The sequence below is a fragment of the Cantharellus anzutake genome (genome assembly GCF_015039405.1).
Source record: "Cantharellus anzutake strain C23 chromosome Unknown EI90scaffold_74, whole genome shotgun sequence".
Lineage (NCBI taxonomy): Eukaryota > Fungi > Basidiomycota > Agaricomycetes > Cantharellales > Hydnaceae > Cantharellus > Cantharellus anzutake.
In genome coordinates this window covers 22,066-145,816 of record NW_024067024.1, presented here as the reverse complement: position 1 = coordinate 145,816, position 123,751 = coordinate 22,066, and the positions used below count along the sequence as shown (strand labels likewise).

At 49.8% G+C, this 123,751-nt stretch overlaps 35 protein-coding genes across 35 annotated transcripts; 22 read left to right on the top strand and 13 right to left on the bottom strand.

The window, feature by feature from the left end:
• Nucleotides 1–2,957: 2,957 nt before the first annotated feature.
• On the top strand, nt 2,958–5,834 carry EI90DRAFT_2489705 (uncharacterized protein). Its single transcript, XM_039053116.1, has 6 exons — nt 2,958–3,069; nt 3,127–3,376; nt 3,448–4,385; nt 4,447–5,436; nt 5,494–5,628; nt 5,682–5,834. Exons 2-6 carry the CDS (start codon nt 3,280–3,282, stop codon nt 5,748–5,750), a joined length of 2,229 nt encoding a protein of 742 aa, XP_038910799.1. The 5' UTR covers nt 2,958–3,069; nt 3,127–3,279; the 3' UTR covers nt 5,751–5,834.
• A 289-nt stretch (nt 5,835–6,123) lies between these two features.
• EI90DRAFT_3001303 (metal-dependent protein hydrolase) lies at nt 6,124–8,200 on the top strand. Its single transcript, XM_039056328.1, has 8 exons — nt 6,124–6,440; nt 6,526–6,697; nt 6,757–6,844; nt 6,896–7,048; nt 7,103–7,276; nt 7,329–7,483; nt 7,547–7,632; nt 7,691–8,200. The coding sequence occupies exons 1-8, from the start codon at nt 6,296–6,298 to the stop codon at nt 7,747–7,749; spliced, it is 1,032 nt and encodes a 343-aa protein (XP_038910798.1). The 5' UTR covers nt 6,124–6,295; the 3' UTR covers nt 7,750–8,200.
• Nucleotides 7,908–9,538, bottom strand: EI90DRAFT_3282193 (Metalloenzyme, LuxS/M16 peptidase-like protein; the record flags this gene model as incomplete). Its single annotated transcript, XM_039066889.1, has 4 exons — nt 7,908–8,007; nt 8,069–8,856; nt 8,915–9,410; nt 9,476–9,538. 4 exons carry the CDS (start codon nt 9,536–9,538, stop codon nt 7,924–7,926), a joined length of 1,431 nt encoding a protein of 476 aa, XP_038910797.1. The 3' UTR covers nt 7,908–7,923.
• Nucleotides 9,539–9,657: 119 nt separating this feature from the next.
• On the top strand, nt 9,658–10,807 carry EI90DRAFT_3282192 (t-SNARE; the record flags this gene model as incomplete). The annotated part of the gene is made up of 6 exons (XM_039066888.1): nt 9,658–9,863; nt 9,927–10,011; nt 10,080–10,200; nt 10,323–10,359; nt 10,415–10,566; nt 10,614–10,807. The coding sequence occupies 6 exons, from the start codon at nt 9,658–9,660 to the stop codon at nt 10,805–10,807; spliced, it is 795 nt and encodes a 264-aa protein (XP_038910796.1).
• Nucleotides 10,808–10,856: 49 nt separating this feature from the next.
• Nucleotides 10,857–18,467, bottom strand: EI90DRAFT_3292574 (uncharacterized protein; the record flags this gene model as incomplete). The annotated part of the gene is made up of 12 exons (XM_039067342.1): nt 10,857–12,136; nt 12,195–12,361; nt 12,434–12,926; nt 12,983–13,245; nt 13,304–13,351; nt 13,407–14,261; nt 14,320–15,074; nt 15,127–15,463; nt 15,513–16,830; nt 16,861–16,949; nt 16,997–18,305; nt 18,342–18,467. 12 exons carry the CDS (start codon nt 18,465–18,467, stop codon nt 11,000–11,002), a joined length of 6,897 nt encoding a protein of 2,298 aa, XP_038910795.1. The 3' UTR covers nt 10,857–10,999.
• Nucleotides 18,468–27,233: 8,766 nt separating this feature from the next.
• EI90DRAFT_2937613 (P-loop containing nucleoside triphosphate hydrolase protein) lies at nt 27,234–34,672 on the bottom strand (the record flags this gene model as incomplete). Its single annotated transcript, XM_039055181.1, has 10 exons — nt 27,234–28,358; nt 28,417–28,613; nt 28,646–29,138; nt 29,196–29,444; nt 29,500–29,561; nt 29,617–30,471; nt 30,529–31,280; nt 31,333–31,669; nt 31,718–33,139; nt 33,202–34,672. 10 exons carry the CDS (start codon nt 34,670–34,672, stop codon nt 27,234–27,236), a joined length of 6,963 nt encoding a protein of 2,320 aa, XP_038910794.1.
• Nucleotides 34,673–35,537: 865 nt separating this feature from the next.
• On the top strand, nt 35,538–36,274 carry EI90DRAFT_2937645 (uncharacterized protein; the record flags this gene model as incomplete). Its single annotated transcript, XM_039055183.1, has 5 exons — nt 35,538–35,613; nt 35,673–35,690; nt 35,767–35,860; nt 35,905–35,993; nt 36,051–36,274. The coding sequence occupies 5 exons, from the start codon at nt 35,538–35,540 to the stop codon at nt 36,272–36,274; spliced, it is 501 nt and encodes a 166-aa protein (XP_038910793.1).
• A 2,603-nt stretch (nt 36,275–38,877) lies between these two features.
• EI90DRAFT_3020157 (uncharacterized protein) lies at nt 38,878–40,478 on the bottom strand (the record flags this gene model as incomplete). The annotated part of the gene is made up of 7 exons (XM_039057478.1): nt 38,878–39,093; nt 39,241–39,404; nt 39,524–39,575; nt 39,910–39,996; nt 40,048–40,126; nt 40,236–40,360; nt 40,401–40,478. 7 exons carry the CDS (start codon nt 40,476–40,478, stop codon nt 38,878–38,880), a joined length of 801 nt encoding a protein of 266 aa, XP_038910792.1.
• Nucleotides 40,479–43,018: 2,540 nt separating this feature from the next.
• EI90DRAFT_3292570 (uncharacterized protein) lies at nt 43,019–44,695 on the top strand (the record flags this gene model as incomplete). The annotated part of the gene is made up of 9 exons (XM_039067341.1): nt 43,019–43,029; nt 43,149–43,201; nt 43,230–43,294; nt 43,349–43,373; nt 43,401–43,424; nt 43,454–43,513; nt 43,540–43,580; nt 43,866–44,049; nt 44,357–44,695. The coding sequence occupies 9 exons, from the start codon at nt 43,019–43,021 to the stop codon at nt 44,497–44,499; spliced, it is 606 nt and encodes a 201-aa protein (XP_038910791.1). The 3' UTR covers nt 44,500–44,695.
• Nucleotides 44,696–56,607: 11,912 nt separating this feature from the next.
• Nucleotides 56,608–59,472, bottom strand: EI90DRAFT_2937616 (uncharacterized protein; the record flags this gene model as incomplete). The annotated part of the gene is made up of 2 exons (XM_039055182.1): nt 56,608–58,730; nt 58,761–59,472. 2 exons carry the CDS (start codon nt 59,470–59,472, stop codon nt 56,608–56,610), a joined length of 2,835 nt encoding a protein of 944 aa, XP_038910790.1.
• Nucleotides 59,473–62,103: 2,631 nt separating this feature from the next.
• Nucleotides 62,104–62,852, bottom strand: EI90DRAFT_3131231 (uncharacterized protein; the record flags this gene model as incomplete). The annotated part of the gene is made up of 4 exons (XM_039064376.1): nt 62,104–62,455; nt 62,520–62,586; nt 62,644–62,721; nt 62,783–62,852. 4 exons carry the CDS (start codon nt 62,850–62,852, stop codon nt 62,104–62,106), a joined length of 567 nt encoding a protein of 188 aa, XP_038910789.1.
• Nucleotides 62,853–63,938: 1,086 nt separating this feature from the next.
• EI90DRAFT_3131230 (uncharacterized protein) lies at nt 63,939–67,921 on the top strand (the record flags this gene model as incomplete). Its single annotated transcript, XM_039064375.1, has 4 exons — nt 63,939–64,549; nt 64,585–65,020; nt 65,659–66,041; nt 66,097–67,921. 4 exons carry the CDS (start codon nt 63,939–63,941, stop codon nt 67,919–67,921), a joined length of 3,255 nt encoding a protein of 1,084 aa, XP_038910788.1.
• Nucleotides 67,922–68,893: 972 nt separating this feature from the next.
• On the top strand, nt 68,894–69,577 carry EI90DRAFT_3131229 (uncharacterized protein; the record flags this gene model as incomplete). The annotated part of the gene is made up of 1 exon (XM_039064374.1): nt 68,894–69,577. The coding sequence occupies one exon, from the start codon at nt 68,894–68,896 to the stop codon at nt 69,575–69,577; it is 684 nt and encodes a 227-aa protein (XP_038910787.1).
• A 1,425-nt stretch (nt 69,578–71,002) lies between these two features.
• On the top strand, nt 71,003–71,535 carry EI90DRAFT_3078370 (uncharacterized protein). Its single transcript, XM_039061774.1, has one exon. The coding sequence runs from the start codon at nt 71,107–71,109 to the stop codon at nt 71,383–71,385; it is 279 nt and encodes a 92-aa protein (XP_038910786.1). The 5' UTR covers nt 71,003–71,106; the 3' UTR covers nt 71,386–71,535.
• Nucleotides 71,536–71,813: 278 nt separating this feature from the next.
• EI90DRAFT_3131227 (uncharacterized protein) lies at nt 71,814–72,119 on the bottom strand (the record flags this gene model as incomplete). Its single annotated transcript, XM_039064373.1, has 2 exons — nt 71,814–71,885; nt 71,940–72,119. 2 exons carry the CDS (start codon nt 72,117–72,119, stop codon nt 71,814–71,816), a joined length of 252 nt encoding a protein of 83 aa, XP_038910785.1.
• Nucleotides 72,120–73,545: 1,426 nt separating this feature from the next.
• Nucleotides 73,546–77,146, bottom strand: EI90DRAFT_2488262 (uncharacterized protein). The gene is made up of 8 exons (XM_039053115.1): nt 77,033–77,146; nt 76,908–76,969; nt 76,538–76,846; nt 76,282–76,487; nt 75,677–76,228; nt 75,594–75,626; nt 73,666–75,536; nt 73,546–73,610 (listed from the first exon to the last, which is right to left on the bottom strand). The coding sequence occupies exons 1-7, from the start codon at nt 77,067–77,069 to the stop codon at nt 73,991–73,993; spliced, it is 2,745 nt and encodes a 914-aa protein (XP_038910784.1). The 5' UTR covers nt 77,070–77,146; the 3' UTR covers nt 73,546–73,610; nt 73,666–73,990.
• Nucleotides 77,147–77,729: 583 nt separating this feature from the next.
• Nucleotides 77,730–78,720, top strand: EI90DRAFT_2937702 (chaperone for protein-folding within the ER, fungal-domain-containing protein; the record flags this gene model as incomplete). The annotated part of the gene is made up of 4 exons (XM_039055185.1): nt 77,730–77,876; nt 78,000–78,064; nt 78,144–78,179; nt 78,270–78,720. 4 exons carry the CDS (start codon nt 77,730–77,732, stop codon nt 78,718–78,720), a joined length of 699 nt encoding a protein of 232 aa, XP_038910783.1.
• Nucleotides 78,721–78,947: 227 nt separating this feature from the next.
• On the top strand, nt 78,948–80,073 carry EI90DRAFT_2488172 (uncharacterized protein). The gene is made up of 3 exons (XM_039053114.1): nt 78,948–79,429; nt 79,484–79,631; nt 79,689–80,073. The coding sequence occupies exons 1-3, from the start codon at nt 79,300–79,302 to the stop codon at nt 79,936–79,938; spliced, it is 528 nt and encodes a 175-aa protein (XP_038910782.1). The 5' UTR covers nt 78,948–79,299; the 3' UTR covers nt 79,939–80,073.
• Nucleotides 79,922–82,188, bottom strand: EI90DRAFT_3078362 (pyridoxal phosphate-dependent transferase). The gene is made up of 10 exons (XM_039061773.1): nt 82,136–82,188; nt 81,980–82,064; nt 81,914–81,925; nt 81,704–81,836; nt 81,485–81,642; nt 81,297–81,425; nt 81,173–81,248; nt 81,040–81,123; nt 80,086–80,986; nt 79,922–80,013 (listed from the first exon to the last, which is right to left on the bottom strand). The coding sequence occupies exons 2-9, from the start codon at nt 81,998–82,000 to the stop codon at nt 80,295–80,297; spliced, it is 1,305 nt and encodes a 434-aa protein (XP_038910781.1). The 5' UTR covers nt 82,001–82,064; nt 82,136–82,188; the 3' UTR covers nt 79,922–80,013; nt 80,086–80,294.
• A 300-nt stretch (nt 82,189–82,488) lies between these two features.
• Nucleotides 82,489–83,528, top strand: EI90DRAFT_3147047 (ubiquitin-conjugating enzyme/RWD-like protein; the record flags this gene model as incomplete). Its single annotated transcript, XM_039065494.1, has 7 exons — nt 82,489–82,528; nt 82,589–82,710; nt 82,773–82,828; nt 82,897–82,930; nt 82,987–83,110; nt 83,171–83,385; nt 83,442–83,528. 7 exons carry the CDS (start codon nt 82,489–82,491, stop codon nt 83,526–83,528), a joined length of 678 nt encoding a protein of 225 aa, XP_038910780.1.
• EI90DRAFT_2487216 (uncharacterized protein) lies at nt 83,342–84,215 on the top strand. The gene is made up of 3 exons (XM_039053113.1): nt 83,342–83,385; nt 83,442–83,709; nt 83,824–84,215. Exons 2-3 carry the CDS (start codon nt 83,585–83,587, stop codon nt 84,182–84,184), a joined length of 486 nt encoding a protein of 161 aa, XP_038910779.1. The 5' UTR covers nt 83,342–83,385; nt 83,442–83,584; the 3' UTR covers nt 84,185–84,215.
• Nucleotides 84,216–84,389: 174 nt separating this feature from the next.
• On the bottom strand, nt 84,390–87,307 carry EI90DRAFT_3078356 (uncharacterized protein). Its single transcript, XM_039061772.1, has 5 exons — nt 85,586–87,307; nt 85,413–85,531; nt 85,240–85,362; nt 84,973–85,179; nt 84,390–84,916 (listed from the first exon to the last, which is right to left on the bottom strand). The coding sequence occupies exons 1-5, from the start codon at nt 87,045–87,047 to the stop codon at nt 84,611–84,613; spliced, it is 2,217 nt and encodes a 738-aa protein (XP_038910778.1). The 5' UTR covers nt 87,048–87,307; the 3' UTR covers nt 84,390–84,610.
• Nucleotides 87,308–87,798: 491 nt separating this feature from the next.
• EI90DRAFT_2486981 (uncharacterized protein) lies at nt 87,799–88,482 on the bottom strand. The gene has a single exon (XM_039053112.1). It carries the CDS (start codon nt 88,362–88,364, stop codon nt 87,900–87,902), a length of 465 nt encoding a protein of 154 aa, XP_038910777.1. The 5' UTR covers nt 88,365–88,482; the 3' UTR covers nt 87,799–87,899.
• A 687-nt stretch (nt 88,483–89,169) lies between these two features.
• Nucleotides 89,170–90,899, top strand: EI90DRAFT_2486783 (GPR1/FUN34/yaaH family-domain-containing protein). The gene is made up of 8 exons (XM_039053111.1): nt 89,170–89,680; nt 89,735–89,798; nt 89,854–89,942; nt 89,997–90,078; nt 90,132–90,211; nt 90,266–90,302; nt 90,359–90,445; nt 90,499–90,899. The coding sequence occupies exons 1-8, from the start codon at nt 89,333–89,335 to the stop codon at nt 90,645–90,647; spliced, it is 936 nt and encodes a 311-aa protein (XP_038910776.1). The 5' UTR covers nt 89,170–89,332; the 3' UTR covers nt 90,648–90,899.
• A 169-nt stretch (nt 90,900–91,068) lies between these two features.
• EI90DRAFT_3249728 (calponin homology domain-containing protein) lies at nt 91,069–94,024 on the bottom strand (the record flags this gene model as incomplete). The annotated part of the gene is made up of 18 exons (XM_039066575.1): nt 91,069–91,354; nt 91,414–91,485; nt 91,534–91,614; nt 91,666–91,812; nt 91,867–92,073; nt 92,137–92,242; nt 92,289–92,371; nt 92,420–92,650; nt 92,703–92,800; nt 92,858–92,957; nt 93,009–93,071; nt 93,124–93,181; nt 93,240–93,356; nt 93,402–93,492; nt 93,543–93,678; nt 93,777–93,827; nt 93,898–93,937; nt 93,990–94,024. The coding sequence occupies 18 exons, from the start codon at nt 94,022–94,024 to the stop codon at nt 91,208–91,210; spliced, it is 1,863 nt and encodes a 620-aa protein (XP_038910775.1). The 3' UTR covers nt 91,069–91,207.
• A 35-nt stretch (nt 94,025–94,059) lies between these two features.
• On the top strand, nt 94,060–96,613 carry EI90DRAFT_3157799 (structure-specific recognition protein-domain-containing protein). Its single transcript, XM_039066140.1, has 12 exons — nt 94,060–94,170; nt 94,223–94,322; nt 94,384–94,462; nt 94,516–94,621; nt 94,671–95,031; nt 95,088–95,223; nt 95,280–95,383; nt 95,445–95,573; nt 95,631–95,661; nt 95,700–95,770; nt 95,824–96,101; nt 96,158–96,613. The coding sequence occupies exons 1-12, from the start codon at nt 94,119–94,121 to the stop codon at nt 96,415–96,417; spliced, it is 1,707 nt and encodes a 568-aa protein (XP_038910774.1). The 5' UTR covers nt 94,060–94,118; the 3' UTR covers nt 96,418–96,613.
• A 256-nt stretch (nt 96,614–96,869) lies between these two features.
• Nucleotides 96,870–98,097, top strand: EI90DRAFT_2937593 (voltage-dependent ion-selective channel; the record flags this gene model as incomplete). The annotated part of the gene is made up of 6 exons (XM_039055180.1): nt 96,870–96,902; nt 96,971–97,345; nt 97,430–97,710; nt 97,776–97,830; nt 97,893–97,918; nt 97,986–98,097. 6 exons carry the CDS (start codon nt 96,870–96,872, stop codon nt 98,095–98,097), a joined length of 882 nt encoding a protein of 293 aa, XP_038910773.1.
• Nucleotides 98,098–98,768: 671 nt separating this feature from the next.
• On the top strand, nt 98,769–99,665 carry EI90DRAFT_3078347 (uncharacterized protein). Its single transcript, XM_039061771.1, has 4 exons — nt 98,769–98,997; nt 99,065–99,129; nt 99,160–99,356; nt 99,413–99,665. Exons 1-4 carry the CDS (start codon nt 98,863–98,865, stop codon nt 99,598–99,600), a joined length of 585 nt encoding a protein of 194 aa, XP_038910772.1. The 5' UTR covers nt 98,769–98,862; the 3' UTR covers nt 99,601–99,665.
• A 1,858-nt stretch (nt 99,666–101,523) lies between these two features.
• Nucleotides 101,524–102,782, top strand: EI90DRAFT_3020142 (uncharacterized protein; the record flags this gene model as incomplete). Its single annotated transcript, XM_039057477.1, has 6 exons — nt 101,524–101,601; nt 101,960–102,031; nt 102,155–102,212; nt 102,276–102,397; nt 102,437–102,563; nt 102,691–102,782. The coding sequence occupies 6 exons, from the start codon at nt 101,524–101,526 to the stop codon at nt 102,780–102,782; spliced, it is 549 nt and encodes a 182-aa protein (XP_038910771.1).
• Nucleotides 102,783–104,928: 2,146 nt separating this feature from the next.
• On the top strand, nt 104,929–106,388 carry EI90DRAFT_2486440 (uncharacterized protein). Its single transcript, XM_039053110.1, has 6 exons — nt 104,929–104,945; nt 105,307–105,427; nt 105,501–105,662; nt 105,711–105,733; nt 105,795–105,808; nt 105,868–106,388. The coding sequence occupies exons 2-6, from the start codon at nt 105,338–105,340 to the stop codon at nt 106,089–106,091; spliced, it is 513 nt and encodes a 170-aa protein (XP_038910770.1). The 5' UTR covers nt 104,929–104,945; nt 105,307–105,337; the 3' UTR covers nt 106,092–106,388.
• A 309-nt stretch (nt 106,389–106,697) lies between these two features.
• Nucleotides 106,698–107,390, top strand: EI90DRAFT_3078339 (uncharacterized protein). The gene is made up of 2 exons (XM_039061770.1): nt 106,698–106,856; nt 106,916–107,390. Exons 1-2 carry the CDS (start codon nt 106,781–106,783, stop codon nt 107,347–107,349), a joined length of 510 nt encoding a protein of 169 aa, XP_038910769.1. The 5' UTR covers nt 106,698–106,780; the 3' UTR covers nt 107,350–107,390.
• A 197-nt stretch (nt 107,391–107,587) lies between these two features.
• EI90DRAFT_2937654 (mitochondrial carrier) lies at nt 107,588–108,554 on the bottom strand (the record flags this gene model as incomplete). The annotated part of the gene is made up of 4 exons (XM_039055184.1): nt 107,588–107,767; nt 107,825–108,013; nt 108,060–108,337; nt 108,398–108,554. Coding segments are annotated over 4 exons (804 nt in total), but the record flags the coding sequence as incomplete, so codon positions are not given.
• Nucleotides 108,555–109,142: 588 nt separating this feature from the next.
• On the top strand, nt 109,143–112,553 carry EI90DRAFT_2977748 (FAD dependent oxidoreductase-domain-containing protein). The gene is made up of 7 exons (XM_039055920.1): nt 109,143–109,919; nt 109,995–110,339; nt 110,418–110,596; nt 110,649–111,269; nt 111,323–111,458; nt 111,522–112,150; nt 112,205–112,553. Exons 1-7 carry the CDS (start codon nt 109,568–109,570, stop codon nt 112,316–112,318), a joined length of 2,376 nt encoding a protein of 791 aa, XP_038910767.1. The 5' UTR covers nt 109,143–109,567; the 3' UTR covers nt 112,319–112,553.
• A 415-nt stretch (nt 112,554–112,968) lies between these two features.
• On the top strand, nt 112,969–115,221 carry EI90DRAFT_3157794 (uncharacterized protein; the record flags this gene model as incomplete). Its single annotated transcript, XM_039066139.1, has 6 exons — nt 112,969–113,034; nt 113,111–113,234; nt 113,306–114,147; nt 114,206–114,391; nt 114,450–114,806; nt 114,864–115,221. The coding sequence occupies 6 exons, from the start codon at nt 112,969–112,971 to the stop codon at nt 114,945–114,947; spliced, it is 1,659 nt and encodes a 552-aa protein (XP_038910766.1). The 3' UTR covers nt 114,948–115,221.
• Nucleotides 115,222–115,383: 162 nt separating this feature from the next.
• On the top strand, nt 115,384–117,840 carry EI90DRAFT_2937578 (uncharacterized protein; the record flags this gene model as incomplete). Its single annotated transcript, XM_039055179.1, has 11 exons — nt 115,384–115,659; nt 115,725–116,051; nt 116,101–116,165; nt 116,214–116,351; nt 116,413–116,487; nt 116,538–116,769; nt 116,895–117,188; nt 117,251–117,298; nt 117,359–117,475; nt 117,530–117,694; nt 117,751–117,840. The coding sequence occupies 11 exons, from the start codon at nt 115,384–115,386 to the stop codon at nt 117,838–117,840; spliced, it is 1,827 nt and encodes a 608-aa protein (XP_038910765.1).
• Between the last annotated feature and the right edge of the window lie 5,911 nt (nt 117,841–123,751).

Below are 123,751 nucleotides of genomic sequence, written 5' to 3'. Positions count from 1 at the left end.
GTGTATGGTCTTGCGCAAAATCAAGGCAAGCCCATGAGCTCACGCTCTTCGTTTCTCACCCCATACTTTTATTGCCAGGTGCAGATCTCGGCGACTCTAGCTAGGAGTGCTGTTTCTCGTTTTGTTACGAGGGCCACATTGCAACAGCTCAGTTGACCATGGAAGAGGATTTTTCGCTGTCCCACCACCTCGATGAAATGTAGCTATTATGCGCCACGCATGCGATTCTCAAGACCGGATACATCCACTCTCAAGGTGGATCATGATGTATCCAATAATCTATTTTCCATGCACACAACTACCCGACCAAGTGGTTTTGCGATGTGGGTTACAAATGGATTCGATCCATTTGTTCCCAACAACCCGGATCTCTTGGGTGGAATGCGGTCGTGACGAACTTGCACAGTGAATTCAGAATGGAATACCATAAGGAAAGCGAGGATCGTGCCGTTGTGGTGGAGACTTCGGAATGACTTGGACGTCAAATCTCTTACTGTTTGTGACTCGATGTGTTGCTTCTTCCATCGCGTCACGGAGTTAAGTCCTTGTCGCGATTAGAACCACACATCTTGCCTTCGAACCAGGAGTCTCTTCTGTCATGCGCATGATGGTCGCCTCTAAAGGGCTTGGAATACTGTCAAACTCTTGGGTCTTCCCAAGAGCGCATGGCATGATGCGGCCCATGTTGCGAATTCTGTAATTGTATCGGATCTTTTCATCCCTAAGCCTCCGCGATATTTGGTCCTACGGTTACTATGTACGCATGGTTTCGCATTCGCAGAGGGTCTTATCTCTCAACCTGTCGTGGCACTGTGGATCCGGACGTCGGAATAGGCCCGCCACACTTCTTCCCGCTTTTCGACAAGGTCCGTGAGGCCAGTGAGGATCGGTGACTTTGACATTTTCCTCCAAAATCTCTGAGAGTGGACATACGTCCTTGCGCGCGTAAACATCCCGCAGACCACCCCGAGAGGAGATGGTATGGAAACGGAGACACCTTCATTGCCTGTGAAGAGTGTTTTTTCAGCGTCATTCGTGCCAGCCCATTGACCCATTGGCCCATTATGGTGCGACGGGCGAAATTCGATGGTCGGATCACATGAGGGTGAGGCTGCTCCGTGAACATCTGGCATTCTCCTCTTGAGCTTGCGCGTATTGTATGGACATGCATGCAGGGGATGATTCGCGCATGCGTTGGCGTTGCTACACCCGCGGACTGCATGCAACTGCTACATGAAAGACGCAACAGTAGTACAATACACGCTCGCCAGCGCGCGATGCATCAAGCGGAGACCACACGATGAGGAGAAGCGATACCCTTATTCTCGTCCTCATATGAGCGCGCACTATTTAATCTCGACCACAGGAAAATACAGGGGCATGATATGCGGGTCCTTGGGAGCTCTACGCTGAGGTCCCCGGAGGGACCGAGATGAAGGGAACGGTAAACAACCAAGCCGTACCCGCTACAATGGGACTTTTACGATAGAAGAGGATTTGGAGCTGCGGAAGGGAACGCCAAACTCACTGCCGAGAGGTGGCCAACTGTCCATTTCAAGCAGGAAGTTGGGAGGCAGATAGATTACCGTTCAATTGCCGTACGTGTCCGCCCGCGTGCGCATGAGCACCTCATCATTAATAAAATACAGGCTGGTAGCCTGCCCAGGGAGGCGCGACACTGATGCGAGGGCCTTAATATAGTAAATCTATGTCAACAACTGCCAACACTGATTGAATTGCAGAACTCCCGGAAACAGCCTGGATCATTGCCAACCTGCTCACCAATATCTGTCTCTGTAAGTCCCTAAACGCCCAAGGAACGAGCAGGTGTGCCGACAAGTTTTCTGATACCTCTCTTACGCCTGTAACTGCTAACAGTTACCACTAACAGCACTCCTGGGACCCTGAGACTCGCATCCCCTAATCAGCCCCACATTCCCTGGGATGGGTCAATCTCTGTCGAGGCGACGATCTGACTTGAACCTTCGGTCTCAAAGTCTACCTACATCCGAAACTTCACCAGATGGTAGGCCCAATGATTCTCTCCCCACAAGTGCCTCTCCACCACCGCCGAAACAATCTCAGAATGGCGCTTCCTCAGCCGCTGACGAGGCTGGTTGGGATTCTGAACGAGCCATGAATCGGCGGAGAAGTGTGTCACACTCGGGCACTGTTGGGCCTAGTCAGGTAATCCCACGGCCAAAAATAAGAGAGCGTGCATCATCGATGCGGGCTGCGGCCAAACGTCGCCTCAGCAGCATAATTCCGAAGCGCCTCAGTACTGTCCCACGCGCGACACACAAAGCTTCTGGACCGATCCCTAGCGCTGAACCTGCCATTTCCTCGACGAGAGAGACATCAATACCCCTGATTCCGCCTGCCTCGCCTGTTCCACCTGGTGATGCAAAAGATGAATTCCGGGCAGCAGACATGCGTGAACGGGGCGACGACGGATCGATACGAACGAAAGAACGCAATGCTGAGTCCGCGGGTGACTACTCACCCGAACATTCAATTCCTTCGTCAGGCAGTGGAGTCGGCTTTGCCAGTTCTGGTGTTCGCATTTCTGCGCCAGCCTGGGGGGAGTCATCCAGTTCAAACACTTCTGTAACTGAACAGCCGTCTTCATCCTCTCATCCACCGTCTCCCACTTTGAATGGCTCTATGAAGAACACGAAAGGCAAGGGGAAAGAGAAAGAAGTCGTGAACGACATCCCGGTGGAACCACCCCAACCGAACTTTGTCACAGAGCCCACCGTTATTCACAATGAAGATCTACTCAGAGAAGAGCGAGCTGATGGCACGGGGAGCATTCCGGCGACTTTACCTGAAGCCAGCGCTGCATTGGGCCCCGAGACCATTGGTGCTCTTCCAGGTGGTGGTTCGATTCCTCCAATTCTCGGCGACGTTTCCCTCTGAATCCTCTCCATCCACGTCCACTAGCCACTGGGGCGCCTTTCATGTCATCTGGCTCGCTACCTATCTCTCCATCCACTCCTCGTCCGACTCATCATCATCATCACCATCATCACGGCGTTATCACTCAAGGAACGCAAATGATAGTACAAGGTAATATACTCAATGATTCACTTTTATACGGTACACTTAGTTCAATCAACCCCTTAGGTGTTGTGCAAACATCAGATTTAGCACGTGGGATGCATCAATCTCGAACTGAGTCAAGTCTGCGGCGGGGTCGACGACTACCCAGACCTGCCTCAAGTCAAAGCAGGCGGCCTCATTCTCTCTTTTCTCCGGACTCCACCTCCTCGTCCGATAATGAACGCAACACTGAGTTGGATGCTCCCCCAACTTCTGCATCTGACCCTGCAAATGACGGTATGGAAGGCATTGAGGTACTTACGATGCTTCTGGGGTAAGACTTGCCATCGCCTTAAACAACTTGCCCTTATCATCGTTTATTCTTATTCAGTGTGGTGACCGCAGCGACAGGTGCTTCACTCATGAATGGCACGACTGCTCCAGATCTCTCTTCAGTGTCAAATGTGGTTCGCTCTGATGATGCTCCCTTGGCCAATGCCGAGGCCTCAACCATCTCCCACCCCCCTCTGCCAATCCCTACGACTCTGCCACAGGGTGCGAATGCGGTCAGTTCTCCGTCTTCATCTCCGAGTCGACCTCGGCATTTCTTGCGAAATATGCGATCCCGACTGCTGAGTAGGCTTCGTGACCGACGTTCCCATGCTGCCAGTCGCCCAAGCGCTGGCGAACAGTTGCCGGGCCACATGCCCGCAGACACCGAAACAAACGGCCCAAATTCCACCCCGATTGTCGTGGATCGTGGATCTGTCGACGAGGCTGAACAGCTTGCCGCACTTCGCGCCAACATCTCTCAACAACTTACGCGAGCACTGGCAAGACATGCCGCCGAGAGACACGCTGGTTCTTCCACGAGCACTCCCTTCAGGAGCGCCAGCCCCACAAGCCCTGAGACGCCAGGGTCAGTTGATCCGGCGGGTGTCCCACTTCCCCCAGATGACTCTTTGAGTATATATGAACGACCCCCTTCCCCCGTGGCGAGGGCTCAAGGTTCTCCCGTGACTCCGAGAACGCCTGCGATACTCACTGGCCCATCGGAGCCTATCACTCCACCTCCCCTCAACGAACAAAGCTTTGAAGCTTTCCTAAATGATATACAGACCGATCTTCGTGCGACCTTGATGCGTCGCCACGAGCAAGAACGTCGGGTAAGGGAACTCAGGGAGCGTATGGAGCATTCTAGCTCTTCGAGGCCTCTCTCCGTTCCACGTATCCCGGCGGCGCCGTCACTGATACCTGATTTGGAATCACGGGAAAGAACTGGTCCTGATCGGAGTTCATTCACACTGCCGCCAAACTATCATCTCACGGAGCATGTCCCAAGTGTGAGTTCTTGAACATTGCCACCCAGTCATCTATTGATCTATGAACGTGATTGTGCCACAGGTCGACACGCCCTTGAATTGGTGGAGAATGTTCAGGTTCCCCCCTCGAACTATCCAAGCTTCCCCTGGTGTTAACTTAAACCCAAATAACGCGAATCCGTTGAGTGCTTTGCGATCTTTGGCGGCGGGACAGCCTTCTATTCCAGGGCCCGGTCCATCATCACCTGCGACCACTCACGTTCCTTTGACCACATCCCCTTTTCCGGTTTCGCCACCTATAACTCCAGGCACTACTGTGCCGCCGTCCGCTCCTTCTGAGAGTACCACGCTTACACCGGTGTTGATCGTTGGTCTGCGGCAACAAAACACACAAATTATTGACGATGATACTGATGATGAAGCCCCTTCTGATTTGCCGATGTATGCACCTGCCTCTCCTTCATCTCCATTTGCGCCTCGTAGCGATTTTTCTACTACTTCAACCTCGTCCCTTCCTCCTGCACCTAGAGCTTCTACATCTTCAGATACCACAGTCCGCCATCCACCGAGGACCAGTCTATTCCCTCATCGCCGAACTTCATCCGACAGTTACCGCGAGCTTAGTGAAATGATTCGGAACACACCGACCTCACCACCAGCTGATCTCCAGTCAGAGGTTGAAGCTACATATGGTGAAACGTGGAGACAAAATCTACGTGCTTTCCTCGCATCGGCTCTTGCTCGCGGAGCGATAGAACGCGCCCGTGAGGAACGAGCCGCGCGCAGGGAAGAGCGACGCCTCCGTGAGGCTGAAGCTCAGCAGGCACGCGAGAGTTATGTCATTTGGGTGATTGGAGGCTATTACCCTGAAAACATGTTGGGCGCTCCGAACCTGTTGTTGGGGCAGTTTGATCATGATGACTTTTGGGCGCTGGCCGAATTCCTGGGACAAGTAAAACCTCCGGTTGCCACTAGAGAGGATATTGAGAAAGCTGGTCTTGAAGTAATCAAAAAACAACAGCTGGCTGAGTATCTTAAGGGAGATAAAATTGCGCCAAATACCAGTGATCGGGTTTGGACAACAGTCATTGACACTGCATTCGTTCGCTTATGCCTTATTTTCATCTAGTGCCTTATTTGCCTGTCTGAGTATGAAGACGATGAAGAGGTTCGTATCATGTCATGCAAGCATGGCTTCCACAAAGACTGTGTCGATAAGTGGATGGAAGTGGGCCGTAACAATTGTCCGGCCTGCCGTACGAAGGTGTGTCATCCATTAATCTGCAGCAATACACCTCGTTCTTACTCGCATTCAAGGGTGTTCCGACAGAAAACACTTCTACTTTAGCAAACAACTCTTCACCCTCTGCTGCGTCATCAGCCTAATCACACCCGTTCTCTCCCCTTGCGTGATATTATCTTTCATCTCCGATCTTCGTCCTTCTTGAAACCCCCTTCTGTTTGGTGTCCGACTTCCATCGTTTTAATACCCGTAAAATCCAATAAATTCGCTCTCACTCCTTCGGACTCGTACTGGCTCCTAAACTGTAGCATTAGTAATATAACGATGATAGTTTGCAACCAGGAGTGCGTGACAGGCCAGCCTCTATTATTATAGTGTAGAAATGGAGGCCGGCACCCTTGTAGCTCGCCTGTATCAGATTGATCGAGCAATTGATCGAGCAGGGTTGCATAAATGTAAACAAGGGGGCCAACATGATAATCCAAAGCCGAGATGACCTGCGGACCAATTCTTATTCACACGAGTGCCGTTATCCGTGACACTCGATGTTCGGACGCATCCGTGTCCGTGCTGATATCGAGAGATTCATCTTGGGTTCATCATCAGTCTGGCTTCGATTTCTGGTCGATTTCTTCTAACCCTTCGAATACCCCCTACTTCCCGCACTTTACCCTGTTATCTAAGGTCCATGTCTGCGAATGAGGCCCGTCCCCTTAAGAGACAGAAAGCAAATGCGAAAGTTCCACTGATAGGTACTCATAATGGAACTTTCCATTGCGACGAAGCCCTGGCAGTTTTCTTACTGCGGCAGCTTTCTGCCTATAAGAACTCAAGTAAGGATTTTATTCCTTCGATCTAGATTCAGAAGGGCTTATGCCGTGTTTCTCGCACTTGCTCCAACGCCTCCCCACCTGGCAGACTTGCTTCGATCACGCGATCCGGCTAAGCTGGAAGAATGCGACATCGTCGTGGATGTAGGTGCAGTCTACGATCCAGAAAGGTTTCGATTCGACCATCATCAACGAGAGTTCTCTGAAAACTTTGGATATGGTTTTGTGACGAAGTTGTCATCGGCGGGCTTGATATACAAGTAAGGGATGAATGTCAGGGTCTCGCCATCTTCGATTCCTATTCCTCTCCCATATTTAGGCATTTCGGGAAACAGATAATTGCTGAGCGGTTCAGCTACAGTGTCCAAGATCCGATTGTGGAGGTGTTATATTTAAAATTGTACAAGGTTTGTTTCACATGGACTGACCCGCGGCGCTCGTTACGACCAATCCTGTAGGACTTCATCGAGGCAATTGATGGGGTTGACAATGGCGTTAATCAATATCCGACAGATGTCAAGCCCTTGTACAAGAATAATACGGACTTGTCCCGTCGCGTAGGGTATTTGAATCCTGCTTGGAACGAGAAAGTAGATGTGGAAGGTGTTGACGTAAGTGAAACAAGCGTCCCCTCTTCCGGGCGTTACAAACCGTGCTCTCTCCAGACGAGATTCGAAAAGGCTTCGCTGTTGACCGGGACGGAGTTTCTGGACCGCTTGGATTACTATGCAAAGGCATGGTCACCAGCCCGAAAGCTCGTTGAAGAAGCCTTCTCCGGGAGGACAGAAATCCACGCAAGTGGGAAAATTATCCTCTTTGAGCAGTTTGCTCCGTGGAAGGTTTGTACATACATGTCGCATTCTGCAACTCACCGGGGTGAATTTCTGGCAGGAGCACCTCTTTGACCTTGAAGAAGATCAATCCCTTTCACCTGCGGATAAGCCGTACTATGTAATCTATCCGGATGAAATTGCAGGAAGCTGGAGGGTTCAAGCTGTGCCTGTGGCCCCTGGGAGCTTCGATAGCAGAAAGGCTCTACCAGAGAAGTCAGCACCTTTGTCCATTTGCTGTGCTCGAATTAGTATTTCCATCTCATTCGTCTATTGCAGATGGCGCGGACTACGGGACGAGAAGCTATCTGAGGTGACTGGGATTCGGGGATGCCTTTTCGTCCACGCGTCAGGCTTCATCGGTGGTAGGTATACTATTGGTCTGAATAATATCCGAATTATGATCTACGCTCATGCACTTAGGAAACCGAACAAAGGAGGGTGCAATTGAGCTCGCTATCAAGGCTTTGACTGCGACGTGAACCACTGAGTCACATAACTTTGGATATTTCGCCAACTATACCTTGCCAAGCCAGTATGAAGAGGTCGAGTAGTACCAAGCAGTAGGAACATCTCAGGTGAAGCCAGGAATATATATTTTGGTGCACCTTTTGGAACTGCGAAAGGGGCGATCTACAATTTGAAGGAAACATAGTCTAGTAGATCAAAGAAGACATGTCAGCGCGAATACGATTGTAGTCGAGCAAGCCCTCAATACGACCAAGTGCTGCGATGGCAATCTATGATTTAGTCCGTCAGGGCTTGGGTCTACGGGAAATAGAGCAGCTATGATTCGCTTACATCGTTGTCCCAGATATACTTCTGGGCAACACGCTTTATGTCCTCGGTGGTGACGCCGTTAACCTCATTTTCGATCTGCTTGGGCGTATACCGTCTGCCACTTGTCACAAGCTGTCTTCCGATATCTTCCGCAATGGCAGTCGTCCCGTCCAGACTGAGTAACAAGCTAGCTTTGAGCTGACTCTTGGCGCGTTCAACTTCAGCAGGTGTAGGGGCAATGCTCATCCTGGTCCACTCGCGGAGAGTGAAGTGAACAAGATCGTCAATGTTCATCAGGTTCTCAGTGACGAGGTAAATGCCCCACAGGCCTGTGTCTGAGTACGAAGTTGAGAAGGACAGGTATGAGTTGGCAAGGTTGTTGCTCGAGACAATGTGGCTCAACCTCGATGATAGAAGGGGGCTGCCGCCAAGCGATCGATCCCAGTTCCCGAAAATGGATTGCAGGGTGAGCATTGGGAAGTAGTCAGGCGAGCGCCAACCGACGCCCTCAACCGCAATAGCAATATTGGCAGTGTTCATTGTATCATCGCGGATACGTACTTCGGAGCCTGTGAACTTCGTATTGGCGTGAGAGGAGCGGTCGAGTGGAATCGGGTTAGGCGAGACAGGCAACGAAGCGAAATGCTTCTCGGCGAGCTTGACAAGCTCGGAGTGCTCAACACCACCGGCACCAGCAAGAACCATCCGGTCTGCAGTGTAATTCTTCTGGATGTAGGAGGAGAGATCATTTTGCTTTATGGAGAGAATGTTTTTCTTCGGACCAAGAATTGTGCGACCCAGAGGTTGCCCTGTTTGGATGGCGTCGGTACAAGGGCCTCAGATCCAGATGTCAAGAATCGTGCGAACCTTGGAAGGCAACAGCATGAAGATGGTCGAAGACGACTTCCTCATGTTGTTTGTCAACTTCCTCCTGTTCCCTCAGAATCACATCACGCTCCCTCTCAATGGCAGATGTCTCCAGCTTTGAGTTCTGCAAAATGTCGCTTATGATGTCTACGGCAGTGGGTACGTCTTTGCGAAAAGACTTGGCATAGTAAACGGTTTGCTCGCGGGAGGTATAGGCGTTGAGGTGGGCGCCTAAATTTTCCACCTCAAGCTCGAGAGCATGTTGCGAACGACGGTTTGTCCCTTTGAAAGCCATGTGCTCCAAAAAGTGGGCCGTACCGTTGGTGGCGTCTGTTTCTGCTCGGGAACCGGCATCAATCCACACACCAACAGTGGCAGTTTGAGCGGAGGGGTGCGCTTCGGTTGCCACTGTCAAACCGTTAGATAGCCTCGATATCTCAGTAACAGGAGCATTAGTAGCTGCATTCACAGCCGTCGCTAGCAAACGAATCGAGTGCTGGAGATAAATACCGGAAAAGATTAAGCGTACTGAAAACTCAAATGAATCATTAAAAAGGGCACCTGTCTCGCAACTGAGCCCCTGACGCCACGTCGTAACGACGAGGAGAGGACTCGGGAGGCCATTGCTGAGTGGTGAGAAAGTTGACCGGTGTTTCTTCTATTGTAACACGTGATAGATTTACGTAATAATCTTCCACACGACATTCATTGTGCACACCTTGCCTCACGTCACTTATTCACTAATGTCTTTCAACGACTTCGACATCGAAAGAGGGACGGGGGGCACTCGGATTGCCCCACCTCCCTCTGGTACTGACTTCCAGTTCACCGCTCTACAGTCCTCGCTTTCCATTCAAGTCTTCAAGATAAACGCCAATGTTCAAGGAATACTCAAGCTTGTAGACCAGCTTGGCACCGGAAGGGATACGCCTTCTGTGCGAAACGCCCTGTCCGTTTGTGCTGTGCCTTAGCAATGCGTGGCTGAACTGAGTTATGCCTGGTCCGTCTCTAGGCATAATCTAACTGAAGCGACTCGAGATATGGTCAAACGGGGTTCGGAAGACCTGAAGAGACTCGTATCCCTAGGGCAGGCATTAGTACGAAGCCTTCTTTTGGACCGTTTTATTTCCGTACTTATGTGTTGTTTTAATGACTGCGTGCGCAGCCTCACCAAAAGACGCTTGTGCAGAAGACATCTCATGATATGCAACTATCCCTCGTTGCCTTTCAGAAAGCGCAGAGAGTCAGCGCAGAGCGACAGCGGACGGTAGTAGAGGATACGAAGCGTGATCTAGACTATGAAACCACAACAGCTGAAGATTAGCACGTCCCTCTAGTCCTCTGTGAATGCTCTTATTTCATTCATTGAACCCTTCGTCTAGCCCCGAACCCGGTCCATCCCAGCAAGTCCAACAGCAACAGCAGCAGCAGCAGCATATACAACAGTATGTGCATTTTCATGCCTAGCCGTCCCGCACCTTTCATCCCGTGGCTTACTAGGCAAACTATATCTCCTGCCGAATTGGCATTCCAAGAATCACTCATTCAAGAACGTGAAGGCGAGATTCGTGAAATTGAATCAGGAATCCATGAACTTAACGAGATTTTCCGAGACCTCGGGACGCTTGTCACCGAACAAGGAGAGATGCTAGGTACGTACTTTATGCCTTATGTTGTGCACTCTAAACCCTCTTTCCAGATAATATCGAGAACAACATTACTTCCGTCGCACGCGATACTCATGGTGCCAACGAGGAGCTCGGCGTTGCTTCAGAGTATCAGCGGAAGGCGGGTCGCCGTGCCGCATGCTTGTTAATCGTCGTTGCTATCGTCATTTGTGTGGTTTTGCTCGCTGTAAGTGACTTTGGTATTTGGTATACTGAATTCCGTTGACTTTAGCAGCTAGATTCTCTCATAGTCCACATGTCAACACGATGGTCTGAAACGTTATTACTATTTGTTGTGTTGCATGTAGATACCCTATATGTCACTATTCTTTTTTACTTCCGAACGGACAAGACAATTCATTGCAATTACGCGGTGCTGCACTGACCGAACAAATGGAACCCTTTCACACCGTGCGCGTCACTTACATCCCAATTGCGAATCACTAACCCAATGACTCCCACCGGCACAACGGTAGCCACCGTTCTGCTTGATCCAACGGAAACCGGCAACACACACTCCCATCTGGCGCAGTTTATGTTGCACCTTACTTTCCTTCTGTGCCTCCTCGCGCATCTTCTTGAGAGCGGATTCTGACTCGGCGATTCTAGCTCGCTTGGCAATCGCCTTAAGCCGAAGCTGCTCTGCGCGAAGACGAGTGGCGTCTTTCAAGGCTTTGTCTTTCTGAGAGTTTTGGTTTTCCTCCAGACGTTTCGCTGCCTTCATCGCTGTTTCTTCAAGGTCCCGTGCTTCCTCTTCGTCCCTTGATCGCTTCTCCTCCAGGTCACGAAGAGCTTCCTCTCGTTCGGCGGCGGCTTGTTTGTCTCGCACCAACTGACCCCAGGTGACATCACTGACCCCAGGATCCCTCTCCTGGACATCAGACTCTGTATCCACGGTTTTCGGTTCGTTGGGGGCTGGGGGCACTGACCGGGGAGCCTTTGAATCTCTAGAAGCAGAGCTGTCGCACGGCGGCGCAGGCGCGTTCTCTTGCAAGGGCATGGGCGATATGGGTGGTCGGATTGGAGGAGCGGTGGCGTGGGGAATCCTGTCCTGACACCGAGAAACCATTGAGTTTAACATGTCGTCCATGAGGGTAATGACTGTAGACAATGGTATTTTCAAGTCTTGAGCGCCCGGATCCCCATTCCATCCCAGCAGTGCTTTGGATCTGATGCGCTTCGCCAGCGTTTTTACATCACGAGCGTTGCCCCACTGAGGCAGAGATGCTAAAGCAGAGAAGTGCTCAATTAGTTGCAATCCCCCGTCCATGTCGGGTGGATAGTGGATTTGGACCTGTGCGCCCTTGAGCTCCCCGATGAGCAGTTCGGCACATTTTTCTGGTGACAGGGGATAAAATGTGATCTCGTCTGTTATGCGGCTCGCCAGACCCGCGTTCGCGCCGAGCAGTCTATTGATGTCGTGCTCATAGCCGGCAAGTATGACAATCAGCCGCCCTTGATACTTCTCCTTTGTTAAGCAATCCACTATCTCGTCGATAGCTTCTTTCGCAAACTGTCCGTCGCCTAGTCGGTAAGCCACATCAATGAAGAGAACCTGAATGCGATTTCCATAAAGCCAACATCAGTCTCGATATCATGGGCGCCCCACTGACCTTCCCCAGCGCCTTATCAAACATGTCCCGTGTTTTAGGCGCGGTATGCCCTACGTACTGGCCAATAAAGTCCGAAGCTGAGCACTCAACGACTTCGGGAGACGAAAGAAAACCCATGTCATAGTAAACTTGCCCTATCTTCCGCGCCACGCTAGTTTTTCCTGTCCCTGAACCATAATAAAGAGACAGAACCAAATTTAGCCACAAGGTGAGGTTCTGTGCGTCGAAGATCTTTTTACCTGGAGGACCCCTAAAAACAAAGGATGTCGGCACCTCGGAACGTGAATCCCTGCCTCGACCTCTTGTCAGCTGACAGATACGCTGGATTTCTCGAAGCTTCTCCACAATCACGTCCGAACCGACCATCCCTCGGAACAAAGTTTCTAGGTTTTTCTCTGCACTATCCGAGCGGTCGAAGTCGGGGTCAATGTCTTCTGGCTCCAGTATGATATCGATTGGACGCTCAGAGGGCTCAAGGTGAGATTGTCGATTCTGATAGTGTAGTTTAGCCTTCCCAAGCATATTATCCACCTCACCAGCGTTCCCAAAGTTAGGGCGAACCCGAGAACGCTCTAGCATCTCAAGCGCCACAGACTTCGCTTTCGGAGTCGCAATTAGGTCTTGTTCTTTCAACTTGAGATCCAGGATTTGTGCAAGTTCCTCCTTGGTGAAGTCGGAAAAGACGAATGCGTCGTCAATTGCGAAGCGACGTGAGAGCCCAGGGTTGACATGCTGACAAGATCCAACAATAAGCGGACCGATATTCCGACCAGGACGCGTGAGCTCACCTGGAACATTTCCTGCATCTGATCCTTGTAACCTAACATCAATACACAACGATCCTCTCCAGGATTTGGCTGGATCTCAGCCACGATAGTATCGATGACCGCAGTCTTGAAGCTATTAGACCATCCCCTGTTCTTCTCGTATAGGCCATACGCTTCATCGATGACAAGCACCTTTCCCCGACTGTTCGCCAAGATACCCTTGGTTTTCGCCTCAGACGCCCCAATCACATCGCCAATGAAGTCAGCCGGCGTCTTCACCATCACTGGCAGGATACAGAAACAGTCAGTGGGTTCATCATATGTGCATCCCAGTGCACCCACCTTCCCCGTTGGATAACATCCCTAGGTCCACCAGGACCTGGCCGTAGACTAATCCATTCCCCGTACTCAGCTCCGTCACAAACGTGCAGACAAGTGAACCTACGTTTGGCGACTGTAGTCTTCCCCGTCCCAGGATTACCTAAAAAGACACGGTGCAAGGATGTTTGAACCAATGCCTTCTCCGCAAGTTCGCGCCCATAGTTGGTTTGGATGGTGTCGATGAGACTTTTGAGTGTGGTCTTGACATCCGCCAAACCAATCAAGCCTTGTAGTTTTTCCCATGCCTTGCTAGTCTTCACAGCCGCATCAGGCCTCGGACCAATGAGATCGGTTTGTGTAAACAGAAAGTCGTCAGGGCGGTTACCTTCGCGCCGCTCGCGTGTGATGCGCTCAGCTTGGCGCTGCTTAACTCGATCAAGTAGCGTGGCGACGTCACGGGCATTTCCAAACCCATCCCTTCCCCGCGATGCTGCGAGTCTCCGAATGGCGATACGTACATAAAGCCCAGCATCACCTCCTTCAATAGACATTCTCCCCGAATACCTCTTGGAGACTTCGTGGATGAAGATTCGTATTAGTTCGTGATCTTCATAATCTTCAAAGAGTATTGAATATGGAATGCGAGATGGTAGGCCGGGGTTGGCCTCAAAGAACTTCTCCATATTAGATTTGTATCCAGCAAACAAGAAAACGATCTTGCCGATATTATCCAGCATCAGAGTGAGGAGGTTATCAAGAACAGCACGTCCGCCCGGATTATGAGCATCTGTAAGCTGGTAGGCCTCATCAACGAAAATTGTCCCGCCGCCCGCTTTCAAGACCTCATCGATTGCCTTCTTCAGCCCAGGAATACCTTCATGTGCTAAGCTCGAACCTGAAGTCTCGTGGAAATGAGTCCCTGGCAAGATGTTCATGGACGATAAGAACTTGGAATATAATCTAGCGATCGTTGTTTTCCCTGTAACGAGAGGGAGTATCTATCATTATCCATTCACGAGGGTTTGGGACCAACTTACCAGTTCCGGGGTTGCCCAGAAAGGCGGCGTTAAGATTCTTCTTCTCCATTGAGATGCCCTGCCGCAAACTTACTTCTAACTCCGCTTTGAGGCCAAGTACGTGCCCCTTAACCTTTTCCAATCCGATCATACCCATGATCTCATCGATATGCGGGTTCTTGGCCCCTTCGATGCTTTTCTGGCGCTCCCATTCCTGCTGGGATGCAGAGGGTGCCACTTTGGCGGCGGATTCATTGTTTTTCGTCAGACTTAGCTTGGACCCGAAGATGGACGTCGGTGCTATCGACGAGATAATGGAGGAGATAGAATCTCTTAGGTTGAATGGATTCGTTGATGAAGCAGCTGGCGCCGCAGGTGGGTCCGGTGCGGGTGGACCTGTCACAGGTGGTTGACTGCGAGAAGAGGCTTCCTGTATGTCCTGTCGTTTCTGCTCCAGGGCTGCAGCTCGTTCTTGGGTAGCTTTTTGAGTTTGTGCAGCCCTTAACTGTCTTTCGAGCTCCGCATCAAGCTCAGCCATGTTCTCATCATGAGCAGCTTGTTCGGCTGCCCGGTTGGCGGCTTCTTCTGTCTGCTTCTTCTGGCGCTTGCAGGAAGGACAATTTGCGATCGCGTTTTTATCGTAGCATTCTTTGTGGACCTTGTGATCTTTCGTGCATTTCGTGACGACTTTTGTTCGGCATTTAATTTTGGAGTGGTCAACTAACTGGTGACATTTCGAGGGGCAAGGGTGATTCCCGCAGTTCAAAATTTTCCCACTGGGTAACGAGTCGTAAAAATCGAATCTTCAGAATAAGAAGTGAGTCTCACCATGGTTCAAGACAACCGCCCTCGGGCGAATATATCTCAAAGTCTCCAGGCGAGCGAAGTAAAGCTGCTCGATCTGGATGACGGGAACACAGCACCGGTAAACCATCATACAAGTTATTCCCTTCCTGCAAGAGCCGGAAAAAGGGTTCCCAAGTCTCTGATCCCTTGCGAGAGTGCCGAAATGTGTTCGAATTGCCAATCATGATCAAACCATCGCGAGCGCGAGAGAGGAGAACGTTCAATCGCTCTGGTGCAGACATAAATCCGATATCATGCTTCTTATTGCTTCGGGTCAAACTTGCGACAACGATTTCGCTCTCCTCTCCCTGGTAATTATCTGGCCACTCCCATTAGGAGGGGTTCTTGTCATAAAATGTACGACGTACCGATTGTGGCCAGACGAACCCGTTTCTTTGCTGCCTTCGCCGTCGCTTCAGTCATCAGACCGGCCTTAACAAGATCGTATGAGTCAAGATCGTTCAATACAGGGTCGTGAGTCTTCGATAACAAGTTTCGCAGCAAGCTCAGTTGTCCCAAGTACGGGGTCAGAATGACAAGTTTGTCCGTTCCATATCCTTGCTGACCGAGGTATTTGACGATTTTCAAGACCATATCGGCCTCGAAGGAGTTGGCCTTGCTACGATCCTCGTTTTGATCTTGACCGCCTTCAGGATGGTGATGATCGATGAAGACCACGTTCGCCTGGAGACCCCGAACATCAGGACGTCCGGACGTCTTCGGTGCGTCTAAGAGACCAGGGTATGTCATTTCACGAACGAAACGTGATATTTCCGGACGCATGCGGTGTTGCGCCTGAAGTGTATGGTGAGGGTAGCCTTTGAGAACAAGGCGTTCGAATAACGATCTGTTCAAATCGTACCCTTCCCCCTTCTCGACAGTCAGTTTGTAATCATTCACTTTCGGCCGTAACTGCTTATGGTCGCCGATCAAGATCGTTTGGTGTATCGAGCCCCCCATAGCACTAATGATGTGACTCTCAAGAATCTCTCCCGCCTCCTCTACGAGCAGCACATCTGGAGACGAGGCTTTGATGTCGTCTCGGTATTTTGCGGCGCCCGTCGTAGTTGCTGCGATGATGCGTTTTGTATTCATAACGGCAGCATGTCCCCGCGAAAAGACAGCTTCCTTTCTATCTATTGCCTCGTCGTGTTGAACGATCATCTTGCTAAGTTGCTGAACTTCTTCCCTAAGCAGTACGTCAAACCATTTGCGCAATATTTCTTGTCGTTGGGGCGGGGGAAGACTCCAAACTCGACCATAAGACTCGATATGAGGATGAGACGAAAGAACTCCAGCATCCCTTCCAGCCTTCCATTGTTTAAGCAAGTAATCGCGACCGATCGTCTTTCCTCCAGCAACCGTTTGCATTCCGTCATCGCTGGCTGGGAGACAGAACGCCCGGTAATACTCTGGGTCCTCGAATTCCAAAAGCTCAAGAAGGGCTTTATCAGATGGCGTTGAGTTCATGTGCCAATCACTGGGGAACGCTCTGGGAATCGACTGTCTGAGATTCCCGACGTCGTGTTCTGCTCCCCTGATGTCGCCCCAGTCGTTGGGAGTACGCTTGTAAGTCCTTTTCGCTTCATCGTGAAGATTAAGCTTTTCCGTCGCGGGGTTCGCTTTTCCTCCAAGCCTCGCAATCTGTTGTGATGGGATCCCGATCTTCATGAGATCTTCCAGAAACTGATCGAGCGCATGATTGGTGTAACACACAACAAGAATTCTCTCATTGGTGTAGGAATAAAGGGCTTTTACCAACAAGGCACCAATAAACGACTTTCCCGTCCCTTCACAACAAATGGCTACGGTAAGTTTCGTGGCGAAGGGCACGCAATACAACAAAACCTACCTGGTGGTCCTTGGATCAGGCTTAATCTCTGCGAAAGGCTAGCGATGAAAGAAGCACTCTGAGAGGCATCAAGCGTCACTGGTTTATCCAAGGACAGAGCAGACTTCAAACACCCAGGATCGAGGCGAAGACGGTGAATGAGATTGCTGACATGTGAAAAGGAAGTGGGTTCCCGGAGTGGCCTTCCAGGATACCACTGGAGAATTTCTTCCTCCAACACAAGCTGGGAGGGGAGCAATCGTTGAAGTGACACCAGGATTGGCTCGTAAGCGAAGACAGCGCAGTCAATAAAAGCTAATTTGGCGTTCTTGCTCGTCTTCAAAGCAAAGAAGGTCCTTGCAGCGACTTCTTTATCATCCAATCCAACGACCAAAACAGGTGGGTACTTCGCTAGTTGGTCTTCCTCGCGGTAAAGTGTAGGGAACGATAGAATGCGATCCTCGACTATGAGGCAAGTGAGGGACAAGTGTTTGGCGAAATTTCGGTTTTCTCGGAGATAGGTTTTCCTCTTTTTGGGATCATCGCCGACCTTCTTAAATTGCCCGAGATCAGTCTCGCAGAGGAGTTTTATCCCAATTTTCCCGCGTTCTCCACCATTCGGAATGAACAATCCGTCGAAGGTAACTGGAACTGCCACACTCCGACGCCAGCCTTTCTTCTTCCCCAAAGCAATCTGGGTTTCTTCACGAATTTCACCGAGCATGTCTTCCCGAAGCAGGCCAAACTGATTGTCAAAATGGATCTGAGGATGAATCTCGTTGTCCCGGTCGTTGTTTAAGTAAGTCGCCTGCCGGAGAAAAGGTGGTTGGACACTCTCTAGCTCATCATGAGTAGGAAGGATGGCGATCTTGCGAAAATCGGCATGATCGTTATCGTGACGACCCCCCGCCTCGTCATCATCGGCGTCAGGTGTTGCACGGAGGTGTTTGATGCTGTAGCCGTACCTGCGCGCTTCTGGAGATTTCGATTTTAACAGGCGATCGATGACGACGGTATCCTCCGCAGCGGCGTGGTAACACGCGCGGTCGCCGAGCTCAGGGGAAGGTACTGTTAAAACCTGGACCAAGATCCACCCAACGGCGGCCTCGCCATCAGCATTAAGTGCTCCTTGCTTAAGCGTGTTGAGGATCGCGTTCCAGAAAACAGTGGGATGAAGCAGGCGTCCGATGACTCGACCCAGATAACTGCCACCATGAATATTGGAAAGTGCGGGGCTGGAGAGGAATAAGCACAGCTTGCTGACAGGATCGTTGAAGAAGTCAGGCGTAGCTTCGGAAAACAGAGCAGTTTGTAGGGCATTGAGACCAGTCTGATTGCGGGAACATAGACGCTCCACGCAACTCACAACGTCGGACTGTGAATATATTGCTTCAAGGAAAAGGCGAGCATTCTCTTCCTTGACGAGTGCTTTTCCAGAGCAAACGTCATCATAGACTTTGGAAAGTCTCGCCAAACGTCTCGAGTTGGCCATTGTTAGGCGTCAAGACCACTAACAGGGGCTTTATGGCGATTCCCCGCCGTATATAAGGGATGGGAACTGTATTGGAGAGTAGCATGTTGGTGATTATTTGTACAATGACCTCTGCGTATCAGGGTCCGCAGTCGACCAATGAGCGGACTTTGGGCAGGGTTTTACAGGTAGAACACAGCAACGTAATCGGAATACATGAGGCAGTGAGAGATGGACGGTACAGTCACAGCACCCGCATGCATCAGGGGAGTCGCCTTTACGCTGGATAATTTGGTTGCATTGGGGGGCGACGGGGTTTGAAGGAATTTACCAAACTAGGCAATTTACAGTTTCCAAACACAGATACCAACTGAAATAAACGCGAATCCATTCAATTCCAACTCGGACCGCAAATTGAAAAGATCCGCCATTCATTCAGTACAAGGCAACGTCCGCATACAATGTTACGAAGTCAGGCTGGAGTCCTGCCTATTCAGCTGTACTTTCGGGCTCCCCCTTGTAACTGCTTCAGTTCCCCGATTGAATCCTCGCTCGTAAGTTTGTGCGTTAGTAAGCATCAGAAGGCGACGTTGGCCACCCATGGCTTGATGAGCAGCAGGTAACCATGAGCAAAGACGTCGTTTCTGTCATCGATGACGACGTGATCGAGACCTTGACAGTGATGTTGTTGAATGTCGTGGCGTACTGCATTGTATATCTACATCGGAATATCCAACGACCGACGCTCGTATTGTTGACCCTTGGGATCATGTAGAAACTAATGAGCCAGAGGCAAAGCCGTAAAGGAACGACGCATGTAGACATCTGTGAATAATGCGCTATTCAGAGAACGGCGGTTAAGCACAAGCCCTGCGAGCCAATGAGAGTGAGACGGGACGTGAGAAAGCCCATTGAATATCAGAAACCGCAGCTCTGTTGCGGAAGACCGCAGGAGAGCTCACGAGCCCCAGAAGAAAGCACCGCGGATGGACCAAATTGACGGCGACGGTGAAAGAGCAGTGCAATTCGAACCAACAACTGCCTCCCCAACATCACAGTCGAGGGGATGCGAAGCACTGAAGCAGTTGTTCCCTCAGGCTGTCAGTACCGTGTAGATTTTACATGTAGCCTTCGAGGCATGTGACCATAAAAAGTTCATTGACAGCGAAATATTCTCACGAGCATGCTGCGCCTCGAAAAAAGCAGTCGTAAATTTGAAGGAAAAACATCCTGATCCAGAAGATGTTAATTGACACCTAAATTTCAGTAAGGCTTATGGCAGAACGCCCAAGGGATACCCAATTTTGTAGACCAGCTTGGCACCGGGAGGGATGCGCCTTCGGTTCTCGAAATGCTCTGCACTTGGGTACACCCGGTCGGAACGCTAACCACTATGCAGTTCCCCGGTGCCCGGGTAATCCCGCAAGGATTAGGTTGGCGGTGCCACGAAGTACAAATACACCAGTACCTCTCGTCCCACAGAAAAATCATACTAGCGGTAGAACGCCACAACGGTGTGTCTCCCCGCAAACTCCTACTAAATAAAGCCGTAACATACACAAAACTTCTCTCAACAGTGGTTCCCCAAGTCACAAACATGCAAAGTAAACGTAACAACCTTAACGACCATCAACGCTCGCTGTCTCCCCTCAGCTCCATTGGGGCGGATGACACCATGATAGATGACCTTATGGGGACGCACCAACAAAGCACTCCTAACAACACCGAAAAGGACTTAACCACACTCGCGTCTCCCACCACCACACTCCCATCTATCACCTCCATTCTGGAGGTGGCCAAACGCCACAGATCCCCAGACTCGGCCAACATCCAAGGTCCTGAACTCGCGCCCCCTCCCCCCGAGAGCGAAGGGAGGACAAATAACACCACTAACCGCGCGACAGTCCCTACCTCCACGAGCCCTGCAACTCCCCCCCCAAACCCGCCACGTATCACCCGCCCCCCAGCCGTAGCAGATGCCCCTGACCCAGTAACTGCAGCTGCTCAGCGCCCACATGACGGCAACGAAATCTTCAACTACACCGACCTTGATGGCGAACTCGCTGACTTCCGCGCCCACGGTGCACGGCCGGCAAGAATCCTTGCAAACCTCAGTGAAGACCGCCATGAACAGTGGAAGACCATTCCAAGAACTGTCTTAACATACCCGCTTGACGCCAAACACAGCACAGAGGGCGACAAAAAATTTAGGAATAACCTGGCCACTTTCCTCAAAAGGGCCTTTCCCCAATCAAGCCTGAATATAATCATCCGTCCCCCAACCGCCCGATCACACGACCAGACAGGAACCCCTTGGGGCTTCCTTGTTGAGGGCCTCCACCCCTCACACATCAACACCCTTATCGCTGGCCACCTATGGATGAGCCGTGCGGTATGTTTCATAGCAATCGACTTCGCCAACTACCGGCCCACTAACTATGTTATATCCCTGCGTGGCTTGGGAGCCAACTTAAATGAAACTGGTGACATAGAAAACGCGATCACTCAGAGAATCCTTGACCAAAGATCCACATTCAGAACCTTCCTAGAAAGAGCGAACCTACATGTTGATGACATAAACCGCATAGCTACCAGCTGCACTGTTATCCCCGTGGGTATGCTGCATCCAACCATGGGAACCGCCTCAACCCGTCTGAACGAAGAAACCCAACCTCTGATGCCAATGTAACGCTTTGGGAAATCCACCTTCCCCCCCCATTCTTCGAAGTTCCCGACCCCACCCCCGGTGTCCTGAACACCAGCTATGACCAATGGGTCCGACTATTCAGAGAAACCACATTCTCCACCCCTACAAGTAACAACGGGTCCGCCAGCGGCTCCCACATATACTGCCATACTTGCAAAGGGTTGGACCACACATTCGCTGTTTGCCCAATCCATGAGCACTATATCTGGCGTGAACTCAACCCGAGCCCAGAAAATCCCCCTACACCAAACTCTGTTGATCTGCCCCGGCCCCACCTGGCAAATCGGGGACGCAGCAGAAACCCAGGACGCTATCGAGGACGTGGCCAGCACTACACCTAAAATGACCACTAAAAAGTAAAGCTATGTAGGCTACCCAATCCCTTCTAGCTTCATGTAAAATACACTGCCTGAAACATTTAACTCATGAGTGAACCGAAATAAAAACTAAACACAGGCAAGCAGCCTCGGCTAAGGACGCCCAAATTTACTGGACCGCAAGGTGACAGGAAAGCGCACCAGCCCACCCCAACCCCCTCTTCTCTCCCCGCCCCCTCCATGGCTGGCAACCAGGAGGGGGTGTACAAACAAACGCCAGCGAAAAAGTTAACACAAACAACCAACACAGGACCCCCAATCAGGTCCCGAAACGAACTCAACCGGTAAATGGCCTCCTCCCTCTGCCTCTAGAGGACTGCCGGCTTCAACCGTTTTCCAAATGTCCAAGGACAGAGGCAGAGGAACTGAAAACGGCCCCAACCCACTGTCCCCTCCGCCTAAGAGGAGGCAACCCCTCCCCCCAAAATGGCCCCCCCAGCCTAAAAATAGGCGCCCTCAACATCAAGGGCGCAAATAGCTCCTCCACCAAATACAAATGGACTACCCTCCTACAAAAAATGAAAAAAGAAAGATTTGGCATCATGTGTCTCTCCGAAACCCACACCGACCAAATACAACAAGAATACTTAGACAGTACCTATGACCCAGAGTGGACAATCACCCACTCCTTTAACCCAGATCACACCCGCGCAGGTGGTGTTGCTATCATAATTAATAAAAACATAATCAAAACCAAACCCAGATCCACTAGAAACATTATACCCGGCCGCACCCTCCTCATAGAAATAGACTGGCCACCCGACTCCCCTATCAAAATCCTAGCCATATACGCACCCAACCCCCACCACGAGAACTCCCAGTTCTGGAGGACACTCCAACAGAACCTTCACGGCACCTCCATCGACATTATGCTTGGGGACTTCAACATGGTAGAAGAAGCAATCGACAGACTTCCGCCACACCCAGACCCGGAAACAACAGTAGCATCCTTCCACAACTTCACATCCCCAAACAACCTAACAGACGGCTGGAGGAACTCACACCCAGCCCCCGAAAAAAACTTCACCTTCGGCCACTCCACAGGGACATCCCTCTCCAGAATTGACCGAATATACGCATCTGACACTATCAGAGAAAAAGCCTACACATGGGAAATATCCAGCCCGGGCCTATCCACTGCCGACCACCAACTCATCTCAGTGGAACTCAGAGACAACTGCGCTACCACAATCGGGAAAGGAAGATGGGCCATTCCCCTTTACCTGACCAAAGACCAAAACTTCCTACATGAAGTCGAAACTATCGGCAACGAGGCCCTAGACGAAATAGCCAGGAACAACGACACCCAGAACACCTTCCAAGACTTCATATCAGCTGTGACGCACCTAGCCAGAAAAATCACAAAAATAAAAGCAGGTAAACTCAACTCGGAAGTAAGGCGCCTCACACACAGACGTGACAAGGCAATGTCAAGGCTGACCTCCTCCAACGAGACCCTAACAGAAATGACACAACTCCAGATACAAAACCTAACCAAAAGAATAAATGAAATCGAAAAACTGAAACAAACTAAATCAAGAGCTAATGCAGGGGCAAACAAAAGACTCCTAAGCGAAACAACCAACAAGTACTGGTGCAAATGGGGGAAGGAAAACAAACCACGCGACACAATATCCGAACTGAGAATCCCGGACTCCAACCCACCAGCATACACATCCAAATCGGAAGAAATGACAAATATCGCTGCCAACCACTACAACAATGTGCAAAACAGAGACTTAACCACCCACCAGGAAGCAAGGGAAACCCACATTACGAACACCCTCAACCTCATCCGGAACCACACCCCCCCGGAAATACACTCAGACCTGGCCACCCCGCTAAGTCTTGCAGATATAGACAAAGCACTAAAACAATCCCCTAACGAAAAAGCTCCTGGCTTGAACGGAATACCCACCGAGCTATACAAAAACCTGAACTCCAGGTGGGAAAAGCGGAAAAATGATAACCAAGGCCTTCACGTAGTAAAACTCCTAACTCTCCTAGCCAACGACATCGAAAAAAATGGCACCTCATGCCCACAATTCTCGGAAGGATGGCTATGCCCACTCTACAAAAAAAAAGATAAAAGAGAAATCGAAAACTACAGGCCCATAACTGTACTAAACGCTGAATATAAGATCATCACGACAGCCCTCATGAATAAGCTATCCCCATAGCTCCCCTCCTTATCCACAAATGCCAAGCAGCCTTCATGAAAGGCCGAAGCATTTTCGACCAAATTGACCTCGTAAATCGCATGACGGACCTGTGTGAACTAACCGGACAGGACGGCGCAATCATTGCCCTCGACCAAGAAAAGGCGTATGACCGCATCCGCCATGATTACCTCTGGAGGGTCATGGAAACCATGGGAATCCCACCAGAACTAATATCAACAATCAGAAACCTCTATTCCGAAGCCAAGACTAAAGTAATCCTAAATGGCGAAATTAGTAAAGACTTCCCAATAACCAGAGGGGTACGCCAAGGTGACCCACTATCATGCCTCCTGTTCAACATCGCCATAGAACCCTTATCAATTGCCCTGAGAGAATCTCCGTCCCTCAAAGGACTAGAAGTCAAAACACCCACAATCTCACAAAGAGTCATAATATCCCTCTTTGCCGATGACACGGCTATCTTCCTCTCCAAAGATGACGACCTGAATGACCTACTCACGACATTAGATCGCTGGTGCATTGCCTCTGGGGCAAAGTTCAACCAAGAAAAGACAGTTGTCCTCCCTGTCGGCTCACCAGACTTCCGCGAATGGGCCCACAGTGAGAGATCCATTAACCCCTCCTCCAGCGACAAGCTAGATGAATCAATAACCATACTAAAGGATGGACAAACTATGAGATACCTAGGGGCCCAATGCGGGAACAAGCCCAACCATAAAGACCCCTGGCCCACGATCACAGCCAACATCGAGAAATCACTCACCCAATGGAACAAAACCCACCCATCCATCGAAGGTAGACGCCTAATTATCCAGATGACCATCGGAGGTATGACCCAATTTCACACCCGGGCCCAAGGAATGCCAAAAGACGTGGAAAGAAACCTGAACAGAAGAATACGTGAATTCATATGGAACTCAGACAGCCCCCCCCAATCAGCATGAACCAGCTGAATAGTCCAAGAGATCAAGGCGGTAAAAATGTCCTAAACTTACAAGACAGGAACGAGGCGATCCACCTCATCAAACTCCAAAAAATCCTCGACAGATCACCCAACAGACCCCCGGCCTCAGACGCTGCTGAAGCAATCCTGATGGCTACTCTCCCGAAAAACCAACAGCCCCAAAACCCAGCATACCCCATCATCACAGAGGTCCTCATCCAGAAACCCTTCCTTAACGCCCGGACCCACCGAAGAAACATCCCGGCCGAACTCCGCAACTCTCTAAACATCGGTGCAAAATACAACCTTAGATTAGAAAACCCGACAATCGACCTAGACACCAAACTCAACTTACCAGCCTGGGCCCATCCGGGCCTGAGAGACAACACCCAAATCAGCGACCGCTCAAAACCGGCATGCTGCCTGAGGGCAACTCATGGATGCAAACGGGTCGGCGATCTAATCATCCAAACAGACCACCAAGAAAACCCATGCCACGACCCAACCAAAAAAACCAAATGTCCCTGCACACCGTGCCAGTCCTACAAAGCTAACGGCTGTAAGAACCCTGACGCTTGTTACCAAATGGCGACAAAAATATCCACGAACCTTGACCTCCACTACAACCCCTACAGCGACTCACACCTCCTCTCCCAACCGGACCGCAATCCCAGAGAAACGGCCAGACAACACACAGCCGGGGACCCAATGGCCATTAAAATCTTCCACCCGGCCCCCAGTTCCTGCACGCCACTCGACCACCACTATAGGGTATTCGGCAGACCCCCCCCAGAACTCCCAATCACCCCCACCCCCCATCTCCTACAACCTAACGACGAGATAGCATATACGGACGGATCCTGCTCCCTAAACGGGAACACAAACGCCACAGCCGGCTTCGGAGTGTGGTACGGCCCAAACAACCCCCGAAATACCAGCAAAAGAATTAACCCCCGTCTCCCACAATCTAATAATACAGCCGAAATGCTGGCCATACACCATGCCGCGATATCCGTACCCCCGTCATCCAACCTCCACATCAAGGCCGACTCACAATGGTGCATCAGCACCCTCTGCGACAACCTCGAATCCTTAGAAGACTCAGACTACGCCTATGCCAAGAATCAATACATCACCAAACTAACAGTAAGCGCATTAAGATCCAGACTCACCCCTACCACATTCGAATGGCTAAAAGGCCATGCTGGGATCCGTGGAAACGAAGAAGCGGACAACCTCGCCGCAATAGGAGCACAACTGGCTCCCGACCCCCTCCCACCTGTAATGCCCCCCCTCCCCCACATACCGAGCGGCGCCCGCCTAATTTCCCTAAAACAGTCCACAGCAACAAGACTAATATGCAGAACCAGATTAGCGAAAAACCCGGTACGGAAAATAGCAACGCTTAACAACATCACCAAAATCCAAACGACCCTGGCGAGTATGAACAATGACTCCCCCACACAAAACAAGATCTGGGAGAACCTAGGGAAAAACCGTAAAGATGTCTCCCCCGAAATCCGCAACTTTGTATGGAAACTAACCCATAACTGCCTCAAGATCGGCAACTACTGGAATAAAATCCTAGGCTTCGAACACCGCGGTGAATGCAATGGGTGCCAACAAAGAGAATCAATGACACACATACTCTTTGAATGTCCCCTCAATCACGGCGCCTGGGTTTGGTCCACAGCCAAGGCGATATGCGATCGCCGGAAAATAGAATGGCCTAACGACCTAAACACCTCACACATAATGGCCGCCCCACTAACCAAGATAATGAACACCAACGGTAAAGTAAGGATGGGCGAAACCAGACTGTACCGAATCGTAGTCCTAGAATGTGCATGGCAAGTCTGGAAGACCAGATGCCGCAGAGTTATAGATGCCGATCACCCGCAAACCTCACTAAGAGAAGTAAGAAATGCCCTGAAAGCCGGCCTCAACGACAAGCTCCAGCAAGACATTGCCCTCACAAACCGTAAGAAGTACGGCCGGAAAGCCCTGCCGGCCAAAACAGTCCTGCTTACCTGGAGTGGGAACCTTCACAATGAAGACATACTACCGGACAACTGGCTCAACAGCACCGGGGTTTTAGTGGGTATACCGGACCCCCCCGGGTCTGGGAGTCCCACACAGCGCCGACACCCGGCCAGTGCGTAACGCATTTCCCCGCGGTGGCAGTCCAACACTCCCACTAACCTATCTACTCCACGGGACCTACCTCCCTATACAAACCCCAAATACATGAAAATGTATCGCGAAAGCTACTGGGGTTCCACCAAAAAAAAAAAAAAAAAAAAAAAAAAAAAAAAGAAATGCTCTGCACTTCATTCATTGAACCTTTCGTCCATTCAGATTCTCTCGTAGTCCACATGGAAAATTAACACGATCGTCTGAAACGATATTAGTATTTGCTGGGTTGCGCGTAGATACCCTATATGTCACCATTCATAAACCAAACATATCTACTTAGTCGTTTCTGAGCGGACAAGACAATTCATCACAGGGCGGAACTTGGAAGTACGATACAACACTGATCGAACAAATGACACCCTTTCACACCGTGCGCGCTACTTACATCCCCAATTGCGAATCACTAACCCAATGACTCCCACCCGCGCAACGGTAGCCACCGTTCTGCTTAATCCAACGGAAACCGGCGACACACACGCCCATTTGGCGCAGTTTATGTTGCACCTTGCTTTCCTTCTGTGCCTCCTCACGCATCTTCTTGAGAGCAGATTCCGACTCAGCGATCTTAGCTCGCCTGGCAATCGCCTCAAGCCGAAGTTGCTCTGCACGACGACGAGTCGCGTCTTCCAAGGCTTTGGCCTTCTGAGAGTCTTGATTTTCCGTTACACGATTTACTGCCTTTATCGCCCTTGCTTCAAGCTTTCGTGCATCCTCTTCGTCCTTCAATTGCTTTTCCTCCAGGTCGCGAAGTGCCGTTTCTCGTTCGGCAGCCGCTTGTCTATCTCGCATCAGCTGAGCCCAAATGGCATCGCTGACTCCAGGATCCCTCTCTCGGACGTCGGTATCGGTGTTTACGAGCTTTGATGCGCTGCGAACCGAAGGCACTGACTGGATGACTTCTGTCTCTCTAGAAGCGGAGTCGTAACGCCGCGGCGGCGGCGGATCTCTAGACAAGGGCGCGGGAGGTTGGATTGAAGGTGTGGTACTATGGGGAACCCTGTCTTGAGACCGAGAAACCATTGAGCTCAGCATTTCGTCCATGAGAATAATAACTGTGGACAAAGGTATCTCCAAGCTTTGAGCGCCTGGAGTCCCCTCCGATTCCAGCAACGCTTTGGATCTGACGCGCTTCGATAGCGTTTTGACATCACGAGCGTTACCCCACTGAGGCAAAGATGCCAAGGCGGAGAAACGGTCGATTAGTTGCAATGTCCCGTCGGTATCGGATGGGGAGTGGATTTCAACTTGGCCTGCCTTAAGCTCCCCGAAAAGCAGTTCAGCACATTTCTCTGGTGATAAAGGGTAAAATGGGATCTCGTCTGTTATGCGGCTTGCTAAACCGGCATTCACACCCAGTAGGGTATTGATGTCGTGTTCATATCCGGCGAGTATGACGATTAACCGTCCTTGATACTTCTCTTTCGTTAGACAATCTACCATCTCGTCGATGGCTTCTCGCGCGAACGGCCCCTCGCCTAGCCGGTAAGCCTCGTCAATGAAGAGAACCTGGATGCAATTTCCAACAGGTCAATATTTGTAGCGGTATAATATGCGAACCATTCACCTTCCCCAATGCCTTATCAAACATGTCCCGCGTTTTAGGCGCAGTTTGTCCCACGTATTGACCAACTAAGTCCGATGCTGAGCACTCAATGACCTCAGAAGACGAGAGAAACCCCATGTCGTAGTAAACTTTTCCTACTTTCCGCGCGACGCTGGTCTTTCCTGTCCCTAAACCATGAATGAAGTAGTTAGCCGTATCTTCGGTAGTCCAGGTGCTGAAACTTTGATACCTGGAGGACCTTTAAAAATAAAGGATGTCGGCACCTCCGTGCGGGGATCTTTCCCTCTACTTCTTGTCAGTTGACAAATACGTTGGACTTCTCGAAGCTTCTGCACAGCAACATCTGCACCGACCATATCTCGGAACAGAACCTCTAGGCTTTTCTCCGCACTGTGCGAGCGGTCGAAGTCAGGGTCGATGTCTTCCGGTTTGAGGACAATATCGATTGGACGCTCAGAGAGCTTGAGCCGAGACTGTCGATTTTGATAATGCAGTTTGGCCTTCCCAAGCATATTATCGACTTCTCCAGCGTTTCCGAAGTGAGGGCGAACTCTGGAACGATCTAGCACCTCAAGGGCCACCGACCTCGCTTTCAGGGTCGCATCCAGGTCTTGGTCTTTCAGCTTAAGATCTAGAATCCGTGCAAGTTCATCCCTCGTAAAGTCGGAGAAAACGAATGCATCTTCAATTGCAAAGCGACGCGAGAGCCCGGGATTGACATGCTGACAACAGCCGGTAAGCAAGCGAACCGATGGTTCGACCGGCATGCATGAGCTCACCTGAAACATTTCCTGCATTTGTTCCTTGTAGCCTAGCATCAACACACAGCGATCCTCTCCAGGATTTGGCTGTATTTCGGCCACGATGGTATCAATTACTGCCGTCTTGTAGCCATTAGACCCTCCAGCGTTGTCATACAGACCATATGCTTCGTCAATGACGAGCACCTTCCCCCGACTATTTTCCAGGATACCTTTGGTTTTCGCCTCGGATGCTCCAACCACATCGCCGATGAAGTCAGCCGGCGTCTTCACTACCACTAGCAGGGTATCGAAGCAGTTAACAATGTTTGCATAAAGTGACCCGAGTGTACTTGCCTTCTCCATTGGATAACATCCCCAGGTCCGCCAGGACCTGACCGTAGACTGATTCATTCCCAGAACTCAGCTCGATCACAAAAGGGCAAACAAATGGACCTACGGTTGGCGACTGTAGTCTTCCCCGTCCCAGGATTACCTAGGAAGACACGATGTAAGGATGTTTGGACCAATGATTTCTCCGCAAGTTCGCGTTCATAGTTAGTTTGAATGATGTCAATGAGGCTTTGGAGCGTCGCCTTGACATCTGCCAAACCAATTAAGTCCTGTAGTTTTTTCCATGCCTTGCTAATTTTTACAGCCGCATCAGGCCTCGGACCAATGAGATCGGTTTGTGTGAACAGAAAGTCGTCGGGGCGGTTACCTTCGCGTCGCTCGCGTGTGATGCGCTCGGCTTGGCGCTGCTTGATTCGATCAAGCAAGGTGGTGACGGCTCGGGCATTCCCAAACCCATCCCTTCCCCGCGCTGCTGCGAGCCTCCGGATGGCGATACGGACATAAAGTCCAGCGTTCCCTCCTTCGACAGACATTCTCCCCGAATACCTCTTAGAAACTTCGTGGATGAAGATTCGAACTAGTTCGTTATCTTCATAATCTTCAAAGAGTATCGAACATGGAATGCGAGATGGCAAGCCGGGGTTAGCCTCGAAGAACTTCTCCATATTAGATTTATATCCAGCAAACAAGAAAACGATCTTGCCGATATTATCCAGCATCAGAGTGAGGAGGTTATCAAGAACAGCACGTCCGCCCGGATTATGAGCACTTGTGAGCTGGTAGGCCTCATCAACGAAAATTGTACCGCCTCCTGCCTTCAGGACCTCGTCGATCGCCTTCTTCAGCCCAGGAATACCTTCATGGGCTAAACTTGAGCCTGAAGTTTCAACGAAATGAGTCCCAGGGAGGATTTTCATGGAGGATAGGAACTTGGAATATAATCTAGCAATTGTTGTCTTTCCTGTGGCAAGAAAAATTGTGCATCATTCACTTGCGGTGAGGGTTGGGACAAACTTACCAGTTCCGGGGTTGCCCAAAAAGGCGGCGTTAAGATTTTTCTTCTCCATTGAGATGCCCTGTCGCAAGCTTACTTCCAACTCCGCTTTGAGGTCAAGTACGTGTTCTTTAACTCTTTCCAACCCGACCATGCCCATGATCTCATCGATATGCGGGTTCTTGGCCCCCTCGATGCTTTTCTGGCGTTCCCATTCCTGCTGGCATGCAGAGCGTACGACACTGGCGCTGGATTCATTGCTATTCACCGAACTTGGCTTGGACCCGAAAATGGACACTGGTGCTATCGAAGAAATAATGGAGATAGGGCCTCCCAGGTTAAATAGATTCGTTGGGAAAGCGACTGGAGCTGCAGGTGGCTCCGGTGCAGGTGGCTCCGTCGCAGGTGGCTGACTGCGAGATGAGGCTTCCTGTATATCCCATCGTCTCTGTTCCAAAGCTGCAGCTCTTCCTTGGGCAGCTTTCCGATCCCCTTCGGCTCTGACCTGTCGTTCGAGCTCAGCATCAAGCTCAGCCATCTTCTCCTCATGAGCGGCTTGCTCAGCAGCCCGCCTGGCGGCTTCTTCTGCCTCCTTCTTCTCGCGCTTGCAGGAAGAACAGTTTGCGTTTGCATTTTTGTCTTGGCATTCTTTGTGAATCTTGTGACCGTTCGCACACTTTGTGACAACCTTCATTTTACACTTGATCTTGGAGTGGTCAACTAACTGGTGACATTTTGAGGGGCAAGGGTGAATCCCGCAATTCAGAATTTCCCCGCTGCGTAATGCGCCGTAAGAATAGAGCCTTGACAATAAGAAGTGAGTCTCACCATGGCTCCAGACATCCGCCCTCAGGTGCGTGTGTCTCAAAGTCCCCAGGTGAGCGAAGTAAGGATGTCCGATCTGGGTGACGGGGACACAACACCGGCAAACCATCATACATGCAGTTCCCTTCCCGCAGGAGCTGGAAAAACGGCTCCCATGTTTTCGATCCCTTGCGGGAATGCCAGAATGTACTCGAGTTGCCAATTATGATCAATCCATCGCGAGCGCGAGAGAGGAGGACGTTCAGTCGTTCCGGTGAAGACATGAATCCAATATCATGCTCGTCATTGCTTCGGGTCAAACTTGCGACAACAATTTCACTTTCTTCTCCTTGGTAATTATCTGGCCATTGGGATTAGAGGCAATTCCGTTATTCAGCGTACGACATACCAATTGTGGCGAGACGAATCTGCTTCTTCGCCGCCTTCGCCGTCGCTTCAGGCACCAGACCAGCTTTAACGAGATCATATGAGTCAAGATCGTTTAATACAGGGTCATGAGTCTTCGACAACATGTTTCGTAGCAAGCTCAATTGCCCCAAGTATGGGGTCAGAATGACAAGGTTATCTGTCCCGTAACCTTGTTGACCAAGATACTTGACGATTCTCAAGACCATGTCAGCCTCGAAGGAGTTGGCCTTGCTACGATCCTCGTTTTGGTTTTGGACGTCCTCGGGATAGTGATGATCAATGAAAACTACGTTTGCCTGGAGACCTCGAACATCAGCACGTCCTGATGTTTTCGGTGCGTCTAAGAGATTAGGGTAAGTCATTTCGCGAACAAAACGTGATATTTCCGGACGCATGCGGTGTTGCGCCTGAAGTGTATGATGGGGGTAGCCCTTGAGAACAAGACGTTCGAATAACGATCTATTCAGATCGTACCCTTCCCCCTTCTCCACGGTCAATTTGTAATCATTCACTTTTGGCCGTAACTGCTTATGGTCGCCAATCAAGATTGCTTGATGTATCGACCCACCGATCGCACTGATGATGTGACTCTCAAGAATTTCTCCCGCCTCTTCCACGAGTAGCACATCCGGAGACGAAGCCTTGATGTCGTCTCGATATTTCGCAGCACCCGTCGTAGTCGCTGCGATGATCCGTTTTGCGTTCAAAACGGCTGCGTGCCCCCGTGAAAACACGGCCTCCTTCCTATCCATTTCCTTATTGTGTTGAACAACCATCTTGCTGAGCCGCTGAACTTCTTCCTCAAGCAATGTGTCGAACCACTTGGACAAAATCCCTTGTCGCTGGGGGGCCGGGAGACTCCAGACTCGACGATGAGATTTGATATGAGGATGAGACGCTAGCACCCCTGCACCCTTTCCGGCCCTCCATTGTTTAAGCAAGTAATAGCGGTCAATTGCCTTCCCCCTAGCAACCATTTGCATTCCGTCATCGCTGGAAGGAATACAGAACGCCTGATAGTACTCCGGGTCCTCAAATTCCAAAAGCCCGAGCAGAGTTTGATTGGATGGCATTGAGTTCTTGGCCCACTCCTTGGGGAACGCGCGGGGAATTGACTGCCTCAGATTATCAGCGTTGCGTTCTGCTTCTCTGATGTCGTTCCAATCTCCGTGGGTACGCTTGTATTTCTTCCTCGCCTCACCGTACAGACTAAGTTTATCCATTGCAGGATTTGCTTTCCCTCCGAGTCTCACAATCTGTTCCGATGGGATCCCGATTTTCATGAGATCTTCCAGAAACTGATCGAGCGCGTGATTGGTGTAACACACAACGAGAATCCTCTCTTTGGTGTAGGTATAAAGGGCCTTTGCCAACAGGGCACCAATAAACGACTTCCCCGTTCCTTTACAACAAACCGCTGCGGTAAGTTTGATGGAAAAGGGCACGCAATACAACAAAACCTACCAGGTGGTCCTTGGATCAAGCTCAATCTCTGCGAAAGGCTCGCAATGAAAGAAGTCCGCTGAGATACATCAAGGGTCACTGGTGCACCCAAAGACAAGGCGGACCTCAAGCACCCAGGATCGAGTCGAAGACGCTGAATGAGATGACTGACGGGTGCAAAGGAAACGGGTTCCTGGAGCGGCCTTCCAGGATACCAATGGAGAATTTCTTCCTCTAACACGAGCTGGGAGGGGAGCAATCGCTGAAGAGACACCAAGATTGGCTCGTAAGCGAACACGGCGCAATTGATAGAAACCAGTTTAACATTCTTGCTCTTCTTCAAAGCAAAGAAGGTTTTCGCTGCGACCTCTTCGTTGTCAAATCCGACAACCAAAACAGGTGGGTGCTTCGAAAGTTGGTCTTCCTCACGAAAGAGTGTAGGGAACGATAGGATGTGGCCGTCGACTATTAGGCAGGTGAGGGACAAGTGTTTAGCGACATTTTTGTTTTCCTGGAGATAGGCTTTCCTCTTCTTAGGATCATTGCCGACCTTCTTAAATTGCCACATATCGGTCTCGCAGAGAAGCTTCACTCCTATTTTCCCCCGTTCTCCGCTATCTGGAATGAACAGTCCGTCGAAGGTGACTGAGACTGCCAGGCCCCGATGCCAACCTTTCTTCTTCCCCAAAGCGATCTGGGTTTCTTCACGAATTTCACTAAGCATGTCTTCCCGAAGTAGGCGAAATTGATTGTCAAAATGAGTCTGGGGATGAACCTTGGTATCTTGGTCATTGTTTAAGTAAGTTGCCGGCCGGAGAAAAGGGGGCTGAACACTCTCTAGCTCGTCGGGAGTAGGAAGAATAGCGATCTTTCGAAAATTGGCAAGGTCGTTATCGTGACGACCCCCCGCCTCGTCCTCATCGGCGTCAGGTGTTGCACGGAGGTGTTTGATTTTGTGACCATGGGCACGCGCTTCTGGAGATTTTGACTTTAACAGGCGATTGATGACGGCGGCATCGTCCGTAGCGGCGTGGTAATATGCACAGTCACCAAGCTCAGGGGGAGGGACCGTTAAAACCTGGACCAAGAACCAGCCAACCGTGACCTCGCCGTCAGCATTAAGTCTGCCTTGCTTAAACGTGCTGAGAATTGCGTTCCAGAACACAGTGGGAGAAAGCACGTGTCTGATGACTCGTCCCAGATAACTACCTCCATGAATATTGGAAAGTGCGGGACTGGAGAGGAACAGGCACAGTTTGCTAACGGGATCATTGAAGAAGTCAGGCGTAGCTTCGGAAAATAGAGCAGCTTGTAGGGCTCTGAGACCAGTCTGATCGCGAGAGCACAGGCGCTCCACGCAGCTCACAGCGTCAGATTGCGAATACATTGCTTCAAGGAAAAGGCGAGCGTTGTCCTTCTTAATGGATGCTTTCCCAGAGCAAACGCTATCAAAGACTTTGGAAAGTCTTGCCAAACGTCTCGAGTCTGCCATTGTCAGGAGTCAAGACCACCGATAGGGGCTTTATAGTGACTTCCTACCACACCGTATATAAGGGATGAGAATTATATTGGAGGGTGGCACGTTGGCCAGTGACTAACCTTCTGCGTATCAGGGTCCGCAGCTGGCCGAGCAGTTATCCCAGAAAACAACGTAATCGAGATACACAAGGCAGTGAGACACACACCTCCCAGTCACAGCACCCGTACGCATCAGGAAAGAGTCGCCTTTACTATGGATTATTTGGTCGCATTGGGAGCGACTGGACTGAAGGAATTGACCAAACCGGGTGATTTACCGTTTCCACGATGCAGCAACAAAAGTGCCAGTGATATTCCGGATACAGATGCCAACGCGAATCCATTCAATCCCAACTCCTACGTTTCTGCGACTGCAAATTGAAAAGATCTGCCCATTGAATGTCAGAACCGCAGCTCCGTCGTGGAAGACAGGAAAGCTCACGAGTCCAGAAGAAAGCAACGTGGACAAATTGACAGCACCGGAGGAGAGCGGCGCAGTTCAGGCCAACAATTAGCTCCCAACACCACAATCGAGGGGATGCAAAGCAGTTGTTCCCTCAGTCTGTCACTAAAACTTGCATGTGCCTTTCGAGGCATGTGATCATGGAAAGTTCAGCAAACATTCTCACGAACATGGTCGTGGCAAACTGCGCAGAGTGCAATGAAGAAAGCTGGGAGATAGGCCCCAAGGAAAAGAACCAGACGAAAACAGCTTCCATGTCGCGCAACGCAAAATGAATTGGATTCGTATCGAAGCACGTGGCCCAAAAAGGTTGTTGCCAAGATCACCTGGATCAATCGAAAGTCCAACACTGGCACTGCTCACATAGTTTTACAATATGAGTGACGACGAGGAATCGAAAAAATCCGGATACAGGCTAGAAGTTTCCGCTAACAATAGGGCTGCCTGTAAAGGTAAGGGGAACCTTGCCCTGCCTGCACAATGCTTACTCATTCCACCTAAAATCATTTAGGGCCGAAACCATGTACTGGTACTGATATATTTTTCTGACGAGAAATGCAGACACTCAGACGCGCTATGCTACACACGTATTTCTCCTTCCACAGGAACCAAAATCCTTAAAGGCGAAGTGCGTTTGGGAAGTTTAGTGGATTTTAGGGGTCACACTACATGGTCATGGAAACATTGGCGAGTAATTTCGTACTTTTTCCTCATAATCTGGTGATTGACGCGCTTATGTGAAGGGGCTGCGCCTCGAAAAAAGTAATTGAAAATATGAAGAAAAAGCATCCGGATCCAGAAGATATTGACGGGTACGAATACCTAAACCCCAGTAAGGCTCATGGCAATCTTATCTTTTCTGCACTCGTTCTCACCTTTACTTGACTAGCACAACAGGCTAAAATTAGAACTGCCTGGGAGACTGGACATGTTGCCGATGAGGATATCCCTCCTTCCGCTCGCAAACCGGAAGGGGAGGGTGGGGATGAAGAGGAAGAGGAAGAGGAAGAAGAAACGGGAAAGAAGAAGAAGAAGAAAGCGCCTGCGAAGAAGCGAACCGCAAAGCAGGACGAGGTGAGGGACGATGACGTCGAGGCGATCGCTCATATTTAATGTTGGTTGGGTTTAGGATGGCGCGGGCGACACAGGGGAAGCGGAGCTCCCTAAGAAGCGCAAGAAACCTTCTAAAGCCAAAGGGTCAGATGACGAGGAAGTTCCCAGTAAACCCTCAGCAAAACGCAAAGTAGGTATGCCGTCTGTTCTTGCCGAATGAGGCATTGACAACCCGGGGACAAAGAAGGCCGATGGCTCGTCAAAGGGCAAGACTAAAAAGAAGGCTTCCAAGACGACGGCTTCTGACGAAGACGAGTGAGAGCCAGAAGATACTTGACCACGTTGTGCTGACTTTAATGATGTGAATTATCATATACCTTGAGCAGTCTTCTTAATCATTTGACAACTCAGTGACACTGAGGATTGAATACGAGACTCTTGCCGCCAGTCCCACCTGGTCCAGCATAACTGTCTAGTCGGGGGCAATTGAGTGCCTTACCCCGCCGGTTTCAATGAAGCTGCCTTATAACTGGTTTGAAAATGCCCACGCCAGAGTATATTAGGCCTCCCAATATTTTGAGAAGTTGTGGATATCTGGATCTTGTAGGGTTTTCATGCCCTCGGTGGGCGTTGAACCCACAACCACTCCCGCACAGGAAAGACGAAGAGAATTCCTCTAAGAGACCCGAGCTTTAGAATTTGACCATGCAGATAAGGGACGGCTTTATTTAGATATGAGCGTGCTTGGCTGTCAGTTACCGGTCGCTTTCCAGAAACCCGCCGTGCGTCACAACAAAGCCACAACTCTTCGAGCCAGTTTAAATTAATTACAGAGGACACGTACACATAAGGCAATTCCATTAAGTCAAGTGTTTCGTCTCGTATTTCCTTTGCAACATATAACTCAACGTGCAGTTAACTCATCAACTAGCTTCCTGCACTGCATCGTAAAACCAATCTATATCATTTCCAAATATGAAACGTGCTGCCGCCAATCTTTGAAGCGGTCTAGGTTCCATCAAGCGGCGTTCCAGATGAGAAGCCGAAGTTGCATTGTATAGCTTGCACTTGAGGCAGAGGTTTCCCAGAATCTTTGCAAGGAGAGACCGGGAGCCCCATGATCCTTGGTAGTTTTCCATGGCCCACATCAGATGGATGAGGCCATATATAAGACTTCGAGCGCGAAAGATAAGAATTTTGTGTTGCCCTTCAAAGCGACGGACTCGATTTGAGGAGCAGGTGCACTCGTTACCTACAACAAATAAGGAAAGCGGATGCCATGATAAAAGAGAAGTCTACCCTTACCAATTCGTGGAGTGTGGATGCATTCAAATCGCCGGTAACGTCGACGAGGAGAGTTTGGTCATGTTGGGTGCAATTATTCTATTCTGAACGGACCTCCCTGGTAAGATATCGGAGCTGGAGCATGGGATAGAAATGCTACCACATAAAGTTTAGATTGTGGACCGAAAGCGTGTGAAGTGATGGGATTGGCTACCGTTGTAGTATGGCATATCACTTATCCACTGGATCATGCATTACGTGGTCGAGGGTCAGCTCCTCCAGATTGTGTCAGGCATCGATGAACATGGTAAAGTTGGCACCCGTAATGAAAGCGTAAGAAAGAACAGGACTGATAGGTTGTCCGGACTGCACGAAAGACAGTGGGACAACAATCTTGTGAAGGGATAGATGACAAAGTGACCATGCAGAATCTCAATAAATCCATTAAACTGACCCCAAATGCCGTATGCACACAGACCCAAGGGCTCGATCAACTCGGGGATCACTCCCCTTTCTCTCCATCATCCAGCATCAGAGTCGTAGGATATCGCTTCCTGAAGGTCCACTAGTTACGTCGAGTGGCAGATACAGACTGGTGATCCGTCTCTGGACATCAACCCTGCCATACCCACACCTCTCCGAACTTGCTCTCGTCCATGATGTTCTAATGGCAGTATATCCTAGACCATCCTCGATAGTAAATAGGAAAATCTGTTGAAGAATCTCTATTGGAATAGAGGCTATGGATTGAAGGGAATTGTAAAGTACGGCACGTCGCCATCTACAATCATGGTCAATTTTTGGCTTAATGAATATAACGACATGGTAATCCGCATACGCTCCAGCGCGTCCTCAGTCGCTCCTGGACGTGAACTTCGCGCTTCCGGACGGATACCGACTTTGTTCATCGACGTGTTCGGAGATACGAGCGAGAAAAGTCGTTAACGCTGATCGCGAGATTTCCAATTTGAGAGGGCAGCAGGACTCTAGGAGGTGCAGTCAAGTTGATGCCGCCAGCTTTGTGTCTCACAATTATCAATGAGCCAAGTGCGCTACTCTTCGAACATGGACTCTGGTCTATTGGCCGACGGGCCACTAAAGTAATAGCCGAAATGAGTTTTATTCAAGTCGAAAACGTTCTGTCACAGTGGAAAATAACCCTGATAATCAGAAATCAGCAAGGTGGACGCAGCTCCGCTTGCTATTCTAGAGAATGCGTGTTCCTCCACGCATCGGCTTGTACGAATGTATAACGAAAGGAGCCAGTGAAAGGAGTTGACGAAGGGCTGCCCAGCATTGAGCTTGCCACCCGACCAAACTCACCCCAGAATGCATCAAGGGAAGCATTTATTGATCATATCATGTTTTGGCCACCATACCTAATAGCCGGGACAAATGAGCTGGACCCGGTCCCTAGATATTGCCTGATGTTCGTCGTTGTCACATTCTTTCGGGCGCTTCTCTTGGAGATGCAGGGGACACTGGAGGGCTACCGTAGGACGTGCAATTCCTAGTGCTTTGGCATTTGTTCCTGTGGAGTGGAGTCCAGATACATCGCCAGAAACCCCTTTCTTGGTGCACGGCGCTAAGAGGCACTTTCAGATATTAATCATAGCCAAAGAAGAACTAAGTTGGACGAATTTTAGGCAGGTAGAGATGGAGACGTATCCTCAGCCCTGAACGACGGCAAACCAGCGGCAAGGCGTAGCATGGTACGGGACTTGGCGCCACATAACACCGACCTGCTCAACCCACTGGATTGGGCGATGGCACAAGCAAGTGCGCCAATATCCACCCTCACGAACGTGGCGATTCTGTGTCCTCAGTCCTAGCTTTTCCCCACCACGTTCCTCATCATGTACTGTGGCATGACAGTTCTTGCCATCCCTACTGTTGACATTGAATCCTGCATGGGCCGGAGTCTATGCTCGAAGAGTAGCATATAGTAGCCTACGTTTTCTTTAGCATTACGAGCATTCTGTATTGGTCGCAATGCATAACAATATCAATTGCCAAGTTGCGGACCGGGGCGCACGGGGAAAGTCGTATATCGCATGCGTGGACTGATCACGCCAACCTATGAACGACTCGAAAGAAGAAAGCGATTTAGTTTGAGTTGGATGTATGTAAAGTAGGCCACGTTGGCAGATCGCCAACGACCTAGGCGCCTCCGTTAGCGAAGGGGCGAAGTCCCCTACCCTGCCTCAGCCACTTCTCCACAACGAGACCGTGGGGAGAGTATATTCGATCCCCGGTAATTCAAATGCGTCGAAACTTTCAATCCAGTGCAGTGGATTCACCGTCATAAAAATGGGCCCACCATAAATAATCAGTTAGGCATCATGTTTTGGGGGAAGCTGGTCCGATACAGGCTGCAGGGTCCCAGTGGTACAAGACTATTTGTGGCCTACAAACGGATTTGTGAATGTTTGCAGAGGTTTTTCAACACGGTCATAAAGCTGTAGAAAGCGTGTGGAGTCGTCCGTGTCGCCCCTCAACTGTCAAAGCGATGAAGAAGAATCGTACGCAATGTTATTGGCTGAACCCACAACTTGGAGGCACTCCAGCGCCCCATGAGAAATGAGTGAATGAGTCGCGCGTAGAGATTCACCCATTCCAACTGCTGCACTGGACAGCAATCCAAGTTGCGTGACAACATCGAAAGGACAAGTGCGTTGATAGTTTCAGTCCATGATGAGAGGTTGCGGACTTTGTCCCTGCAGTTAGCCGAGCTCACGCGCTGCTGCCTCCGACACATCGGAAGATGGTCTTCAGCAACACCCACGAACTGACCCAACCACCACGTAATGAGATCCGGTGAGCAGCTTGCATGCAATGGTACGCCACCATATTGCGCTCAGGCTCCATCACAAATGGAATGAAATGATACCGACACACTTACTTCGAAATACCGCCCCCAACCAAAAACATTCCTTGTGCCACACATCTGCAGTGCCTCTTCTATCCTCTTTCCTTGCATTTTTTAGACCTAAATAGGTCCGTACATGTTGAAGCGCTGGAAGGGTTCGAGTCGGAAATAGGCACCGATGAGTTGGTATGAGGACGATGGGGACCCGGCATGATGAACTCGATGCCACCACAGGCTGAGCCGTGAGAGTGGTCTACGGGAGATTGAGAGTTGGCGGTCGATATCCGACAGCTCAAGACAGAACCGAAAGGATTATCTGGCCTCTAAATATGAGGAATGGATGGATCTAACTGAGGGATCCAGTGCAGAGACAGACACATGTGAATATGAGTGGGTGCAGTCGGGGGACGACGGTGGCGCGTGAAGAATGTAACAGCAACGTCACGCCGGACCCATCCGGCTTACCTAATCAGAATTGCACTTGTCAGTGTCACTCCCGATTTGGTTTGTTGTTCCACAAATATATGTGTTGAACTCTTCTCGACCAATTACGCACTACGTCGTCACCAACATTGCAGATATAAGGGCCCTCGAAATCAGGGCTTGTCTTTCACGTTGTGAGAAAATTCCCCAATATACAGACCTGGAGAGGTCATAGTCAGCGTCGATCCCCCCTATGATTCCAAGCTTGAGTTCCAACACATTAAATGCGCTAGTGAATAGGGGCCGAACACACACCCAAGTAAGCTCTAGCTATCGCATTGCGCACAGGGGAAGGAAATGGCATGATCTAACATGAAAATTGGGACCCTCTGTTCACAAACTTGAATGCATCGTGCTGAGTGCAACGGCAGTTGGGTAGTGCATGTAAATCGACTGATCCTCTAACGTGCAAGCCCAGTAACAAACTATGTACATTATGAAGCTCAGCTCTAATCAATTCAGTGGGCTGCATCGCGCCCGTCGAGATTTCGATTTTGCAACTCCCTACTCACCTGTTTAGTATGGTCCGCTGGACTTAGTGGTTTCTGTTTCATGCGGAAGTAAAAGATCTAAAGTGGAGTTAAATAGCATGTTGTCAAAACAATGCGCTCGTCTAGTATCCGGTTCGAGACTTTATTATGGCGTCTTCCAAGCATTTGTCATCGTCAGAATTGTGAAGACAGGAACTAAAACACACTGTTTAAAGGTGAAGTGGAGGATTCCCACCGAGGAATGCATTCGAAGTTTGGCTTTTTGGTCTCGGCGCCTGTGTCTCAGTCACATTTGTCATTAGACACTCCTTTGTTTTGCTTCACGGAAGCTTTGGTGCGTTCTGGAACGATAAACAAAAACACACAAAACAGGGGAGCAAGAGCCTGGTTTCGTGCATAAATTGAGCAGCTCTCGCGAGGGTTCCTCTCTTTCTCCCCAGGGAATTATAGCCCTCCCATGGAATATACCCCTCCGCGTGGATACCCTCCACACGGAATATACCCCTCCCATGGAATATACCCCTCTGCGTGGATGCCCTCCGCGTGGAATATATCCCTCCCATGGAATATACCCGGCTTGTCCCCAGCCACTCCCTGATCTCTCTCCCGAAATAGACGGCCCCACTGCGTTCAGCGGCCACTCTCTTCCGCAATAAGTTTCTTTTCTACTCTGACCTTGTCACTCCTTCATGTCACTCGTTTATTTCTCCCGCTATAAGTGTCCTGACTATTCTCACCTTGCCACTCCCTTATATCTCTCCCGAAATAGACGGCCCCACTGTGTTCAGCGGCCACTCTCTTCCGCTATGTGGAGGTTTCTTTTCTAATCACTCCTTCATGTCACTCGTTTATCTCTCCCGCTATAAGCATACTAACGACTTTTGCCTCGCCACTTCCTTATCTCTCTCCCGCTACAGCAACCTACCCTACCCTTCTATGGTCTCTCTTGAAAATATGCCGACCGATGAAAATGCATTTTCGGCTGTATACTCTATGACTCTATGACCCTATGTCCCTATAATCCTATGCCTCTATGCCTCTATGCCTCTATGCCTCTTATCCCTTCCAAATATGCCCCTATGTCCTCTCCCCTCTATGAAAATATGCCGACCGATCCGGATGGGTCATCGGCTGTATCCTTCTCCCTACATAAATATGCCGGCCAATCGGAATGCGTCGCCGGCTGTATCCTATGCCCCCCCCTTAAATATGCCGACCAATCGAAATGCGTCGTCGGCTGTATCTTCTCTTTCTCTTCCTGCTTTCCCCCTCCCCGGAGATCATCCCGTGCCTAAATATGCACCACATCAGAGTGCTGTATGCCGTATGCCTCTGTGCCAGGTCATGCCCCGCGCAAATATGCGTCACATCAGAGCGCTGTATAACGCGACGAGCATGTCCCTGGATTCCCAATGCCGAACGTCAGGCCCTGCGGCGAAATATGCACCAAATCAGAGTGCTGTATGTCGTCAGGAGTGTGGGCTAGGCTGGAAGGGATTGGATAGGGGAATGCGGTTCCTTTCAATTTCCTTCCTTTTTCTTCCTCTTCCTCTTTTTTTTTAAATTTTGGGCCGTCCTTGGTTCTGCCGGGGACTTGTGCTTAGTTCCATACCAGCTCCTCCGAAACCCAAAGCGGGTCGGGAGAGCGGCTAGGTACATAGCTCTGGCTCTTCCGGGATGGCCGCAAGGTGCGTGGTTCCCTTTTCTCTGTTTTCTTTTTCTCTTCCGTGGGGGACTACTGACAGTTTTGCCTTTCATAGCAACCCATGCCTGCTGCTAATCTTCATTTTGTTATTTTGTTCTCTAGGGATCTTCCCTCTCCTCGTGCGCCTCTGCCGCATGTAATCAATAGCCTTGACGGTAAGTATTTTCGCCTCTTATTCCTTAGGCGTATTACTAACCACATCTTCTTCCGTTTTAATTTTTTGCGTCTACGGACCACTACTCTCGACGGTAAGTATGCGCGCTCCCTACCCATCTAGGCGTATTACTAACCACGTTTTTTAGGCCTACGGGCCACTCACTCCCAACGGTAAGCATTTCCACCCTCGGCGTTTAGGCTTGTCACTAACCACATTTGACGGTAAGTATGCGCGCCCGCTACCCGTTTAGGCTTAGTACTAACCACATCTTCTTCCATTCCTTTGGGTCTACGGACCACTTCTCTCGACGGTAAGTATGCGTATTCCCTACTTTAGGCTTATCATTAACTGCGTCTTCTTGGTCTATGGACTACTTAGTGAGAGCATACGCGAGTCGGGGACCATAGGCAGGTTACAGCCTCTATTGGAACAGATGGATTCTTGGGTTATGACCTGCGCCTGTACATTACATGTATGTTGAGACGTCCCAATGCAAGTTGGCCAACCATCCTACGCGTTAGACACGATATCAGACACCAGATGAACTATAATGTTGATTTAACATCTGATCAAGTTGGTTGCTCCATGGTTGAGATTAGGTTTGTCGCCGTCGTCAAGTGGCTAATAAATTTGCGTCAAGAATTGTCATAGTTTCCATTCAGGCCACTTTCAATAAATCTAAATATCGGTATACACAGCTAGACAAATCTCCCGACGAACGATGGGCGGAGAGGGTGTGGGTGCTCATCCAGACACGAAGGGAGCCGGAGCTAGTGATGCCTTTCCAAGTGAGAAGAGAGGCAGAATGGAATGAGGGTGAAGGGAACATCCCAAAAGTCCTTAATGGTGAGATCCACCGCAGTCACCCATAGGCATCGGAATGATTTGTTGTGCAGAAGTGACATGACATATCGGCTTGAAGTAGTCGAGGGATAGAGTCGAGTTGGAACCGAGTCGGACTTTCACACGGAAGTAAGGAACTTGAATAGAGGCCGTGTGCAAGCATCCAAGGAAGGGTCATGAGTGCCGTGCGTGCCTGGCGTTGCACGGGTGTCATCGATGGAGCAGTGGAGGAGTCAGACTGAAAAGTGTGGCCCGAAATGAGATCCAGCTGACTCATGCCAATCACGGTTGCTTTCGTTGCGATCCTCAGTCGACGGATTGGTGACATGGATCAGGGGAACCTGCGAGGAAGCCGATGGCGGCCCAGGTCATGCTCGGGGCCAGAGAGTAATTTGGTTTGGGGCCGAGGTATGCATTGCAATGGTGTGGTGTGAACAGCAGTATGAAGAGTGAGGGTTAGGCAGATCGCTCAACGGTGGTTCATATAGCGCGCGGGGTCGCGGAAGCAACAAGCGATACATCAATTGACGATGCAAGTTGGGGTGTGGAGGCGATTCCACCTAAGTACTTTGGTGGGATACCATAAAAGATCAGCGCTTGTTTTCTGTCGCGCGAGGGCAGAAGGGCGGGCCAGAGGGAGATAGATAGCCTCATATTGAAATTATGAACTAGTCGCGAATTAGCGCTCAGTTCCAAAGATGTGAACTAAGTATTATTAGTCATTACCTAGTCGCGAATTAGCGCTAGGAAATATGTACAAGATTAGACAATATTCCAAGTGATGAAAAAAGGAGTCTCACCTCAGTTCCAAAGATGTGAACTGAGGAGAGAGGAAAGAGAAAAATCGCGCGAGGTGGCTTTTAAGCCATCCTCGACTGCGTTCATCAACATGGATGCCAAAAGTAGAAGCATCGGGCAATCCTTCATGGAAATGCCCGTGTGCAAGATGTATAGTCCGACGGACTCAATGGACAGTCCACAGCGTACCAAGAAAACAAGGATTTCAACACGCCCACTCGATGTGGACCTACTCACGCAATCCCATGGCGATTCGAAACTTCGAATGCTTGACGTAAGATAGGGCTTTCATTAGTACGTTGGCAACTTGGTCGTCAGTTGGCACATATTCAAGATTGATTTCGCGATTTTCGACGTGTTCGCGGATGAAGTGTTGTCGTACACCGATATGTTTGGTTCGGGCATGGAAGGTGGGATTCGTCGCAAGCGCGATAGCGCCTTGGTTGTCGACTAAGAGAGTTGTTGGTTCGGCGAGGGGTAGGTTAATGTTGCGGAGAAACTGTTGTATCCAAAGAGCTTCTTTAGCCGCGTGCGTTGTAGCCATGTACTCGCCTTCTGTGCTAGAGAGAGCAATGGAAGCTTGCTTCTTTGAACTCCAGCTGATGGCAGCTCCTGCCATAATAAAAACGAAACCGGAGATGGACCGATAGTCCCTTGAGTTGCCAGCCCAATCAGAATCTGAGTACCCGGTTTTGTCATCGTTAGTGGAATTACCGTCATAGACTAACTTGAGATGTTTTGACGCGTTGAGGTAGCGAAGTAGTCGGTTGACGGCAGTCCAGTGTTCCTCTCCTGGATTAGAAGAGTACTGACTTAGTGTGGTAATGGCAAAACTGATGTCGGGGCGAGTCCCGAGCATAGCGTACATGATGGATCCAATGCGGGATTGATATTCACGGGTGTTGATGTCGGGGTCAGGTTCTTCATGGCGAGCAAGTTTTACGTTAGAGGACATGGGTGTCGAGACGTTACGAGAGCCATTGAATCCAAAGCGATCGATGACATCAGTGATATAGCGTGATTGAGAGACGAAGAGTAGTCGCCGTTGGCGATCGCGTGTGATCTCCAGTCCAAGAAACCAGTGAATCTCCCCCAAGTCCTTCATCTTGAATGTGGACATTAATTGCTTCTTCTTCTTCCGAAGGAGGGGGAGATGGTTGGAGAGGATCATCAAGTCATCGACGTAGAGCGCGATGATACAGAAGGTTGCCCGATAAGTAAAAATGAAGACAGCGTGATCTGAGTTCGATCGGGTAAAGCCGAGTTTATTCAACTCTTCTTTGGCTTTCGTGTACCACGCTCGCGACGCTTGTTTGAGACCATACAAACTTTTCTGCAACTTCCACACTATGTCCTTCCGCCCATAATCGATAGATCCAGGAGGGGGTTGCTGTCAGAGACTGGATTTTGTCAGAGGCTGGGATATTGTCGGTGTCGGAGATTGTGGCAGAGGTCTGTTGGAGCGCGCACGCGCGGATATGCGGGTGGAAATATGCGGCGCGTCCGGAAGCGCTGTTCAAGGTTAGCAGAGTGGGATCGCGGCCTCAGCGACTCAGGTGGAGCGCTGTGCCCTGAGCTTGACGTTTGGGGGAGATCCCGTATTTACAAACTGACACTTACAGCGGACTTCAAACAAGACTTGCGGGCGGAGCGGACCTATAGGAGGAGCGCGGACTCCGCAAGCACGGACTCAGAGGGGGGGAAGCCCCCTTTGCAGAAGGAGGGACTCAGACCAGACAGGGGGGGTACTCTAGTTGATTTCAGACTCTGGTCCCCGAAAGTATTTACAAGGTATATAAATAGGCAAGAGGGAATATAGAAAGGCCGGTCAGTCCGGCGCAGTCTGGCGCGGAGATAAGCGGGAATTGTCAAACTAAATAAGGACAAGAGCCCGGGAACTGGAAACGAGGAACAGATCAATAAACAATAAGTGGCAAGGGTTATTGATGAATAACTGAATGAGATCAATAACCTAGTGCCAATAAAGAGGGGATCAAATGCCGATATTGGCAGGGAAGCAAACAATAATTGGCACTCGGCAAGGAATGAATGATAAGCTGCCAAGTGACAAATGGCCAGAGGAAAAGCGGAGGTCAGCGTGCGGCGCCGATACAAGTCCGCAAATAAGCGGGGCATGGCTGTGACCACATAGCAGGAAGCGATGAGTGTGGTTCAGATGGAGACAAGGCAGGCGTGACTGAATGCCGGGAGCGCCAAGGGCTCAGGAACTGGAGGTAAGGTCGGAATACCGGCAGGGTCTAGGTTCTGATTCTTGGCCAAGTCTCACGCAGTAAGGCAGGGGGCCAGACATGGGGTTGGGGGCTGGTTAGGATGGGTTTCGGGTCGGCGGATTCGCCTATCGGCATTGGTTCGCCGCTGACGGAGCCCCGGGATTTGTCGGTCATGACAGTATCCCCCTCTTAGGGCCTGAACCCTTGAAGGCCAAGACCCAAGAGGCTCAGCTGATGTACGGATGTGTCTGGCTGCTAATCGGAGTACCACTGCAATGGTGCACATGGTCGCATTCGGAAGATTGGAAGCGGATGCCCAAATTCGGAAGAGGTTGGTCGGAGAGCGGGAAGGTGATGGCCAGGGAGGATCAGAGAAGACAAGAACAGAGGTCTGAACAGAAGAACAAAATGGCAGAAAACAGGAGAACAAGGTTCAGATCAGATCAGAAAACAGAAAAATGAGTGACGGGAGTCGGAGAGCAGAAATCGGAAGGTGAACAGAAACGGATGGGAAATCAGAAACGGGAGGTGATACGGAAAATGGAAGTGGTCCGAGGCCAAAATGGCCAGGGCCCAGAGGTCTAGGGCAGACATGGCTCAAGGCCAAACAAAAGTCGGAGGGGTGATTCGGGGCCGACGTGGCTCCGGACCAAGAGGGGTGTCGAAGGCTGAGAGGCCTAAGACCAGCGTTCGGATTTGAGAAAAGGGCATGGCCCAATTTTCCAGAATGACTGCACAGGCCGCAATAGTGGGCCTGGCATCAGAGGCGCACATGGTGGGTTGAAGGTCGGGTGACCAGCGAAGCGACAGAGGTTGAGTTGGGTGGGTTGCTAGGAGCAGGGACATTGTGCTGTTCAGTACCCATCCGGATCAACGGATCACAAGAGGGCGATTCAGTTGTCCTAGCATGATAGCGACCTAACCAACAGCGGAGTTGCGGAGTTGCGGCAAAAACCTCACCAGTGGCAAAGCGGAGAAGCGGCAAGGGTCGGGAGCGAAGGCTAGTGACCAATGGCACAGACAGAGTGACCAAAAGGCCAGGGGGCAGATGGTGAAGACTAAGCATGGCTTAGGTCTCCCAGGAACGGTGCATGCTCAGTGGGTCGGGTGTCGGAGTTGGCTCAGGTGGATTTGGGCTGGAATGCTTGGGTGTGTGACTTTGCCAATCAGTAACCGGCTAGATCAACGGATCATATGGGTAAGTTGGCTGTCTTAACACCATGGCATATCAGATCCGAGGTAGGAGAGGGGCTTGGAGACCACACTGGCAGCGTGACGGAAAGGAATGACGGAGAATGAGGTGGCGAACAACGGCAAGACCTCAGTGGTATGCACCGAGTCTGCTGCCGGGGTTCCGCAAGATCGGGAGTGATTTGGGTTTCCTGAAGGGGAAAAAGGTCAGAGGTTACGTGATTTCAGAAAAGCCAGGAAAACATCCAAGAACAGAGATTCAGAGCGGGAGAGGACAGGTCAGGACAGGGGACAGAAACCCCGGAGTGGAAAACATTACGAGACAGGAGACAGAAGTCCTGGAATGGGAAATCGACCATCGCAGGAACCAGAGAAACAGAGGAAGGGAATCAGAAGGAATCGGACAGAAGATGAAGTTGCCTCGGCAGGAGAGTGCGGGCCCGCAATGGGGCTTATCGCAACTGAGGTGCCTCAGAGAGGACTTACAGAGTTGACTTATGCGTGCCCGTGAGGGGCTTACCGCAAGTTGGTGTTCAGGGGAGAACACTGCAGAGTCACAAGCCTGAGGGGCTGTGGGAGAGGTGCCTCAGCGGAGGTCTTTCAGAGGAGCGGGTCCGCAAAGGGACTTATCGCCAGAGGGTGCCTTGATAGGGAGGGCTTCAGAGATGCGTGTATGCTCAGGGAGGCTTATTACACTCGAGAGAGAAGTCGAGGGTGTGGTGAAGCGTCTGCAGGTGTGAAGGGAACCAATCCTCATGGCTTGGAGTGAAAGAAGCAGATGGTTGGATGCCTTTGAGGACGGCGCGGAGCGGAAAACATCGGCGGGACCATCAATGGTTGACTTGGCGACGTCCTTATCCCCCTCTTGGGGTAGACGTCCCATCGTCTACCTAGGAACAAACGACACCGAGTTTCCAGGCAGAGGCAGAGCTCGTAACGGAGTGGAGATTGCAGAGGAGAGACTTCAACAGGCTGCCTAACCAGCCAGTTAAGTCCAGACAGAGCTGACGGAGGCGGAATACCAACAAGCGGATTGCCCAGCAAGTTGTAATCCAGAAGCGGAGTGGTAACGGAGCGGAGGTTCAAGCGTGCAGAGTGCAACACAAGAAACCAGATGCGGAAGGGTGACAAGGAGTAGCAGAGTTAGGATTCTAACAAGCAGGTTATCTGCGAGTCAGAATACCAAGAACGGAGTAGGACTCCAAGGGAACAAGGAGGTTGGAGAGGACAGGGAGTGATAGACCACAATCAATAGCGGAGTGGAAGCGGAGGCGTGAACGTAAATCCCAAACCAAGGAGCGTGGCGGAAGTCAGACACTTATCGCCTATAGTGGACTGTACCAACGGGTACCAGCACCAAGGTCGAATTATGTAGACTTGGCCAGTCCCAGGTAGGAGGAATGTCGGAAGGCTCAGAAGCGCCAGAGGCTGCGGAGGGTGGTCATATCGGCGGAGCGGCATAGGCGAAGGCGGAGTTGCAGAGTGATGAGAAGGGTGTGGCTCTTCTCCAGAGATGAGTGCCCAGAGGGCGACAAAATCCTTCAACCACAGTACTCAGCAACGGCCGCAGTACTGATGGTATTGATGGCAGAGTTAGCGGATTAGGGGATGACAGGGAAGTGGCGGAAAAGTGCAGAAGGCGAAAAGAGAGCGACTCTTCTCTCAGAGGGGTGCCCAAAGGCAGCGGAAATTCTCAGAGGCCGGAATTGCTCAGCAACGGCTGAAGCAATGTAGGCGACAGAGTGATTCCGAAGTGGAGGGGAGCATAGCTCACAATCCCAAAATGTGAATGCCCAAGCAAAGGCCAGAGCCCTTTTGTCAGAATGCTTAGCTAGCAAGCGGACGGGATAGTGGTGCTTGACAATCAAGTGCTGACGGTGAATCGGGTTCAGAGCGCAACCAGGGAAAAGTTCCACCAGCTGCAGTGCACGGTTTTGTTGGACTGGAATGCAGAATGCACAGACCTAGTGACTGCCCAATACTCGTTGATCAACGGATCATATTGAGTGAGCTAGTCGGCGTCCCAGAACAGAGAGCAGGGTCCATCCAACGAGGTATGTCAGAATGACAACAGAGAGATTGCACCGGAAAACAGAGGTGTTTGGCGACATCGTGTCCACAAACGAGGTGATGTTCAGATCCGCAGAAGCGGGAAATGAACGGCGACGTGCGGAGTTGGACTGATGGGGTGACGGAACAGGGGAGATGCTTGGCGGCAATTATGCCCACAAACGGCATGCAATGTTTCAGCGGGGTGTTGCATAGCGCAACCGGAGTTGGAGACGGAGTTGGATTGGCAGGTGGATCAAAAGCCTCAGCAGGGGGATCAGCCCTCGAGACGGGATCGGAGCGGAAGAGCGGAGAACCTAAGAGAAGGTTTAGAGGGAACAGAGAGGGCGAGCGAAGAATCAGAAACGGAGATCAGAGAGAACAGAGAGAACGAGCGACATATTTCGAAAAGGAAATCGACCATTCAGAGAAATAAAAGGAATGACAAGATCATAACGGGAGACAGAGGTCCCGGAATGGAAGACAAGTCAGAGCCGGGGGTATACCCCCTTGAACTGGGGAATCGACCATTATCAAACCAAAAGAGAAACAGAAAACAGAAAAAAGAAGGAACAGACTATTTGTTTAGTCTCAGAAGAGACGCCCGGTTTGATTTCCGGACATGCAATCCTGGTTGCTCAGGCCAAGGATGCACAGCATAGAGGTCTTTGGTAGTCTTTGGTAACCTAGACCAGACTGTCCGCAGACTAACAGAGGGTATCAAGGATTATGGAAACGGCTGAGGGTAGGCGCACGGGTACAGTCTCGCCGAGACTTTCGCCGGGCTCCTAACCACTCATGCCACACAAAATATGGAAGGTGGCCCCGGGCTGAAAAGCATCGGGTGCCCAAGATACTCTCCTGAAGACGCGGCATCAGGGAGAAAATCCACACAACACCGCGGTATCCAAATCGCCCAAAGAATGGGTGATTGAAACACGATGGTGAAGCGGGAAACATAACAGGGTGGACAGAGGTGGTGCAAGCCAGGCTAAGCAGACTGGACAAGCCGGAGGTCGACAGAGGTGACAACTCATAAGGGAGTCTGACCATGATTAGACCAGCGACGCACGAAGCGCCTCCAGTTATCAGTAGTCAGGACAACCGAGTATCCAATGGCGGAAGGTTGCGGAGTTGGTAACAGAGGTTAGAGGCGCAGGGATGGGGTGCCGAGGTCGATGATAACGTGGGTAGAGACCAAGGCGCATCCCAAGCGCGTCAGAGGATACTGAGTGAACAAGGGGTGAACAAAGGTGCAAAGCGGCAGCGAGTTGAAATCAACTGCCAGCTTGCCAGATGTTCGGATATCGGAGTTGAAGTGAATGAAGGTTGCCCAACTGAACTACTTCCAGGATTTTGGAAGAGATGCCCACACGGACTCGGAGTGCCAGCGACTTGCTAGCGGCGCGATAGATAACAGATCGGACGGAGATCGGATTTTGGAAAGTCAGATCAGATAAGGACAGATGGGGTCGCGATAAGGATGACAGAATGACTGGATGGAAGATCAGAAAGGACAGGAAGAGGCCCCTACTCAGGCTCGCAGATTGGGGTACAATCTAGAGCACAAAGCGGTATGGCCAGGTAGAGTCGGATCAGAATGAGGTTGTGAATCCAGAAATTATCCAGCGACCTAAAAGCCCATTCTGAGTGCCTATCAAAAGGCCCCAGAGGGTCAGAGAATGCGGGTTTGAGCCATGATGGCATCAGGGAACCCCAGAATCCCTACTGAGCGCGATCCAGCTTCAGTGGGAGTGGTTTGTTGGCGGATGTGCGCGACCGTGGGAAAGAAGACGGAATCGGCCGGGCGACGGAGTTGGGGATCGCAACGGGAATTCAGAATGGAATGACGGAGGAACGTCAAGCCCAGAGTGAGTCTGAAATACTGTCAGAGACTGGATTTTGTCAGAGGCTGGGATATTGTCGGTGTCGGAGATTGTGGCAGAGGTCTGTTGGAGCGCGCACGCGCGGATATGCGGGCGGAAATATGCGGCGCGTCCGGAAGCGCTGTTCAAGGTTAGCAGAGTGGGATCGCGGCCTCAGCGACTCAGGTGGAGCGCTGTGCCCTGAGCTTGACGTTTGGGGGAGATCCCGTATTTACAAACTGACACTTACAGCGGACTTCAAACAAGACTTGCGGGCGGAGCGGACCTATAGGAGGAGCGCGGACTCCGCAAGCACGGACTCAGAGGGGGGGAAGCCCCCTTTGCAGAAGGAGGGACTCAGACCAGACAGGGGGGGTACTCTAGTTGATTTCAGACTCTGGTCCCCGAAAGTATTTACAAGGTATATAAATAGGCAAGAGGGAATATAGAAAGGCCGGTCAGTCCGGCGCAGTCTGGCGCGGAGATAAGCGGGAATTGTCAAACTAAATAAGGACAAGAGCCCGGGAACTGGAAACGAGGAACAGATCAATAAACAATAAGTGGCAAGGGTTATTGATGAATAACTGAATGAGATCAATAACCTAGTGCCAATAAAGAGGGGATCAAATGCCGATATTGGCAGGGAAGCAAACAATAATTGGCACTCGGCAAGGAATGAATGATAAGCTGCCAAGTGACAAATGGCCAGAGGAAAAGCGGAGGTCAGCGTGCGGCGCCGATACAAGTCCGCAAATAAGCGGGGCATGGCTGTGACCACATAGCGGGAAGCGATGAGTGTGGTTCAGATGGAGACAAGGCAGGCGTGACTGAATGCCGGGAGCGCCAAGGGCTCAGGAACTGGAGGTAAGGTCGGAATACCGGCAGGGTCTAGGTTCTGATTCTTGGCCAAGTCTCACGCAGTAAGGCAGGGGGCCAGACATGGGGTTGGGGGCTGGTTAGGATGGGTTTCGGGTCGGCGGATTCGCCTATCGGCATTGGTTCGCCGCTGACGGAGCCCCGGGATTTGTCGGTCATGACAGTTGCATAAAAATGTCGTGTTCGAGTTCGCCGTTTAGGAATGCGGTCTTCACGTCCATCTGGTGGATCTCCAGATCTAGACGGGCACCTAATGCGAGGAGAATCCGTATGGAGGCCCACTTAACGACGGGTGCGAAAGTCTCTTCATAATCGATTGCGTAAATTTGACTAAAACCCTTCGCGACGATGCGAGCTTTGTATCGCTCTATTTCCCCATCGGCCCCCTTCTTCAATGCGAATACCCATTTAGATCCCACAACGTTATGAGGGTCGACTTGACTCTTTCGTACAGGAAGGTAAGTCCCTGTCTCCTTCAACGCACTAAGTTCTTCAGTGCAAGCCTCAAGCCACGAATTCGAATCATGGCGATCCATGGCTTCCTTATAGGTGCGCGGTATTGTTGTTGTCGCTGACATCGCCCAAGTTACGCCCACTAACTCAGGGGCATTTTGCGTTCTGTTGTAGGATGAAGCCTCATATCGGATGTCGTCATCCGGGACAGGTGCGTGACGTATACGTGTTGATCGACGTGGTTCAGGCAGTTGAACTTCGGGTTCGGGGACAGGTGTAGGTGGGTTCTCTCCATCTAATCCATCTTCGTCCTCACTCTCACCCCTTTCTCCCTCTCGATCTTCTCGATCTTCCCCTCCTCCATTTCCATCTCCCTCAACCTTATCCATTCCATCATTCTTCCCGGGAGCGATCACATGCGACGGGGAATCAGGTGATTCTACCTCAATCGTCACGCGCTCTGATTCCTTATCCGACTCTTCGAAGAAGTGAACATCCCTGGACTCGTGAAGTTTCCGAGTCTTGGGATCGTAAATCACGAATGCTTTCTTCCCTTGGGCCAATCCAAGGTGAATGCCGGGAATGGAGCGGTCATCCAGCTTACGACGGAGGTCGCGATGAATGTGGAGTGTGGCTTTGCAGCCAAAGGTACGTAGTGTTGAAAGGTTTGGTTTATTACCAAAGTAACGTTCGTAGGGAGAGATGTCGTCAGGTAATGCGGAGTGGGGGAGGCGTTCTTTATTAGCGCAGCATGTCGCAACGCGTACGGCCAAGCAGAGCGGCCGAGTTTCGACTCAACGCTCTTCAACATGGCGATACTCATTGTCACCAGGGTCCTGTTGACCCTTTCGGCTACCCCATTTTCCTGTGGTGTGCGTGGATTCGTCTTCTCATGGACGATGCCGATACTCTTTAGATATTCGGTGAATTCAGTAGAAAAATACTCGCCGCCACCATCCGTTCGAAGAACCTTCAACTTGTGGCCTGTCTGCCTTTCCGCCTCTGCAAGAAAGTCCCTGAACTTCTCGAGTGCGTCAGACTTGTTCTTCATCGGATAGACGGTAAGATATCGGCTGTGATCATCGACAAAAGTGATGAAGTATTTAAACCCTTCACGCGTCACTGTTTGCGTTTCGCAGACATCGGAGAAGACTCGACCGAGGATTTCGTCTGAGCGAGTATGGGTTTTGGAAGGGATGGGGTTACGGTGATGGGATGAGGCCTCACATTCTGGACAGTAAGCCGCTCCGTCATTGTTTCTGTGTCCGATCACGTCCATGCCTCTAACCATTCCACTACGCATCATTTTAAAAATAGAGTCTTTCGCGATGTGGCCTAGTCGTTTGTGCCATACATCGATAGAAGCACTCGCAGTAGTGGTGCGCGCCACGTTAGCAGCGTCGTCGGAGTGGGAGGTAGTTATGTAAGCCTTTTCAAGGGCAGCGACGGTGACGGGTAGTCTATAAAGACCATTCTCGGTGCGTGCAACAGCAATTAGTTGATCTGCTGAGTTGAAGATTTGACAATTTCCATGTTGGAAAGTTGCATACGTGCCAGAAGAATTGAGTTGGATGACGGATAGGAGGTTGTGGGCTATTTCGGGGCAATAAAGGACGTTGCGTATTGTCGCATTTTGTGGTGAGTGTCCAGAGTTGAACGTAACTCTTACTTGTCCAATACCCGGTGCTAAAATCACCTTCTTATTTCCCAGAACGATCCTCCGAGGGGGGTTCAGACTACGATAAGTGGTGAACCATTCGCGGTTACCACATAAGTGAGCGGTAGCTCCAGAATCAACGATCCACTCGGATCGTCCTTGCCGAGCTTCCGTGAGTGCCGCACTTAGCGTCTCCGATACACCAGCAATTAAGACTTGATCATTGGCTTCCGAAGAGGTCGCCACTTTAGCTGATTCCTTCGGTGTTCCCGAAGATTTACCACGCTTCCCCTTCGGCCTTTTCGGTCTTTTACCCTCAGACCCGCCACCTTCCGCCCAACATCGCTCGAAAGTGTGGCCTTCCTTGCCACACTTGGGATTCGTACAGCGGACTGTTGACTTCGCGTTGTTAGAGTTTGACTCGCCTTTTTTCTTTTCCCGGCGGTTGGACTTCGCGAAGTTGGCGAATATTGCGCTGATAGTGGGATCGTTTCGTCTCATGCGTTCCTCTTCGAGTATGTGGTCGATGAAGGTTAGGGAATCTAGGTGTCTGGAGTGTTTCATCTCGACGATGGCGAAGGTTTTGAGATTGTGGTAAGTACCGGGGAGGGCTGAGGAGAGGGCAGCGACAAAGTCTTGGTCGTCGACTTTGCGGCCCATAGCTGCCAATTGGTCACGCACTCGTCGTATCTCATTGATCTGAGGTTCCAGCGGTCTGGTATCTTCCATGTGGAATTGATAGAGAGAGGTATGTAGCATGTTTGCCTGGTTGGGGCCTGTACCGATATAACGGTCCAGAAGTATCTTCCAGGCCTCTCGCGCGTGAGATGCATTATCGATCAAAGTCATACACTCGTCATTGATGTGACATTTGATGTAGGCATAGGCGCGTTCGTCCTTTTCCATCCATTCCGTATAATTCTGATCCGTCGTTGACGGTGTAGGTTCAGGCTAGTCAGCTAAGTATCAGACCCTATCAAGGGGTGTTTTTTGCGCTTCAGATAGGGCCTAAATGGCCTATTCCACTGTGGACGTCCTGGGACGTCCTGGTGAAGCGGCTTGCTGCCAAAAATGGACCTGTGAGAATATCTGGGACGTCCTAGGACGTCCTGAAACTACTTAGCACACAACATAAACATTCTGGGTGGGGGTCACAAGCTAAGGTTAAGTCCGGTAGTGTACGAGTCTTTTGGACACTGGGCAGGCCAGCTCTCATGCTGTTTGCTCACGACGCTATGTACACTGCAGCATGAGTCTCTAGAGAAAGTTTGCAGCACAAAAAACGTAATTATGTCCTTAAGATTTTTCACAACACCTCGTATATCGTATTCAGGAACCAATCAACATGTGTTATTACAACTCATGGGGATGCTTACAATCAAATAGAATATCAACGGGAATAAAACTGGGAACACAAAAACAAAAAGTGAGAGCTGAACTGCTATGCCACAACATTGTTCATTCCTAAGTCTGAATCACTGTCGGAAGGATCATCGTAACCAGCTAGCGTTCTTGCTTCGGCTGCGGCAAGGAACAAGTCAGACTCATCATAGTTATCTACCTCAAGTTCCAGGTCTGAGGAATCATCGTCGCTTATGAGATTTTCATGAAGGATATTGTCCCTGTTTGCCACTAGGCTCTCCTCATCATCATCTATGCGCTCAAGCCCTTCGTCATTGAGGACATCCCTGTTTAGCTGGCCATGTTGGAACGGTTGAAGGGGCGCAGGGGACAGCCATTCAGAAGCATCGTCAGCAATCGGAACATTTTTGGTTGCACTGCACCATCGGTCAAGAATCTGCTGGAGAAATAACAGCTTCTCGTATGCATAGAATGCCACGGGTTTGTCGCGGTGCTCAGTATGTTTGTAGAGGGCTTCATATGAGTGGTATTCTTGAGTGAACCACTGGCGAAGGTTGGCATGCTCAGCCTTGCACCTCCTGAGCTCCTGGCGGCTGTTGTGTAATTGCTGTGCGAGACGAATTTGCTCCTTCACCTTCGCATCGGTGAGCCAACAAGGAAGAGTACCATCAGGAAATTGGGACCAATCACAATCTTCCCAAATGCCCTGGTCGATATCAAGCTTGTACAAGTCGCTGCGTAGGATGATTGGCGGTAAATAAACATGGTGACGGGTTGGATCAAGCGCCCGGAGTGCACCAAGTTCTTTCAGCTTATCATTGTACTTCGACAGCGTGGACTCAATGCCACTTGAACGTCTATTTACTGCCTTCTCGACGTGGGCTTTCATGCTCTGGTCCAAAGCCCGAGCAGCATGGGTTCGGTCCAGGACGCTCAACTCAGCTTTCCGGGCACGTAGTTTGTGAAGGAGCTGGTCCTTGATGACACGGAGATTCAACATCTCGTTTGTCCATTTGTCCTTCTTCAGTTTTTGGAGCTCAGAGAAGTCCGTGGGTCTCGTTGATTGAAGGGACACCGTCTCACTACGAATCTTTCCCTCCAAGTGCACCAACTTCCGCTCACTCTGTTCGAACTTCTCTTGCCAGTCAGCACGAAGGGCATGACCAATGGAATCAGTCGGATCCTGAAGAGCAGTACCCTGTTGCCCCAAATCCTCATGAATTCTTTTTTGCAGGTCCAACGTGGCCGTGAGATTAAGGATACGGTCAATGTGCTTCTGAGCAGCTGTTCTTGACTGACGCTGTTGGGGTTTGGAGTGATGAGCTCGCTGCTCAGTGAAATATACCATCAGTTGTTCAATGGAACAATCACTGAGCTTTCCCAAAGCCTCTTCCTCCTTCCCCCGGGCCTTCAGCACGCGTGCATGTAACCACTTTCCAAAGAATGGAAACTTCTGTGCGTCAACATAGGCTACCTGGGTGTCAAGAATGAACAGACGCCGATGATAACCGGTGACACGCAGTCCAGGAATCAACCGTCGTAGCTCACTCCAGAATCGCTCACAGCCTTCACCATCAGTGAGGCCCCAGATGACACTTTTCCGAGGGTGATACCAGAGCTGACAGCTGTACTGATGGCCATACGCGTGAAATATTGACACACCCCACACAAGCCGGGTCCGCCATTCTGGGGCAAAATCCCACTTTTTGAGCGCACGATCCATCTGACATCCAATATCGTATAGAACACCAACTTTCCAAGACGATGGAATATGCTGCAGGAGCGCCGATAAGAGAGCAAGGGCATAAAATTGCTTTTCCCCTGCAGTCCACATATTCACAAGGAACAATGGAATGTCGTGCGGACAGACCATTGCCATGACGCCAGTGTCCCCAAACATTCGGGTAGAAGCCTTAACACGGTCGCCATCGGCGGCAATGAAAGACTGGCCACATGCATCGTACATTGAATTTGGGCCAGGCAAGCCATGTTCAACCTTGTCCTCCTCCGGCACTTCTTGTGCAGCCTGGTGGGCACCACCAGCTGTATTCCTATTGTGAAGCCCAAGAGTAGATAGTCTCTGCCGAGTGCCTCGCAAAGGATGACGTTCCTTCTCCGCAATGGCTTGCCAGTATTCCACAAATGCCTGATCAAGAATGATGGTACGGGGTGAAAGATATCGTGGATCTTTGGAACCTTGCCCTCCTTTGCCACGGCGCATGTCTTGGTCACATTTCCTCTTGAGCTGGAAATTGGCATCCAGACAAACAATACATTGCGCGAGGAGTTCCAGCGACATAGCGTGTGTGCCGCCGAAGCACAACGGACAGCGCGACCGAAGATACTCACTCGTGCTTTGAGATTTGAGAGACTCTGCGTCCGACAAGGTGGTGGGAGTTGTATTGGAAGGTAGTTGATCAGGTATGGCAGTTGTGTGTTGGGCATTAATGTATCGACGCGCGTCGAGCGGGGTTGATTCGTCCAACTTTATTAGGTGATTCTCAACAGAGCGCGTGTCGCTTGGGTTGGACAATGGAAGGCTGACCCGTGCCAGACGCTGAACCTCAGCATGGACCTCCTCAACAAGTATTTGATAATGGAGAAGCGTGTTGGCAAAGCGGCGCCGAAGTGAGTCCTCGCTTTGGAATGTAGATCCATTGGCAGCAAGAACGGCCTCAGTGGCAGCTGCAAACGCTCTGTTGTTTGGTGCCATGCGGGCAAATAGCTCAGTTGCAAATTCCAGCATCTCCAGAGATACCGCCAAGGACGGGCGGTAGGGAGCGCAAGGAAAGAGCCCTCTCGCAATGAGTTGATTTGCAGCAGGTCTACGACGGCAAGTAAGGATGCTGATGGTTTCATGACGATCCCAAAATATCCCGAGCACGGTGAGAGAATTGTGAACCTCCCCACAATCGCATACATCAGATACGAACTGCGTTAACATTGCAGAAGCGCTCGTAGGCAGCTTTGAGCGGTAAATCCTCATTCGCTCCATGTAGACACGCATGACAGTCACGATAACAGAGTCTTTCCAATGGTCTGCCTGACGTAAACGACGGCGCGCATGGAGTGATTGTAAGTTGGCATTGTTACGAGTTGAGCGAACAACATGCTGCTCAGGAGGCGGCGTCGGATCCCTGTACGCAACATCAAGTGGAATGAACGCCGTAAAATCACCATCCTCCACTGATCGTTGACTTGTGTCTGCTTGCAAACTGGGCTGTGAAGCATCCACTGAACGACCAGGGACAGGGATCACTCGATCAAGGGCATCTCCAACAGGGTTCGTCTTTCTCTTCTTAGGTTGCGTTGGCTTAGGTTTGCTCGCTGCACGCTGGCGTCGTTTGGCAGAATCGATGAGCGGGATGAACGACATGAATAGCACAAATGAGGGGTCAATACCGTCGGCCGAGTTAATGGTTTAGGTTTACAGCAATAACCCCCTGCTCTCAAAGAATGCAGTCACGCGCATGCAAGCCTAGATCTGACTTTGCGGGATGCACACCTCGGCTAAGTATGACTGGTTTGACACAAGCCTTGCGTCGACAAACCTTTCCAGGCATAGGTTGCCCAGTCTAGGATAGTCGGGCACAGAGGCACGCATCGTGACAATATACAGACTAGATACAAAGTGACTTCGCAACACCTCAGGATACTGGCCTCGGCTAAGTATGGCTGGTTTGACACAAGCCTTGCGTCGACAAACCCCCCCCAGGCAATAGGTTGCCCAGTCTAGGATAGTCGGGGCACACAGGCACGTATCGCGACAATATACAGACTAGATACAAAGTGACGGTTTGACACAAGCCTTGCGTCGACAAACCTTTCCAGGCATGGGTTGCCCAGTCTAGGATAGTCGGGGCACACAGGCACGTATCGTGACAATATATAGGCTAGATACAAAGTGGGGGTACTGACCTTGGCTATGTATAGTTGGTTCGACACAAGCCTTGCGTCGACAAACCTTCCCGGGCATAGGTTGCCCAGTCTAGGATAGTTGGGGCACAGAGGCAGGTATCGCGACAATATACAGATTAGATACAAAGTGACGGTTTGACAAAAGCCTTGCGTCGACAAACCTTTCCAGGCATAGGTTGCCCAGTCTAGGATAGTCGGGGCAGAGGCACGTATCGCGACAATATACAGACTAGATACAAAGTGACGGTTTGACACAAGCCTTGCGTCGACAAACCTTTCCAGGCATGGGTTGCCCAGTCTAGAATAGTCGAGGCACAGAGGCACGCATCGTGACAGCAATGGAAATATACAAACTAGATAGCGACTTGACAAGAAAAAAATCCCAATGAGGAACACCAGGTGAATCAGTTTAATAAAAGGTGTGCAACCCGCATTGACTGGGCCTCACCAGGCATGCACCCAGTTTGGACACAGTCAGGGCGGTGGCCTGGACAGCTGAAGCGCCTCGAATCTAGCATAAACGACGTAAGCGACGGTGAAGGTAATGAAGCTGGCGGAGACAAGGGCCCAAGACACACCTAATTCAGTTCGAAAGAGACACTTCCTAAATCACACCAATGCTCCAAGCCAAAGTCAAGACTAGCGCGTGCGAGTAGTAACGTCGCGGTTACAAGGAAGGAACGTTTCAACATGGTATCGACGCAAACAAACAACGACATCGAACAACGGTCCGCTTCATTTCAGCTGAGGTCTGGTGCGCGCTAACGTGGTGTGAACAGTTTCAACAATGCAAACAAACAAGGACAAGGATGAGAGTCGGCAGGACTCACCGAAGTCCGCTTCTGTCCGGCCGTGCTGGTGCTGATGTGGTGGTGGGTTGGAACCTTTCAACATGTTATCAACATAAACAAACAACAACAACAACAACGAATCCCCCCGACACATTCCGTTGTTACGTAGCACTCGGCGGGGACCCTCGAACGAGAGGGAGAGGACAGAGCTGAACATGTAACCGCGCGGCGGTATAAGATAATAACAACGTATCAGACAAAAGTAATCAAGAAATAAGATGATGATAACGCTACAAGTGAAACGTAGCGAAGCGGAAGCGGCGAAACAGACAGCGAGACATATGGCGCACGCTGCACGCTGCACGCTGCTACGCATGAAACGCCGTAGCGTTACGTGGAGGTAAGACATGGGAAAAAGGAATATCTGTGGAAGATGTGAACATAGATCGATGTGCGTACCGGCGCGGCGTCATGACCTGTGCATCATCCAACACATTCTCCAACCTTATGTGAGCTCAGAACCAAGGTCAACAGGACTCAGCGAGCAGCAGTTCGCTTTGTCTCAGTCGACGTCTGGCGCGTGCGGGTGCTGACGTGGTGGTTGCAACTTAAACTGCACGCTTCAACATGGCATCGATGTAAACAAACAACGACACACCAATCAACCAATAGTGCAGTTCTCACATAATTATTTGGGTCGCATCTTTGCACATCCATTATTGGTCGACTCCTTACTAGGTCGATTTACTTCGCCGAGGTGTACACGCACATTCCAAGAAACAAAACATGCATCTATGCCCAAGAATACATACATGAGTGCAAGCCAAAGTAATAGGATAAATAAGAACCAAAAAAAAATGGAAGGTCTAAGAATGACGACCATTTATTGCAGCGATTTCCTCATCGATCTCACGAAGCCTCAACCGGGCCTGCTCGAGATTGAGAAGGAGACGTTGAGTCAATTCCCGAATATCTTCATTCAGCGATTGCAGTGATCTTTTCATTTCCAACAACAGTCCAAGACGCTCACGATCGGTGCAGGCGGCGTGATAATCGCACAGAGACACACCGGCGGGTTGTAACGGAAGCCCCTGATTGCCTAATTGAACGGGAGAGATCGGGGAATGTTGAGGTAGAAATCCAGGTTGTCCAGAGCCTTGGGCGTCGGCGGATGATGCAACAGCATTACGAATTTCTGACAGCGCTACTCGATCACGGCTGTATTAAGAACCAGAATCAGTGAAATACGGTATGAAACGAAATGAGAGATGAACTGGCGCACCATGCCTGCTGAATGCTCCGTCCAAGCAAACCCAAAAGATCTTCCTCGTCCATCTTGGCGAAAACATCTGGCCCAAAATGAGGAAACCGCTCCGGAATACAGCAGCCCACTCCTATGTACTCACAAACCCCATTACATTGTGGTCCTCTTCCAGCACAACGATAGATAACATCGCTGTGGTTACGGTCCCTGAATCCCACACCTAAGTTTCAACACGGTGAGTACCAGCCGGGCCATGCTTGTACAAAATCGCTTGAACTTACGTTGATTGCCACACTGGCATGGAGGCACCATATTTCCACCTCCGGGGCGAGCCTCAGAAGGGCCGGACATCGTTGCAAACACACAGTTGTTCGTTTCAATTGTTCAAAGAAGGTTCAATTCAAAAGGCCTGGAGCCGGCATTGTGTCTATACCTATCCTGATGTTGTCATGAATATTCCCCAGGCACTGGAGGGGTTTATGTGTAAATTGATTGCAATAATTAATATTATCATATATGACTTGATAATTATGGGATATTGAGCAAATTTATTTACTTAATGTGCAGCAAGTTATCAATCGGTGGGGAGGGAGTTGAATGACGGTGCCCATTCAACGGTCCCGGAATGAATTCTCATGCGATAAGATGGTAAGGCCGGGGCGTCGGCGTCAATCGACGTGTGCAATATTCATGAAAACGGCCGGGGCCAGCTTTGATTGGGACACCATCATTGAATGCAGACGGAACAACCTCGGAACCGACTCGTTGGGTTGGGTTCGGGTTGCATCGAGGCAGCAACAACACCCCGCATTGGCAAATGGAAGCCATATAAATATATTTGAAGGCTCCCTATACCTAGTATCTAACTATTTCAGAGTCGCTGCAGCGAGAGATTTTTGGCAACGCGTTGAATAAATACATCGTAGCTACATAGTACACTACAGTGCAGCTCATATAGTTACTTATTTACTGAGTATGCCAAGTTGCATCGATTTGACACGACGCAGTGTGACAATGTGATTTCGCCCGACCCCATTCCATCATTGATCGAAAGGTCCAATTCAAAAGCTCAGAACCGAGTCTGGATCGAGGCAGAACAGAGTTGTGTGAGGCAAACAAAAATAAATTATATAAGTATATTTGGCATGCGCTCAGCATTCCAATTATTGTTGCCCTCTTTTTTTGATTTCTCTGGTGTTTCAAAGATTAATTTAATTACAGCGAAATGTCTGCGATCTTGGCCTAGAAACGTCCAACTTTATCTACATATCTACAGTCAGCAAAGATTGCCGAAACCTATTAACGGAAAGGGTGCCATACCACACATAAGCACCCTCACTAGTGCCAGCATTATATTTATTTCTTTTAGTCGTCTTGGGGCCACGGAATTTTCCGGTGATTTGTTCGTCTCTTCTGCACAATCGCCTCGGAAGGTCCATGAAAGGCAAAGCTCGCGCCACGCATCGCACTCTCAACAAGGTGGGCCCTGTGTCAGACAAGAAGCCTGTTGGCTTCGAATCTGTTCAGACCGACTTAGGTGCTTCGACAAGTCGAACGCAGCGGAAGGGCAGTGGAAGGCCATCAGCTCCCGTGCCCACTAATGAGGCCGCCACCTCTGCAGTTGCTCGCACTGGTGTTGCAAGCCGGAGTTCGTCAGCCCCTGTACCCACTAATGAGGTCGTTGCCTCGGTAGTGGTCCAGACTGACATTTCTGATGCAGACCAGACTGCCTCAACGAGCCGTTCACTTTTTGGGCTGCGCTTGCCCAAGGACCTCGTTTTCACCAAAAAAGGAAAATCACTCCCTCAACCGCGTTTTAGTATATCTTGGACGCCTGGACAGAACGTTCTGGAACATTCAACAGATCGTTGGTCAATTTTTCGGGACGGTCTGGAGGAAAACTCATTAATTAGCGACACGCGGATAAGCTCTATTGAGGAGGCCCTCAAGAAGTCATTCCCCGGTAAGTACAAGGATGGTATTAATCTAATCTATGTTGAACTCAGCGCTGACTTCAAGCCCCTCAATCAGGATCCCTTCCCCAACCAGTATGTGCAGCATACAAGCTGACACATTCGAACAGTCAATGGTCGGACTTGTATCGGTTTCCCGGTATTCACCCCCAAGCCATCGCTGCGAATCTACATGCGACCAACACACAGTGGCCTCGGCTCAATGACGAGAGCACGCCCTCACATTTACTCATTTATCCTTTTGCCCCTTCATGGGATTTCACTCACTTCCCTGTCCTTTACGACCGATCACGACCTTGGCGGTCGTACAGCCTGGTGGTCCGCACCGATCCTTGGAATGAGAACATATCGTGGTACGAAGATTACAAGATCTTGGAGCCCGAATGGTTGATACAGCGAGAGAAGATTGCAAGTAGGCTCAAGCAATGCGTTCTCGTGTTTAAGACTGTCAGCAATATTGCGGACTTCGTATCGCTCTCACTGCCAAAGCCAGACGAGTGCAAGTTCGACGTTCTGAAGGACTGGGATCGATTACTTGATCGGCGCGTGAGCCTGAGATGCAGCGTGCAATCAAACTTCTTTTTATGCGCGCGCTTGACTTACGGGCATGGGCCCTCTGGGCCTTGTTTAAAGTAATCGATTTTCTTGCTTCTCTTCATGAATTGCCCCCTCCTCATTTCCCTATCACTGGGGAAATAATAGGATGCACACTGTTTTCGTCGAGTCCAGGGGCGAATCCTGAACTCGAATTTGGAGAATACCTCGAACCTTTGGTTCGTCATGGCATTCCATTTTTCGTAATCGAAGAAGCCCCTCTCCCCCCCCAGCGCGCAGGCTTGGCGCTCTCAAATCCCTTTGTGTAGCGTACGACCATACCGTCCACCGTCCGTCGACCTCTTCCTACTTTCGGATTCCCGCCAATAATGTTTTTCGCCCAAATCCTTGGATACAGGTGTAATGCACTTGAGCGAACATCCCCTATTCGAGCTGAGTGCTCGAATATCTGAATTATTGGCCAAGCACCACGATAATAACAAGGAATTCCGTATCGATATCTTCGGGGTCATTCACTCCATTTACCCCCAAACATTCGACTCCTTTCAGTTACCTGAATCACCTCTTCAGTTACCTGAATCACTACCAGAGGAAGAGGGTTCTCCCCCCCTGGACCTGTCGTTCGGGAGCCCTGTCGAGATCTCCTCGAGTTTGGTCAACGGTACCAAAAAGCCCCAGATCCGCCAATGTTTGATGACACCGAGGAGGGTTTGGCGAAGTTCGAAGCTACGCATGAACGCTATGACCGGGAGGAAAGGGAAGCCCAGCACCATCCCTATGGCGCTCTCTTGATCGCCCGAGCCTATCTGGGCATAGGCGAGGCGCAACGGGAGGTTGGGAATATCATCGCTGGCATGGCTGGCAAAAATGTGAGATCGACAACCTGGGGCAGTAAAAGACAGACACCGCTAGAGCGGTACTGTATGCGAAAGTGGGCAAATCCGGTGAAACTCGACAAAACTGAGTTCTCTCGCCGTCAACAATTATCCAGAGAGTATCTGCAACTCATAGGGTATGTTTGATGAGTCAATTTCATTCTAAATCATAGTATCACATTTTATTATCAGGGAATTCACGGAGCCTCAAGCGAATCCTATACCCGTGACCGCCAATGAGGATACGGGTGTTGCAGGATCACTCCAGGCAAAAACGCGGGGTCCTGTTAAGGAATTCGTTGAACCTCCGACTCATTCTGCAGCTGCAGCTGCCAGCGGGATTATGGGTCTCGCAGGACCATTGCAGACAAGGATGCACGATCCTGTATCTCAAACGCATGGAGGTGAACAATCGGCACCATTGCATATGAGCGGAGCGTCAGGTTCAGGTTCCATGGAACTTGACGAGGGGCGTCGCGAAGTGGGCAGTCGAACAACCCAACATTCTGCTTCACGCGTGGAAACTCGATCTTATCGGTGTCCGAGTGGGCCTATTGGACGAAGATGGGACGCACAAAAGCATCTCAGTGATGCATTGAATCGCAGGCCTGCTCGTGGTCGTGTTCTTGCAAGGGATCGTGAGACTTACCATGATCACCCTCGGCATTGGCAGCCTCCCCATGACAAGCGTGAAGATCGTAGGGGGGACTATCATAGACGATCGATGATGAGTCGTTCACGTAGCCCGGTGCGCCACCGCCGGAATTCATCCTCTCCCCCTTCACTTCGTCGCCATCGATCACCTTTCAGCTTTCCATTTTCACGTCGTCGCCATCACTCACATTCTAGCTCTCGCTCCTGCCGCCGCTCACACTCCCCTCATTCTCGCTCTCATTCTCGCTCACGCTCCCCTGACCGTTCTCGTTCTCGTTCTCGCCCTCGTTCTTATTCCGTTTCCCGCTGTCTTCAATCCTCTCATCGTCGCAGTCGATCCGCCTCATGCCCTCCGAGTCCCCTCGGTCCATCTCGTCAGGTTGCATCACCCATTGAGATGCAAGTAGATGTCCCTTCGTCAAATCCTAGGCCTCTACCACAGCCGGGATGCCACCTCTCTCAGCAAGTGCCCGTCTTGCGCATGATCCAACCTCATTCTATCCCATTTACATCCTGGCATTGTCTGACAACACCGCTCGAAGACAAACATTTCCAAGCTTTCGGCAAGGCCGATTTGGACGTATGGGCAGCCCCTCTCTTTGAGGTTCGTGGTGTGTATGCAGTTGCTCAAGCCAAGGCAAGCAAATCGGCTTTGAAGTATGGGAAAACACGCATTGCGATCCTTGCAAAGCACCGTGATGTTCTCGACCGAGTCACTCAGCTCATCTCGGAGAACAACGCACACTATCATGCCCTGCTTGCTTTCGCAATCTTCAGTCCTTTGGATCCATTCTCCGGGAAAGAAGCGGCATCATATTCCTGGGTATCCAAGGTTGACCTTCACTTCGTGGGTTGTGTTTGGGAGAGTGTCCCATTTGAGGAGCTTCGCTCAAGACTTCTCACAGATGCGCCGCTGGTCCTGACAAATGACAACGTTGGCGAAGAACTCCTTTATCATGGATTTGATCCGCTCGTGTCAACTGAGGCTCAAGCCACCCCGAGGAATGTAAAGCTGCATTCCTTTGATTTCAGCCCACATGTCCTCGATGCTTGGTATGACACGATGCCATTGCAATTCAAGAGTTATGGGGTGACTCGTTTTATGTTCGTCGCACGTGCATATGATTCGGCTCTGTTCAAGGGAAGGAAAGCATTCATGGCGGAAATCTGGCGGACTGAGTCAGTTATTGACGCTGCTCTTCGGAATCTCTTGGAGTATCTCTGCGAGAACTCCCAAGACGTCATTTGCAGAGAGTCGAAGGAGAAGACAGAATCATTTCAGTATCTCAGAGGGCAACGAAAATGGCGACTCACCGTCGACACTGCCATCAAGGATTATTGTCCTTACTTCAAGGTGAAGTAAGGCCTCCGCTGTATTCTTATGTCTTAATTTTCAATATTTGCATTCTTCTACATGTGTGGCACCACTATCATCGAGCATACTTCGGCGATGGACAATCGATTTTCTGTAGTTATATTTGCCACATCGTTCATTTGTTTTCTTTCTATCTTTTTGCTCCCAGTATCATAATAGTGCTGTATATACTGATAATAATTAATGTTGAGGATGTTATGTGTAGACCCGATGTATTGTGAGCAAGGGATTGTCAGTAACAGCAGACAAGATTGAGTCCTAGGGCGAATATAGCTCCCGCTATGGAGTAGCGGGTACTGAAAATCCACGGAAGCCCTGCTTATTGTGTCTCCGGGGGTATTTGTTGAAGCCTATTTGGGTCGAGAACAATTTTCCTCAGCGCTTGAGGTGAGTGAGCGTCAGAGCAATGCTTGACGCGTTTTTTACGTGTAATCAGCCTGACATTGGTGTCTCTTAGTTTTCCTGTCTTAACACCAGGTTTTCGTAGTCCCTGTACGACTGATAGCTGTTTTTGCGGCTTGAGTTCGTCAGTCCTGCGAGGTCGGAATTTAGGTTTGACTTTTTTCTATTTCCTCCCCGGGACTGCAAGGTTAGTGGGTCATGAAAACCATTGCCTTTTCCTTATAATCTCTGAAAAACGTCGTCTTTTGAAACTTTAGGCGGAACTGCTGCATCTAGTGCCCCCTTATCTCTCACTGCGCAACTCTGTGACAGCGTTAGTATTTGGTCGCTAGATTACGGCGTTTTCTTAAAGCACAAGCCCTGAGAGCTGTTTCTGCAGCTTGAGGTCTTCGGATTTGCGCAAGTTTCTGGCAGGCACATCGTCTGGCTGGGCCTATCTCTTCAGCATTGCGGATTCTCTATCTGTCCAGAAAGCGTGTCGGCCTTTAGACCCGATTTATTGCTGTACACCGAAGTGTGTCTACTGCATTCTCGTGGTTGACCTGGTTCTACTTTACAATGGAACGCACATCTGGACGAGCTCGCAAGCCCTCTGCCCGTCTCATTGAATCTCGGGAGAACGCCACATATACTCAAAGTGCTCGCCGCCATTCCGCCAAGACATCTACCGCTCCGTCATCACCTTCCGTTGCGAAAGATTCTACGATCGAATGTCAAGCAGCGACTGGTTCAACATTTAATGAAACTTCTTGTGTACCTGTGACCCGAGAACCATCCCCCCAAAGGCAGTCTTGCTTGGTTCCCATCCTTCCCACTCATGACCAAGGATCTCCATCCCTGAACCCTACACGATCACGGCGGCGAGGCTTGTTGGACGTAGTTCCAGAAGGAACCCGTAGTTCCTTGTTAGCTCCAGACTCAAATGACGACTCAGGTCTCAGCCAATCAGATCTGCCCTTCACAGTCCCTCGACCACGACCACGGGAGCATGGTGAACATACCTCTTCCGCGCAAGGGAATTCATCTAGTCACGTTGATGCCAGACCAGGAACCCCGCTGCCCCGTCCAACTGTGAATCCAGTGTATCAATCACCACCCATCCTGCAGGATCCCTCCACCCCTCCACCCTCTCGAGTCCCAACCTCTCCCGATGCTGACTCCGATGTTCCATTGGCTGATCAGCAAGGAGCAGAGCTCCTTTTCATTCGGAGGAGGTGCCAGGTGCAAATGCGGATGAACTAGGTGATACCGTTGCCTCCGACTTGGCGGGTCTCACCGCAATGGACACCGATGAGGACAGTCTCGAGCCAGTTGACACAGAGTCAGGCACGTCACGGATTATTGGCTTGCGTGGTGGCCCCTTGACTGTGAATCAACGGGAAATCATTCAGAAACTGGTGAACCAGCACATCAGTACGCTGATAGATTATGCGAAGCAGTGGAAAAAATCTCCAGATCTCGTACTTCGGTCAGCCAACTGCATGATTACCACAAAACATTGGCGCCACTCCGGAAATGCCTGGAATGCATTTGAGAGCCTCCACAAAAGAGGTCTCATTTGTCTGAAGAGGCAGGCGCCTGATTCCCTTTCTACGGAAGGACAAAAGTGTACGGAGGCGGATATTCGAAAGGAATACGATGATCATATGAAAGACCTTGGTGGGAAGACTTCACCTGGCTGGAAGGCATGGGCAAGCGGAGTCATCGAACAGCAAAATGAGAGCAACAAAGGAATCCTCCAGAGGCTGGCCTCTGATCCACACGTTCAAGCGAAGAATATGAATCTTTATATGAGTCGCATTGCTAAAGATTTGGCATGGGCCAGGCCAAATGGTATTCACATGGCGCTTGTTGTCGTCTCCACAACAGATCATCCTGTGACGCGCAGCGCAAATGGTGTAATTACGAACTCCCGTGCTATCGAAGCCTTCTTTAAATCTCTTTCTGGCTCGAACACAATACTCATCAAACGGATGCGCGAGTTTATAGCGAATCATGATGGTGTGTCTGAAGGGCCTCAAGGAGGAACATTTCACCCACCGCCGACGCCTAAGACCCGTGATGAGTGTAGGTCCTCGCTTCGGTTACATCTCGTCGAACAGCTGCCCTCTTCTATCATGGGTGCTAACCCTATGGACAAGAAATTCCCCTGGGGACAGCTACCAGCCAAGCTGCTTCAGGCACGCTCTTGTCTCACCCAGTGGCCCGATGACGAAATGTTCAATTATTACAAGCTTTTCAAGGAACATTCTGTCAAGCTGGTTTCGGATGGGGTATTCAAAGCGCTCTGGCGGCAGATCATGAAGCTTCCACCTGATCAGAGACCTAAGGTTCGCCCATTAACTGTGCAGGATGATCAGGCCGCTGTCATCTCAAGCGTTTCTGGTGCGACCTTGGTCTCTGTTTCGCAGGCCCGACATCCAATGTGGACACATGCGGGGCCAATCAGAGATGAGGATGTAGAGATGGATGAAACGCCCACATCTGTTCCATCGACATCCGTGCCATGGAAGCGCAGTGCTACGGACCCTGTTGGTCGGCCCGCTCCCAATGAACGAGCAGCCAAGAAACGTTTGGCCTATCGACGCCAACCTAAGTCTCAGCCGATCATTGGCCCGGATGACGACTCAGACAATTGCCTTCCCCATACATCTTTCCTTGGGTCGTCTTCATCTTCCTATCCTATTGTTGCCCCGTCGTCTTCCGCCACATCTTCATCACCTTTTCTTGGAGGCCATGTGGAAGCTAATAGAAATGTCCAGGGCACATCGATGCTACCAGGCTCTCAAGATGCTCAGACTTCTTTCCATCAGGCAAGCATGCCTGCAATGCTCCAGAATCAACAATCATATTTCCCCGTTGGGTTGCACAGCCAACCAAATGTGCAGCTGAGCTTCAGTGGCGCAACTCTTGGGAACCTATCTGAAACTCCTGCTCCCTTTCTGCCGACTGGCCCAGGCGATCCAGATGATCCGAACCTTGCCTTTTCTACTGTAGATCCAGGCTGGTCCTTTATTCCGTTTCAGGACGTACCTGACCTCTGGGAGTGAGACCATATGAACTTTGTCGTGATTGCATACTTCGGTCTTGGAACTACACACTTGACTGTTTAGCCACTCCATCTTGAATCATATAATTCCGTGCAGATCACCCGTTCCTGTGCTTTCTTGATACAATTTCTCTTAATTTTTTTGGCAATTTCTTGCGACTGTTGTCTTGTATTTTCTTGATACAATTTCCCTTAATTTCTTGCGACTAATACTGTTGTCAGCATAGTAATGTTCTTGGTAAGATTTCTTGCAACCAATATTTCTTGTATTTACACGTGTATTTTTTGTCCAATGAAAGGCTTACTACCATCTGTGCGTGGTCGGTGATAATAACGGATGTGCGACTTTTGTTTGAATTGCAAGGACATCCTAGGACGTCCCAGGACGTTGATGCTAGGTTTGAATTGAAACTGAATTGTTAGGACGTGTCAGGACGTCCTAGGATGTTCCCATACAATAAGAGCCTCTAGGCCCTCATCAAACGTCCTGAGAACCCCCCTCTATAGGCCTAGATATCAGTTGTCCAAGGTGGTAGGTTCTCCGCCGTCCGACACAGCTTTGACTACGTTCCACATATGCCCGACTTTGAGGACGGATTCCATTCTCGATGCCCATATTCGATAATTCTTACCCTCGGCATCTAAGGCCACGATAGGAAATCTAGGGTTGTCGATTGATGAGGAAGTGGTGGTAGCGGCTGCAGTAGCAGCTGGGTTTGAGCTGGTTTGGGACATGGGGAGTGGGGAAGGAAGGATAGGGTCCGGAGTTCACTAGGTTCAGAGTTGACTGGGCAAATAACCTATTGAAATTATGAACTAGTCGCGAATTAGCGCTCAGTTCCAAAGATGTGAACTAAGTATTATTAGTCATTACCTAGTCGCGAATTAGCGCTAGGAAATATGTACAAGATTAGACAATATTCCAAGTGATGAAAAAAGGAGTCTCACCTCAGTTCCAAAGATGTGAACTGAGGAGAGAGGAAAGAGAAAAATCGCGCGAGGTGGCTTTTAAGCCATCCTCGACTGCGTTCATCAACATGGATGCCAAAAGTAGAAGCATCGGGCAATCCTTCATGGAAATGCCCGTGCGCAAGATGTATAGTCCGACGGACTCAATGGACAGTCCACAGCGTACCAAGAAAACAAGGATTTCAACACCTCAAACATATTCGCTTTAAGTGGTGGAGTAATCCGCAAGGAGACCACAGTTGAACGAGGAGCCCGGACGAGCCTCGCCGAATTGCAAACAACAGACTGCTTCCCGTTCACGTCGAGCGCTCACAACCAACCTGGGTTGTTGATTGATTTCTAAGAAGCAGTAATTTTAGTTATATATTTCCAAAAACGGAAACTACATTATATAATCAAAAACGGGTCTGCTCCTGCCGCCGCCGCTCCTCCAGATCGCGCGTACGTCTGACATGCCTCCCTCGGTCAAGTCCCTCCAAAGTTAGAAAGAGGGGAGTTCTCGCCAAGGTCTTCAACGGAAGTTGATGCCAGCTGCAAACCGCCATTCAGCTGAGTAGTAAGGCCCTCGGGGACCACGTCACTGTTCAAATGCTCAAAAACCAAGGGAGAATGTCATCTTCTGGGGCGTCTGTAAACCCTTTTTCGGGGAAAATCGTGTCAGCATTGTGGGGACACTTGCGTGGTGAGGTGATCGCGGTGGCAAGCTCAGGATTGTCGAGGAGCTGGCCGAGTGGGCCGATACATTTCATCATACTGCTGTAGTTGTACAATTCCCGATTGTATCCCTGGATCGGTGATCGCATTTACATAATCGACCGGCGAGGGATCAGGTGGAATTTGGCATAATGTCCCAATGCACAACTACCTGTCGTAAGAATTGCGGCTCCGGGGAACCGTGCATATATCGCCGCGGAATAATCGCGCGAGCCTCATCTTCTTCCAGTTTTTCTTGTCTCTGTTCGATCTCCAGTTTTCTTATCTTTCCGATCGACCGTGCACATATATACGAATTCCATCCACACTTCTCGCCTCTCTCGGTGATCGACTGCAGGGCATATGTACTATCTCACTTCCCCGCGTTCCTAGACCCTCAGATACTGTTCATGAAAAAAAAAAATGCATCAGGCCGGTACGGCACGACGAGTAAAGGTTCGGAGTTAACAACATGCAAAGCTGCATAAAGTGCAATCCAATAAAAGTGGGGCGAAGCGATCGCAAAGGCATCCAATCAGCGTCCCGGTGACATCCGGTCATTGGCTTTAAGTGTAAGGTATTAGAAGATGTAGATGTGTTACACAACTCGCAGACGGACCGCTCAACCGCAATCTGGCTAAGGTGCTGGAATTTAACTGTCAGTGTCTACAAGAACTCAGGGGATGACGTGCAGCTCCGAAGCCAGTTTGGCGTACACTTCGCAACCTTCCTCCCAGTTTAAAGCAACGGATGTTTGCCGCTCCCGCCAACTTCCACCATTGATTACCAGTGGTGGGATGGAATTGACGGCGCTCATGGTACCTCGCGTATCCATCCCAAGGCGGCATTGTTTAAGCGACAGTAGAACGGAAGGGCACAGTCCCGCAGATGTATACCAGATCTTTTACTCGTGTTGTGGAATTGCGGAGTGCAAAATAATGGAACTATTGTTGAGTCCCACACTGACTTTGTTCATCTAAAAACCTCCGATTTCGCTCGAGGAGATTGTGTGTTTTCTGCAAGTCACCTCCGAAGAAGTTATATGTGTCCAGAACGTCTTCTGGGATGAAATCGAATTTCTTCGCCATCTTGGCCAGTGCTTTCGCGATCCGACGATTACGAACGCTGACAAAGGCAGGTGGTATCCTTGGAGAACTCGCATTCTCTGGGGATAAAACGGAAGTTGACACAGAATCGTTGATGACAAGTTCTGTAAGATGAGATACTGAACCATTCCTTTCACGGGATTGAAGATTGTAGGGACTTGATTGGTGTCGGGACCTAGGCACCGAGAGGTCGATCTCGCGGACGTCGCCCATGCGCTTTTTATGAGATGGGAATGGCGTTGACGCTGAGCTGCTCCATGAAGGGGCTTCACCATTGGAAATTGGACCACGAGAGCGAGAAGAACTGCGATGAGCGGATAGTCCTTCCGTCGCAGGACCCGCGACATTCTCGAGTCGTGTTTCTGCGTCCTCGTCAGAGAAGTTAGCATTTTCACTCCCGAATCCCCTTTCATCTAGAACAATCTCGGAGGAAGAACCGTTCTTTCCACTTGCGATCACCCTCTGGCGGTGTGCAAGCAACGCTTGGGTAGACTCGCCACCATGTTGTGATTCCCGCTCAACGTCCGCGATGGTTTCCACTCTTGATCCGCTTGGAGATGTCAGACCCGAACCACCAATGGCTCGCTGGCGGTACGCTATCATTTCCTGTGTCATCGTCCCAGGCTGCGAGTCTTCTTCCTCGGTAACCTCCCCACTAGTAGGCTGGATATCGATGGCTCTTTGACGGTGAGCCAGCATGGCTTGGGTCTGCGCTCCATCAACGTCATCGTCAGAAAATCCCAGAATTCCTTGGGGCTGTGCTCTCGCTTTGCCTTTCTCTTCTGTCGCGTATTGATGAGACTCTGGAGACTCTGAAGGCGCCACGCGGGGCGAAGAACAGACGAGACTCCGTACTTCGACGACATCATCGTAATCTTCCCGGTCTTCTTCCTCAGTGGTTTCGCCGCTTCCTGAGACAGGGGTAGGATCAGCGGTGTGATCGGCGGAAGAAGAGCGAAACAGTTCCGGCTCCCGCATCGCAAACCTGGAGGGAGTCGCTAAATGGGGAGAAAGAGGGCTTTTCTGTCTAGTAGTCGGAGCAGCGGGCTTGACAGTTTGGGGCGACGAAGACCAAAAGACCGAGCCCTCGCTTTTCAACCCTTTAGTGCGGGGGGTCGTAATGGGTTCTGTAGGGGTCTGCAGAGGGTACGCACCCATTCCCATAGCCTGCTTGCGGGCACTTGGCGAGACAGCTTGTGGCATTGAAGAGGTACCATGGTCAGAGACAGGGTCACGACTATCCTGAGTGTGGGCTTCTCGAAATGGAGGAAATTCAGACATCTCTTCGGAGTGAGGAGGTTGGCCCAAATGGGATTGCGATGAGGAAGACTCGTAAGGCCCGCCTTGTAGAACGATATCGTGAAGAGCCTTTGTAGACATCCGGCTTGGAACGAGGGGACACTCAGAATAAAGCTCAAGACACCCTGTCAACCTTGCTTACTCTGTCAGTATTCTCTTGTCTGATGCAGCTCTTCTAACTCTTTTTCAGCAGCGTTTATTTGGAACTGAGCTTGGCCAACTTACGACTGGTTAAGCTCGGAGTCTGAACCGCTCGCCTTTGGAGATCGAGCGCCGGCTGGTTCCAGCCTTGACTTCTTCACCATCTCAGCCTCGTTCAGATCATGGTCGCCAGAAGCTTTACGTTTCCGAGTGGTTGATTTGGATTCGGACCCACTGGAAGGCCCGGGTTCTGCGTCGCTGGAAAAATTTAAATCTGGGATCATTTGGGTAGAGCTGCGAGGTGGCGGGGGCCCCTGTTTCGAAGAGGATGACTTCACGTGTGCATTCCCGTGGGTACTCTCAACATCCTTCCCACGTCGCTTCAAATCTGTAGATTTATTCCGCCTCACCCATCGGTCTATTAGAGGATCCATTTCGGATTTGAATTTCTGATATCGATCTCTCCAAGATTGCCACGTATGATGAACCGCCCAAGGATAATTCGGCACGTTTGCAACGAGATTTCGGTAATGTTTTGGAGCCCCGCGGCTCGATGCGTATGGAACATGGAGTGGGCAAACTGTCCCAATGTAGGCAACTAGATTGTCCCTGTCTTCGATCGTAAACTGTCGACGCCTACAGATCATCAATTGCTAACTGTATTTGATTCGAGCTATAGCAGAACCCACTCCTCAGCTGGTCTTGGGGGCTGTTTTCTACTTGGAAAAATCACACAACCTTGTGTAATGCACTGATGGAGCCATGTTGGCAACTCGACGAAGGGGTCGTTCGGCCCATTGAATCTCTTTCGAAGTTGGTGGTATCTACCAGAGTCTGGATGACAGATAATGACACGAGGTTGCCCTGTTCGGCTGACGACGAGTCCACCGTTGCGCTGCGAAACGTTCAATCACTCAGGAGGGAAAAAAGTTGAATACAACTCACTCCAATCTTTTCTACCCAGCTGGCTTTCGCCAGACCATCCAAACTTGAGTTGATATTAACCAGCAGAGGTTGTCGGGAGTCGGGGTCGATCAGCGCAGGACGAATATTGGATAATTCATCAGGATTCACAAGCGAATCTTCGCAAACACATGCAGTAACATAAGTCCAAGACGCAAGTTCGCATAGTGAAGGGCCTAGCTCCCTCCATTCTTGCGCGAATTTCCGTCCTTCCTTTGACTGGAAATCAACAAGGATATAATTGAGCGAAGGCCCCAAGTCATTCGTCGTCGTAACTACGCCTCCATGTTCCTGTGGCAAGGATAACGAGTGGAGATAAAGAATAGTCCTTCAACTGCCGAAGCATACATGCCTTGATAATCGGACGTAAAGCATCCCTTAATCGTTTCGGAAGAGATTCGTGAAGGTAGAACACTAAGGGTGTGTGGTGAAGCCCGTTAGAATCGCTAACTTCAGAGGTGAACAGCTGAGGACTACACGTCAAATTGGCGTCGAATCGGGCAATATCGCTCATATACCTTATTCCCTGCCATGCCTATGGGCAGTTGCCTTCCATGCGTTGAATGTCCTTTTCAATATACCATTCCAATGGCCAGCCGCGTTCAACTGCCGACCCAAATAGTGCCAAATAAACTTTGATGCGTTTCCTCCTGTCGATGCAACTGTATGTTCATTGTTCTCTTATCGCCTTTACAGATAAAGGTGCACATTAAATCCGTATCATGACTTTACATAGGCCTGGTGTATATAAATATCTATAGATGCACGGCGGTTGAAATTTCTAGCCCAGCACAGAGATCAAGAACTGGCGTCAAAACAATCAGTTGTAGACTGCGAAGATGTTAATACAATATGAGCGTCCTCTGAATAGGCATGTAACTCCAAGAATGAAACCAGGAATATGGAAGATAGCTCATAGATACTGGTACGAGCAAGTTTGACATTGATAACAAATATTATGCTGTAGCACTCAACTCGCTACGGGAGAAATCTAACAGATAGATATTGCCTTATGATAAGCACTGGTGCTACTTTGGGGAGTCTGTCGTCGATGATGATAGGCGTTGATACGAGACGCCAAAAAAGGAGTTAACGGACATTACCGCTAACTCCGAATTATCATTGAGGCCGTTGACCTCAACGATCACTTGCTCTCTTCACGCTGTCCAACGATATGGTTTTCATCTCTCCTTTAACGGCTGCTTTGCCGCTGTTCTTTTCCTCTATACCAGAGCTCATTAATGCCCAAGCTGACATTCATAACGTTACTCCCATTGGGGGGACATGGAGTTCGGGGAGCGGTGCTGTGACAACGGGCGCAGTACGTGCAAAACTCAATCCAACCGACTCTACCACCTAGTTCCAAGTGGTGGCGCCGCTTAGGACAGTAGTGCTCACTTGCCCATCTTCCATTCTTTTGGGGTTATTCTTTCGTATCCTGTAGGCCTTTGTCAACCCTTTAAACTTCTCATTCCATTACCCAAAAAATGCTGGGATAGCATGGTCATTGTGCGTTGAGCCCGTTCATATCAGAGAGAGAAAGCGACTCTGACGATAGAGTGAATGACTTTCCCGTCTTATCCCATAGCACCGAGGACGGTCATTTCGAGCAAGCCGAATACCAGTGCGTCACTTATTACGTCCTGACGATCCGCACAAGAAATTGACCAAAAACTCCATTTCCACTTCCTCCTCTCACTTTTCATTCTTCTAGGTTCAATGCAAACGGAACCCAGCCCAACTGTATCACTGGCGTTGTGCTGTGGCAGCATGGCACATACCAGTGGCTCTCAAATGGCTCCATTATCGCAAACCCAATCCCTATTGATGGCCGTATGCAAGTCCAAAACCCATGCGCGGCCAAGTCCAACGTTATCCAACAATTTAACACCACCATTCTCTTACAATCATGGCGCATCTTCCAGGACGTTCAACGCGGACCAAAACTACAACTATACCGTTTCGACGGCGCTCCTTTACATCCAATGTACCAGATTGCCAACCCTCCGAATATGTTACCGACAGAGACGCTCAGTGTAAACTTGACACTCAATCCAGATGGTTCGATAACGTACAACGCCGCCACTTCTCGACTCAAACAACTATCTCTTATCACACTGGGAACACTTGGCGGGTTTTTGGCAGGAGCTCTCCTATTGATATAGTGGGGTTAGGGTGTACGGTGGATACCGCGGCGAGTGCTTGGATGATATCACGCCATGCTCTATCCTCTACTCGCTTGAACAGTTAAGCGCGCCCAGAACATTCTTCCCTTCACCTACGATGGACCTTCCCTTCCAGTGTATATTTATTCGCATAATCACCTATACATCACACTTCGGGCACCTTACACGATCCCTGCATTCTGTACGCTGGGTTCTCATCAAACGACTTGATTTCTCATAGAGCATGGAGATTTTTGGATGTATTACAGGAGGAAGTAGTGCCTCCACAATCAGACTAGTACTGTTGGACTGTTAGCTTTCTGGACTGGGGCGTGAGCAGGACCGCTGCACTTCTATATCTAGTATGTATTGTATAGGAAACGGGAACTGATACTGCGTCCGACATAACAGTGGGCTTTCAAGCCACAAAGCGCCTAGTATAGTTACAGCGCCAGGATCCATAAAAACACAATTGACTTATGTGTGGACGTGTAGCGGTGAGCGCGCGGCGCTGAAGTCGGATGCAACCTTTGAGTAGGAAACGCAAACTTGAACCCGCCCCACCTTCCAGCCATCACCATGACATTTTCGGATCCCATCCCGTCGCACACAAGACATGAACACAACAAAGTGTGCACGACCTTGTGGTCGGCGAACCAACATTTGGGGGAGAATCGTAAGCCTGATTTTAGTTGGATGCGAAGGTTTCGTATGGACTTGTCTGACACATCTTACCTCTTACCCAGCACTCACGTCAAGCTAGAACAGTGGCATCGAGGCCAGGCTGCCCTTGCTGGCGGGTGTATGCAAAGGCAGACACCGAACGGCCTGTGGAAAGCCTGCTGGAGCTTCCGACCTCGCGAAGCCCCCCCCTTCCGGCAATGCGCGCGGAGCAGCTCTAAGGCACCGAGGTATGTAGTTTCGGTCCGCTGAAGTTCCAATAGTACTGATCCTCCATGGTTCTCAAGTTCATGTCAAAGACTATCTTATCGTTTGTATTTTCTGGCGTATTTGTTGTCCTTGTGTATCGGTACGTTGTATTCTTTTCTTTCGTTTGCTGGACGCTTCGGCCTCTGTGCCATCTTCGCACCTACCGTTGTACAGTTCCTTGCGCCTGCTGCACACATCAGCCTGTCCTTTTGGCATCCGCCGTATTCCTTTTTTTATCCCGGTCTTATTTTCTGTCTTTCGTCCTTTCTGACTTTTGTTTTTCGTTAATAGTGTTGGAATACAAGTCATGCTAGCCCCACTATTCCGACACCGCCTCCCCGATGCGACCATGCGTCAGTCGTTCTGTAGCATAGCCCCGATGTAGTAGAAATACACATTTAGCTAGGCTTAATAAAGAGTATCTTTTGGTCTTACCTCAGGTCCCTTCGTTATAGCGCGAGTGTAGCCGCAAGCGCTACGTCACTAACTGACTAGTCTATTTCAACAAATAGTTCGACCATTCATTTCCGAATGTAAGTATTCGGTCCTACTAAGGGTGAAGGTGTTGTGACCTTCAGTTACCTTTGGTCATGTATTATTTGGTGAATGCACTATTCAGCCGATTGTACGATCCTTTGACATGATCACTTCATTACGTTACTTAAAGCCTCAACTACGACCTCGAAATCTATGTCCACATCTCTTCCGTCCACATTGGAGCACGAGAGTCCGGTCATCCAGTTGGAAACCGCCATTCTTACAGCATTGAGAGCGGGTGATACGTAAACCTTGCGAGTCGCATTGATTGCTTGAACCAGCCTAGCCGGCCCTTCCGGTTTTGAAGGGTCATATATAGCAGGGCAGCTTTGTCCACCTTTGGCTCTGAAGAGGACGACGTTCAGAGGTACAGTTGGCGTCTCGCCGGACAGAGCCTCGGAAAGAGCGGGCGTATGCGTGAGGTTCAGCACCTCATACCATTGGCCACCTTCGCCGGTAGACATCCAGGCAGCCAACTTACGGGCGAATCCAACATTCCTTCGAACAAGCCCCTCATATCCCTCCTTGCCTACCGCCATCAGGGCACAAAATATAGGAAGCGCGCGAAATCGGCGAGAATTTTCTATTCCAATATTCAAGGGGGAAGGAATATGGAGTGCAGCCATTAAGTCAGGAGTTGGTTCCACCCAACCCGGATTGTCGGGGTTCGAGACAGACAGGGGAGTGAGGTATGCTGGTGGCGCAGCTCTTGGGGATGAGCCAAATACTGCCATTTGCAACTCGAGAGAGCGACAGAAGAACACGCCAGCGTCATAAGGCACGTTGAGCCATTTGTGAGCTTCGTAAAGGAGGATGGTTCAGCCATAGCAGAAATAAGTTGCACTAGCGTACCATCCGAGGTGATGCTATCCGCCAGTTCGAGGTGAGAGGCAAGATGTCTCAATTCAGGCACAACCCGCGCAAAGGCGCCAAATGCTGCGTGTAATTTGAACATAGGACCACCCTTGGCTGAGAGCTCACGTACCAGCGTCGATGTGGATCCAGGCATGATAAATATCGCAAAGCGCCTTTACTTTTGATACCCCATTCGTGAATTCGCCCTCAAAGAAACGTCGGCCTCTCGTATCTGAAGAAGTATGGGAGCTTACGGTGTTGACTTCACCATATGAAAGCGCGATGATAATGCCCCGTTTAGATCCTTCGGGAGATCGTTTGAGATGCTCCTCGATGATGCCCAGATTTATCGCTTGGGTCTGAGGATCGGAGACATCCAGGACCTTAGAATAAGTTCGAAACAAGCTGAGCAGCCCCAAATATATGTATTCCAGGTGCATACATTTGAGCGACCTATCCCTACCAAGGATGCAGCTTTCAGCAGCGAAGCATGAGGGCGATCCGCAAGTATCGTGATGATGGCGCTGCCCAGTCCGTCCTCGGCAGCGGAATAGGAAGGGTCACCCATCGCGTGCTTCATGGCATACTCTCTTCCGCAAGCTGGAAAGGACACCATTCCCATGAAAACAAACCGAGCATATTGATCATGCCTGACACTCACCCAGACCGATAATGTTGCTCGCAGTAGCTCCCGTTGTAATGGTTCGACCCGGAAACGCCTCCTTGGGCAGCTCTAACAAGTCCAAAAGCATCTCAAGACACCTCGCCTCCACAACAGTGCTTATGCTTTCCCCCTTTATTCGAGAATAAGAACAGTTGATGGGGCAGGAGTTAGCAAGGTGTTGTTCCAGGGATACTGCCCATAACTAACTGGGAGGTTAACCTGGTAGGAATGACAGTGAGGAGCGAGTCAACAACCTGTCAATGAAATAGGTACCTGGACGTTTTGATCGTACATTGATGTCAAAAAGTCACCCTGAAGAGCGGCCGGAAGAGTCCCTCCCGTCACGAAACCAAAATAACTTCATGGTTCCACAAAGAATTTCAAAAAGATAGTTGTAGTGTGCGCTACATTCCTGGCCATTCCACATACCGAGGTCCTGCATGACCGGGAGCTAGTGCCGGAAGTATGACCCGTTCCACAAGATCTAATGACCCTTCAGTCCCAAGCCCGACAGTGGGGAGACCATCAGGCAACTGCGCCAATGCATCCCGGATATCCTGGAGAGACGCAATGGTAGGAGCACTTCCGACTTGATCCCTTTGACTGAACAAGTTACTAAAACGCTCCAGAAACTTGCTGTAGCTGAATGATAAAAACGACATGACTCGGGTACTAAAAAGGAAAATCACAACAAGTCATAATAACGTCGCTTCGAGGTCCCGATTTAGTTTCCCGCACAACACGCGGTTCCAATATCCCCAGCCTTCGGCCCACTCAGCGCGATGAACGCCCGTCTTCGACGGCTAAACAAGGAGATTGCCGGTATGCGTTGAACGTCACATGTGTACGCGCTGGCCTCGTTGAGCTAAGACAGTTTGATAGATTGCAAAGCGGACAACACCAGCATGATCACTGTCGATCTCGTGGACGAGAGCCCTTTCCACCTCATAGGATCATTTCCAGGTCCCGCAGACACACCTTATGAAGGAGGGCACTACGAAGTGGTGTGTGGCAACTCTCTGATCGTGTGGCCACGCAAAACTCAGCACGCGTGCATCTACAACAGGACATAGTGATCCCTGAGACATATCCATTCCAGCCAGTCAAGATGAAGTTCATAACGTAAGTTCAGATCCCACCTTTGTTGCGACTGAATGGCACCGACCAGGCTATCGTTTGATAACGTACAGGAAAGTTTACCATCCCAACGTCTCCTCAGCTTCTGTACGATGATTTCTTCCGCGACAATCTCCACTTACTTACCAGGGCTCATTCCATAGGGTGCTATATGTCTCGATATCTTGAAAGATGCTTGGTCACCCGTTTTGACACTCAAATCCACCCTCCTTTCTCTTCAATCCCTGCTGTGCAGTCCCGAACCGAATGACCCCCAGGATGCGGAGGGTAAGTGCCTCTGGATGGCATCTCACAAGTGATGAAATCTGAGGCTTGATTTGATTCCAGTTGCCAAACACTACTTGACATCCCGACAATCCTTCGAAGAGACTGCTAGATATTGGGCCGAAACCTACGCGGGTGCACCGCGAAAGGAGTCCAAAGACAGTGCCGCAGTGGCGCCACTAGACCCTGCGGGTCCACGAGACGAGATAGCCATAGCGGGCCTAGATCGATCACATGTTGATCAATTCACCGCACTAGGATTTCCTCAAAACAAAGTGGTGGGTGACCAATCAATCATTTGATACCGGGTGCCTGATAGCGGTGAATTCGCCAGATCGAAGTTCTGAAGCGTTTGAACTATCGAGGATCAAATGTTCAAAATATCCCCGACGATCGCGTTGTGGAGGAGCTGCTGAAGTAGGATAGGGAACTTCGCGCCTTCAAGGAGGTACTTAAGTATGTCGCTAACGATCTGCCATGCCCAATATGATTCATCCTATCTCCGACTTGATTAATCGCTTTCTCGGGCCGTTCACAATAACGGCAACCTCGCGCACCCATTCTCTGATGGCATGTGTACCGGCGGACAGGTCGCCCTCGTTGTGCGTCGAAGATCTAGATCGTTTATTGTTGTCGTCGCTTCTTAGTCTGCTCTGGAACAAACTTGCTCTGGGTCTTTGAAACGGATGTACGACTTATTCGCGTTCTCCAACAAGTTGCACCCGCACCAACCATCCACTAGCAGGCAGCCCAGGCTCATATTATCGGTTTGGGAATCCGATCGGCAACTTGGTTGAGTCGAGGGCTGCTCTTCCCTACGCTCGAAACTGTTGCGCACGGGATATACCAATTAGCTTATGTTTCCAACTTCTGAAACGAGTGGATCAGCTGGCATTCAGTCCCCATGATGCTGCAAGCAATCGGGCCCATTCCCGAGCATTGTCCCCGGACAGAACAGCCCAGTGGCTGATGATGTTACTAAAATGGTCCTTCGAAGTGTTCGACTGCGTCCCTACCACTAATTATACCCTGTCAATGCAGAGATTCCATCAGAATGCTATCCGAGACAGTTGGTGAGGCGACGCCTGATGCACACCCAACTTCATGTATGACATGACTCACGAGGCTCGGGGGCAAAGCCAGCCTATGGACCTGACGAGCCCGCCCAGAACTTCGCGTCCTTCGCTCCTTGAGCAATCGTCCTCCTATATTGGGGCCCGGAGGCGTGCGCAGGATAATGCGACGTAAACAAACGTGTCCACGTATTGGCTACCGCCGGTTTGTGCACTGAGGCATACCCCAAACTGTGATCAGTAAATTTCTTGAGCCTCCTAGTTACATATTTGAGAACGATGGAAGAACATATAAAGCGACGATGAGATGAGATGTTAGCAAGAATTACAATCATCGGTCTGGTGCAATGAGATACTGCATATCCGAAACTAAGCAGCATCAATTTTACAACACAGAGATCGTGAAGTACAGAATTGAGAAACAACGGGATCATGATGGTCCGCTAGCAAGTGATGCCATCGCTAGTAATGAACCTTCAGCAAACATATTTTTATTAAGGTCAATGAGAGGCGCTGATGGGACGGTTGGTTTTCGTGAAGGAAGGCGAGCTGAGTTAGTTGAAGTGTGCGATCTCACTGAGGTAGAAGATCGTCCAAGGCCACGAGGGGTGGCATGCGTGGGCGGCATCGAGTTGTGCAGGTTGGTAGTAGGATGAAGGGTATGGGAGCGTGTCGGATGAAGAATCTGCGATTGCCCCGGGAAAAGGACAGACCGCTCCTGTCGAAGGACGTATGACTAATTCAAACTCGGATTAGCTGCAACCCAATGGCATTGCTAGAACGAAAACGCACTCGGGCTAACATAACTGTCTGCACCCAGTGCTCCCCATCACCCTTTTCGCAAGAAAAGATATGGACCGAATCGTTCAGGTCTTCGAATATCCTTGGACTGTCTGTCGACCGGAGTGCAAAGACATATGGCTTCGGAGAGCGGTAGTCTCTTGACATAGTGTATGCATCGAAGTTTCCGAGAGAGCAAAGCAACTCCTCATCTTTACCCTATGGCACATATTATAAGTTGTCACTTCCTAGCACAGGAGTTGATTGAAGAACCCCTACACTATCTTTCTTTGAAATGAGTAACGAATGTTCGCACAGTCGTAAGCTTCGCTTAGACCACTTTCCCTTCCTCGATCTCCATTGCACAACGCCTTGGTTAATGGGGGGTGAAGATGGCATGTTCTAGCGGCAAAAATCATTAATAGAGCTCTATAAGCAAGTTGGAAACAAACCTTAAGTGACAGAACGCTGCGTAAGTTTGACCGCTTGACGATAAAATAATTTGTCGATTGATGCCTGTCCCAAGTACCGAATATTTCCGCAACCAGCTCATACTCTCGCAAAGGTCTCTCTAATGGGACATCACTTACAGCAGCTTAAGAATGTAGTGGGGCCGGTAACCTACCGAGGCCTAGATCACCCACCACCTCGAACAGCATCCACCCTCCGGTTCTCTGATCGCCCGTGTCTGGGTGATGCAACATTCCCTTTGTCGCAACAGCTTCGAGAACATCCCTAGCTCTCATCCCCACGCCTATTCTCACCACACAGAATTTCTGCTGTGTCTCCACGAATATTTTTTGTTCTTGGGCGACGTCTGCAGCGGCGAGGGCTTCTTCCTGATAGGCGGCTGTCGCGGCGGAGAGTTTGACGGGCATCCGCCAATCTAGGTGAGGCGAAGATGTGGATGGACCATCGCTGTTTTCAGGTGGAAATGAGTGCTGAGCGGCGGGCCGTGCCACTGTGGGAGATATCGGCGTGTTGCTAGTTTTGCGTGAAGATTCTTCTGGTGTTAGGCTGGATGTTCCAGATAGAAGATTAACGGGCGTAGCTCCGAGGTCAAAGAAATTGATCCACGACACTGGCCTGTCCTTGGTGCCCGAGTTAGATTCTCTAGGAGGAAGAGGGAGTGGTGAGGGCGGTGAAGGAACGATGGGCCTACGACCCTTAGAGTCAAGTGTCCTTGAACGAGTCCGTAAAGGGGGATTACCAGACCCCTGCGTATCGTTGGTGGGTGGGGAAGATATCTCCGTGATCGACGGGCGCCGTGAACGGGATGGGACAGATGATTGAGGTACATGTTTGTCTGATAAATTCGCGGGCCGAGGCTTGGCTGATGGCTTGGGGGGTCGAGGCATTGGGGAATCAATGCTTTCATTGTCCATGGGCGAGTGGATATCAGGAGTTGAGGTTGGAAGTCCAGCATTCGGCACCATCATTTCATGACTTTGCGAGCCAGGATCTCGGGATCGAGTAGGGAAGGGCGTCCTTGCACGGTGCACACCTGAGGGGCTGGCGCCATTAATAGAGATCTGAAGTTCCAACAGGCGTCTGCTAAGATCATCGGGAGCTGGAGCACTCGAGGACGACACGCTGCCTGTATCCGGGCGCGAAGGTGCCCTCGATCTAGACGCAGATGCCGGTGCCGCTCTTGAAGATGTAGAAGGTCGAGAGACAGGGAGTCTAGGGGGATTGGGAGACGGATTCCGGGGCGAAGACTTCCGATCCATCGACCGAATAGACTTTTGGGCTTTTAAGGCTCTTGGGATCGCAACTGCCAACGGGACATCATCATCACTATCACGACCGGTGGATACTGAAGCTGCTGCACGGGGCGGCTCGGTCGGTCGGCGTAAAGCGCTCCCGTTATTGAAGTCACTAGGGGCGCGGTGTTGAGACGGCAAAGTTCTTGTCCTTGGGATAGGTTGAGAAAACTCTCCCAGAATTTCTGGGCCATCTATGTTTCCCGGAGGGATATTTGGGTTCCTATTGGACGCAAGGGGAATGTTGGAGCCCGTTCCGGGACGGCTGCGCAATCTTAGCGGTAGAGTAGTTGTCTGAGAATGAACATCTTCGCCTCGAGACATCTAGCTGTTGGTTGTGACGGAGAGACAGAGAAGGAAGGATGAGAGGCGATACTCGCTATACAAGCTGAACACGAGCTGGGCGCCTATCAGTTTCAGGGCAGTTAATAGCTCCCAGTTTACATGGGGTCGTTGCTGGACGGAAGCAAATATTCCTCTCCAGCCCATATTTCAATTCGGTGGTGGACGCGTGAGCATCGCCCTAACGCCTGCGGGGGCGGCTTTTGGACCCAAATTATGTCAGACAAGCTAGAAAGGAATAAACGACCGGATGCATTGCAATTAAGGCGAGTGACTTCAAATTGGTGACCCACCAATGTCCGTAGCTCACGGTTTGATGGATGCCTCGATTGATCACCGAGGAATTCTTGAACCCCTTAGTGCTTCTAGGTATCTGGTACACTCATATGCCCCAAGTCGTGGTGCAGGTTGGCATTTCTCAGCGCGACTGAACCGATATCATACCTTGCATGGATCTGCTGGCGTGCGGCCCACTTCCCAACGGTGTCCCTTTCACTCTAGTTTAGGGTACTCCCATTACAAAAGGTGTGACAGATTGATGACCCATCGCCGGGTCACGAGAAGTCACCGATCAATCGTGATCTGCGCAGCATTTTGGCCCATGAATGCTAGAACCCACGCCACGCCCTAATCACATGTCGAAACGCAGTCCCAGATCTGCAGCAGCCTCCTGTGGTCTTTGGTGCTTGAGCTGAAATCCGCTGAGCATCCTTGGCATGGAGTTGTTACAGAGACGTCTCAAGAGCTTCTCAGGCTGGACTCACTGCTATTCCAAGCCAAATAGATCTCGAACTTGGTGTGCATGCAGACTCGCGACCCGATTACCTCACCAGATTACCTGAACACCGTTTCATTAGCTGTAACTTTCCAAGGCGCCGTGTCCGTCAAGACGATACCGACTTCCTCAATGCTAACAATCTGCAACCTACTGCTCAAGCTTTTATGACAGCGACATTGATAAGTTCCCGGTTGTACTCCGAAGGAGGTTCCAAATGCATCCCTCTCGTTATTTGGACTCCATAGCTGGCGTGGCCATCTTGCCAACCGATATATTAGCAGGGCCTGTCTGTGCGACATGTCTATAGATTGTGTTGTGATAAAGCCCAATTTTCGCTGACAAAAACACAAGTGAAACTCAGCCCCGCAGCGTCGGTCCAGTGTTCCGCACGGATAGTCGAGGGGTCTCGCGAGGAGGGCTAAGTATACCGTACAGCGTAGTGAGCGCACTAAACCAATAAGGTAAAAGCGCCTCGGCACCTGATAGGAGTCTAAACAGAGACAGCAAGTCTTGTGTCTCATTTCGGGCGGCGGCGTATTTCATTGAGCCAGTGCCGGTGAAATCTCGAGAGCTAATCTCCGATGGCACATTCTCATAGCACTTAAGGGACACCAGACGTCTCACGGTGCTAGTTCCCATGAATTGTTGGACATGCGCGTTAGATCTGGATCTCCCAGCAATTAACAAGATGCCTTGGCCGCCCTAGGTCGACACTGTTTCTTGTATGTGATGATCAGGACAGCGTTCCCTCCATTGGATGTCTGCCACTGGATGGTGGTGTTCGTTCATCGGGCGAGTGTCTGCACCTCTCTCACATTTCGTCTTGTTCAGTTGCAAGGTTTGGAGTGCCGCCTGCAGAACCACTCTGGGATCTCAGATAAAATCCCCACAGATTAAGTCAGAGGTTATTTGGAAGCTGATAAATGGGCATGGACTGAACGCATTGATGAGGATACATCTTGGCTCGTGCGGGGGTTCCCGGCGCCGGGCGCCCACTGACCTGCGCAGTCATAGCGCGCACAAGGTTGCAGCAGAGAACATGCCTTCTTCGCGTTGCAATCGTTGCGTCAGAAAAACGCGATTTCCCATTAAGAAAAATGGACACGAGTTAATCTCCAATGCGAATTTAACGCCTGCGAGAAGGGCTGGCAGCGTAAGCTAAAGAGTAATATGCACGTAACAGGGGACAGGCAACAGTTGACACGCCGAGAGCCTTAGAGTGTCCCAGGGATTCTTTAATAACTGTGGAGAGCCCATTAACGGTAGACGCCTTGTGAGAAGAACGAGTCCTAGAATCTAAAATGGCATTGGGTACCCAGGGTTAACAGCATCCCCTCTGTTGGTAGTCGTGTGAAACAAGTGACCATTTCAGAGTCATGATCCCCCACTTGAGAAGTTCTCACTCTTGATGATGGCTTCATATCCGCATGTCGAAATGGGTTTCATAGTGGCAAGATGACCGAGCGGTCTGAAGTGCTCGACCCAAGAGATGGGTTTCATTGACCTTGAGTGGTTTTCTCGCGCGCCCAAATGTCTTCCAAGTTCGAAAGAGCGGGTGGATCATGCAATCATAATAATTCCTGGAAATAAAAACCTAATAGGACTTGCTATCCAGTCCGCCAGTACTCGTTCCCTAATCCCCAGCGCTGAAGGAAACATGTCCTCGACCTCCCGTAGCGCAGTGGTTAACGATCTTGAGAAGGCGCCTCACATTCATACTGCGGATCCAGCGCCTGCGTCCTCCAAGCTCCACAGGACCATGACCCCAAGCGGTCGTCATCCTGTCGACTACTCACAGACGCCTATCCCCATCAGCCATAGGAAGTACGCCAACCCGGTATGTTCTGCGAGTTGAACAAACCCAGAGACGCTTCAATTAAGTTCTTGTCAGGCCCCCTTGGGTTTCCTCGCGTTCGGAACAGGTTTCTTCATTACCAGTCTCTTCAACCTTCATGGTGAATTGGTCTTAAGGCCGGTACCTTAGAATGATCTGACTGATCTCGTCCTTAGTTCGAGGGATTACTATTCCAAATGTCGCCGTGCCAATGGTAGTTTTTTTTGGCGGCATCCAATTAATCATTGCTGGCATAGTGGAATTGGTACTGAAAGTCGAATGACTCTTCCTTCACGGGGCTTACGCGTAGATTTCATAGCTCACGGGAAACACGTTCGGTTGCACTATCTTCTCTGCTTACGGGGGTTACAACCTTGCATATGGTGGCATCTACCTACCAGGTTTGCCTAGTTCTTCACGGCATGGGATTTCAGCCAATTCATGAATTACTTAGATATTGGTGTCATGGCGGCCTACAAGCTTAAAGATGGTGGCCTCTCCCCGCAATACTATCAAGCTTTGGGCATCTTCTTGGTGAGTTCTACCTCGCACTAATGTTGCCGTTATTTGACAAACCACATTGTTTAGATTGCATGGATGTCACTCTCCATTGTATTTCTTATTGGTGCGTGTGATGCACCTTCATAGCAGGGATCTCGCTAACCCGTCTGCCTCTCTAAGGCGCATGTCGTTCCTCCGGTGCCGTCGTTTCTACACTGGCCAGCGCAGCTCTTTCGTTCATGATGCTGGGTATCCACGCTTTCTCTGGTATGATCTCTCTTAGTCCTCTTTGGAGGGGATGTTTCAATCTGCTGCTCCAGGAAACGACAACTGCCGACTCGCAGGAGGCTGGTTCGGCCTTATATCCGCCGGATCAGCTTGGTGGGCATCTATGAGTGGATTCTGGTTGAAGGATTCCACCTTGACTTGGCTGAAAGTCAATCCCATCGACTTCTCTCCTAGGGATTAATACATGCACAGTCGTACTCGTCTGGAATTTGTTAATGTGCTGTCGGGGGATCAAGCTTTGGCTTCAGTTTCCACACCCTCAATTCTGGTCGGGCACCCAGACTCGTCATCGAGTGCTATAGTCCGCCGCTTTATTCTTTTCTTCTTCCCTGTTCTACCTATTCCAGTTTTCCGTGCCTTGTGGTCGATTATTTTAGTTTGTTGCTTGACTTGGGTTTGTCTCATAATATCGCTTATCCCAACCCAAACTGAAACTAGAACCCTGCATGTTAGCGAGTGAACTAAGAGAACTCGGTAAAATATTGATTTCCTTTAATGTTGTTACAACCTGGAATAAGCCTCGTCCGGGTTGCGGGTTGGCCATCTCAACCTGAAGCAGTTCCAACGATATTCAGTATATGCACACGTCGTGGATGTTACATCGCACGTAACGTGGGTATACTGCGCAAAGAAACGCATCGCTCGAGGTAAGGGAAGTCACAATATTAGTGATGAAACATTATCTTCAAAATCTTAACAGCAGCGACTAGATTGTCGCCTCGTTGGCCACACAGATCCTCTTCAATGGAAAACTTGATCCAGCCAAGCTTCATAATCATAGCCTTCCTGATCCATCGCGTTTGCAGCTTTTGGCATAGCCTCCCGAAGATAATCGATGGCGTTTTGCGGCAGCATCCCTGCTTTGAGATCAACTTCTGTCACGTATTCCTAGTGTGGTGAACGCGAGTGAGAAGGGAAGAAAATTCTTCTTGATCTACTGATCGTACCTTGTCATATGCGAGACCTCTGAACGCATCCCGAAGTTGATCAGGAGACGTCTGATCTTCCGTTATCTCGACCTGTGTAAAGACTGAGTCGACGCGCTGATAACAATAGTTTGTAGATACCATGAGATTGATGAATGCTTCGAATGTGACATCTCCATATTCCTTAACGAGCTGGTCGTGAATCTCCATAACCTCTTCATCCTGGGATATAATGAGAAAAACAGGAACGAATGAAAACACCTGAACGCATACTGGGCACGCAATCCCTAGGCTAGCAAGGGCAGCGACCATCTCATCGACGCTCAGGGTATTATTTCCGTTTTTATCGAAGTAGCGGAACGTGCTTTCGAATTGCTCCAGTTGTGCCGGTGTCAGATTAGACATATTTCGGGCAACAATCTCCCCGTGACGAGAATAGTCAAAACTATGCTTGGGAGGAGGAAAGAAACTCACTTGGTTGTCTAGAAACTTGATCTTTTTGACTACAGTTTGCTGAACAAGCTTCAACTCGAATTCGAGGTCTGCATGTGTAAAGACCGTGTGATCGTTCTCCTCAATGTTTGCTTGGCGGAGTTCTTCTTCAATCTCGGCGATATTGTCAAGGGCGCCATTCAGTGGCGCAAGATCATGCTGTATCTGTTCAACTTGGTCTTGCTGGCTCTGGGAACAACGTGCTTGGTGAGTTCGCTGCACGGAAGTCAAAAACACCGGCCGCAAACCCACCTCCAACGGCCCCGTCATTGACGACAGATGCAGTGATATCGTCCGGAGCTTGCGTTCAAACTCGCTGGCAGCGCGTGCAAACTTATGACGCAATGCCTCCTTAATGCTAGAAGGTGGGTGAGATCGGCAGACAGGGTCGTGAAGAAACTGACTTCCGAATGTGACTGTTTATCTTCTTCGATTGATTTTTCTCAGCTTCCAGGAGACGAGTCCAAGAAACATCAAGATCCTGCAACTAGCAAATCAGCAAATAAAGGAAAAATATAGAATCATGACAATCGACCTCTATCCCGAGCCCAGAAGGCGGCTGGTATGGCCGAAGGTTGTACGTCTTCAGCTTTGTCTGAATGTTTCCCAATAAAGAAGCCAGATCTTGCTTTTCCGTAACCCAGCCTCGCTTGACAGTCTGTTTGTACTCCACAAAATCAGCTGAGCGTTTCATCGCCGTAGCGTATGTTCCCTCTATCATGACCTGCTTCCACTCATCTTGTTTCTCCCTCATGGCGGCCAAAAGCTAAAGGGAGATCATAACGCTGAACGCGCTTTAAAGGCAAAAGTGGACTGACAGTTCGTATTCGAGCTTCATAGTCATTACGGCTAGCCCACACTGACATCATAAGATCCGCAAACTTCTCTACTCGTCTAGACACCGTCTCTGCCTGATCTGGGAGAGAGCTAGTTATGAGTAAAACGGTGACACAGTACCGCTGCGCCAACTCACCCATGGAGGAGAAGGCATGGAAGAAACCGGCAACATAGGTCATTACGCTACGTTCATCTGGTGGCCGGGCATCACAAAGATCTTCGACTTCGAGCAATTGCTGATGGAGAAAATCAATTTCGAACAAGGGAAACCCAAATTGGCGACGGACAGGAATGCCTAGGAAACCTTGGGCCACTTGTAATGCTTTCCGAGTGTTCCCATGGTGGTCGTTCTGGGGCGCACGAGATAAACTATTTCTGTGGTATGTTCAACAAGGAACTCACAAAATCCAATGCGTGGTAATCGAGCAATTCGGGACGATGTCGATGAATCAATGCACATCTAACTGGCCGGGATGGAATGAAGCACAGTCACACGAAAACACCCTGTGACTGCTCACAAAGCCAGTCCGTCCGTCCAACTGTAGGTGAAGTCTTGAACATCAACTTCTTGATACCGAGCCGTTTGTCTTTGGCACCAAAGAAGCAAACCCTCCTTTGCCGAGAGACCCTCCTCACTGGAAATAGAAAACGTGATTGAGAAAGATGCACAGAAACGCTACCAATTTACTTTCCTGATGTCAGCTATTGTGAACCGGAGAATCAGAGTCCATATCATGCCTAAGATCAGTTTGAGATTCCCATCAATTATGTCTGTGAATGCGTTTTAGCGATGAACCGATCGGAGAAGCAGGCAACAGCACCCTCTGGCCCTATGTTCGTGAGCTTCACACCCCGAGAGGCGATAAAGTCCAACGCTTTGGTGACATTTTCGGCTTTCTGGATGCGCATTCGCGGAGATTTGTTGTATTTTCCCAGAGAAACGTCGCCTTGGATAATCTTCAGCACAGAGTTCATCTCGCCGCTCCGATCCGGGCATACCCATTATTTCCTGAAAGTTTATCAGTGTATAACTAAACTGTGCGGGATGCACGCACCATAAGCTGTATCAGTCGCACCCCGTCGGAAAGATCTGTCATCAAAGATATCTATGAAGATATCTGGCTCAGCTGCACGCCAGTGACAGCATATATGATTCCCAGTGGATCGGTGACTTGCCATCGGTGGATAACCGTGGGTTTCTAGCTTCGTGTTAAGCCTAGCTCTACAAATAAGAATCCAAGGCCCATACAACGGAATTACGCACGCACCATTTGCAGAATGTCCGTTCCTGAATCGAGTCCATGGCGCCGTCTGAAACCAGCTTCCCAGAACACGCAATTTGCCGATAGCCGAACGCGCTCCTCGGACGCGTTCTGCAGTCAGCAAGCGCCCTCGCTATGACCACTCAGTTCGATGACATCTATCATGGCCAAAGCACGGAGTCAGGAGGTAGATTTTATTTCTTTCCTCCAACAACAGGGTTGTTCATTGGGGTCTTTAGCTCTGCGATTAGCAGCTCTGGGCTTAGGTTGGAAATCGAACACAACAGAGACGAAAGTTACCATCCCAGCAGGTGATATAAAGTACATGCAATGGATGAGGTATCGTGCATCCCTTCATGGTGGTAACTGCTGTTAATATGCCCTATCGCCGATGATACAGAGTTGCGCGCAACTTCCAACTTCGTGTCATCATGAAAGATCAGCGGACCCGCCATACCTTTGATGGGTTTCAACGCGAAGTAATACGACGTGAACCATTGGAGAAGCTCCGCACTAATTTGGTTATTCATAGGATCACGACAGAATCTCCCAATTGGTGAAGCAGCACTTCAGCGTGGCTTTGGAAACCAAGGAAATTTGTACAAAAGGATGGAATTGGGGCGCTACCGATATTCAAGGTTGGATCCACAGGCTCTTTTTCCTTCTTGGCTCATATTTCCGGATCAGGGTCGGATCTCGCTTTCCTAGTGTCGAACAAAACTGCATTCGAAATTCCATTTAAATCCATCGCTAACACAACATATGGTGGAAAGGAAGAAGTCACACTAGAATTTGCTCTCTCCCGACCCCCGCCGCCGGCGGGTAGGCGCAAGGGTGATGAGGAGTTGGTCGAAATTCGTCTCCACATCCCAGGAACGCATACTCGAGATGCTGACGAAAATGGGGAGCAAATGGAAGTTGATGGCGAAGACGAAGAGACATCAGCTGCGAAGGCATTTCATGATATGATCAAGGAGAATGCCGATGTTGGCGAGGTTACTGGACAATCAGTGGCCACATTCCCTGAGGTCAATTTACTCACACCGAGGTATGTGCTGATCTTCCCAACGGATTCCGTGTTTCAGACCCTCACTTGCTGATCAGAGGGCGATATGACATTGACATGTTCCTGGATTGTTTGCGGTTACGCGGGAAAACCTACGAGTACAAGATTAACTATACCTCAATATCGAGACTATTCCTTCTTCCTCGTCCCGATGATATGCACATTCTCCTTGTGGTCCGTTGGAGTAGTATCGTGTTCGCATAGCCCTGATACTGATGGATCCCTCGCAGCTGGGCTTGGATCCTCCAATGCGACAAGGCCAGACCAGATACCCATTTTTTGTCCTTCAGTTCAGTCGAGATGATGAAATTGAAATGGAGTTGCAAATGGACGAGTATGTCTTCGCCTATTCTGTTTCTTAGGCTTCGATGACGATACTGTTTTTTTTTTTGCAGGGATACCTTGAAGACGTACGAAGGAAACCTCAAGGAGAAATACGAGCAACCAGCCCATGAGGTTGTTTCGCACGTTCTCCGTGGCCTCAGCAAAAAGAAGATCACTGCCCCATCGGGATCGTTCCAGAGGTATGGCGCTGAATATTCCTGACGTTTATTTATTGATGCTAATTGCTTAACCTACAGTCGAGATTCGCATAATAGTATCAAGGCCAATGTGAAAGCAGCCAGGGTGACCTGTACTTCCTTGAGAAGGCACTTCTGTTCTTGGTTAAACCCACTACCTTTATCGAATACGACAGCATTTCGTCGGTTGTTTTCTCTCGGTGAGCCATCGATACAGCCTAAATGCATCGAAGCCTTTCTTACCTCTGTCTAGGGTCGGTGGTGCTATGGCTTCTGCCCGTACATTCGACATCAAAGTGCTTACCAAGGGCGGACAAGAAACTACCTTTTCCTCCATCAATAAGGAGGAGCACGAGCTCATTGAGACATTCTTACGCAGCAAAAAGCTCCGGATTAAGAATGAGATGAATGAAGAGATTCTCGTTGCTGCCCAACTCGATGACAGCGACGATGATATGGAGTCGGACACAGAATCTGTAGAGGCCCCAAAGCGTGGCCCCCGTGTGGACGCCGATGAGGATAGCGAAGAAGGTAGGCTTGCGAAGTAGCCGCACCACTTGCATCGGCTAAGGATTTATGTCCTATAGATGAAGACTTCGAGGCGGAGTCAACGGATGATGGATCACCCTCAGAATCATCCGGTGAAGAGGATGGCGGCGCCGTTACTGCAAGTGACGACAGCGGTGATCGTGATTTCATGAAGAAACAAAAGAAGAAGAAGAAAACCAATGAAGGTGGTGATGGTGCTAGTACTGTGAAGAAACCCAAAAAGAAAGAGGCTAAAAAGACCGAAGATGACGAAAACCCAAGGCCAAAAAAGAAGGCAAAGAAGGATGATGACAATTAGTAGTTCCTTTCTTTCTTCTCGCGTTGATTTCACTCGACTTTAATGTGTACGGACTAGATTGTAATTTGACCTGTTAGCTTCCACTTTGGACCAGCACTGTACTTTGCAGCCCATGCTCGATCGGGTGGGCCACTTTCGGCCGAAGGCCGAGCGATGATACTTCATCTCATTACCCTTTAGTACCATGTTGCCTCCAATCCCGAGTATCTAGGATGGTAGGACTCAAATTGGGTGCTAAGCGTTCGAACGGGTCATAAGGCGTTGAAATAGTGTTTCCGGCATCGAGATTGTCACATGACTGCGCCAACGGCACGTGCTTGAAAATCCCTTTCCCTTGACCACTCCTCACAGGTGAGTGATACGCTGAGCAATGACACACCAAGAGCATTTGGACACGTTTTTTCTCTGACACTCCAGATTCTTATTTGTTTTAGAGCTATTCACGTTGAAAAATGGCCGCTCAACCTGTTCCACCAAATTGGAAGGTTTGTTCCCACCCACCTCTTTGAAACAAAATTGCTTATCTTCGACCCCCCCCCCTTCATCTACTTAGGATCTCGGCAAGAGTTCTAATGACCTCTTGACGAAAGACTTTCCTGTTTTCGGAACTAGCTTGGAGGTCAAGACGAAGACTCCTTCCGGTGTTACGTTCAAAGTCGCTGGAACCCGTGATGCTCGCTCGTCGCTCATCACTGGTGACATCGAGGCCAAGTATGCAGTACCTAAGAAAGGTCTTACGTTCACTAAGACCTGGACCACTGCCAACGTCCTCCGTGCTCAACTCGAACTCGAAAATCAAATTGCCGAGGGTCTGAAGATTGATGTTACAAGCTCGCTTGCCCCTGAGAAGGGAGATAGGACCGCACTCATCACTACGATCTACAAGCAGCCCGGCGTTCACTCTCGTGCCTTCCTTGACGTTTTCAAGGTACTTTCACACTCGATTTTTTTTTCTTGCCACCTTCTCAACCTCACGCCATCTTACAACATCTCACTCCTTCATTTCTTTTAGGGTCCCACGGTCACTGCTGACACTGTCATCGGCCGTGATGGCTTCCTAGTTGGTGGAGAGACATCGTACGATGTCACCCAGGGCACTTTAACCAAGTACGCTGCGGCCGTCGGTTATAGTGCCCCTGATTACGCTGTCGCCCTTCATGCCCTGGGCAATGGCAAGACGTTCTCTGCAAGCTACTATCACCGAGTTAACAGGGATGTTGAGGCTGGTGCTAAAGCTGTGTACGACACCAAGTCCACGGCTAACGGCATCGCACTCGAAGTTGGTGCTAAGGCGTGAGTGGGGGAGGGGATTTGTTCCTTACACACTTAATGGTATTCAACGGTCTTTTCTTTGACAGCTACCTTGACCCTGCCGCCTTCGTCAAGGCGAAGATCAATAATGCCGGTATTCTGGTAAGATAACATATTTCCACATTAAAATTCAAACACACGACCGACCTCATCGTACTTTTTAGGTCCTCGGATACACCCAGACCCTTCGGTATGAGTTTAATGTGCACCCCAACATAAATATTGTTTTACTTACGCATTGTGTTGACGTTCTGTAGCCCGGGAGTCAAAGCATCATTCGGCTTAGCGCTCGACACACAACGACTTAGCGATGCAACGCCAGGTCCATCCGCGCACAAAATCGGGGCGAGCTTCACGTTTGAGGGTTAAAGGGATGGAAGGAGATCTTAGAGCACTTAATTCCTGACTTTTGCCTCTAAAACGTACATTAAAGAATCAACAATGTGTTGAGAAGGACAGCATCTATTGATACGAATTGAACTTGAACCCCCGTTGTCCCCCTGAGTAACCGCACAGTCGACCTTGTGGTCGGCGAACCAGGACTCATTACGGCTCCTGGCCACCATGAGTCCTCCGACCCCAAGATTGACTGACTAGCAAAGAGGGAGTGTTAGATTAGTGAAGCAGATGGGTAATATTATATATATATGTGCGCAGGACGCACGTACATGCATTAATGGCTCGCTGGAGTACATTAGAGACGTAAAAGATATCGATCCCGATTCATGAGCAGATATCGAAGGGTCTCCCCGTGAACAACGGCTTCGAGAGCCACCGGCACGGATCTAGTCTGCGAGTATCCAATCAGGAACCACTCGATTGTATTCGTGTAGTGCAGGAATTATAACCCATAATGGGTTGACACACTGCGTGACGTGTGCCAAGAAATACCAAAATGTTAATTTTCACGACCAACTAGCAGAGAAGCCACTCTGGTTTGCTCGGCGGCGGAACGCCACAACACTCGCAATTCTCCCGCAACCCTTCAAATCGTTACGTGTTCCAATCTGAATCTGGTAGCTTGACTTTGATTGCCTAATTCTGGTATCCTGCATGATGCTGGATACGTAGTACAAAATTAAACGTTGAAATTCGGTTCTGAACACTATAATTTACGCGCCGCGCTCAAGTCGGATGCAACCAGCTTTGACCTCACCATCACCATCACTAGCTATGACATTGCTAGCTATGACGATCTCATCGTGTCGCACACAAGACGTGAACAACGACCAAGTGAGCATGACCTTGTGGCCGGCGAACCAACATTTGGTAAGTCCGATTTTGGTTGGATGCGATGGTTTCGTATGGACGTTGTCTGACACACATCTCGCAAAAAGCCTCCCCCCGGAGTTCGATCTTCCGGCAGTGCGCGCGTGTGCTCCTGCGCCTGCGCCTGCTCCTGCTACGCCTGCTCCCGCTGCTCCTTCCCCTGCTGCTCCTGCTCCTGCTCCGGCCGTCTCGTCGACTTCTGAGTTGCCGAAAGATGCCTGTTCGCCTGGGGTCCGTACGCGAGCGCGGGCCAAGAGGGAATCGATGGTGGCTCCATTGCCGAAGCCGCGCTTTTTTTCTGGGATTTCAAAGGAAAAGGGACGCGCCTCGGGCTCGGGGAGCAGCTCGAAGGCACCGAGGTATGTGGTTTCGGTCCGCTGAAGCTCTAATCGTACTGATCCGCATCTGGCTGCAGGTCGAATCGCGGGGCGAGGCAACCGTCCACCGTCCTCAAATGCATCTCGAACCAGCATCATGTCCGGCATCCAAGAAGGCCTCTGGACGATGCAAGTACGAGCCAATGGAATGATCAATCGATGTCCAAAATCTTGTTATGTAACACTCAGCGGGGATACTCAACTGGGGAAGATCTCACACTTGTAACATTGTAACCGCACAGCGGTATGAGTAGCTAGACTAATAACATGATGAGACAAAACTGATAAAGGAAAAATACGCGCGTAAGCGCTACATGTGGAGCACAGTCAACGGTGAACATATCAGCCTAGTCAGCCACCTAATGACGGCCTATAGAGGGGGGGCCGTTTGGCCTTCAAATGGGCCTAAAAGGGGGTATTTACTAGTGGATGTCCTGGACATCCTGGTGAAGACTGATCCATTCACCAGGACATCCCCAGGACGTCCTAGGATGTCCTAGGATGTCCTGGGATGATTCTATAATTCAATCAAATTCAATCAAATGCTTCTGTGATTCAATCAAATTTGTATTATTCAGGGTAGACATTCAAAACATAATGCCGCAATTGAATCTGATTTCCCATGACAATCCTCAGGCTGCTCAACTGTCTGTGCACAATGCTGGCCACTGTCTGAAGGGGTGTCAACACTGTTTCCCACGTCCCCAACACACTTTACGCAGATGGATAGCCCCTTTGAACAGCTTCCAGAATATATATTTTGAGACTGAATTGACCAATAAATCATCGAGAAAAACGCAAAATACTTTTTTGGACACGAGTCTTTGGGATATCAGTGACCCGGGAATTTCGATGACTTCGAGACTGTCAGTGAAATTTAGTGGCCCAAGCACTATCCCAAAGACTCGCATCCAAAAAAGTATTTTGCATTTTTCTCAATAACTTGCTTGTCAATTTAGTCTCAAATTATATATTCTGGAAGCTATTTGAAGGGGTTATCCAACTACGCAAAGTGTGTTGACACCGTGGGAAACAGTCTGGACACCCCTCCGGACAATGACCAGCACTGTGCACAGACATGAGGTGGACAGCCACACTAACCCAAAAGACTCGCGTCCAAAAAAGTATTTTGCGTTTTTCTCGATGATTTATTGGTCAATTCAGTCTCAAAATATATATTCTGGAAGCTGTTCAAAGGGGCTATCCATCTGCGTAAAGTGTGTTGGGGACGTGGGAAACAGTGTTGACACCCCTTCAGACAGTGGCCAGCATTGTGCACAGACATTGAGTTGGACAGCCACACTAACCCAAAGACTCGCGTCCAAAAAGTATTTTGTGTTTTTCTCGATAATTTATTGGTCAATTCAGTCTCAAAATATATATTCTGGAAGCTATTCAAAGGGGCTATCTATCTGTGTAAAGTGTGTTGGGGCCGTGGGAAACAGTGCTGACACTCCTTCAGACAGTGACCAGTATTGTGCACAGACATTAAATAAGTTGGACAGCCACCATCAAAAGACTCGTGTCCAAAAAAGTATTTTGCGTTTTTCTCAATAATTTATTGGTCAATTCAGTCTCAAAATATATATTCTGGAAGCTATTCAAAGGGGCTATTCAACTATGTAAAGTGTGTTCAGACCGTGGGAAACAGTGTTGACATCCCTCTAGACAGTGGTCAGCATGCGCACAGACCATGGGATGGACGAGTATGGCATTCCGGGACAATTTGCAACCATTGAATCAAACTGAATTAGGACATCTGAGGACGTTTGCAACAAATGAATGGCCAGGATGTCCTAGGATGTTTATAGTGAAAAAGGCCTTTTAGGCCCCATGCAAACGTCCTGAGGTCCCCCCTATAAAGGCCCACATAGTGGTTGTCCAAGGTGGAACATATCAGTAACTGATAACGCGTACCGACACGTCGTCATGGCTTGTTTATCCAACACAAAACTTGGTTGCAGACTCAAATGACAAAACGTACGCGACGCGACCTGCTAGATTTTAGTCGCTGTTTGTGCTCGGGTCTCTTCCCATGCATCTACAACGTCCCGCGAACTCATCATCTATCTCTCTGCCTCTTTCCGCTTAGGTCACGTTGTTTAAGTATCACTTTAGCGGTATCTCTCTTCTCACGTCCGACGCTGGCATGGCGAAGTGGCCTTCAAGTTGTCTTGTGGGTGTTGGCATGATCGAACTGCGACTGGCCAGGTCGCCATACTCCACGGTTCGTTTTTATGTCATCGTTGCACGTCTCGGGTTGGATGTTGGCTGATAATCCTCGGCGCGTTTCACGTCGACCATTCGACCGTCCCTGCTCACCAATGAGTTTGCCTTCATGCCATGTCAATGGCGCTATCAGTCTCGATTCCCCAGTGCACAGTGATGCCTGGAGCTTAACATTGAGGCGTCGCCCATGTGTTCATCGGATCTCAGTAACTGTTCAAACTATGCCAGCCATTAATGACATCTTGTTATCAGCTTCGTAGCGCCTACCGGCAGCTGTCTAAACGCCCCATGCTGAATTTACCCGTGGACCTCCATGATAATGTTGCGATCATAAAGTGTACCAACAAATTGAGAAGGATTGGAATATTGGTTTCAGCGCCGATATGAGCGAACACTTGGTGTGCAGGAAGGGGCCGGTTAGAACGACAGTGAGTGTAACAGCCAACAAAAAGCGTAGAGATGTAGCCTTGTGTGGCGATGATATCGTTGTGGTTCGTGATTCTCCAACTCCTCTCCTTGTTTGATGATGACGTTGAATCGTTGTGACATAGGACGATTGCCCAGCACAGGCCAAGGGACTGCTTGCATGGGTGTGGACAGGACCCATCGGTGCCATTACTTCTGGGCTTCCCTGAATTGAGGACGCTGCGAATGAAGATCTCATTGGTAAAGGCTCAGCCAATTGCTTGTCGGAAGTGTTGAGGATTAGCGCGCCAGCTTCCAGCCAGCGGCCAGGGCTTCAGCGACGAGAAGCAGAGTTCCAGGCGACGCGTACTCGTGGCCTGAAGTGTTATGTGTGTGGACAATCGAGTTGTTTTGTCGGATGGTTTCAGTCTTATTATACCGAAGACACAGATCGCACCTGCCCGCCCGCCGCTCCCAGCATGGGAGTAAGGCAGCAGAGATCGAGGACGTACGGCACAATAGTTGTTAAGCGATGGCTGGATGTGAGACCTTTGGGTAAGTTCAGTGCATTGGCGATGCGGTAACTCATAAGTTCCACAGATATACCAAGGACTCCGCTCCTAGACACCGCGAGATTGGACTTGCACGCCGAGCAACACAATTATGACCGGCCTCTCTTTAGTGTGCCCTCAGACTGGGTACGAGTCTGCACTTTCATGCGGCGAGGATTTGCCGGTCACGGACAAACGATCGATCGTTGTCACCTATATATAAGCCATGCCTCATCGACTCGCAAACTGCTAAATGGATCGCTGCGGTTCGTTTTTTTTTTTCCCACTCCCATCTCCAACGATTTCAATGCCAGAATGGAAAGAGAGAGACGATGGAAAAAAGAAATAAAATCAAAACGAATAGTTAGTTGTTTACTTCGCTGTTTCTTTTGGTACCCCAGTAGTCTTCGCGATACATATGTACGTAGTTGGGGTTTGTCTTGGGAAATGCGAGTTCCCAGTACTTTGCTGTTTCTATCTCCTTGAAATGTTTTCACATGAGAGAGTCGGGCGAGGCGCAGCAAGCAAAAAATTACGCGCTTAAAATTTACTACAATTGCGTGTTGTCCGAAAAAATACAAATCTGTATCAATACATTATAACTCAATGCAACACAATACAACGGCCAAAACGGATCGGTGGCAATGCAAGTCTTGCGTTGATTACTTGATGTTGCAACAGCCACCCAGCGTTGCAACGGGATCATTGAGTTTAAATGCATTGCAACGTGACCACAGGGCAATAGCCCAAAAGAAATGTAGATATTCTAGTCCTTCAGGGATTCGAACAGACAACCCTACATACTAGGGGATATGAATACCTATTACACATACCCATTATATTGAAACGGCAATACAGTCTATAGTAACACAGCGCAATCCTACCACTCGGCCAGCGAGCCCAGGCATATGGGGTAGACCCTCAGGTTTTATATGAATGTCTATTCAATGATCAAGTACCCCAACGAAGTGCCTATAATTGTATTGTAGCGGAGTCATCCGAACTATTATTATATTGCTCCCGACTCATTATCTGTGCACATTGCTGGCTGCTGTCCAGAGGGGTGTCAAGACTGTTTCCCATGGTCTAGCCACACTTTACATAGCTGGATAGCCCCATTGAATAGCTTCCAGAATATAATTGACCAATAAATTATGCGAAATTGGCTGTCCAACTCACTGTCCGTGCGCAATGCTGGCCACTGTCCAGAGGGGTGTCAGGACTGTTTCCCACGGTGTCCACGCACTTTACACCAATGGATAGCCCATCTGAATAGCTTCCAAAATATATAATTTGGGACTAAATTGACAAGTAAATTATTGAGAAAAACGCAAAATACTTTTTCAGACGCGAGTCTTTGGGATAACTCAATGTCTGTGCTCATGCTGACCACTGTCTAAAGGGGTGTCAGGACTGTTTCCCACGCGCGTTACATCGATGAATAGCCCATTTGAATAGCTATAATTTGGGACTAGTAAATTATTGAGAAAAGTACATTCTGGACTGCAAGTGAGCCGCTGAAGTGCCATATTTGGATCATCGCATTTACAGCAGACCTTCCCCTCAGAACTAACGGAATAATCGTTGGGTAATCTAGATATACAATGAGTAGAAATAAAGAGCAAGTAACTGAAGCAATAAGTAATGCGCGAGAACTGAGGGAAAATGAAACTAATTCAAATGTTTGAATATAGTATGCGGCCATCACGGATAAGTCCGAAATAGCCAAAATAAGAAAGAGAAGCGTGACTTGTTCCCACAAGTCACATGGCCTAACCGAGTAATTCGGTCAGCCCAAACCTTCCAGCAATGTCTGGAAGGGGTCGCACTAGTGCCTAAAGGCACTGTATGCGCTGCCCTCCAACAAGGACTCTTGTCTGAGTCTGACTGAGCTCACACTACATAGTCTTTCTTTTCTAAATGCCGACATTATTAACTCAGCTGTAGTTGACACTATACAAATTACTATTATGATCTAATGGTTAAGGTCCATGTATATACAAAGGAATGAATCGAGGGAAATCTACCTAAGGTAACTCCTGTGCGGACTTGCACGCTTAGTAAAATCCTCACATGCGTCCCGGATATCTCCGGTGACTACAGATATTGCAAACCCGGACTAAAAATATTTATGTAGCACATCGGTTGTTTATTGGCATGCAAGTATAAGTGCCATTTATGCCATGTGAAGTCCCATTGTAACAGTGCACCCAAGCATTGAGATGTGTTGCAATGCATTGCAACGCGTCGCAACGAATATCACGTGACGTTGCGGATTTGTAACTTTTCCGACAGTTGTTACGATGGTACATTCCCAATCTAGAATGTTTGTGCCCGGTATCGATATCTTGAGCGCTTGTAGTTACATAAACTCGTTCGTTCAAACGTAAGACACCTAGTCGTGAGTACGTACTCGCAGCGTATTCCTCTTTCGTTATTCCAATCTCAGTTCGAAACACGATCATTTCTCTACACACTATGGCTTCCTCTAACTTCAGTGAGTTTCTTTGCAACTCTTCCACTTCAACCTCTCAACCATGCGTGCAGGTTTGTTACTCTGGGGGTGAATAGTCTATCTATGCAGGCCAGCACGAGCGCCAGGCTCGACACTGGACCGATTCGAGACAGATGTCTTCGGGGTGCACCCGGTGTGAGAATTGTCGTGGAACTCGCATCTAGTGTCTTTGTTACTTCCCACTTCGCAAAAGGATTCACCGATTGACGCTGACCGCTACACTGTCTCCAAGTGTGCTCAATCTCCATCTTAGCTTCACTCAAATGTTAAACATGACTCAGTCTCCACACCACTCAGACAACTCAAGCCTGATCGATCAACCCGGAACACATCACTGGCACCCATGTTTCAAAGTGAATGCGTCCTCACTTCCCAAGGAGCTTCCTGTTTAAAAGTTGATGCCAGCACGCGCTGTGTCCTACATAGGCTGGTCCTACGCAGTTATCCACAATGTTCGGGGCACGTCATTTCAGAACGCGTCTTGCTCTCTACAACGCACCACTACACCCTCCAGAGGACAAACTGGTCCCATTCCTTACCAATGATTTACAACGAACCTCAAATGGTATCGTTCACACTTTATCAATTGTAAGCATTTTGAGTGTCTCGTTTCCCTCGATTCCAACACTCATCGAGATAAATTTCGTCCATTGCATCTGGTCAGGCCCAAACAGTTCTCATGTATGCATCTGTGCTGATGCTTCTGGTGGCTGCTCTAAGCGTCGTCATTACTTGCGAGTCATATCCCGTTACATTGTCGTGTGATTTCTTACTCCCTTCCCCTTTGCTACAGACTATCGCTGCCCCCTCTGTAATCCGTGGAGTTACAATTACTCCTTCTCTGATACTCGTGCTTCTGCCCTCGGCACACCATGTTCCGAATGTCGGGGTGGCGAGTTGGGTGGTTGCGATGCTCGGAAAGGCATGATGCGAAACTGGCTTCCGGCGGCCAACGCAAAACACAAGGCATTGTGGCCCCCTGGTGGCTGCCTTCTTCACCCACCATTTTTTGCCTGACCTTTTAACTCGCTGCCATGTATACTGCCTTCGCTCTGCAAAGCTTATCTGGGGACGACCGGGTGTCCCGCGGCCCTACACTTGTTATGCTCTCCCATGTGTCGTAGAACTCTTGGAATGTCACTGCCCTACTCTCCACACCAGCCTGGTACAGAGAATGACTGAGATCGAGACGTTGAGACCGGTCAAATTCGAATGGCGTCAAGCAACTAACACAGCTGACTGACACGGAACAATCAGCTTGCTATGGTTTAATCCAAAAAACCGATTTCAATATGCGTCGCTCATGTCTGCTGGACTCTTTCCACTCAAATCCTTGATATTCATGTCGGCATTTTGGTTCTTTTCGCGGCCGTCAGTTCGTCGTTGCAAAAGGGAAACCTCTTGCTCGGTCCCCTCCGCATGTGGTGCATGACACATGAGTAAACCTCGGATTCAGGTTGCTTCTTCCCCGCGCAACTGCAGTCTAAACCAAAACTAGACTACGACGATTCGAGTATATATAATACCTCAGTCCCAAGCAAATACCTTGTACCTTTTGATCCTCGTCACTTTACTTCTGCCTCCAAGTCCTCCACGCCCAACCGACAAATATGTACATACCTTCGAATGAACCGTGGGCAAACCCCAAAGTTGCCGCCATCGCCTCACTTTACATTGAAGGCCACGTCAAGCGTAAGGATACTTTTATGGATAATCCTCAACCTATTCCCATGGATAGTGGAATAGGCTACAAGTATAGTGGTGTCGTCATTGCGGCAGTGTGTGAGTAACCTTCACTCGTGCATACAAGACACGCTTACAAAGACTACCACATCCTTCAGTAGGCGTCGTGCTAGTCATTGCACTCTTGTGGATATGTTATACCAAACACATATTCTTGTGCCTTCGTGAATGCTGCTGCGGATCTTCGGATACCGACCGTCCTTCATACCCTCGTTTCTACTCAGGTACTTCATTGAGCAGCTTCTGGTGGGCAACACCGCCTCCAAACCCACCATCCGTTGAGCAGCCCAAACCTCAAGAGAACATGGCAATTCCACGCCAATATCAGCCGACACGCCGACCCCCCAGTTCGTCTCATGATAATCCCGATACCGCTCCCCCTCCATATCAACCACCCACCCCTCCGCGAGCCCTGGTCCCCCGGCGAACTACTAGCCATGATAGCTTACCAAACATAACCGAGGACGAAACTGTTGATCCCGCAAATATCCCTCTTCCACACACTCCAGTTCCTCGATCTCCACATCCCTAAAGCACGCTAGCTGGATTCCATCAGTACGAGCCTACAACATTCTGTAGCACAACACCCCATTTCAATTCGATTATGTTTTTGTCCCACCGCGACTCGGATTTTTTTTCCTACCTTCGCTTTGCGGCGTATGAATGGATCGCTGTATTGATCTTATCCTGGGTGATTTATTATAATGTATTTTCGATGGGGGACCACGAAATAGGCCCCCTCTATGTTGTGCGTAACAATCCAGTCTTGCTTATAACCCCCTCGCGAGCTTCGAGGATACCGCAAGCTCATACACGCCCAAAAACACTGCTCCACCAGCAGATATCCAAAACGTGCGAGGTACGACTCCGGCGAAGAGCGCGCCCACACCTTCAACACGATAAATACTCCGGAATCTGTGGGTGATTGAAGGAATTTCGCTCCTGTCTGCCTACGATAGATCATCGGGAATCCAAATTTCTAAAAAAAAAAATTCAATTGGACTTACCCTCATGTCAAGCATGACACGGGTTTTGAGGACATCCAGTGGTGTGGTGAGAGCAGCAGCAACACCCCCAGCAACGGATCCGCAAAGGGATGCTTCGTAAGCATGAAGCACTCGCTTACCGGGCAAGCGCTCTCTTAACGAGCGCTTTAGGTATTCGTAAAGCGGGAATTGCAGTGATGTGAAAGGAATCTGAATGATGAGAAGAATCAACCCCAGTTGTGGTACTCAAGTGGACGGAACGAGCCTCCCGCATGATGGTGATTCCAAAACCACGGTATAGGCCAGCGACTCCATCGGCACGCATCACATTCATGAACGTATCAAATGATGACGCTGCGACGCCGTATGTGGAAGTTTGCGTTCTTGACTTGACAACCTCTGTCGGGACACGGACAAGACACGCAGCGCATTCCCCCATCGAGGCGGCAAAAACATGAGCCAGAGGAGAAGGATGTGAGATAGGGGAAGGAAGATTGTGTTTTAAATAATCATATGTCGTGAAGAACACGGCAGCTTTAACAGAGGAAATACTCAATGGTAAACAATACAACGATCGTTAATATTGCAGCTAACCTCCCGGTGCACTCCCAACGATGACACTCCCAATCCCACGATAGACCCCCCTAAATCCACCGGCTGCCAGAAATCCTTGGGAAGATTGCAGTCGTGTTTTGACTGTGTCAATTGGAAAAAAGAGCAAGTCTACGGAAGTGCCTGCTGCCGCGCCTGCCTGACGCACCCTCAGTTAAGTATAACCTTCCATTCAATCAGGTTTGGACGCACAAACAGTGACTGCAGGAAGCTAGGCACTTCAGCGCCTCCAGCATCCATCTAATCGACGCCTCTGTGGGAACGGCAATTCCCGGAGCAACGATCTACACGTGTCACGCATGTCACGGTCCATCGATTTTGGCTCTCGATCTCGATACATCCATTTCCCCTGTCCTCCAGCCAGAATCCTCAGCAAGCGCTCGGAGACTGCACCCCATCCATTCGAGCCCCCGAGTACTGTCAGCCTCACAACACATTCAAATTGAGGGAAACAGATAAAAGGCGGGAGGACGTTGCAGGCGAAGGATGGCACCATCGGGCCTCCTAGAGCAAAGACCTCCTGGACCCGAAAGAACCAGGAGAAGGGTCTGGAATCGACCCGGCGTTTATAATTGATTAATTTTTTGATAGTACTTAACTACTGGATACTGGCCGTGCCATAGCGGCTATCCGAGTTTTTACGATGTTCTCGTGTATTACTGAACCTATAATATAATGTGCATGCTTGCGCCTGTGCGTGGATGTGTCAGGAAGTCATGCATGGAAGGTACTATAACGGACGCAAACCACCGTCGACTCGGCGCGGGCCAGATCTATATATCCCTCACGACGATAAACCACACTCCCACGGTTTCCAGCGATTGCCGGACCTTGCCCACAACCTCTTCGCCATCCGCTTTACTCTCCGTACGTACCGTGACTTGGGATTCGGATACCCTCGTGATAATTAAACATTTCGGGCATTTTCTGGTCACAAAATCTCATGCCTGTTAACCCAACTTCAATTCATTGTCGAGCCGAGTTTTCACACGGCATATCAGCGGTGGCGGGATCAACGTCTGCCTAACGGAACGTCCATTCTCCTGCCCACAGGCTAGAGCTCTTTATAACTCCAATACTTGTTCTTTAACTCCTTTTCGCCCGTCGACGATCTTATAGTAGTCCTCTGGAACTGCTGTTTCGACGTGATAAATGGCTCCAGTTTTGATGTTGACGCGGAAACGCGCGTTAGGGATCGCGGCGGGAACGATCGTATTAGGTACAGGATGGCAACTCTATTCCGTGAATAAGCCTGTGTTTCCTCCTCCTCCACCTGGTGGCAGACCACCACCTCCCTGGACTCCACCTTCCAGGCAGAAAATGTTGAGTAGTTTGAGAGCGAATGTACCGGTAAGGGCATTGGAGGAGGACGTAGAATCAAAAGGGGACGAGGAGTTTGATTTGCTAATTGTTGGTGGAGGAGCTACAGGCTCCGGAGTTGCCGTTGATGCTGCTTCGAGAGGTCTTAAGGTTGCACTTGTCGAGAGGGATGATTTTAGTTCTGGTGAGCTCGATCTGCTCATGTCCATACTCTAGTGAATCTTGATTGCGCATTCTTCGGCTCTTCGAAACATTGTAGGTACATCATCAAAATCCACCAAGCTTGTTCATGGCGGTGTTCGATATCTTCAAAAAGCTGTTCTCGAACTCGACTATGAGCAATACAAACTCGTCAGAGAAGCGTTGCATGAACGCCGAATCTTCCTCCAGACAGCACCGTATCTTTCCCATATGCTTCCTATCATGCTGCCGCTGTATAAATGGTGGCAATTACCCTATTATTGGGCTGGGTGTAAAGCATATGATTTCTTGGCTGGCGGTGAGAATATGGAGTCTAGCTATGTCATGACAAAAGGAAAGGCTCTCGAAGCGTTTCCTATGCTTAAGAGTGAAGGTTTGGTTGGTGCGCTGGTTTATTATGACGGTGAGCACGGTATCCGGTTACATCGTTTTCTCGTGCCTACGGACCTACTTCTGACTGAGATTCTTTCGTAAATGCCAGGTCAACACAATGACGCGCGAATGAACGTGTCATTAATCATGACGGCGGTCCAACATGGTGCCACAGTCATTAATCACGTCGAAGCGACCGAATTACACAAGAATGAAGCAACTGGCAAGCTGAATGGTGCACGCGTTCGAGACCGTTTAACAGGTGAAGAGATCAACGTTCGGGCAAAGGTAAGCGTGTTTCCGTTGATTCCTCATGATGTTTACGATCAGCACTTCATAGGGAATCATTAATGCCACTGGTCCCTTCAGTGACTCGCTTCTCCAAATGGATGCAGCCATCTCCGGCCTGACTCCACCCAAGCCTATTGTCGCCCCTTCTTCCGGCGTACACGTCACTTTACCGAATTACTATTCCCCTCGTAAGATGGGCCTTCTCGACCCTGCCACAAGTGATGGGCGGGTAATCTTCTTCTTACCATGGCAAGGAAACACCATTGCCGGTACGACCGATACTCCCACGAGCGTGACGGATATGCCCATACCACGCGAGGAAGAAATTGAATGGATCTTGGAAGAAATTAAACGATACTTGTCACCCGATATTCGAGTTCGAAGAGGGGATGTTCTTTCAGCGTGGAGTGGTTTACGACCTCTTATACGGGATCCTAATTCATCGAACAGCAAGGACCTCGTGCGGAACCATTTGATCACAGTCTCGGGATCTGGGTTGATCACCATTGCTGGTGGGAAGTGGACAACATACAGGGCCATGGCGCAAGAGACTGTCGATAAAGCGGCGGAAGTGTTTGGCTTTGATGTTGGATCGAGTATTACGGAGCGGGTAAGGCTTGTTGGAAGCGAAAATTGGAGTAAGAACATGTTTATTGGGTTGGTTCAGCGGGTGAGTGCGATCTTGCATTTTTTTTCGTGCTTCTTGAAGATTCTTCTTGTTAGTATGGTCTGGAAACGGAGGTGGCTAAGCATCTCTCTGATAATTATGGAGACCGTGCCTGGGCTGTAGCTTCTATGGCGGAGTCAGCAGGTCGTAGATGGCCTCTGCATGGCATCAGACTAAATCCCAACTATCCCTGTGCGTTTCTTTTTCGTTTGTTTTCTGACAAGAACAACACAACATAATAATCATATTCCGCAGACATCGAGGCTGAGATTTATTATGCTGTTCGGAATGAATATGCTCAAACAGCAGTCGACTTCATCGGACGTCGGTCACGGCTAGCTTTCCTCAATGCAGCAGCAGCGCTTGATGCCCTTCCTCGTGTGATTGATATTATGGGGAATGAGCTTGGATGGAATGCGAATAGAAGGAAGAAGGAATGGGTTGATGCGAGGGAGTATCTCGTCACTATGGGATTGCCACCCCCTTCTCCGGGGGAGATTGAGAAGGCAGATTTGGATGTGAGAGGCAGAGGATGGTATGATCTCACGCTTGGAGGGACACGAGGCGGCGGGGGGTTCCTCGGCAGGTTTACACGACTTGGAAGTGGAATCGGAGAAGCGGATCATTCGTCTTTGTTGCATTCGAGAGCACACTTCTCGCTGGATGAATTGGAGGCGTTGCGTCTAGCTTGGGTTGCTCGTGGTGGTGACGAGGAAACAGGAGCTGGGATCCGACCTACCGACGTCGTTGAGATTTCCCGCGGGGAGGCCAAGTTTATTGCTCCGAGCGGGAAGGCTGTTGAGTTGAAAGACGTGGTCAGTGCAATGGTTAGCGCGGGGATTGAAAAGGCGAAGAACTCACTGAGCTTCGATGAGTTCGTGGATGTGAGTGGCTCTTCCATATACATGCCCGGGCATTGATGGTTGTTTCTTTTCCAGACTGCAGCAAGCATGAAAGACACGCTCACTGCCAAGCGCAAAGGAGTCAAACTCTCTGCACGAGATGCGGAGCGGAGAGTCATCCCCGTCGAGAAGAGTGGAGGAGGCCTTTAAAATGAACTGTCCAGCATTCCTCTTTTGCCACATGCGCACTCTGCTCATTTTCATCCATTTTGAGCTGGAGCTTGAGGCACAATTTTGCCCATTCGTCTTCGTTCTGCTTGCTATTGACGGACCCAAAGGACCACATTCACCCCAAGGATGGAATGTTGTATCGTAGTTCTGTACATATGTGGATTATGCATCTAACAGTGCTCTAATTGCCTATGTAGTAACGACATCTTTTGGCCATTATTCTCAGCTGAACACGGGCTCGGGGTCGGAAGGGAGGAGTGTGTACACAGACCATTCATGTCGAATTTCTTATTAAACAGGTCTTACCCCTCTGAAATCCTTGGGTGCCTTTTACCCAGTATAACTGAGGGAGGGTAGGCGGGCATATATTGCAGGTTTTGCATGTGCAGGCGTTGTGGCGAATTCAGAAATTGAATAAGTTCAACGGACACTCTACAAAGTTTCCTCGCATATTAATAGGGTGATAGACCTGTCTTTGCTAATTCCTGTGCACCACAAATGTGCTTGAGATGAGGCTGGGGTGAAAGTTGGGACAAGTGAATTCGGTGGGTTTTGTTGTCCATTGTTGATATCGGGTCTCCTCGCGAAAATTCATCCTTGCCGCAAACGCCAACTATTTTGCGACGACCATGACGGCCCCGACGCATATCCTTTTCGAATCCTCTAGTGGATATGCGCTCTTCTCGTCAAGGAAAGTTGAAGAGATTGGGTCCAAGGCATGACTTGTCTTTTGTTTCTTTCAAACTTGCTTATATGCGCTCCGCACTCTAGCATGCAGATGTCCAAAACTCCATTCGGGATGCCTTCAAGTTCGGGAAGATGGTCGAGCTACGGTCTTTCGCGCCTTTCAAAACGGCTGCTCACGCATTAGAAAATGCTAATGACATTTCAGAAGGTTCGCTTATTTTGGCAGTTTTATTCATGAAATGCCACTGACTAGTGCTTGGAAATCGGGGTTATTTCTAGGCATTGTGAATGACTACTTGAAGGAACTTCTTGAACTCAATCTTTTGAAGTCGAAATCAAATGAGCCCATAGTCTTGGGTGTTTCTGATAAAAACCTTGCTTCGTCACTCAGTGCTACTCTCGGCATCAACTGCGATACATCCCCCCGTTCTCTTGAGCTCATTCGAGGCATACGTCTTCACGCAGAAAGACTTCTCCGGGGTTTGCAAGCGGGAGACCTCGCAAAAGCTCAGCTGGGTCTTGGTCACGCCTATTCGCGGGGGAAAGTCAAGTTCAACGTCCACCGTGCCGACAATATGATCATCCAAGCTATCTCGCTTCTTGACCAGCTCGACAAAGACGTCAACACGTTTCATATGCGTATCAGGGAATGGTATGGATATACCTTCCCTGAACTTGCCAAGATTGTGCCCGACAGCTTGTCGTATGCTCGTGCCGTCCGCTTCATCGGGTCCAAGTCGACATTAAATGAGTCGAAGCTTGATGATTTGACGGACATTCTTGGGGGCGACGCGACATTGGCCAAGAACATTTTGGATGCTGCTCGCACAAGCATGGGGTCAGACTTGAACGAGATTGACGCCATCAACATCAATCATTTCGCGGAGCGGACTATTGGCCTTGCGGAGTACCGTCATGAGTTGGTCGTTTACTTGTCCGAGAAGATGCACGCTGTTGCACCAAGCTTGTCGGCTCTTCTTGGCGAGCGGCTTGGGGCGCGTTTGATTTCGCATGCTGGCTCGCTGACCAACTTGAGCAAGTACCCGGCGAGTACAGTTCAGATTCTTGGGGCAGAAAAGGCACTCTTCCGTGCCTTGAAGACTAAAGGCAAAACTCCCAAGGTTCGCCATTAAATTTTTTTGAAGGGTAGATTCACTTAGATATCTCTATTCATTTCAGTTTGGTCTTCTTTATCACTCTCCTTTCATCTCTCGAGCCAAGGCCAATCACAAGGGTCGCATCTCCCGCTTACTTGCGAACAAGTGTTCGATAGCATCTCGTATCGACTGCTTCTCTGAGAAGCCGACAATTAAGTTCGGTGACGCTCTCCGGCAACAAGTTGAGGAGCGTCTCCAGTTCTACGAGGTCAGTGACAGACACAATTCTTGTTCCCTCCACTTTCCGCTAATGATGCTATGCTTAGTCTGGGGTACCACCGTCAAAGAACTCAGATGTGATGCAGCAGGTGCTGAAAGAAATTGGTGAGGATGAGGAAAGTGACACGGAGATGGCCGAACCAGAACCTCCAAAGGTAAATGGGAAAGGAAAAAAGGGAAAGGAGAAGGCTGAGAAGAAAAAGAAAAAGCGGGATAGCGATGGTCATGAGAGACCCGAGAAGAAAAGGGGCAAGGAGGGTTCTGAGAAGAAGGATGAGGAGAGTCCTGTGAAGAAGCGGAAACGCGAAGAGGTTGAGGAAGAAAATGAGCCGTCACCGAAAAAATTGTCAAAGGACGAGAAAAAGGCCGCCAAACGGGCCGAAAAGGCAGCAGCCAATGCGGAGGTGTGTTATCCATTTGACAAATTGTTTGCAATACATGACTGACGTTGGTGTATACAGCCATCTCCTGAAAAGAAGAAGCACAAAAAAGATAAGGATGGGGAGCGGGAGTCAAAGAAGCGACGAAAGAGCGAAACTGCATAACTTTTTTTCACCCGGTTTGCTGTCTTTGTTTAGCTCTTGGCTTTTGCTGTATATTGCATATTATTGTGCTTCCTCTTTTAATCATGAAGATGCTTGCTTTTGACGATGGAATGCAATTGTGCAACTGGATGATGATGACAGCCATTCCATCCCCGTGGCAGCGGGGCTATCCGTTCGATCCACCGTGGCATAGGGAAGCATCGTTAGGAGCCGCTGGTTGATGTAACTGGGGGTGCATTCGACATCGACCCCTGAGTGACAAGCTTATGGCGGGACTGACTCAGTATCCGTTCCGATCATTTTCAGCCCGGGACCAACCGGTTACCTTGTCGCCCTACGTGTCTCAACATAGGTAGGTTCGAGGTATTGTCCATCCTTACCAGGCTTATACTTCTATCGGGAACGCATCGCCCGTCGTACGACTGGCGAAGGCTCAATGCACGAAGACAGCCCGAAGATCTATAAGTCTCACCTTCGCTACGAGGACGTGCCTGTAAATAGTGCCTATCAGCTCCTGTTCGAACACCCCACCATCGATGTGCCTGATTCACACACGGTGTACATCGATGCTCTGACTGGAGTCTCAAGGACTCGTGGCCAGCATATTGTCCGATCTAAGAGGCTTGCTACTGCGCTGGTGACTAGTCCTTCCAAAGGTGGCTTGGGATTGACTAGAAATGAGAGGGTTGGCATCCTTGCTGAGAACTGCATGGTGAGCCACAATTACAATAACTAGTTGTACCATAATCCTAATTGGGCCTTTCCCTCCTCCCATAGGATTACAGTGTTATTGTTCACGCGTGTCTCTATGCTGGCATCCCCTTTGTCATGCTGAACATCAATGCGACAATGGATGAGCTCGTTCACGCGGTCGATTTGGTCACTCCGTCCCGGGTGTTTATCACCAAATCTCTTCTTGGACGCCACATTAAATATTTGAAGTCCACAATGACATTTTCTGGAGTTGCATTCTCCAGTAGTGGGCTCGGAGGGCCCGACCAGATCGTTGAGTTGAAGGATGGACGAGATTTGGATGCTTTGCTTGTCGATACAATCTCCATGCAGACTCTACTAATGTGCAATGTAAAGAGGAACGATATAGCGGTAGGCGAAACAAATGCGATGATGATGTGAATATGCTGATGTAGAGAAGTATATGATTTTTTCGAGTGGCACCACCGGGATGCCAAAGGCGGTAATGATTAGTCATGGGAATGTGTACGTCCACTCTTGTAGCCTGTTTCTAGTCCTAATAACATATCGCAGGATGTCTTCCATGCTGCAGGGTAGGGCCGCAATGCAAGTCGTGTTGAAAGCCCTGGGGATATCGTCCCCGCAAGGGGTTCCATGCCTGGCCACTCTACCAATGTATCACACATACGGATTTTTCAGCACCTGCTTGAGGTATTTGAGCTTTGCTCATTGTGAGCAACCACGAAGGGAATGCTTATTATGTTATTGACAGTAACCACGCTACAGTCAACACCTACGTCATCCTCCCTCGCTGGGAGGTCGGGGAGGCTCTGCGAGCCATAGAAAAGTCAGGAAAATCCCTTACCTCAGTAGCTGTCTATTTGACCCAGTCAGTAGGTATAAGATTCAGACAGCCCTACTGGTTCCGACAATGATACGGCAGTTGGTAAATGCACTGCTGTTGAAAGAGAACGACTCAAGCTCCCTCCGGGGTGCTTTAGGAACCCTCACAAGTGTGGTTTCAGCTTCTGCGGCTTTGTCGCCCGAGCTAGTGAAAGAGTTTTACAAGATCCTAGAGAGGCCGTCAAATGAGCATATCGCCACGAACGTCTCTGTAGGTTCGGTAAGTGTGGAACACTCGCCCTCGAGCCCTTGCCTACTCAACCTGTTCTTTGTTAACAGTATTTTGGAGCATCCGAAGCGGTAAGACACCGACATTGCCGGATTCATTCCCCCCCTCATTATACTCAACAGACAGTTTCAATTGCTTCGCCAGCATTCAGAGCCCCAAAGTTGGCACCGCCTGGGTTCTTGACCACAAGTGCATTGACTCTTGTTGCGAACACAGAGGCTGTCCTCCGTCATGATAGTGATGGTCCCGGGCGATCGAGTGAACAGTTACCACGAGGATTCTCTGTTGGGGAGTTATGTATCCGGGGGCCGAACATCGCTCTTGGGTACTGGAACAACAAGCTCGCTACGCAGGAGACGTTTCGAGTGACAGTGCCTGGTGTCGAAGGGAATGACTGGCTCCGAACCGGTGATCTGGTGAGCGGCTGCAGTATTTCAGGCCTGCTTTTTTGTCCTTCCACTCACTTGATCTGCCAAAGTTCATTGCGGACCAAGATGGTAGTTTGTGGTTCGTTGAAAGGATCAAGGTCTGTCTTTAGATGTCTCCCTCTGAACATCATACCAATATCCCATCCACTTCCACCTAGGACGTCATGAAGATATCAGGATCACAAGTTTCTCCCCAAGAAATTGAGGAAACTATACTAAAGCATTGCCGGGAGATTGTAAATGATGTTTGTGTCATTGGGGTCAACCCAGCCTCTGTTTTAGCGGCATCACTGGCAAACGGTCCACTTGAGCATGCAGAGAGAGTCAAGAGGTCAGCTGCGGCTGAGGAATTGGTTCCGCGTGCCTGGGTCGTACCTTCTCTCAAAGGGAGGGCCATTGGCAAGGAGAAGTGTGCACAGGTTATCGATTCTGTGGTTCGTGAACGCCTAAGCAAGATTAAATGGATAGTGGGCGGGATAGAGTTCATCAGTGAGGTGAGTGGCGTAAGTGCATGATCCCACAGAGAACTGGCTCAGGATGTTATGTTTAGGTGCCTAAGAATAGTGTCGGAAAGACGATGCGGCGTCCTCTGCGAACCCAGTTCGAGGCCCAATATCCTCCTAAGGCAGCTCGCCTCTGAGATATTCTCACGTGCTCCTTGCTGGGGTCCTGCCTTGGAGGAATTGTTAATTTCGTTCGATACGTTATGTAGTGGATGTTATGGCAGTGATGAATTCCCCTCGATCGCTGATTGAAAATGGCTTTGCAAGTATACGTACTTTTGCAACCAGATGTTGAGGTCTGTTTGCAGCCGGACCGGCCGAAGTGATCACTTGTCGCGGCGCAGCATCGACAAGGGCTCCTTAGCTACGAACGTACATCGCAAGGGCTATACATAGAGTCGAGAAGGCATAGAGGCTGGTTCTGCCTGACATATCGTGCATTGAACGAGGAAGTACCTGACCTGTCGCTCCTAGCCGCGTCGTACATTCCGAATATGGCAGAGAAAGCTGATGGCATGTTACCTTGCTTGCAAGGTCACTTCCAAACCCACAATTGCGTGGGAAAAAATGTGTTTATATTACATTTACTTCTCATGTGATTCCCAATAGCATGCGACCATTCAACGAAATTATGTATCATTGTGTTATGGTCGTCCCCCCTCGCCATCATCGTACCTGAAGTTCTCGGGTGTTTAGTGCATCGGTATAACCCAGTTAAGTATTAACCCGCGCCCGATGCCCTCGCTGCTTCCCAAGTAGTATTTGCCGGCATGTTCAACTTTTCGAAGCATATGTACTTGAGTCCGCCCGCTTCAAGGCTTCGTCCACAGGTCATGTACCAGCCATGGGCTGGCAATAATGGAAGACAACCCCGGTACTCACTTCACAAATGGCAACATCGACCCTCACTTTACAAATGAGGACTTCGTGACTGCAAGTTCTCTGTCTTTGTCGGGCACCATAGTGCACTTGAGCGACATCCAACCCAAGTGGGCAAGATGGTGGGTAACGAAGCGAAACTTATGAAGTGAGTTACCGAAAAAAATTGCTGCAATGTCAAAGTGCACATGCTGCTATCGGCAACTTCCCATGCACCGCATGTGTCACATAACAGACTTTGCAGACTTTGCAGACTTTGCACACATTGCACACATCACACATCAGGCTCTTTTGTATTGGGAACCTGCAATTGAAATTACTGTATTGTAGCGAACCCTGACTCATTGTCTGTGCACATTGCTTGCTGCTGTCCAGAAGGGTGTCAAGACTGTTTCCCATGGTCTAGACACACTTTACATAGTTGGATAGCCCCATTGAATAGCTTCCAGAATATATGATTTGAGACTAAGTTGACCAATAAATTGTTGAGAAAAATGCAAAATGCTTTTTTGGACACGAGTCTGCAAATACTTGTGGCTGTCCAAACTCACTGTCCATGCCAGACTCCTTCCCAGTCACTCACATGATTTCTCCAAGGTTTAGCTGTGTTAGACACTGGTCCGGGGTCGGCACCGAGGGTTGCCGTTGCAGGCCGCGATGGCCGCGATGCCTCAAACAAGGCCCGAGGGTAGGGCATTCGGCCTCAGCAACTCTAAAGGGAGTGCTGTGCCCCCTAGCTGTCTCTTGGCCCTCATTTCAGACTCACTGGGGTTGCCTTGTTGGGGTCAGGACTTAGGGGTCATGGTCACATCGATATTAGAGCTAAAGTACTATACAGGATATATATATGAAGGCAGAATGAATTGAAGCGGACCCGGGCCGAAGGCCGAAGGGTCTGGAAGCAAAAGGGAACAAGGAGCGGGGTTGGCCGCACAGCGGCCGGCAATGACCGAGGGTCAAAACAAACAATAACAGATAAATAAAGGAAGGAGCGTAGGGCCGCGATAGCGGCGATGGTATCATAGCGGTGCCGGACTTGGAGTTGGGCTGGAGTCGGGTGCGGGAATGGTAGCAGCCCTGTAGGGGCCGAGTGGGCGGGGTAGAGGAGTCATGCTGGGCACGGTGCAGGAGGTGGACTCAGGGCGGGAAGGTTGGTGTGGCTGTGGGGGAGTCTGTCAGGGTTCAGCACCCTGCCTTAGGGTGCCCCGGACTCCCCACCTACTTTACCCCCTTTTATTCTTTGACTGTTGCCTTGTTGTTGCCTTTGTGTGTTGTGTACACGCGCGCACACGGGATAGCGTGGGAACTTTCTGAGTGAGCAGCTCGCCTAGAATGTTCCCACAGGTCACAGCCACAGTTCTGGGCAAGCAACTTGCCCAGAACGTTCCCACGCTTACTGGGCACTGCCACCTGGATGTTCCCTCCGGGTCACACTACACAACTCTAGGAGCTGTATAGTTGTGGGCATGTGACCCATTCCTTTATATAGCAACCATGCGGGGAGATGAGACCTTTACCCTTCTTCTCATCTCATGCCCCGCATAGGCAAGTGTATATTATCTTTCCTTTTACTATACATCTCATGCCCCGCATAGTGTGAGGACAGGTTAGATGGGGGTTGAGGTCAGGGAGCCTCCGAGTCTGAGGCCGGGCCCTGACAGAGTCAGCCAGGTGCAGGGGAGCCTAGGGGCAAGCGGGGGAGTGAGCAGGGAGTCCTCATGGAGGATAGGGCTGAGGTCAGGGCTTGCGCTCACGCCCGCATAGCGGGAATGGGCTCGGGCAGCATCAGGACGGGCGGGGAACGGGCCGGAATGCATGGCCATGACAAACTGCAACTTATGTTGCCTCCGAAATCTGTTGAGCGACTGGTACAACTTGCAACATGTGATGTTCCCACGCTAAGTTGTAATGAGTTGTACATAGGCTGCAGAATATAATTTTTAGTATTTACACATGCAGTCATTACACCCAACCCAACCTGTGGAGACCAAGGGAGCACATCTGTTAGAACCGGGCAGGAACAGACGACTCCGGAGTGGAATCGGAGACTTAGCGTGGAGGGACCTTGGCCTCAGCGACTCAAGCGGAGCGCTGTGCCATTGCTGTTTGTCCATTTGGTCCTTAATTTCACAGTAGGTGAGCAGGAAGTCTCTAGGGGGCATTTCAGGTCGATTTCGGACTAAACCAAAACGAGTATGTACAAGCGCCGATATATATAATGGAAGGGGCAAAAGCACAAGGAAAACAAAGGGTAACCGAATTGGAACGAAGACGTCTGAACAGGAACAAAGGGTAGAGGGAGCGGAGCGGTACCGAAGGTCATAAGGCAGGACCTGTGATACGTTGAAAGAGGGCTCGCGGCTCTCTATGCCGACTAAGCTCGTGGGGCCAAACTCCCTAAACTCCTACTTTCTTGACTGAACTTCGCTATGCTCGATCCTTAACTCCGGTGTGGGTTCTCCGGGATTCCGCAAGGTCCGGGCTCAACTAATCTACTACCCACTCGTTGTGGGCTAGACAGTTGCCCTTATTCCTACTGTTGGAATTCCACACACTCACACCCTCTCTAGCGTGTCCTAGCACCTTAGAGAAAATGGGGAGGGGAGAACTTCTATTCCAGAATCTGGTATGTACAGGATATAAGGAACAATTATTTTTAGAATAATTGATGGGAAATATTGGTACCATATGGCACCTGCATACCTTATTAGGCGAAATAATAAAAAGGGTAATAGTATCAATAAAAGAATATCAATCAATATCTGAAATGATGGTGAAATATGAAAATAAGAGAAAATAAGCGATATCTCAATGGATTTACGGAATTAAGAGCCTAAATTGGAAATGTAGCCGGAGATAACTCTCACACAGCCAATAAGCATTTTTACCAATTTATTAGACGCCGTGGGAACGAGTGAGGCTGGAATTCTGGGTTGCCGCTTGAGATTCCCACGCCCGCACATGCCCGTGCCTAACTTGCCCAACATGGAACTCCGTCAAATCTCCTCCGATTGGGACGTTCTTGATATCGTCAGAACCGTACGAATTAGGACTATTTTTGGGTACCAAATTCATATCGAGTTGTCGCGTGAATGGAAGTGGTTTCTGAATGTTGGAAGCGGGTATCTGAGCCGGCTCTGTGCGTGGGCGATTATCCCGCCTACAACGTCCGAAAGGAGGTAGGGAGGGCGAGGCCCAGAGGGGCAGGAGGATGAGGGGAAGTGGGGATGATGACTAACTGGCTAGAATAGGAAGAAGCAGTAGTCCAAATAGGGATGAGGGGAAAACGCGAGAAATACATTACAAGCGGTGAGAGTGCCGAAGGCGATCCGCGAAGCTCGGGGGTTGCGGAGCTTACGGAGGTTACGGAGGCGGGGTTGAAAGTCCGAGGGATATTGGCAATGGTGTTTACATAGTATGAGGTCACCAATGCAATGGACTAAGACCAAGGTGGAGTCAAAGTCCGAGGTAGGGACTATGACGGAGGCTCGGAGCAAGGTACGAGCGGTGTCCAAGTGCGAAGTACGGGACAGCGGTGGAAGGTCGTAACTTGGCGGAAGGGTGGCGGAGGAGTAACAGAGGGAGGAGAGAGGGGAAAGGTAAGGGAGAAGGAGTGGCGGAAAGGAGAGTAGTCAGGTCCAAAGGTGAGTATCGGAGCGGATGGGGAAGCGTAGGAGGATGACGGGAGGGTGGAGGTGTTGTGAAGGGGGAGCAGAGTAGTAGGAGGGTGGCGAGAGGGGCGGTGTTCAGTCCGAGATGAGTATTGGAGCGGACGGAGATAGGGTCGGAGAGGTAAGGAGGAGGTGTGTTGCCAGGACCGAAGGTGAGTATCGGAACGGCAGCGGTAGGTTATGACTCCGGAGGTGAAGAGGGTGGAGGTCCGGAAGTCGGGTTGGGGTCGGGTATGCACGGATATGACAACATCCAAGGTTGTGAAGTCAATATCTGGGTGTGTGCAAAGTTTAACAGTTTATATATTACTTGGTTACTGATCACTTGTTTGTGCCCAGTGGCATAAGTGGCACAGTGATAGCTGTGGCTATGCTGTTTTTTTTGAGTGGCACATGTTCAATTCTCACTTATAAAACTTTTTTTTTTCATACCCTCCACTCCTTAGTGTACACAAAAACAACCATTTCACAATTATTCCATGGGAGGGCCCGAAAAAAGTTTTCCTAAGTGAGAATCAAACATGTGCCACTCAAAAAAACAGCATAGCCACAGCTATTGCTGTGCCACTTATGCCACTGGGCACAAACAAGTGATCAGTAACCAAGTAATATATAAACTGTTAAACTTTGCACACACCCAGATATTGACTTCACAACCTTGGATGTGCTCCCTTGGTCTCCACAGGTTGGGTTGGGTGTAATGACTGCATGTGTAAATACTAAAAATTATATTCCGCAGCCTATGTACAACTCATTACAACTTAGCGTGGGAACATCACATGTTGCAAGTTGTACCAGTCGCTCAACAGATTTTGGAGGCAACATAAGTTGCAGCTAAACCTCAGAGAAATCATGTGAGCGACTGGGAAGGAGTCTGGCATGGACAGTGAGTTTGGACAGCCACAAGTATTTGCAGACTCGTGTCTAAAAAGTATTTTGCATTTTTCTCAACAATTTATTGGTCAACTTAGTCTCAAATCATATATTCTGGAAGCTATTCAATGGGGCTATCCAACTATGTAAAGTGTGTCTAGACCGTGGGAAACAGTCTTGACACCCTTCTGGACAGCAGCAAGCAATGTGCACAGACAATGAGTCAGGGTTCGCTACAATACAGTAATTTCAATTGCAGGTTCCCAATACAAAAGAGCCTGATGTGTGATGTGTGCAATGTGTGCAAAGTCTGCAAAGTCTGTTATGTGACACATGCGGTGCATGGGAAGTTGCCGATAGCAGCATGTGCACTTTGACATTGCAGCAATTTTTTTCGGTAACTCACTTCATAGAAACTCTCGGCCCCCCACCACTTCGCCGCGAGTTCCATTTGCGATGTTCAGATTATTGTTTAGGTTTGATTGTTAGAATTCTTGGTATTATGGTGTTCGCTATGACCAACTCACGTTTGGTGATGTTGAGTCGTGTGGCGTTTAGATTTACACCTATTGCCTTTCTTGGTGGCATCCGTGCCAAAGTCAGTGCGCATTCATAGCGTCTGACT

What these genes read in the sequence shown, in the direction of transcription:
- EI90DRAFT_2489705 (XM_039053116.1), top strand. Translation starts at nt 3,280, where the DNA reads ATGAACGCAACACTGAGTTGGATGCTCCCCCAACTTCTGCATCTGACC. An exon ending in GTACTTACGATGCTTCTGGG is followed by an intron (nt 3,377 to 3,447) that starts GTAAGACTTGCC and finishes TGGTGACCGCAG; the next exon opens with CGACAGGTGCTTCACTCATG. An exon ending in TCACGGAGCATGTCCCAAGT is followed by an intron (nt 4,386 to 4,446) that starts GTGAGTTCTTGA and finishes ATTGTGCCACAG; the next exon opens with GTCGACACGCCCTTGAATTG.
- EI90DRAFT_3001303 (XM_039056328.1), top strand. Translation starts at nt 6,296, where the DNA reads ATGTCTGCGAATGAGGCCCGTCCCCTTAAGAGACAGAAAGCAAATGCG. An exon ending in TCGGCGGGCTTGATATACAA is followed by an intron (nt 6,698 to 6,756) that starts GTAAGGGATGAA and finishes TCCCATATTTAG; the next exon opens with GCATTTCGGGAAACAGATAA. An exon ending in AGCAGTTTGCTCCGTGGAAG is followed by an intron (nt 7,277 to 7,328) that starts GTTTGTACATAC and finishes AATTTCTGGCAG; the next exon opens with GAGCACCTCTTTGACCTTGA.
- EI90DRAFT_3078370 (XM_039061774.1), top strand. Translation starts at nt 71,107, where the DNA reads ATGCTACCAGGCTCTCAAGATGCTCAGACTTCTTTCCATCAGGCAAGC.
- EI90DRAFT_2488262 (XM_039053115.1), bottom strand. Translation starts at nt 77,069, where the DNA reads ATGAGCGATATTGCCCGATTCGACGCCAATTTGACGT. An exon ending in GCTGGGTAGAAAAGATTGGA is followed by an intron (nt 76,488 to 76,537) that starts GTGAGTTGTATT and finishes AACGTTTCGCAG; the next exon opens with CGCAACGGTGGACTCGTCGT. An exon ending in GACAAGAGAATACTGACAGA is followed by an intron (nt 75,537 to 75,593) that starts GTAAGCAAGGTT and finishes CCTCGTTCCAAG; the next exon opens with CCGGATGTCTACAAAGGCTC.
- EI90DRAFT_2488172 (XM_039053114.1), top strand. Translation starts at nt 79,300, where the DNA reads ATGACATTTTCGGATCCCATCCCGTCGCACACAAGACATGAACACAAC. An exon ending in TAGTTGGATGCGAAGGTTTC is followed by an intron (nt 79,430 to 79,483) that starts GTATGGACTTGT and finishes ACGTCAAGCTAG; the next exon opens with AACAGTGGCATCGAGGCCAG. An exon ending in AGCAGCTCTAAGGCACCGAG is followed by an intron (nt 79,632 to 79,688) that starts GTATGTAGTTTC and finishes ATGGTTCTCAAG; the next exon opens with TTCATGTCAAAGACTATCTT.
- EI90DRAFT_3078362 (XM_039061773.1), bottom strand. Translation starts at nt 82,000, where the DNA reads ATGTACGATCAAAACGTCCAG. An exon ending in GAGCAACATTATCGGTCTGG is followed by an intron (nt 81,643 to 81,703) that starts GTGAGTGTCAGG and finishes TGTCCTTTCCAG; the next exon opens with CTTGCGGAAGAGAGTATGCC. An exon ending in GGATAGCATCACCTCGGATG is followed by an intron (nt 80,987 to 81,039) that starts GTACGCTAGTGC and finishes TCCTTTACGAAG; the next exon opens with CTCACAAATGGCTCAACGTG.
- EI90DRAFT_2487216 (XM_039053113.1), top strand. Translation starts at nt 83,585, where the DNA reads ATGCCCAATATGATTCATCCTATCTCCGACTTGATTAATCGCTTTCTC. An exon ending in GCGGACAGGTCGCCCTCGTT is followed by an intron (nt 83,710 to 83,823) that starts GTGCGTCGAAGA and finishes TTCTCCAACAAG; the next exon opens with TTGCACCCGCACCAACCATC.
- EI90DRAFT_3078356 (XM_039061772.1), bottom strand. Translation starts at nt 87,047, where the DNA reads ATGTCTCGAGGCGAAGATGTTCATTCTCAGACAACTACTCTACCGCTA. An exon ending in TCATTTCAAAGAAAGATAGT is followed by an intron (nt 85,180 to 85,239) that starts GTAGGGGTTCTT and finishes TATGTGCCATAG; the next exon opens with GGTAAAGATGAGGAGTTGCT. An exon ending in AGACAGTTATGTTAGCCCGA is followed by an intron (nt 84,917 to 84,972) that starts GTGCGTTTTCGT and finishes AGTTTGAATTAG; the next exon opens with TCATACGTCCTTCGACAGGA.
- EI90DRAFT_2486981 (XM_039053112.1), bottom strand. Translation starts at nt 88,364, where the DNA reads ATGAGACACAAGACTTGCTGTCTCTGTTTAGACTCCTATCAGGTGCCG.
- EI90DRAFT_2486783 (XM_039053111.1), top strand. Translation starts at nt 89,333, where the DNA reads ATGGGTTTCATTGACCTTGAGTGGTTTTCTCGCGCGCCCAAATGTCTT. An exon ending in TGGTGGCATCTACCTACCAG is followed by an intron (nt 90,079 to 90,131) that starts GTTTGCCTAGTT and finishes TGAATTACTTAG; the next exon opens with ATATTGGTGTCATGGCGGCC. An exon ending in GGGTATCCACGCTTTCTCTG is followed by an intron (nt 90,446 to 90,498) that starts GTATGATCTCTC and finishes CTGCTGCTCCAG; the next exon opens with GAAACGACAACTGCCGACTC.
- EI90DRAFT_3157799 (XM_039066140.1), top strand. Translation starts at nt 94,119, where the DNA reads ATGACCACTCAGTTCGATGACATCTATCATGGCCAAAGCACGGAGTCA. An exon ending in ATATGCACATTCTCCTTGTG is followed by an intron (nt 95,224 to 95,279) that starts GTCCGTTGGAGT and finishes GATCCCTCGCAG; the next exon opens with CTGGGCTTGGATCCTCCAAT. An exon ending in TCGTCGGTTGTTTTCTCTCG is followed by an intron (nt 95,771 to 95,823) that starts GTGAGCCATCGA and finishes ACCTCTGTCTAG; the next exon opens with GGTCGGTGGTGCTATGGCTT.
- EI90DRAFT_3078347 (XM_039061771.1), top strand. Translation starts at nt 98,863, where the DNA reads ATGCAACCAGCTTTGACCTCACCATCACCATCACTAGCTATGACATTG. An exon ending in CTGCGCCTGCGCCTGCTCCT is followed by an intron (nt 99,130 to 99,159) that starts GCTACGCCTGCT and finishes GCTCCTTCCCCT; the next exon opens with GCTGCTCCTGCTCCTGCTCC. An exon ending in AGCAGCTCGAAGGCACCGAG is followed by an intron (nt 99,357 to 99,412) that starts GTATGTGGTTTC and finishes ATCTGGCTGCAG; the next exon opens with GTCGAATCGCGGGGCGAGGC.
- EI90DRAFT_2486440 (XM_039053110.1), top strand. Translation starts at nt 105,338, where the DNA reads ATGTTAAACATGACTCAGTCTCCACACCACTCAGACAACTCAAGCCTG. An exon ending in ACTGGCACCCATGTTTCAAA is followed by an intron (nt 105,428 to 105,500) that starts GTGAATGCGTCC and finishes TGTCCTACATAG; the next exon opens with GCTGGTCCTACGCAGTTATC. An exon ending in TCGTTCACACTTTATCAATT is followed by an intron (nt 105,663 to 105,710) that starts GTAAGCATTTTG and finishes ACACTCATCGAG; the next exon opens with ATAAATTTCGTCCATTGCAT.
- EI90DRAFT_3078339 (XM_039061770.1), top strand. Translation starts at nt 106,781, where the DNA reads ATGGATAATCCTCAACCTATTCCCATGGATAGTGGAATAGGCTACAAG. An exon ending in TGTCGTCATTGCGGCAGTGT is followed by an intron (nt 106,857 to 106,915) that starts GTGAGTAACCTT and finishes CACATCCTTCAG; the next exon opens with TAGGCGTCGTGCTAGTCATT.
- EI90DRAFT_2977748 (XM_039055920.1), top strand. Translation starts at nt 109,568, where the DNA reads ATGGCTCCAGTTTTGATGTTGACGCGGAAACGCGCGTTAGGGATCGCG. An exon ending in AGATCAACGTTCGGGCAAAG is followed by an intron (nt 110,597 to 110,648) that starts GTAAGCGTGTTT and finishes AGCACTTCATAG; the next exon opens with GGAATCATTAATGCCACTGG. An exon ending in ACTAAATCCCAACTATCCCT is followed by an intron (nt 111,459 to 111,521) that starts GTGCGTTTCTTT and finishes CATATTCCGCAG; the next exon opens with ACATCGAGGCTGAGATTTAT.